The following is a 144,179-nucleotide window of genomic DNA, read 5'->3' as shown; positions in this document are numbered from 1 at the left end:
AAGACTTAACCAAACTCATGTGTCCATGCAGATGTTGGTCCCGTTCGGCCAGTAGTACGCCTGAGAGTGCCAGCTGCCGCCCCAGCAGGAGAGGCTATTGGAAGGGCTATCCTTCGTGACCTTGATGTGGCTGAGACTCTTGCAGCATTACAGGAACAGGTTGAGGGCCTCACTCTTGGTATTCCAGATGTGGGGACTGATGAGCTGCCCTTGAGGTTGCAGCGGCATACTACTGGTGTGCCAAGACGATGGACTCGGCTCCTACGCATGATCGCACAGGCTGTGACTTGCTATCACGAGCATCATTAGACTAGGGTGCCCCCTAGCGTTTTGAGTTTTTTTGTCATTTGACCAATTTTGTCTTGGTTACAGAACATTATGTGTAAACCATAAACAGTTATATATATTTTTGATTTTCGGAGTTTTATTTTGGTTAAGTTTCATGATCCAAATGCAAATATTGATGGTATGCTTCTTTTTATAAATGTTGCAAATTTCTACCTAACACATAATTTGCCAATGAGTCAGTTAATGTGTTTAAGTTTCTGGAAATGTGCTGATATTGAATAAAATCAAATTGTCTTTCCAAAATCTTAACCCTTAGGAACATGCGATAAATGGCTGGATTTCGGACAGAGTAGATACCAGTGAGTTGTAGTATGACGAGTTGTGAGTCTAGCCTGACAATCAGTCAGCGTATACCATGTGTGATGGCATCACAGAGAAGTTCTATCAACGTGCTATATTAAGTGATGTTATTCGCTGATCGACCAATACATACCCCTCTGAAACTTACTAACTCGCCGCTTGGATCAAAAATGGCCCAGGCCGCGGAAGATAGGTTCCATGAACTACGACTCGCTCCGTCGGCATATCCAACACATGACTCCAATAGGTTTGACATTAGCAATAAATGTAAAAAGTGGATTACTTGACCAAAATAAACACTTTAGCGAAAACAAAAACATAACAAAAGCATACAGGTTACCATACTGAATTACGCATAGTAACGCTTGAGGTACAACCAGTTACGAGGTTGCGCCAGTGGAATTCTGTCATAATCCATTAACTCGTAGGCTCCTTTTGCTAACACTCGCTTAACAATATAGGGGCCCATCCATAAGGACTTAAATTTACCTGCTCCCAATTTATCGGATTCTTGGTCATAAAGCAAGACTAAGTCACCTTCTGAGAAGACACGGGGTTTGACATTTTTGTCGAACTGCGCTTTGACTCGTTTCTTATGGGCTTCGTTAGCCAAAGCAGCATCACGACGGGTTTCATCCAATTGGAATAGTTCCAAGAAATGAGCTTCTTCTTCTGAAGTTCAGGGGAGGAGATCAATTGCGAGTTTGAGGGACGAGATTTCACACTGGATTGGTAAGACTGCTTCCAGGCCATATACCAGCTGGAAGGGTGTAAACCCGGTTGCATTCCTTACCGATGTTCGGTAAGCCCACAAGGCTGAGTACAGGATTAGGTGCCACCTTCTTTTGTGAACTCCAATCATCCTTTGCAGCATGCGCTCCAGGACCTTGTTGATTGCTTCAACTTGTCCGTTGGCTTGAGGGTAATATGGAGTAGAGCTGTCGTGAGACAACCCTAGTTTGGCAGCTAATTCGACCATCATGTGATTGCGAAAATGCGATCCATGATCTGTGATTATAGCTTGTGGGATTCCGAATCTGACGACTACATGATTGAAAAAGAAGAGGGCAGCTGTTTCACCAGTATTATCTAATGTAGGCATCGCCTCGGCCCATTTGGTAAAATAGTCAACTGCGACTATGATATACCCATGCCCCCCGGTAGGTGGGGTTACATGTCATGAAATCTATGCCCCATTTGGCGAATGGCCCAACAACAACTATTGGCTGTAGAGGTGCGGGTGGTCTTCTGGTTTTGCTATCGAAAATTTGACAAGCATGGCAACTTCTGACTGCGTTTATGCAATCTTTAAACATTGTTGGCCAGAAGTATCCTGCTCGTAAAATTTTTGTGCTATAGCATAACGGGATTGATGCCCCCACACGCGCCTGAATGGCAATCATTCAGGACTTTTTCGGCCTCCTCATGCGTGAGGCACCTTCTCAGAACTGTATCGATATCGCGATGGTAAAGTGTATCACCGACGATCATGTAGTCTTTTGCTTGGTATCGAATACATTTTTGTTTGGAGCGATAGGTATTTGGCCTATATTTTTGGGTTTGGAGATAAATGATTACATCTCCATACCACTGATTGCTTGAAGATATCAGAAACAAACTTTCGTCCACAATTGTTTCTTCGGATGTTTCATCGTTGGACGACGATGGGAGATCGCATAATAATTCTGTGAAAACCAGAGCTTTCTTTGACTTGGATTTTACAAATTCCAGATCAAACTATTGTAGGATTGCTATCCATTTTGAATATTTCCCCCCAGCAACTGTCGCGACAATATATAAGTCATGGGGTTGCAATCTGACAGAATGGTAGTTTTTCGAAAGAGGACATAGTGTCGAAATCTCTGTATCGCTTGAACAGCTGCGAGCACTAGCTTTTCAACATAAGAATATTTGCTTTCCGTATCATTTAAGTTCTTGCTTAAATAATATATAGGATGTTCGATTCCGTCGTCTTCTTGAACTAAAACCATTGCGATGGTCGTATCCGCTACAGCCAGATACAGGTTAAAATCTTTTTGATAATCAGGGGCATACATTAATGATGCTTTCATTAGGGATTCTTTTAAAGCATCAAAGGAAGCTTGCGCAACCTGATCCCAGACAAAGGGTACTTCCTTTTTCAAAAGACGCGTATAAACTTTAGCAAGTTCGGCGTAATTTGGAATGAACCTCCTCAGAAAGTTTTCCTTCCCTTGGAGTTTCTGAATCTGAAGCAAATTTGAAGGTGGAGGCAAATTTTTGATTGCCTGAACCTTACATGGGTCGAGATGAATCTCGTCCTTTGGGACTACAAAGCCAAGTAAACGACCAAAACTGACGCAAAATACACATTTGTGTGGATTGAGTCGTATCTTGTAGTGTCGGCAACGTAGAAATATCGCTCTTAAATGTTGTGGATGATCAGTCCGCTTTCGCGAATGAGCCGGAAGGTCGTCGAGGTATGGTTGAACGATGTTTTTGATGTCATGGAAGGCATAATTCATTGCCCTCTGAAATGTTGCCCCTGCATTCTTTAAACCAAAGGGTAATTTTCGATATGCGAATGTGCCCCACGGACAAATAAATGCAGTCTTTGACTGGTCCTGTGGGCAGATATTTATTTGATTATACCCGGAGAGTCCATCCATAATGAAAAGATTTCGCATCTGGCGCATTCATCAATTATCTGGTCGATGAAGGGTGTAGGGTAGTTGTCTTTTGGACAAGATTGATTTACATCCCTATAATCGACACACACTCTAATTGTTCCTTGTTTTTTCATAACAGGGACAATATTCGATACCCAATCGGTTAGAGGAACTGGGTAAATGAAACTAGTATGGAGAAGTTTCTCAACTTCTGCCTTAATGGCAACGGCTTTCTTGGGGTGCACCTGCCGTAGCCTTTGTCATACTGGTTTGACATCTTGATACATCTTAATTTCATGTTCAACGATACTCGAGTCAATGCCTGGCATTTCACTATATGACCAAGCAAAGACATCTCTGATTTGCGAAAAAGAGCGTTATATATTTCCAGTTCTGAAGGAGAACAACATCTTAATTTCATGTTCAACGATACTCGAGTCAATGCCTGGCATTTCACTATATGACCAAGCAAAGACATCTCTGAATTCGCGAAAAAGAGAATTATATATTTCCAGTTCTGAAGGAGAACAACATATGCCAACATAAATATTCTTTACAACATCTATTTTGGTCGAGATATTTATGGCGATAGTCTCTTCAATGTTGGACAATTTCACTCGGAATCCACCGTGTTTACAGTATTTGATAGAAAATAAAAAACTGAAGGATGATAAAGGTCATCAGGAGTATCTTCTCCATAATCCGGAAGAAGGGAACGATGGTGGTAATCATCCCATGGTGCCCCTTCAATTACCATTGATTGAACAATTCCTTCGTTGGTGTCATGCACTCTCGACCAAGGATATGAAGGGGTGCCATATTCCTTAGACCTATCTATCCAAACACTCGATGAGTGTTGATTTGGGTTTGCCTCCCAGGCCAGGAACATTGATTGCTACAATATTTCTGTTGGGCTTGGAGGAAAAACCATTGCATGATCCATGTCGATATCGTTTTCTAAGATCGTTTTAGAAGATATCATGTTGCAGGTTCCTACCAACGCTACTTCCATCAAATTGATTGGAGGTGGAAGGGAAAAAGTTCCCATTAATACAGGGTCTTTTAGTAGGCCTACTCTGATATTTTGAAGCGAATGGGGGCTTCCATGGATCATAGGAATGCTTCCCGTAACTTGAGAACCATTGGGGAGGAAGTTTTGTTGATCGACGATTGCAATCCCTCCTTGAAAGGGAAATGCAATCTTCCTAAAATAGGTCGACACGACAGCAGCCATGGCATATATCCATGGTCTTCCCAGTAGGATGTTGTAATCGAGATTTCCATCGATTACCTCAACATCTATTTCTACTGTTTTTCCTCCTAGTTCAACCTTCAAGTTACTTGGAATACCATATGGGGTATATGTTCTTCCGTCGAATGCTTTTAATGTCGTCGAAGATCGCGACAAGGTTGGAGATCCTAAAGTTTTCCAGCAACTCATCGACATAATACATGTAGATGCTCCCTCATCAATAATTGTTCGATGAACAGTTTTGTTGAGGGCTTTCACTTGAACAAGGAAAGCTAGTTGGGCTGGTAATTGAGGATCGTATCGTTTATGATTGAAGGATACAAGATTGGAATCCTTTGGGTCTATCCCACCAATGGCTGATAATAAAGCCTGCTTTTGGGATGGGCAATTTTGTAGTACTTCAAGAGTCGACATAGCGGATGGAGATTGGGCCAAATCTTCCACTATATTATAATACTGTGCCACTCTAGCGTGGGGATTAAACGTCGACTTGTGTACTACTCCCTTTGGCAGTTTTATTGTCAGTTCAGGAATGATGGGCGGCGCAACTTCTGTCGAAGTTGTTGTCGAACTACTAGGTTGATCTTTATCCTTGTTGTTCGACAGCTGTGGATTCCCATAATCTTTGTTCCTTGTTGATATCAAAGCATCATTTTGCTGTTTTGAAACCGACAACATTAGCACTTGAGGCGGGGAAGCATTTCCACTGTCAACCAGATTTTTTCCTGGATTTGGAAACGGATCAGTTAACACTGCGGAGGTTTTTGAATTCTTGAAGAATTTTTTAAGCTCAGCTCTGTGTGGACAATTTGCGGTCCAATGATCCTCATCGCATATAAAGCATGGATTTTTTGGTTTCCTATTTCAAGGAGGGTTTGCAGAAGATTTTTTAGGAGATGATTCTTCCTGCTTCTTCTTCTTCCCTTTGCCTTTCTTTTTGCCCCCTGGTTGCTTGGTTTCTTTGCCTTTATCTGGCGATACGGCATTTACTTCCGAGGCAAGAAGTTCATCTTTTGCATTTTGACCTGAAATCTTACGGGCCTTTTTGGATGTAGCCTTTGTCGATTTCATGTCTGTTGTGCCAATCACGCCATCGTCGGCATGAGAGTCATTTTTTGATTTAGGAGGAGGAGGAACTGAGAATTCCGGTCTAGGGGCGTCAGGTATTTTATCGTAGGGCATGCCAGACTGAGTGTAAATCAAGTCCAAATATTGCGCACAAGCGATAACTTGCTCTTCCGTGACGACTCCCCCTTTTGCCACATCTTCCGTGATGGAAGGTAGTAATGACTTGATAAACCATTCAGCTAAAAGCTGATCGGGAACATACGTTTTTACCATTCTACAACGACGTCGTCACTCATGTATATGATCAGATATGTGAGTGGCCGTCATTTGTTTGAAGTTGGTAAGGAGTTCCGTTCCCGTTTCGTACCTTATCGGTAATTGAAAATGGGTTAAAAAGGTTGTGGCTAGGGTACTGAAGTTGTCGAATGAAGCTCTAGGCAATTCGATATACCATTTTGCTGCCGGACCAGTTAACGTCCTCTGAAAAAGGCAAAGCCTAATCGAATCATCATTTAAGGTGTTTGATGAACACCACAAATGAAAGGTCATCACATGATTCGACGGATCTTCACCTGGATTTCCATTAAATTTAGGAATATCTGATGGAAGTTTATGCAGAATCGCTGGCCACCAAGGGGCGTAAGCGATTGGATCGTTTGTTAACCGATTTAAATCAGGTAACTCTAAAGTTGCCACGAAGGGTAACTGTTGATTCAGGTTAGGTGAAGCATACCTAGGATAAGATGGGATTGCCTGAGCAGTTGGTCTTTACATACCAGCATAATGCATTTGATGCTGGCAACCTTGGTAAGGTTGGTGGGCATGACTATTGTAAAATGGTTGATTTTGACTGTTTTGAATATACGGCTGCCCACTATTTGCAAAGATTTGTTGCTCAGAACCTTGGTATACTTGTTGGAATTGCGGTTGTTGGTATTGTACTAGCCATGGCTGTGAAGCCATGTGTTGTTGCCCAATACTAACTGTTTGACCAAGATGAGGGGTAATTGTACCCGTCTGAACCTGTGTCATTCCACCAGTCGGCGATTGTGGTTGAGTCACAGGGTCAAGAGGCTATTGCATTACAACCTGAGAAACCTGAGGTTGGCATACAATAGGCAGCGCTTGAACTTGCGACACCATCACAATAGCTGGCGTAGTTGGTATATTTGACATAGGTAAGCATTGTTGCATCAAATATACAACTCTTGGTTGTTGAGGTAGTATCGGTACCCAACCGCTTGAAGTAATTCCAGCATAACCCGAATTTTGTTCTGAACTCCCGTATGGTTGTCCTCCCGGAGGGGATAATGAAGAAGCTTACTGCCCCCCATACGGTGGTAATCCAGAACTTAAGGGAATGGTTTTCCCTTGAGGGCCGGACTGCCCAAATTGACCTCCAAATGGATCAACTTGTTGAGACTCAACATAAGAGTTCCCGGATATTATTCCGGATGAACAAACAGGAACATACCATACCGTCGAAATGGCCCTTGAGTGGGCTCCTTCTAGCGATTGAGAGCTAGTTGGGACAGATGGTATACCGGCGAACATTGTTGGAGTGATAGCAGGGAGTTCTGTCGTCGCTATGTCAGACGACACAGTCCTAGATGTTGACGGTTGTTCAAACATTTCTAGTCTATCCAAAAGATTACCTAGCGATTCTACAGGAGCTTCTGTTGGCGGTAGACTAACTTCTGATGAAGAAGGATACAGAGTGATCTTGACTCCAAATTGCAATGGAGTACTAGATGGAGGATCTTCCACAATTTCTTCTATGGCAATCAGACCAGGTGGAAGGGGTAGACTGTTAGGTCCATAGAATATTTCTGGTGCCGAAGAAGGTATGGAATCGGCAGCGACAGATGTTTGAGGAGCAAGACTCTCCGAACCGGTTGTAAATGGAACTGGCTCGGTAACACAAGTGTTTACCCTCAGACTAGGATCAGTACCACTGTCCTTCTGTGGCTGTTGAACTTCTTCTATAGAGGCAAGGATACCAGAAATGTTTGGAGTAACCAGAATCTCTGATGTTGTTGGAACACTTTTTCTAACTTTAACAGGAGATTTGGAACCGGTTAAGTGAGTTCGCTTTGTCTGTACTAGCTTCGATTCCGGAGACAAAGACGGTTGACTCGTAAGCCTCCGCGAACGACGGGGTTTCAATTGAATTTCTTCCACAATTGCGGATTACTTGATCAACTAAAAATAAAGGGGAAGTATGTTTCCGAATTAAATGAATTTTAGACGCTTTGGCACAACTTGTTTTTTCAATTTTTAAGAGTCAAGAAAAAACCAAAGATGACTCTAGTCTCCTTCAATTTTTAATGAGCCTAAAGTGACAAGTGCTCAGATGGACCTTTTCTGTTAAAGTCTGAAAAGGAATGAAAGGGAATGCTCTGTAAATCTGGGTAGAGGGATTACCAAACCAATCACAAAACTACAGAATACTTTTTACGGTATGGCAGTCAATCTTCCCGAATGTTGTGTTAAGTGCATTGCGATCGATAGGGTGGCAGACACGACTTCCTATGGATAAAGGATTAAGCCTATTGTGGTCTCCCAACATATACTCGACGGTACGTGGGAGCACAAGTCTGTACTGGCACTTATCGTCTCAAAGTGGAGGAATCACCCAACCATCAATGAGAACAATAGTTACCAGGCTTTGCGACACCGGAATACGTCTCTAGCCTAGACTTCTAAATGTTGTGCGTTAGGTTCCAAAGTGTTGTTAGGTTCATTGAATTTATTTTATAGTTGATCTTGTTTATCAAGTTTGCCTTTCAGGTTCACCGCGAGATGTAGATGTAATTCCTAAAATGCAATCTAAGATGATAAACAATCTTTTTATCTTCTTTGTGCAATGAAAATCCTAGCTACTAAGGAAAGAAAGACAGAATCCTTTCACAAAGAGCAAAGAGCACACTCTAAATGCACTTTGCTAAATCAAACCAATCAGACTGTCTAAATGCAAATGCACATGCATGTATTTGTTTTCGACTTTCTTAGTATATGAATGATAAAAAGAAAGTTAATGCACAAATCTGAATTTATTTTCAAGCGACAAATATCAACAAGTGTCTTTTCGAAATAAAAATGGAGACGATCACAACACCTTACGATTTTGAAATGAATACTTGTTTTGACACTAGAAAAAATTACAAATTCAGACCAAGAACAATAGTAACAGGATAATCAACTATCAACAGCAATCAAACTCTTTCCTATGATTGAAATCGACACTTGCGACACTTTAAAATCAAAGGACGACAGTGCGATTATGTTACTTTTTGCAAAGGAGAACTGAAAATGACTCAACAAACACACAAAAACATTTACAGTTCTTTTGTACAAAGGAGGTGGAATAACAACAAGGAAAACGGGTCTCAAACAGAGATATACTGATCACTGGCAGCAAAATTCATGAATAGAACTGGAAAGAATGAATAACAGAAACCAACACTGCAAAAAGCCTAATCTGATCAGTGCACCTGTAGCACAGGGAATTTGAAATGCAGCGCACCTTCTACACCCGGGAAGTGCGCTGAAGTTCATATTCTCAGAATAGTACCTGTGTTGGGCTAGAAACGAGACTTTGCTTGGGTTCCGGGTCACAGTTTGCAGTTCAGTTCATGGGTTTTGGCCGAGCAAAAGGTAATCAGTAATGCGACAATCAGGGGTAGATCTAAGGAGGATCTAAGAGCTACCACAAGGGGCAATCAGAGAGTTTGTGAATCAGTTGTTTGAATCATAGACAGATCCCAGAGATCGACTGAAGCGGAATTTATCTACTTTGCATTTGCATAGCAAATGCAGTTCGAATGCTACCTGGCACAACTTAAGACTCCGTTTGTAAGTTTATGAAATAGACAACAATGAAGATAAACAAACAAACTAATGCTTCCCCAGCGGAGTCGCCATTTTGTTACAGGGAAAAGTGTCTACTCATAACTGATTATCCCACTAAGGTGTGATAGTTGCCTTAGAAACAAACAAGGTAAAGCTACTTTCGTTTTTCCTTTATGAAGTATAGATAGAGAGGAACAAAGAAGACCAACCTCTGTCTTGCGCTAATCTCCTGGTTCGATTCCTCTCTTCCTTGATAGTCTTTCGCTACTTGTTCCCTTACACGCCCAGCTTCACAAAGTACTTGTAAGATCACAGTAGCACAACACTATACAAGAAAATGGATCTATAATCATAAATAATCTAGGATCATATGTAAATTGACCATACGAATGCAGCAAACATAAATGACACAAGAGTATGGAGGAAAACTTGAATAGATTTTATTGATAAACAAGAAAGAGCCAAGAGGAGTTACAACCAGTTGTTCTGACCCAGCATCAACCTCTCAGCAAGGAAGCTCCTCTTCACCTCATACAAAGCTTAGATCACCCAACAATCTGATGTTTGTCTCAAGAAACCAACAACAATTCCTTACAATATGCAAAATTCCAGCCTCTGGATCTCTGGGATGAGGGATCCATATATAGATATCTGTAAGGGGGATGAGTCAGCTTGTGATTTGATTAGTGTCTTCCCTCTGATAGTTCTTGCTTCCACTTGGAGCTTGTTGATCTCTTACTCATCCTTGGTCGAATTCAGAGAGGCAAGTGTCACAGGAGAAGATTCTGGAAGCTTCCATTGCCTCTCCACCTTGCGGAATGACACTGCCATTTGTCATTTCTCGCCCATCGCACCCCATAGAAGGGCTTTTTGAAATGCAACGCACCCACACAGTGTATTTAGGTGAGATGCAACGCACTTGGCCTGTGGAGCAGCTGAAATGATCCTGTTTTGACCAATTCTGAGCAGTTTTTCATGGATAACTTCTGGGAGAAGCTGTAATCAGTTGACCTTGTTCCTTTAGGGGTTAGAAAAACACTTTTAGGGATTTAGGAGCCCTTCGTTTATGGACATTTCACGCTTGGGGTTGTAGTGCCCAAAAATGTCTATAACAATGATGATCTTCACAATGGAGCAAACCTGTCCTCCAAGAATTTAAAGGGGAATGCTATGTTGAGTTTGTTATGATATTTAGCCTTAATGTAGGGCTCATAGTATTCCCTGTCAATGTACTGACCTTTGTTCCACTTTTCACCCACATTTGGAATACCTGTAGCCTCTGAAATGATAGCTGGTGACAAAGTGAATGTAACCCCAACAAGGTTTACCTCATTGTTGTCCAAGTGTGTCACAAACAACCTTGCTAATTCATGATGAGATTTTACCCTTTCCACCATTTCACAAAAACTGAAACATGACTGATGTCTGAAATAAGAAAGGGAAAATGGGCAGGCTTGTAGTTCCCTCAAACTGGTGGGCTCCTCCCTGATATGTTTTCCTCCCTTATGAGGCCTTCTGCCCTGAGTGTCTTTCTCCCTAGAACTGCCACTATGTGTTTCTTCCTCTATTTCATACTCACTGTCCCTCTCCATTATTGTACAACTGTTTGTCTTTATGGTAAATGAAGAGTGGTGGATTGGTGAATGAAGGTAAGATGAGTATGAAGAGATTTTGAATAGGAAAGTAAGTGAGGGTGAACAAGAATGAGAAAGGGATGTAGGGAGTAACTAGGGTTAGTGAATAGTGTAGGGTTTGGGAGTATTGTAGGGTTTGAGGTATATGTATAGGGTTTGGGATGTATGGGTATAGGGTTTGGGATGTATGGGTTTTAGGGAAACAGTAGAAGATAATATGTGACATCAGTAATAAGTGTATTTTTACAATATATGAGATAGCTTAGTGACAATTAGGGTTTGATTTTTTTGAGAGACAACACAACCCAAAACTAATGCAACAATTATGTTTAGCAAGAGTAGTGATGTTACTTACTTGCAATGGAGGAATTGGGAGTTTTGAGGCGTTTTGATGCCATTTGCAACAATTTGTAACTCAACTGCCAGGTGCGTAGTTCACTCTCCCAGGTGCATAGCGCAGCTCCTGTGCGTAGCGCTAGTTCAAAATAACACAACGGAGAAAACCCAAGTGTATAGCGTCGTTCCTATGCATAGCATTGGGTTTTGGTGCGTAGCGTTAGGCAAATGTTTCTAAAAACACAACACTTCCCCTCCCTTTGCTCAATAAAACTTTAAATCGTGTTTTTTGCTCATGAAACTCAATTCAAACAATGAAATAACTTGAGAGAGAAATGACCTTTATATGGCTTGGGCACTTTTGATTCTTCAATTTTCAAAACCCACTTTATAATGTCTCTTGGCTTTTTCAAATACTCTGTTTTTTTTTTGGATGCTTGAATTTTTGTTGGAAATAGGTAAACTAATGCTTGATGATCTTTTGCTTTTGCAGTGGCATGTATTTGGAAATATCAGCAGGTGACAAGGAGCAGCATGAGACCATTAATTACATATGATAAATGATAAAATTACATGAAATTACAAATAAAAAACCAATGCTCTATTTTCACCTCAAACTGGTTTTGAGGTGAAAAACTTATTAAATTTGCAAATTATGGAATTAAAAGTTTCCTGATGATTATTCTCTTCCTCATGTGTCTGCTAACCCTCATTAATCAATGGTTACTGAAAATTTGACATGGTGAAACCCTAATACCTAATGAGACTATAACCCTAAGACCTAAGACCTATTTAATGAAATAAACTAAAAATGAACCTGAACCTGAACCATTGACTGAATCACACATGAAAAGAAGTCAGCAGATATGTTTAATGAGAGAAAAAACTAGAATTTATCCTACCATCAACTGCTCCATGACCTAATGGAATGCAACTCATTTAGAATGGGACTCCTAATATGAATGCAAAAGAGTGAATTTTGATCACTGTTGGCAGTGTGAAGACACTGACACTAACATTGGCTCCAATGGGGATGGTAGCTCCTTGGAGGTTCCAAGAACCATAGATCTCTGGGATAAGTAGACTAGTTCCTCATCGATTGGGCAATATGGTCAAATTACTTCAAAGACTGACACTAACGTTGGCTCCATTGGGGATGGTAGCTCCTTGGAGATGCCAAGAACACCGTAGACCTAGTAGCCTTATCCATTGGGCATGGAGTCAAAAACAAAACCCAATCTGAAATACATGACTGAATACTGATGACTTAAAGACACAAATTGACTCTGAAACTGTTTTAACAATGACTAAAAAAAATGACTCAAGACTTACTTAACTGGATTATACTTACAAAGATTTTGAATGGAAGCAGACCATTGAGATTTGAGGGCTTCAAATCATGATGACAACCACTTGCCTACTGATGAAAAATGTACAATCATGTGAAGTGGGTCTTCCAATGTAACGAATCCAGCAGATGGCTACTTACTGAAATCCTGCTCTCACTTTCCTCGAGCAGGTAGAACGATGTACATGTAGGCAACTCACAATAACAACTGAAACCAAGGCTTATACTAACGAACCAGACAACATTCATCTTATCTAATACTTGCAAAAGAATGCCAAAGGGATCTTGAAAATCTTGAAGCACTAGCTTGTCTTGAGATCCAGGAGCAAAAATGCTAGTACTCCCTTCATTCTGATCTGAAAGAACAGTTGGTTGCTGTTTGATAGGAAGGCATAGAGCAGTATAAGCTTCTGCTATCTGAGTGTTGGCTTTAAATTCCTTGACCATGAGAAATTTTGACTCGAATTCTGGCATACTGTCTCTCTCAGGCTCAATTTCATTGTCTAAGCCTTTCTTAAACATAAAACAATCTTCACGATTATCAAACATGACAGCCTTATCATTTTCATGAAGGAAAACAATATCTGTTCGTTGATCTATAAATCTAATTTCAAGAATATCCTCATTTTCAAAAGAGGAAGAAGCTTCACCTACACCTTCTTGATGATGTGAACACTGCAAACCTGCATTAGCTTGGGCTGTCACCTAACCTTTTAGGAGTTGATCTTTCTCATCTTTAGATAGAGGAGATAATACTTTTTGTTTTCTTTTTCTCAAGCAATTATTTTCTTCTTGAAATAACATTTCAAAACATGAAAAACCTGAATGACAGTCCTCAATTCCCTGGTCTTCTGAAATTTGAAAACATTGTTGATCATCTTCATATGACATGGCAATCAAATTGTCATGTTTCTTATCGCACTCATCAGTCATACGAGGGAAAACTTCATGTTACACAAAAATATCATCACCATGATTATTTGCAGTCAGTATGGGTCTATCATCACTTGTACTATCCTCCTAAGCAAGTCTCAGACCTCAGCTCTTCAAGTCAAGCTTTGAAAATGGGAGAAAGACATTGAAAATCAATAAAACTCTGGTTCCGCACTTTCTCTCACTATCACCTGCGGTCCCGCACCTTCTGTTTACAAAAACTGTGGACCTGCCTGCTCTGTCCCTAACGGTGTGGGTGCGGACCCCTGTGAAAGTCAAAAGGCGCAAGTTTTATCTTAAAAAACTCACTTTGGGTTAATTCTAGAGGATTCTAGAAGGAATTTTGATGTGGATTGTTCGCTCTGAGATGGTTCATGCATCCCAAAAGAGAAGGAGCTAATCCCTTGATGAGAGGAGCTATCCCTTTGAAGGAGGACCTAGTAACCTCCCTCCATTGCACTATAAATATAGGCATTGGGTTGGTTGTTGGAGAGGTTAGAAGCTGAACATTTTTGAGGGTAAATGCTAGTGAAATCAAGACTTCCTAGTTGAGCTTAAGAGGAGAGATCACATACCTTTTTGGCTTCATTGGGGAGTGAGTGAAACTTGTCAAAGTAGAGGAGAATTCTTGCTGGACCCTGGGAGGAGCTTATACAGCGTCAAGGCAAAGGTTGTAAAGTTCTTCTTCTTTTGAATTAATACAATCAAACTCATTTTTCTCAACAAGTATCTCATGTTATTTGTTTCATGGACTCCTTGACTTTCATGTTAAATATATTTTATGCAATTGGCTTTTCAGGTGCTATTTAATTTGTTTTCCTTGTTTGTGTTTGTAGATTCGCGACAAAGGAACTCATTTGGATCGAAGGAGCGAGGGCATCCACAAGCTTGCGTTGGACCTAAGGTAGGCCCTAAAAACACTTGTTTGCCATTGTTTATAAAAGCATATTTAGAGAAAGATAGTGTCTGGTTGGTCTGCTTGTCATTAGGTCTTCTTTAGATTCTAGGAAGGTCTATCTTGTCCGCAAGATCGACTTATTCCGTGTGACAAAATGGTGACTCCGCTGGGGACTTGATTGTTTTCCTTGTTTTTACTTTGACCTGAGAAACTATGTTTTTGTTTCTGTTTTCGGCTTGTTGTGTGTAAATTTGGGTAGAGTTTGTAGATCTAGGGTTATTTTTCGTTTTTCATAGCTTTGGGAGAGGACCGCACCCTAGCCATTTGACACAGTGTGTACCTACCCGCATCTTGGCTTTTAGCACAGAGCGGGACCGCACCTGTGTCAACTGTGGGCCTGCAGGCCCTGTCAAAATTTTGAAAAAACTAAGATTTCCTCTGTTAGTCAGCTTAGTTTTTGTTTAGAAATTGTTATCCACTGCCCAGACGTGCATATAACTTGTCAGAAGCTTTCCTTAGGTTGATTTCGTTAGTGTTAGGGTTTTAGGTGAAATTCCTAGGAGTTTTGCTTGTTGGGTTTGTTTTTCATTTTGGTTGTGTAGTGGCTCTGAGCTTAGAATTTGTAGGGACTTCAGATCACCTTAGTGTCTACCAGCCTTCTTATGAGTCTGACCATTTATGAAATCTCCCCTTGTTGAGGAATCCGCTTTGAGTTTTCTCTTTACAAAACTTCGAAAAGCTTATGTTTGAAAGTTTGGATTTTCATTTTCAAAAAGAAAACAAAATTGGTTGTTCTTGACTGATTTGTGATTCTGCATAAATTAGTCCTTAGCTTACATCTAGCTAAGTAAAACATCCTTAAAAAAGACATCTAGTAGGCTTGGACTTCAAATAGGTTTTTATAATTTATAGATATCAAAGTTAGTCATTTTCATTAGTTTTGAGTGTTTTACAAAAAATATAAAAATCTCTTTTGAAAAAAGTTTGTTTTTTGTAGTGATTGAGTGCTTTGAAACGAAAAAGGGAAATTTTTGTGAAATAACTAGTTGTCTCGTTTTGAGTGCATTGGAAAAAGAAAAAGCTCTTCTTTTAATTTGTTTGATTAGGAAAGATTTGTGTTTACAAAGTATTTGCATTCTCAAACTCTTTCTTAGTTTAGAAGTTCATTGAAGAGAAAAAGATTGTTTAAATCATCTTAGGTGCATTTTTAGTGATTTTGAGTCAAGTCTTCATACCACGAGTTTCATCTCCGCACCTTTTGACTTAAACAAAAACCAATAAAAAATAACGCTTAAAGTAAAATTCATCTAGTAACATTTTTATTTCTAGGGCTCTGATACACCAACTTAGCTTAGGCTAGTGTCTTGGAGTAGGAGAGTAATTAACTCTCCAAGGCAATAAAAACAAACAAGTAGTTGTATCTTGTGGTAGGGAAGAAATCCAATTGTTGCATTTATGCTCTGGGAAAGCTCCTCCTAAAGGAGAAGCACGAGATCATGTTCGAACCAGTGTGGGAATCAATCCTTCCTCATTGGGAACGATGCCAGATATTCATGTATTAAAAATGGTAAACCTCGGATTAACCATTGTCTAGGAGCCTGGGGTCACTTGTTGGTAAACCTTGGATTATGTCAAGGAGCCTTCAAGGGGATTGAGCTTGCTACTCTGCGCTTGCGTGCGTATCGGATCGTAGACTGTTCCCCCAGGTATATTTGTCTCAGTTGGTAACCTTAGTGGCCATATTCTTTAGGACTCTTCCTGAGGTGACAGTGGTGGGAAGATCCCACTGTACCTGGAGCAGACGTCGGCTAGACTCACTTGGATTTTCTGGGGGGTTCTCTTCACTCGAGACAGTTAAATGGAGGAACTTGTGCCAGTATATTCATTAAGCAGGTTGCCGGGGTAACTGTTCCAACCACCATTTCTGTATTGAACTCTGCGACGTTGGATTTCATCACCAACTAGTGTTTTCAGTACGAAAATTTACTGTTTGTGTGTGTTTGATCTCCTAGATTCTTTAGGCATGTGATTCAAATTTGTTTGGTTCTTTAGAGACTTTAGGTGCTTTTCATTGAGATTTTACTTTGTTTGCGTGTGAAGTAGTTAAAAGTTTTTAACTGTGGCTGAATTACCAAGGCAGTCCCATAGACTTCGGGGCCAGTCTCCTAAGTTTGTAAACGTGGTTGAGTTACTGAGGAAGTCCCGTAGACTTCGGGGCCAACCTCCTGAGGAAGTACCGAGCCAGCTTGAAGGCTTGAAAGTCCTCGTAACTCCTAGAGACAGTAGAGTTGGGTCACCTGAAGAAGGAGAATCTTCTTTGATTCTACATCCTGATTTTCAACCGTTAGTGGCAGATTATAATCCACAGTCAGTGTTTGTTTCCGAAATTGCTGGTAGCTTTTCATCTACTAGTGATATAGGTGAGGAACCTGAAATATCCGAGCCTGAAAAGCGAATTTGCTGCTACTCCGACATCGGGGTTTGTTTCTCCAACTTCTAGTGGTCCTGGTTCACTTAGGGTAGAAAGAGTAATCACCCAAGATCTTCCTTCTGGACTTATTGCTATTGAAAAACTTGCTTTGGAAGAAGAAGTAGGCATCCCTATCCTTGAAAACCAACCTGTTATTGAGCTAAGGGAGCGTGAATCAATTTTTTGCAGTCCACCTAGGAGTAGTTCTTGGTATCTTTTTTTGACTAATTTCTTAGAAAACTCAGGGTTAAGTTTTTCACCACCTCGTGCTCCTTATCACCCGACACATAGAGGTTATTATCCTTCGTTAAACATGTCGAATCAGTCATCCATGTTTACTCAATTGCCCGAATCCTTTTTGTACGACAGTCCTTCTGTTCCCTCCGGGTATCAGTCACTTTCTAGTACTTTTTCGGGAGCATCTCCTCAACCCATTGAGCAAGGGTTATTAACTGGAAGCAATGGTACTAAGCCGTTGAGCGTAGAAGAAATTCTTATGATGTCAGCTTCTATTCCCAATCCTCAACCTCAAGGTGGTCAGTTACCGCCTGGGGGGCAGCCTCAATTAACGCTTGGGGAGCAACCTCAGGGTACACAATTTGCATCTGGGGGGCAACCTCAAGGACAGTACATACCTATGGGATAGTACGTCCCTCAAGGTCAACCCCAGACTCAATATGTACCCCAAGGTCAACCCCAGTATCAATTTATACCTCAAGGTCAACCCCAGTATCAGTACGTGCCTCAAGGGTATCAACCCCAAGGTCAGTACTCGAACCAAGGTTTCCAACCACCCTCCGGTCAAACGTATGTTCAAGGAATGGGAAATTCACCTTTCAATTATCAATCCTACCCTCAACCCGGTTATGGTCCTCAGTATTCTCAACCTGTTATGGGTCAGTACCACGAAATGAATATAGTGTGGGGATCCATCGCAAACTCAATAGGTGTTGCAGCGAAATGTACAGTTGTCATCCCAAACTGGACAACCCTTAGTTTTTGGTACACCCCAGCAACTAGTCCAGTCTAACATTCAAACTTCTGTACCTTCGGTAGTTTCTCAGCCTGGGCCTAGTACACCTCGTACTCCACCTCAAACAACTGCTACAACTGCCACAACATCTATTCAATCTCTCCCACCTACTTCTGGATTATCGACAGCTCCGGTTTCTACTGTTCCTGTATCTACTCCTCAGACATCTCTACCACCGTCTGGATCTACGATTCAAACTTCGGTTCAGATGCCTGTAGGACAACCTGGTTTAAGTACGGTTGTCACAAGTCAACCACAATTTACTTATCAACCGTACCAGGGATAGTACCAATTCGGTCCTGCTGTGCAGCAGCCAGTCTATCAGTATCAACCGTACCCTGGGTACACTTATCAACAACCCCAACAACCCCAGTATGGTCCGGTTAATCCTGGTTTTCCGGGAGGATACAATATCCCAAATGCAATTCCTATTCCTAGTTATCTTGGATATCCTCCTCTTGGGGCTGGTCTCATGACCCAGAGTTTTAGGGATCCTAATCGACAGTTACCGTTTATCGCAACTTTGGACTTACCTAACTTGTCGCGTCTAACGAACGATCCCATTAATTATCTTCCGTTTTGGCTGCCAACGCCGAATAAGTTTCCCAGTGACATTCTTAAGCTCGAAGGTAAATCAGGAGAGGACCCGTCGAACCATGTGATGACTTACCACCTCTGGTGTGCGTCTAACTCCATTTCAGATGATTCAATCCGTCTTAGACTTTTCCAACGCACTCTAATTGGTCTCGCGGCCAAGTGGTACATTGAGTTACCATGAGGCACTTTTTATAATTTTAGTCAGTTAGATACCTCGTTTTTAACTCATTTTCAGTTGCCAGTCCGATATGACAATGGCACGGAATTGTTAACTTCGTTAAAGAAATCAACATCCACTTACATTTCAGATCATATTCATGAGTGGAGACGTCGACGGAGTTTAGTGAAGGTATTTATTCCGGATCAGATCTTGGTCGAGTGGTTTATAAAATCTTTGTTGCCAAAGATCATTGAAGATGTAGCTAAAGCCAAATTTGTTACTGAGGAGCAAGTGATTTCTCAAGCACAGTACCTTGACTTGGTCTATACTCAGTCAGGTACGTTACACGAAAAAATCCCTGATCTTCCCAAGAAAAATCAAATCGCTGCAGCTCCTTCGGGATCTCATGCTGCCGATGGTATGATTGGTACGGTTAACACTAAAAGTAAGAAGAAATCTTCCAAGAATTCTTCTCCTATCATAACCTTTCCTGATTCCCCAACAGGAGATTCTTCTGCAGAGATTCCTACCGATATTCACATTGTAGAGTCATCTACAGCCAAATCAAAATCCGATGGGAAGAAGAAAGGAAAGAAGAAGAATAAAACGGACAAAAATTCAAAGGAGAAACCTGAAAAATCGGAATCCAATGATGAAAAACGCAAACCTCGTTATCCTTGTCTCATTTGTGATGATGAACATTTTACAAGAGACTGCCCTCATCATGCAGAGGTTGCGAAGATTGTCAAAGGTTCCCAAATTCCTGCTGTTTTGATGGATCCTTTTCCAGCTCAAGACAGTAAGATGATAGGTTCATCCTCGAGTGCCAATGAAGAACCCATAATGATGATGTCCCATGTTAGGATTGCGACTCGATCGCAAGATTATGGTAGTAAAAGTCCTGTTGATGGTAAAGAAGCAGAATCTTCTCATTCTAATCCATCAACCTCAGCTCCCGGTTCCGATCCACTACAGATCGAGAAACCTAATTCAGACTTGGTAATCAAACCGCCCGCCAAGGGTATACTTCGAAAGTCAGCTTTCAATCCACATGCGAGAGCGGCTCAGAATTATAACATTGTTGAGGATTTAGCTGTTTCACCCTCAACAATGTCGGCTTTGGAAGTGCTGCAATCATGTCCAGCACAACGTAAATTACTTTTTTCGGCTATAGGAGCTGTTGATGTTCAGGACTCGAACCTGATAATTTTCGATCTAGAAAATAGTACACCACGTTTACCTCATCAAATGGCTTTCCAAATTCCAGTGATAGTCAAAAACAGGCCTATTCATCGGATTGTAATTGATGAGGGAGCCTCAACGTGTATTATGTCGATATAGTGTTGGAGATCTCTTGGTTCTCCTTCGCTAAATCAATCCCCGACGATTCTAAAGGCCTTTGATGGCCGTGGGTTTCATCCTTTTGGCATTCTACAAAATTTGCTTATAGGGGTTGAAGGAAAAACCGTTAGTCTAGATCAAGGATAATTTTAGGGGTGAATGTTCGCCCTTTGGCGAAATTAAGGGGTTTTAAATTTTTAGTGGGTGAATATTTTGTATCATAGTACATTTTTACAAATCACCTCAAATAGCCCACCTTATTTTAAGGGAGACGGTAAAAAAGGTAAATTTAGCCCTTGAAATTAGGACTTACAACCTTCCATTCACCCATTTTCAAGAATAGGTTTTATTTAAGTGAATCCATTCGCCCATTTTCAAGAATAGGTTTTATTTAAGTGAATCCTATGGGCCAAATACCATATTTATAAAAGAGGTATGGTAAATTAATAAAAATATAAATAAATGAGAGGTATGGTAAATAAATAAAACATTTTTTATATTTACTCCATAAGTCACCTTATATACATGTAAGGGTGTAAAGAAATAAAAATATAAGTAAAGTGGAGGTATGGTAAATAAATAAAATGTCTTTTTATACTTACTCAAAAGGTATGGTAAATAAACAAAAATATAAATAAACTAGACGTATCGTAAATTAATAAAACCTCTTTTTATATTTAGTCCATAACCCTCGTTCTATTTATGAAGGCTCAAGAAAGAGGTTTTATTTAAGTGAATCCTATGGGCCAAATACCATATTTGTAAAAGAGGTATGGTAAATTAATAAAAATATAAATAAACGAGAGGTATGGTAAACAAATAAAACATTTTTTTATATTTACTCCATAAGTCACCTTATATTTACGAACACTCAAAAAATGGGTTATATTTAGGTGAAACCTATGGCCAAAATACTATGGGACAAATACCATGGACTAGATTGCTATTAATACCATGCAAAAAAACATTATTAACCCTAATATTAGAATTAATAAAAATAAAAATGGCACATGGTATTGACCCATGGTATTCACCAAAATGGCACATGGTATTGACCCATGGTATTCATTTGGAATGTAGCCTATTTAAATGGGGGAATTAAACCAACATGTAGCCTATGCTAAGATTCACTAGGACTTTACAAAGTTTTATTATTTAGTGAAAGACTCGCCAATATCTTACAAGATTTTATAATTGAGTAAAATATTCGCCATGCCTGGTGAGATATTCGCCAAAAAATTATATATACATATTATATTATTGATAAAATCGCCTTTCATTTTTCCTATATACCATGGAGATTCACCCATTTATTATATTTATAAATTTAGGGGGGATTCTTAAAATTTTCCCTGGTATAGATGTGGATGTGGTTGATGCCCCTCTAGATTACAACCTTCTCTTGGGTCGAAGTTGGTCTTACGCTATGACAGCGGTCGTTTCATCGGTCTTTCGAGTAATAAAGTTTCCACATAATGGAAAGATCGTAACAATAGACCAGCTGGCTTACTTTTCATCCGACCCAGCCTCTTCTGAGAGTATTCAACATGTCAGTAAAACGACTATCCCATATAAGGATGTTGGAGTAGGACTAGTTAAAGATGCCGGTTTACTAGGAACTTTTCCTTTTCCTCCGATCAACGCATCATCTTCATTTGCAACTATTCATATGATCACATCAGACACCATTGTTTATGATGATCCTTGGATCGTTCCTTCTGAATCTGAGATAGACTCATTTGGTAATGCCATGCCTTTGAGTCCATATGAAATTGCCTATGAGGTTGTGCAGTCGTTTGCCGACCCATATTCAACTGAAAGTGACTTCATGAATGTGGCCCGTGAGGAATCACTTTTCACATCAAGCTCGGATTTAATCATGTTTTCTGAACTTGTTCACTCTGATGAGCAAATTCGTGAAATCCTATGTGTAGATGATTTACCATGGGAAGATCTCCATCACAGATCTTCGTTTTTACCCGAGGACGATCGTTTTGAAAATGATTTCTCATCAATTTTTACAACTGAATATGTCAAGGAACCTCAGAATCCAATGAAACATCCCGATTTAGAGTTAAATTTGGGAAACATCTCTCGAACTATTCCTATTGACATTTCGGTTAAGCCCGGAATTGTTGAGAACATTCATATAGGTGCCTCATGTACAGATGACGAAATTCAGCTATATAAGGCCCTATTTCAAGAATTCTGCGACGTGTTTGCCTGGTCCTATGAGGAAATGCCAGGAATTGATCCCGCGATTGTTGTTCATGAGATCAAGACTTACCCGGATGCTAAACCCATCCGGCAACATTTGCGTCAGATTCACCCACGAAAAGATGCTGCAATTAAAGCAGAAGTTGAAAAACTATTGAAAGCAGGTTTCATTTATCCGATCCCGTTAACGGATTGGGTATCGAATATTGTTCTGGTTAACAAAAAACAGGGAACAATAAGAATATGCATCGACTATAGGGACATTAATCGAGCCTGTCCAAAGGACAATTACCCAACTCCCTATATCGATCAAATCATTGATGATTGTGCCGGCAACGAAATATTCTCCTTCATGGATGGTTTTTCTGGATACAATCAAATCAATATTCTACCTGCCGATCAACCAAAAACAGCTTTCATTTGTCCATGGGGGACATTTGCTTATTTCAAGTTACCTTTTGGGCTTAAGAATTCCTGAGCAACTTTTCAAAGGGCGATGTCTTATGTGTTTCATGACATCAAGCACATTGTGCAACCGTATCTCGATGATTTTCCTGCTCATTCATTATATCGAGCTGATCACCTTGTCCATTTACGAGCAATCTTTATGAGGTGTAGGCATTATCGGATTCGGTTGAACCCACACAAATGTGTCTTCTGTATAGAAATGGGTCGATTGCTGGGGTTTGTAGCTTCGAAAGCCGGCATTCGCATCGATCCCTTGAAAGTCGAAGCTATCATTAAATTGCCTCCTCCTTCGAGTCTTCGCCAATTCCAAAGTTTGCAAGGGAAAGCAAACTTTTTACGACGATTCATTCCTAACTACGCCAAGGTTACAAAGGGTTTTACGCGGTTGTTGAAACAAAATACTCCATTCTATTGGGATGAGATAGCTCAGAAATCTTTTGATGCACTCAAACACGTGTTGACCCATGCACTGTTGTTGCATCCTCCCAACTACAACCAGGATTACTTCTTGTATCTCGCCGCCTCTCATTCCACCATTGGAATGGTCTCAGTTCAGGAAGATGAATTCGGAACTAAACATGTGATATATTACCTTAGTCGAACTTTAAATCCAACTGAGCTAAAATACTCACATGTGGAGAAATTGGCATTGGCAGCTGTTCAAGCTGTCCAACGTTTTCGTCACTACATTTTACTACGTAAAACTACGGTAATTTTGGATTGCAACCCTATGATCTACATTTTGACCAAGCAATTGCTAGGGGGAAAGTACTCTAAATGGATCGTTATCCTGCAGGAGTTCGACTTGTAATTTGAGAAATCCAAGTCTAAGAAATCTTTAGTTTTTGCGGAGTTAATGTGTGACTTCCCGCGTGCTGACACGGAAACTGTGGTGAAGGAGCCCATTGCGGACGAATTCTTGTTTCTAATCAGCACTTTAGATCCATGGTATGGGGATATCATCGTTTATCTCCAGACCCAATCCTTTCGGCCAGAAATTTCAAGGTCAGAACGTCGAAAAATTCGATTCCAGTCCCAACAATTCAGGATTATTGGAGATACTCTTTATCGCCGTGGGGCGGACTCTGTTTTTCGACGTTGCTTAACTCACGAGGAAGCTGAAAGGGTTCTAAATGACTGTCACTCTGGAGCGTGTGGCGGTCATATGTCTGGGTTTTCCACAGCCCAAAAGATATTGCGTGCTGGCTACTTCTTGGCCGTCTTTATTTAAAGATTGTATTACGGCGGTCCGAAAATGCCACAACTGCCAAATTTTTGATCGAAAGATGCGCGCTCCACCTGCTCCTCTCCACCCTATAATTTCCGTTGGTCATTTTGCCAAATGGGGTATCGATTTTATTACATGTAACCCTCACTTGGCCGGGGGGCATGCGTATATCATCCTTGCGGTAGATTATTTTACTAAGTGGGCCGAGGCGATGCCTACATTTGAGGTAGACGGTAAGACAGCTGCAATTTTCATGTTCAATCATATAATTGCTAGGTTTGGTGTCCCGCAAGAGATAATCACTGATCATGGGCGTCATTTTCGAAACGTTATGGTGACCGAACTTACAGGCCAGCTTGGTTTACGTCACGATAGTTCAACCCCTTATTATCCACAAGCTAATGGTCTGGTTGAATCCATCAACAAAGTTTTAGTTATCATGATCCGACGAATCATTGGGATTCATCGGTCGAATTGGCACAACATGCTATTTTCAGCGCTTTGGGCATACCGAACTTCAGTAAAAACATCAACAGGGTTCACTCATTTCCAACTAGTCTATGGTCTGGAAGCTGTGTTACCCATTGAATGCGAAATCCCATCACTGCAAATGGCCATTGAGTTACTTCCAGCCACTTTCGAAGAGGAAAAGCGTTTGTTATACTTGGCTCAATTAGATGAGAATCGACGTGATGCTGCATTGGCGATCGAGACTCACGCAAAACGCATGAAAGCTCAGTATGATCGAAATGTGACCCCTCGAAATTTTTCAGAAGGAGATCTAGTCTTAGTTTACGATCAAGCTAATGATAAATTAGGCGTTGGAAAATTCGTTCCTATGTGGCATGGTCCCTATGTTTTCAAGCGAAAGCTAGCCAAAGGGGCCTATGAATTGGTAGACTTTGACGGGGACTCTTTGGGTAAACCCAGAAATAGTCTTTACTTGAAGAGGTATTATGCTTAAAGAATGGGTATGGAGATTTTTAGTTAGGATAATTTTTCTTTCTAGCTGGTGTGTTTTAGTTTAAACAGTGTGCTTAGCTTAGAGAGTGTTTTTTTCGTCATTATTCCTGCTTATCTTGGTTTTACTCTTGATATTGCAGATGTCGATGCCTCTCCAAACATACATTGGTTTCGCTGATGGTGCTTGTCGTAATACACGGAACATTTCTTCCACAGCTTGGGTTATCTATTCGCCCTATGACGAGTTAGTATCTATGCATGGGGTAAGCCTCGGTCAAACAACGAACAACATTGCCGAGTATAGTGCAGTGATTGAGTTATTATCTGAATCTATTTCATTTGGGATTCAGAGTTTGATAGTGAGGTTAGATTCTGAACTTGTTGTATTACAGCTTAATAGAGTGTATGCCATTAGAAATCCAATGTTATTAAGATTATTTTTGAGAGTTCATCTCTTGGAACATGAATTTGATTATATTGAATATCAGCATATTCCAAGATCTTTAAATACATTAGCAGATGCAATTGCTTCTCGAATGTTAAATAGACATTTGCAATAATCATACATGTAAATTTAGAACCATTCCATAACATTATTTACAAGATAAGCCGGTAATAGTGATATATATAGGAGTGTGTCAAAAAATACATCGTCCTCGATCATAGGTTGAAAAACACCTTATGATTGGCAAAAATGATAAGTACAAAAAACAAAAATGTCATATGTGCCCACAATAGGCGATCATCCTATAACTGGTGATGATCTCTATAAGAAACCACTGCAAGGGCCACCTTGCAAAGGAACCTCCTAAAAGGTCCCGGGACCCCAATCACATAGCGTTGAAGTCGACGAGGAATGTCATCTATAGTAGTCTCCGGAATATCTCCTGTCAAGCACTGGAGATGACCCTCCAACTCGGCCAAAACCTCTGCTGATTCGTCCTGTGGGGCTGCGCGAGTGTAACTGGTTGCTTCCTCTCATAAGGCCAGAGAGTGGCTGGTCATTGTGGACCCAAATCTGCATTTGAAATTTTTACTATCAGTTTTGAGACGATGAAAAATAATAAAAAAATTAAAAATAGGAAAATGTTGAAAAGGATTTTACCTGAGTCATCCCACTGCTCTCCTGGTGGAAGAGCCATGTCTGGGTCACCACGAAAATCTATCCCAGCGTAAGGGAAGTCGTGAATAGAAAATACCTGGTTTTCCAGCCATTGGAAGTACTCAGGTTTGAATCGAGCAACCTCTGTCCTCTCGTCCGGGTGACGGGCCATAACTGCAACCCATCGCATCAGTTTGGGCTCTCGAGGAAGCCCAGCTCCAATAGTAAGGTGCTGCGGGATCAACATAGGAACCCTCTCCAGGCCAAAACTCACAACCAAAGCCCCATAACTAAAGGTCTTTAGTCGTCTGTTCTTGGCCCTGGTCAGTTGGCCTTTCACATTGGCCAACACGGCATCGCACTAGTTGAAGATGGTGCCTCGAAAGCAATCAACTGCCATACGCATCTGGGATCCGGTGGCAATATGTAATGCGGCAGCTCCGCAAAGTCTGGTGACAGTAAGCGCAATCACCATGAGTTCAAGACGGGATATGGTCTTTATGTCTATCCCTTTGTCTCTAGCCTAGCTGTTGCAGTACTCTAGTCGGAGGCTATCGACAGACTGGCCACCTGCCCTAGCCCCAAACAGAGTCAAGTCTTTGCCTCTCTTAGGCAAACCAGTCAAGAAATATATGTCCGCCGGCTCGATTTCGAGTTGGTGGCCGCCAATGAGGAAGCACTGGTCCTGTATGCTCCATCTGTCAACCAACCACTGTAAGAAATCCACCTGAGCCCTCATGCCAGGAATGGCCCAGAATTTGTACAAGCCGCACACCCTCAAAGCATCAAGTGAAGGCTGATAATTCCATGTGGCGGCATCCACGTCCTCATGCTCTTGTTCACGCCAATCTAGCATGATGTACTCTCTGCATCTAGAAATCGTCAATACCTTGAGATCTGCATGCCTCAATGGCAGGTTTCTCGCCTTTGACGACAGTTTACATCATTGACTTTCGATCAAAGGATTCCGTGACATGTTCGACATCAACACATTTATTCACATCTCATGGATTGTACTGGGTACTTTGAGAGCCATTGACATCACTGGTGGTTTCTCTCACACTTGTTAACAGTTTACATCATTGACTGGTATTCAAGTGGTTTCTACCATGTTCGACATCAACACATTCATTCGCATGGATAGAATCGTACTATTTCGGGAAGTAGAAATGAAGACCCTGGATCTAGTTTCCACAATCCAGTCTGCGAGGAATTTTGTATTCATTATATAATGGACTATTCATAAACAGATGGCTGCGTCCATACTGTGTCCACCTGAGTCTATACTTGTGATGTTTTATAAGATCATTCCTATATCAGAGCAGTAGTTAGTTTTTCTAGTCAGTTTTGATCTGAGTATGGGAATGCCTACCTCAGCGATGATATGATCTCATATATATATCTTGCATTGAATGTTTTTACAGGTTCCAACCAGGCTCTCCACAAGATGATCCTCGAAATGATAAAGTACTTCACTCTTCCTAAATGATCAACAAAATCCTCATCTACTACAGACTTCGCACTTTAGGGGGCAATCTATTACACAAAAATATCGTCACCATGATTATTTGCAGTCAGTATGGGTCTATCATCACTTGTACTGTCCTCCTAAGCAAGTCTCAGACCTCAGCTCTTCAAGTCAAGCTTTGAAAATGGGAGAAAGACATTGAAAATCAATAAAACTCTGGTTCCACACTTTCTCTCACTGTCACCTGCAGTCCCACACCTTCTGTTTACAAAAACTGCGGACCTGCTCGCTCTGTCCCTAATGGTGTGGGTACGGACCCCTGTGAAAGTCAAAAGGTGCAAGTTTTATCTTAAAAAACTCACTTTGGGTTAATTCTAGAGGATTCTAGAAGGAACTTTGACGTGGATTGTTCGCTCTGAGATGGTTCATGCATCCCAAAAGAGAAGGAGCTAATACCTTGATGAGAGGAGCTATCCCTTTGAAGGAGGGCTTTATCCCTTTGAAGGAGGACCTAGTAACCTCCCTCCATTGCACTATAAATACAGGGATTGGGCTGGTTTCTGGAGAGGTTAGAAGTTGAACATTTTTGAGGGTAAATGCTGGTTAAATCAATAATTCCTAGTTGAGCTTAAGAGGAGAGATCACATACCTTTTTGGCTTCATTGGGGAGTGAGTGAAACTTGTCCAAGTAGAGAAGACTTCTTGCTGGACCCTGGGAGGAGCTTATACAGCGTCAAGGCAAAGGTTGTAAAGTTCTTCTTCTTTTGAATTAATACAATCAAACTCATTTTTCTCAACAAGTATGCCATGTTATTTGTTTCATGGACTCCTTGACTTTCATGTTAAATATATTTTAGGCAATTGGCTTTTCAGGTGCTATTTAATTTGTTTGCCTTGTTTGTGTTTGCAGATTCGCGACAAAGGAACTCATTTGGATCGAAGGAGCGAGGGAATCCACAAGCTTGCGTTGGACCTAAGGTAGGCCATAAAAACACTTGTTTTCCATTGTTTATAAAAGCATATTTAGAGAAATATAGTGTCTGGTTGGTTTTCTTGTCAATAGGTCTTCTTTAGATTCTAGGAAGGTCTATCTTGTCCGCAAGATTGACTTATTCCGTGTGACACTTCAGATAGTTCTTGAAACTCAAAACTAACACTTCTATCATTTACCACTGAGTTATCCAAAGAAGATTTTTCACTTACATGAACAAAGATCTCATCTTGTTTTTCATAAAAGGACTGGATTACCTCCTCGTGAAGACTATTCTAATGAAATGAGAACACTTGGGTCAATAACTTTGTCTTCTTCTTTCCATATGATCTCAACAACAGAGCTCTCCTTCATGGGATTCAGAACAAGGTACTCTTCATCATCACGATCTGAATCTAGATCTAAATTGGCCAACTTGACTTTATCACAATCTGAAATTGAAACTTGATTTCCTTGCATATTGTCTTTTGCTATGAGCAAATCTAAAATAAGACCATCTCTTTTATCATTTTCCATTGTACTAAGATCCTGATCCTACTGCAAATTTTCCTGATCATCTTGATATATATCCTCTAAGCTCTCTTTATGCTGCTGAAATGGATTTTCATACGGGGCTTCCATGATCTCATCGTCCATGAAGTCATCATATTCATAAACTTTCTCAAGGTTTTCAATAAAACTATAAGCATTTCTACAGTACTTGTGAACTAATATTAAGGATGGACAAGATTCTTTATACCTTTCAAAGAACATGGTATGAAAATCCTTCAAACAATAAATACTAGCACGTGGCAAACTTTCATATCAAGATCGGGCTTCACCTTCCAGAGTGGCCATGAATATCTTCATCAAGCAGTCTTAAGGAAAATCAACCTTCAACTTATGAATATGCATGTGGAATCTAACCAAATTTAAAGCAACATCATTCCTACCATCATCTTTAAACACAGGCAAATTCCTTTGCCAATCTACCTTAGGAATTTCATTTGGGAAACCTGGAATGTGATCTCGGCTCATGGGAGCATACCTTCGATCCAGCAAATCCATTTTGATAACAATGAATTCACCAAGAAATTCTTCAGGTTACTGATTCTTGAAGAGTGGAGTTGCCATAAAAATTCTGAACCTTGGGATTTTTCGACACTGGAGTCGCCAGGTGAATGATTTTAGCCTTCATATGTGTCTGACTGTTGTCCACCATCAACAATCAGATCTGCAAATTGAATGATCTTTCCCAGAGAAGATCTGTCACCTCTTTCCCCAGTATGGTCGCCACTATTTTAGAACCTAGATCGGCCTCAGGCTGAAGGGAGGTAATCTTAGGATAACCACAAACCAAGCTTAACCTGGTAGCTAGCCCTACCAGGTCAAGAGAGGGATCTCCCCTTGTCAATCTCAGTTGAGATTACTGAATAAAATATGGATTTTAGGCTAGGTATAGTACCTCTAAGGTTTTTGGTTGATTTTGAAGGTTTTATTGCTGGATCAAATGGAGCAGGCAGCTTTGGGTCCAGGAAATCAAGTCAGGAATGCAGGGTGTTCTGTGGGGCGAGGTAGGTAGGTGTTTAAGCACTTGGAATTGAGTGAGATGGTAGATCTAAGACTGGTGAGGAGTTGAGGAGGGCATGTAGAGATCATGAGTCCTCTTCAAACAGCTAAAAACATCAAAAACTAAATGTATTCCCAAGGCAGAGCACTGTTACCAATGTATTCTACCTATCTATCTTGATTTCATTTAGTTTAGAAGAATGAATTAGATTTTGGCACACATAACACATGAGAAAAACTAATGATAGAAGGAGAAACAATGCAAAAACACATTACCACAAGAATCCCACAAAAATAGCTGCAAATCCTGGTTTATTTCCTTGCCAAACTGTTGTAGAGATGTACAATGTAGCTCAGAGCATCCAAGAGAGTCCAACCTTTACAAATGAGGAAGAAAATACATAATATAGACATGAAAACCACCTATGCTAGCCATCAGGGGTCGAATCCAAGAGATAAGGGACTGTTTCAACCATATCTAAACTAGGAAAAGAAATATAGGCAGTGGAACAACTTGCCTCTAAAACCACGGAAACTGATTCATTCACCCCCAAACCACCTCAAAATGATGAATATACCCTTTAAGGTCATTTTACAATTATATTTACATAGCATAGCATCATTTACAATCATAAATTCATCCAAGATGAGAGAAAAAGTCAACTTGTAGAAAAACTAGGCGAAATTTGGATTTTTGGGCAAACTGGTTCTATAGCGCCACCTGCCAGGTGCGTAGTGCCACTTCTTAGCTGATTTTGGAGGCCTTCCCCTTATCCAAATTAAGTCCAAGATAGCTCATTGGAAATGTATTCCTATCTAGTTTATGGAACATCTTGATTTTTTTCATTTGGAGGTCATTTGCCCCCTAAAAAGTGGAATCTCCCAAGTCTGCTTCCTGTGTGTCCAAAAAGAGGCAGAGAGGCCATTTTTTGATGGTTTTTTGACCTTTAGGTGACCAAGATTTGCTCCAAAATTGCTGGAACTTTCAGGGATTGATATTTATCATCATGCTAAATCTAAATATGAAAACCATTTCTCCAAAAAGTCCTCTAGTCAAAAGCGTAGCGTCGGTGGCACTACGCACCTAATGCAAATTTTTGTGTTGGAAAATTTCAAAATGACAAAAACTCACCAAAACTTGCCCAGATTTGGCGCAAGTGCTTTGATGGGCTAGTGAGGCCTCAGCCAAGTTTTTTAGCTTTTATTGCTCCTTTTTGCTCCTCAAGGCCTTCCTCAACCTTGCCTTAAGTTTCCTCATCCTTATATCACACATTTTTTTCCGGGTCATATAGTGATAGGCCATGTGGCGAAGCATCTTCTTGTCTCTATTGGCCTTCTCAAGCAGCTTTTCAAGGTGTATGTTGACCCTTTCAAGCCAAGTTTCCTGGTCATTCTCAATCTCTTGCTCAATGGAGGTCATCTTGACCTTTGCCTTCTTTGCCTTTTGTCGGTTCTCCTTGATCATTTGCAACTCCACGAGGACTTGCTTATCGGTCAATTGTTTGTTTTCTTGCTCTAGATAATTGATGACCCATTTAGCCCTCTCTGAATTGACTGAAAAATCTCGTATCTCAACCTCTTGTTCCTTAATGAACATGTCTTTGACAGTCCTTGGATTTTGAGCATCCAAGTCAATGACATCCACTCCTTGTGCCTCCTCATGATCAACAAGGACAAAATCTCTCTCTTGCCCATCACTAGGATCCTTCTCATGCATCCTTTTCTTGCCTTTACCTTTGCCCTTGTGTTGCTTCCCAACATGTACCTATTTAGATGAAGAAGAAGGCAAAGCCCCTTACACTCTTTATGGAGATAGCATTTGCCTTTGGCCTGAAGATGAAGGCGAGACCCCTTCCACACCTTGTCAAGATAATACTCGCCTGGAAGCTACAAAAGTTTTCCTAGTGCCTCTCTCATATGTCACAAATACTGGCACTCCAACAGTTTCAGTCTCTTGGACCTTTTCTTGTCCTGAAGGTCCACCTTCTTCATGTGGCACTGATGAAAAGACTTGAGGGCTTTTGAACATTTCATGAGAAATGAAGGTCTCCCACGGTATGTTAATTAGGAAATGAAGGTCTCCCACGGTATGTTAATTAGGTTTAGCTAATGTAAAACAATGATTTTAATCACAGAGAAGTTGTAGATGCTGGTTAGCTGCTGGGGGTATGATTTCTTCTTTACAATGAGTGCCATCTTCTCAATGTTTCTGTTGGGTCCCTATAATACTAGTGATTACCCCATTACTATTGTAGTTATACCCCTTATTTATATTGTTGTGCCCCTATTACCCCCATATTGTTATTTCTGTGCCCCATAGAATCCCTCTATTGTTATTTTTGTGGCTTTATATTATTATTGTTAGGTCGGCTGGATTATATTGTGACTCCTTAGATTCCTATATATAGAAAGGAGGTTTTGTCATTTGTATCATCCAAGAATTGTTCATTTATGTAATGTAAAGGAGGTTGCCCCCTCGAAGAGGCTGAATTATAAGGCGTTGATCTATCTTTTCTATCTTTTCTTGAGCTGGTTTCATAACATTTGGTATCAGAGCTTTGGATTCTAGGGTTTCGCTGCTCCAAACAGGTCATCATGGAATGTTCGCTATAACGTTTTTTCTGTGACGTTTCAGAAGTCGCAAAAAAAACCCATTTGAGAAGAATTGGCGCTGAACCTTGCGTCCAAATTTCAGAGCTTTTCGCGCGATATGTTCGGAGATATGATCTGAGGAAGTTGGCCTTTTTGCAGACTCCTGAATTACATTCAAAACAGGTGACCTGGGGAAAATCGTCATAACTCTCTCTTTGAGGATCAGATTGAAATTTTGTAAAAAGGTACAGAAATAGGACGGACTGCAGTTTCTTGTATGTGTGTTTCAGATTCAAAGGTTGAAACAGTGACTCTTGGCACGTCGTACAAGTTCGCTCTACTGAACCAGTCTAAAAGCAAGTCACTGTGGGAGATTTCACATAACTCTTACTTGGAGAATCCAATTTGGCTCAGACTTGTGGCATTGGAAAGAGGACACAGAAGGCTACTACAGGTAGCAATTTCAGAACTGGAGGATCCGAAATTACAGAGATACATCAGATTCAATATCAGGCTTCTATAAAGTGAAAAAAGGTGTGTAGTTTTTTTTAATTTTTTATCTAAGCTTGGTTTAACGGAATTCAAAGGGCATAGTAAAGCATTATTATCGGTAACTAATGCCCCGAGGAAAAAAAATCCAAACACCTAGTAAGGAACCTGAAAGCTCTAGCATGACTCATGAAGAAGAGGAAGAAATGCTACATGATATATCAAAATTACAAGAACAAGTGCAACAAATGTCACGCTCACAAAAGCTAACAGAAGCTAAGATAAGTGGCGTGGAATCTAAGATAAATGGTGTGGAATCTAAGATAAAGGGCATGGAAGCTAAGATGGAGAATTCGATGGTAAATTTGAAGATAGATTTGAAGACAGACATGAAAGAATTGAAGAACTTGCTACAAGAAAGGGTCACTAATGGTGAAAAGGTAGTAAAGGAAACTCATGATGAGAACAAAAGAAATGTTAATCATGATTCCATAGACTCCAATGTTGGATCGAAGACTCACCATGTTCCAAAAATCGATATGAGGAAGTTTGATGGCAAGGATCCCGCCACATGGATATTACAGATGGAGCAATTCTTCGATCTCAATAATGTGCAAAACACACAAAAGGTACGTATGGAAACTTTATATTTGGAACCAAATCAGTTTGTATGGTATCAATGGCTTTGTTCTCGTAAAAAATTTATCACTTGGGCAATTTTTATGGAAGAATTGATAGCACATTATGAGGATACAAAAAGCAACACTTTTTTTAGCCAATTGATAAGTCTCAAACAAAAGGGTTCAATAATGGAGCACATTGAGGAGTTCCAAAAATTGAACATAAGGGTAAAAGATATTCCAGAGGAGCATAGGATTGATGTGTTCATAGGGTCTTTAAAGGATAATATCCAACATGATGTGCGCCTTTGGGAACCTGATTCATTAGAGAAGGCATTCAGGTTAGCGAGAAAAATGGAAAGAAAAATTATGGCAACTAGGAAGCATACCATTCACAACTATAAAGATGGAAGTGTTGTTGCCCATAGTCTTCCACAACCTACAAGGTTGACACCACAACAATTGGAAGAAAAAAGAGCAAAAGGGCTTTGTTACAATTGTGATAGCAAATACACAAAAGGTCATAAGTGTGCTGAGAAGAAATTATTCTACATAGATTCTGAAGAGGAAGAAGAAAAGGAGCAAGAAAGGTCAAAAGAAGAGGATATATTCCAGGAACAAAGCCTAGATGAAGAAAAAATAAATCCGACCATATCTTGTAATGCATTGGCGGGAATTACCACTCCTCAAACCATCAAGATAGAGGGACAAATCAAGAAGAAAAAGGTAATAGTGTTGATTGATTCAGGAAGCACCCACAATTTTATTCATTGTAGGGTAGCAAAAGAATTGAATTGCTTCCTATATCCAGCACCAGAGTGTCAAGTGATGATTGCAAATGGAGGAACAATAAATTTCTCTGGGAAGTGCCATAATATCAAGCTATCCATGGGAGAATATGTATTGACTAGCCCAATGCTTTCCATTCCAATGGGAGGTGCGGATGTTGTACTAGGAGTCCAATGGCTACAATCCTTGGGTACAATAGCTTTTAATTTTCAAGAACTTTTCATCAAATTTTCTTCGGAAGGAAAGGAAGTTGAATTAAGGGGTATTGCAGGGAAACCAGGAAAGATAATCAGCTCTCATGGTATGACAAAGCTTCTAAGAAAGGAGCAAAGAGGTGTAATTGCACAATTATGCTCGCTAGATGTTTCCACATTGGAATCATCTATTTCTCCAGATCTCCAAAAAGTCTTGGACAATCATTCCAAGGTATTTGAGACTCCCAAGGGTCTCCCACCTATGCGTGATCATGATCATGCTATTCATCTGATTCCAGGAAGTGTTCCTCCAAACATCAGGTCGTACAGATATCCCTATGTCCAAAAAAGTGAAATTGAACGTATGGTTGCAGAAATGCTAGAGGCTGGTATAATTCAACCGAGTCAAAGTTCTTTCTCAGCTCCAGTAGTATTGGTGCACAAGAAGGATGGATCATGGCGCATGTGTCCAGATTATAGGGAGCTCAACAAGCTCACTATTAAAGATAAGTTCCCCATTCCTGTTATTGATGAATTACTGGATGAATTGCATGGATCAATTTACTTCACCAAGTTGGATCTTCGTTCGAGATATCATCAAATCAGAATGAAGATTGAAGACATTCCAAAAACGGCATTTAGAACTCATGAGGGTCATTATGAATTTTTGGTCATGCCTTTTGGCCTTACCAATGCACCTTCAACATTTCAAGGTTTGATGAATTCAATTTTCAAACCATTCCTTAGAAAATTTGTGTTAGTATTTTTTGATGATATACTAATCTACAACAAGTCTTGGAAGGATCATGTTGAACATGTTGACAGGGTGCTACAACTATTGGAGGAGAAACAATTATATGCAAAAAGATCCAAATGTTTCTTTGGAGTCCAGGAGGTGGAATATTTGGGTCATATTGTATCTCATGAAGGAGTTAAGGTAGACCCTAGCAAAATTAAAGCCATTAAGGAATGGAAAATCCCCACATCCATAAAGCATCTGCGAGGATTTCTTGGGTTGACAGGGTATTATCGCAAGTTTGTTAAGAATTATGGGAGAATAGCAGCACCTCTAACAACATTATTGAACAAAGATTCATTTTCATGGACTTCGGAAGCAACAAAGGCCTTTGAACATCTTAAAGAGGCAATGTGCCAAGCACCGGTCTTAGCTACACCGGACTTCACAAAAACCTTTATTGTGGAATGTGATGCTTCAGGAAATGGAATTGGTGTTGTTCTAATGCAAGATGAAAGACCCATTGCTTTTGAAAGTCGTCCAATCAAGGGAAAGTTTTTAAGCAAAGCTATTTATGAGAAGGAAATGTTGGCAATACTCCATGCACTTAAGAAATGGCGACCCTACCTAATGGGAAGACACTTCAAGGTAAAAACGGATCATGATAGCCTTAAATACTTTTTAGAACAAAGATTATCCTCTGAAGAGCAACAAAAGTGGGTCACAAAGATGTTGGGTTATGACTTTGAAATCATCTACAAAAAAGGGAAGCAAAATGTGGTGGCAGATGCACTCTCAAGAAAGGATGAGGATGTGGAAGCATTATTGTGTGCCATTTCTATTATCCAACCAGATTGGATAAACGAAGCAAGGTAGGAATGGAAGAATGACGAAGAAGTGTGGGCACTTACTCGAAAGCTACAACAAGATTCCAGTACTTCTGATACATTTAGCTGGCAAAATGATTCGTTATGGTACAAAGATCGCTTATACCTCTGTAAGAATTCCCAGCTAAAACAAAAGGTTCTTATGGAATTGCACACTTCTCCCTTAGGAGGGCACTCAGGATTTTTAAAAACTTACCACAGGGTTAAGAAGGAATTTTTTTGGGATGGCCTTAAATCAGATATTCAAAAGTTTGTGGCGGAATGTTTGGTTTGCCAGCAAAATAAAGTTGAAACAATTAAGACACCGGGTCTATTACAACCGTTATCCATTCCAAGCCAACGTTGGGAGGAGGTTTCAATGGATTTTATCACAGGTTTACTTAAGTCTGAGGGAAAGAGTGTCATCATGGTGGTAGTTGACAGACTTACCAAGTATGCACACTTTTGTGCATTATCACATCCATTTAAAGCCAGTACAGTTTCTACTGCATTTATGGAAACAATTCAAAAGCTACATGGAAACCCAAAGATTATTGTAAGTGACAGAGATCCCATTTTCACTGGAAATTTTTGGACAGAATTATTTCCTTGTCTTGGTACTCAGTTAGCTCATAGCTCATCTTATCATCCTCAATCTGATGGGCAAACTGAGATAGTAAACAAATGTTTGGAAGGATATCTTTGTTGCTTTGTATCTGATAAACAGACACAAGGGGTCAAATGGTTGCCTCTGGCTGAATGGTGGTATAACACTTCCTTCCATACAGCAACAAAAATGACCCCATTTATGGCACTTTATGGGTATCAACCACCATCCATCACATCATATTTAAGAGAAAATTCTAAGGTTCACGCAGTGGAACATCACATCGAACATCAACAACAAGTCCTCCAACTCTTAAAGGATAACCTCGTGTTGGCACAAAATAGAATGAAACAACAGGCAGATCAACATCGCAGTGAAAGAAGTTTTGATGTAGGTGATTGGGTATTCCTACGGCTACAACCATATAAGCAAATGTCCCTAAAGCAAGCTAAGAAGGATAATAAATTATCACCAAAGTATTATGGTCCGTACAAGGTGTTGCAAAAGATTGGTACTATGGCATACAAATTGGAGCTTCCTGCAGCTTCTCGATTGCACCCAGTCTTCCATGTTTCATGTTTAAAGAAGGTTATAGGTGACAAGCTCCCAATTCAAACAATATTGCCAGAACTTGACGAGGAAGGAAAAATTATATTGGAACCGGAAGCAGTCACAGAAACAAGAACTCGACAGCTAAGAAATCGATCAATTTCAGAGTATCTTATAAAGTGGAAGAACTTATCCGCTGAAGATTCCACATGGGAGGATGAGAATTTTATGCAGAAGTATCCAGAACTACTCAAGCGTTGAGGACAACACTTTTTTGAAGGAGAGGGGCATGTTGGGTCCCTATAATACTAGCGATTACCCCATTACTATTGTAGTTATACCCCTTATTTATATTGTTGTGCCCCTATTACCCCCATATTGTTATTTCTGTGCCCCATAGAATCCCTCTATTGTTATTTTTGTGGCTTTATATTATTATTGTTAGGTCGGCTGGATTATATTGTGACTCCTTAGACTCCTATATATAGAAAGGAGGTTTTTTCATTTGTATCATCCAAGAATTGTTCATTTATGTAATGTAAAGGAGGTTGCCCCCTCGAAGAGGCTGAATTATAAGGCGTTGATCTATCTTTTCTTGAGCTGGTTTCATAACAGTTTTTGAATATGAAGTAGGGGATATTCATCATTATCACCCTAGTGAAAAGCATCAGAAGTCTAATGTGGTAGGCATACAGTCTGGAGAACCTACCTTCACAAGTAAAGTACTTGATGATGATCTTCATCAATGGAGCAAACCTGTCCTCCAAGAATTTAAAGGGGAATACTATGCTGAGTTTGTTATGATATTTAGCCTTAATGTAAGGCTCATAGTATTCCCTATCAATGTATTGACCTTTGTTCCACTTTTCACCCACATTTGGAATACCTGTAGCCTCTGAAATGATAGCTGGTGACAAAGTGAATGTAACCCTAGCAAGGTTTACCTCATTTTTGTCCAAGTGTGTCACAAACAACTGTGCTAATTCATGATGAGATTTTATCCTTTCCACCAGTTCAAAAAAAACTAAAACATGACTGATGTCTGAAACAAGAAAGGGAAAATGGGCAGGCTTGCAGTTCCCTCAAACTGGTGGGCTCCTCCCTGATATGTTTTCCTCCCTTATGAGGCCTTCTGCCCTGAGTGTCTCTCTCCCTGGAACTGTCACTATGTGTTTCTTCCTCTATTTCATACTCACTATCCCTCTCCATTGTTGTACAACTGTTTGTCTTTATGGTAAATGAAGAGTGGTGGATTGGTGAATGAAGGTAAGATGAGTATGAAGAGATTTTGAATAGGAAAGTAAGTGAGGGTGAAAAAAAATGGGAAAGGGATGTAGGGAGTAAGTAGGGTTAGTGAATAGTGTAGGGTTTGGGAGTATTGTAGGGTTTGAGGTATATGTATAGGGTTTGGGATGTATGGGTATAGGATTTGGGATGTATGGGTTTTAGGGAAACAGTAGAAGATAATATGGGACAGTAGTAATAAGTGTATTTTTACAATATATGAGATGGCTTAGTGACAATTAGGGTTTGATGTTTTTGAGAGACAACACAACCCAAAACTAATGCAACAATTATGTTTAGAAAGAGTAGTGATGTTACTTACTTGCAATGGAGGAATTTGGGAGTTTTGAGGCATTTTGATGCCATTTGCGACAATTTGTAACTCAATTTCCAGGTGCATAGCGCACTCTCCCGGGTGCGTAGCGTATCTCTTGTGCGTAGCGCCAATTCAAAATAACACAGCGGAGAAAACCCAGGTGTGTAGCGCAGCTCCTGTGCGTAACGCCAGTTCGAAATAACACAGCGGAGAAAACCTAGGTGCGTAGCACCACTCCTATGCATAGCGCTGGGTTTTGGTGCGTAGCGCTAGGTAATTTTTTCTAAAAACACAACACTTCCCCTCCCTTTGCTCAATAACACTTTAAATCACGTTTTTTTCTCATGAAACCCAATTCAAACAATGAAATAACTTGAGAGAGAAATGACCTTTATATGGCTTGGGCACTTTTGATTCTTCATTTTTCAAAGCCCACTTTATATTGTCTCTTGGCTTTTTCAAATACTCTGTTTTTTGGATGCTTGACTTTTTGTTGGAAATAGGTAAACTGATGCTTGATGATCTTTTGCTTTTGCAGTGGCATGTATTTGGAAATATCAGCAGGTGACCAGGAGTAGCATGAGACCATTAATTACATATGAGAAATGATAAAATTAAATGAAATTACAAATAAAAAACCAATGCTCTGTTTTCACCTCAAACTGGTTTTGAGGTGAAAAAATTATTAAATTTACAAATTATGGAATTAAAAGTTTCCTGATGATTATTCTCTTCCTCATGTGTTTGCTGACCATTATTAATCAATGGTTACTGAAAATTTGACATGGTGAAACCCTAATACCTAATGAGACTATAACCCTAAGACCTAAGACCTATTTAATGAAATAAACTAAAATGGAACTTGAACTTGAACCATTGAATGAATCACACATGAAAAGAAGTCAGCAGATATGTGTCATGAGAGAAAAATATCTCTTATCTGATCCAGACCCCAGAAATCCATCCACCATATTGGTTGTGGTTAGTATCCTACCATCAGTTGATCCATGACCTAATGGAATGCAACTCATTTAGAATGGGACGCCTAATATGAATACAAAAGAGTGAATTTTGACCACTGATGGCAGTGTGAAGGCACTGACACTAACACCATCTATTTGGTCAACAGGGGATTATTCCCTTCCCTTATGCTGAGAGCTCACAAGTCATTCGTCCACTAGCTAGTGCATGGAATCCTTGTTAGGGGTTATCCCATTCTTTTAATGTTCCGCTATGAGGAAACTATCCTATGTATGGTAACCCTACAGTAGGGGGTGGATACCCTTCGAATACTTTTGGGCCACAAGGATTTCCTTATGGTTCAGCTCCTTCAACGAGTAACCTATTGCAACCTGGTGCCTCTCCAGATCTAGGATACTCTTTTCCTAATGTCGTAAATAATGCTCTTAGTGGGTGGAATTCTGCTGCTCCTTTGCGCTTACCATTCCTGGAAATTTTAAAATTGCCAGATCTTTTGAAGTTGAAAAATGACCTGATCTGTTATAATCTTTCTTGGCCTCCAGTTCCCACCAAAGTCCCTTATAATATTCCTAAATTTGAAGGGAAGTCTGGAGAGGATCTGTTTGATCATATAACCACGTTCCATTTGTGGTGCTCATCTAAATCCTTGATTGATGATTCGATTAGGTTGAGATTATTCCAACGGAATCTAACTGGAAACACCACAAAATCATATATTGAGCTTAGAGTGGGTACCTTTTCTACATTTGGCGAACTGAATCTATGTTTTTGAACCATTTTGAGTTGCTTGTCCGATATGATGTTGGAACTGAACATCTAGCTAGTTTTGAATGAGACAAAACAACTCATATTTTTGACCACATCCAAGAGTAGCACAGAAGGAAGAGGATCATTAAGGCCTATATCCATGATGAGTCCCTTCTCGAATGGTTTTTGAAATCTTTGCAGCCAGAAATTTCTAAGGATGTGTCACTCTTCAGAGTGTTCATTGAAGAATAGGCCATCCTTAGAGCCTAGCAGTTAGAACTCGTATATTCTCAGTCTTAAGTCCTTTATAAGATTATTCCTAATGTTCCTTAATCAAAGATCGATTTACCCAAACCTAAGCTAGGACCTCATGCAGATGGAATTGTAGGGACGATATATAGTAGTACGACTAACCTGTTGAATCAATTTCAGCTGTTGTGTTTACAATATGCTTCTCTAGAATAGGATTCACTGTCAGTGGCTATGTCTTCCCAACCTCTAATATTTAATGCTATCTAATCCTCTCATCCCAAAGGAGACCAACAATATGATGGGAAGAAGAAAGGATGTGGTAAGAAGAAACATAGGGTTGGGAAGGGGAATGCAAACAAATCCAGTAATGATACTAGAGAGGGAAAGAAGGAATCAAAAAAGAAAGTAAAGTTCTCATGCAAGTTATGCAATGGGGATCATCTTACCCATATTTTCCCTAAGATTCAGGATGCTCAGCGCTTGTTATCTCAACAAGGTTTTTCAAGTTCCCAGGATGTGTTGACGAACCCTTTCCCCCAAGGGCAGAAAATATTTGTTGGCACTAATGCTGGTATTGGAACCCCCATAGGGGGAAACCAAGAAGGGGAATCCACATCGAATGTCTATATGGTGAGGTCTCATGTTGATGTTGCTACAAGATCACATGATTATGTCAAGCCAGAACCCTCTAAGGCTAGCGAATGCTACCAATATCCCAAAGCCACTCCGTATCGAGAGGCCCGTAGTTGAGCCTATAGCTCAGATGTCGAAAGGCTCCACAAAACATTTGACTGTTAATCCCAATGCTAGGGTTTCTCAGAAATATTCTATTGTCAAAGATTTGACTCAGATCCCCTGTGTGATGTTATTGTTAAAGGTACGCTAATCATGTCTTGCACAAAGGAGTGCATTTGTCAATGCGATCGGAGCAGTAGATCCGAAAAATCTCTTGTTATAACATTTGATATGTCAAGTGCTAAGAAGAGACTCCCTCATCGCATGGCTTTCCAGATTAAATCTACATATCATAAAACGAATATCTTTCAAATTGTAGTTGATGAAGGGGCTTCCACATGTGTCATGTTGATGTCATGTTGGAAGGATATCTGGTGTATAGAAGTTTTTCCTTACCCTGCTCTCCTTACCGCATTCGATGGTCATTCTCATAGGCCTCATGGAATTCCTCTAGCCTTTCCTACCTGTGTTTGGGGCAAGGTGGTCAATGTCAAGGTAGAGATAGTTGATGCCAACCTTGATTATAATCTATTTTTGGGTTGAAATTGGGTTTATGTAATGGACGTTATTGTTTCATCATTTTTTGCATCCTATGCTTCCCCCATGAAGGGAGAATTGTTACAATTGATCAAGTGGCTTATTCTCCTAATGATCACAATGCATCTTCTAACTCTACCGTCCCCTTAGTGAATAATACCAAGCCACCTGTTGAGAATTTAGGAGTTGGAATGTATTCCTCATTGATGGGTACTTTTGATCTTCCTTCTCCTATTTTTCATATTAATTCCATTTCATCCTCCAATATCACTCCTTGAACAGGTCCTTTCAGAACTCATTATTTTTCTGATCCTTGGCCCTTACCCCACTCTACTACCACATTAGAAGAGGGGAAAGTAGGTGGAATGGCATACCCTATATCTATAGCAGAAATCACATACCAATCTATAGTGAATTCTGCAGATTAGGATCCCATTCCTCTCTCATCAGAGGATTTAGATGGTGATGTGGCTCGGTCTAGACTCTTGACTCTAATTTGGCTATGGAATGCCTTGAGATAGTCTTACCATCGAGGAGGCAATCCTAGAATGTCTTATGCAGAAATACTATGGGATGATTTGTATCATTGGTCATATTTTCTCCCTGATTTGCATCAATTTGAGTCAAATTTGTTTGGTCCTTCTTCAACTCAAAGTTTTCATAAAATTCTAAATCCTTTGGCCCGAACAAATTTTTTTGCTAAAGGTAATACGTCAAATATTTCAGAAACCATTCCAGTGAAAATTTCAAGGAATCCCAATATTATCAAGAATATATTCATCAGAGCTGCATGTTCCCATGAAGAAATCAAGATTTATATTGACTTTTTTAAGGAATTTCAATATGTGTTTGCTTGGCCTTATGAAAAAATGCCTGGAATCGATACATTGATAGTTCAACATGAGATTAAGACATACGAAAACGATAAGCCTGTACAACAAAAAAATTGACTGGTAAATCCTACGAAAGTGGCAGCTATTAAAGCTGAGGTTGAAAAGATGCTTAAGGTAGGTTTCATATACCCCGTTCCTTTAACTGAATGGGTCTTGAATCCAGTCCCTGTTGATAAAAAGCAAGGAACGATCCAGGTATGCATTGAATTTAGGGATTTAAATAAGGCTTATCTTAAAGATAATTTCCCCACTCCATTTATCAATCATATCATTGATGAGTGTGCTAGAAATGAGGTGTTATCCTTCCTGGATAGTTTTTGGGATATAATCAAATACCTATCCTTCCTGAATATCAACACAAGACAACATTTATTTTCCCCTGGGGTACATTTGCATACAAAAATATTCCTTTTGGCCTCAAAAATGTTGGAACTGCTTTTCAATGGGCCATGTCTTATGCTTTCCACAACATCAAGCACATAATAGAAGCATATTTGGATGACCTAGCTTCTCATTCTTGAAAGAGAATTGATCATCCACATCACCTTCGTCTAGTTTTTGAACAATGTCGTCACTATAAGATCCAGTTGAATCCTAATAAATGCGTTTTCACTGTCACATTTGGTCAACTATTGGGATTCATTGTGTCCAAAGAAGGGATTCATGTTGATCCCTTCAAGGTTGAGGTAATACTTCAATTGCCCCCCCGTCAACGGTTCATCAACTTCATAGTCTCCAAGGTAAAGCCAATTTATTAAGGAGATTCATCATAAATTACGAAAGGATTTATGTGATTATTGAAGAAAGGAGTTCCATTTGTTTGAGACAATTTTTATTAGCACTCTTTCAATGATTTGAAAAAAGCATTGACCTTTTCTCCTCTTTTGAGTCCACCTGATTATAGTAGGGATTTCCTCATTTATCTTAATGCGGTAGAATCAACCGTTAGCATGGTTCTGGTTCAGGAATACCATGCTCTTAGAGAGCATGTGATTTATTATCTGAGTTGATGCTTAGTCGGTCCTGTTGACGGTGCTAGATCCGCCAACATTTCATGGAATACCCCCTGTAAGAAGCCCAAACTAGACCTCAAACCATTTCGTGTAGGATTCCTAGTAGTGGATCGTACGGTATTGCCTTGACCGCAGTTGCGTGCAGAGGCAAGTAAGATGTCCCTGTTGGTAGCAAGGGTGTTACTTGCATAGTAAGCCAAGGAAGGTGCATGAATGGTTCTAACACATGGAAAGTGAGGTGAGTGCACCCCTTGGAAACCTATGAAAGTAAGTGGCTATGAAGGGAACACATAAGCAAAGATGCATCACAAACTGGAAAGTAAGTAAGCTAACAATCCAAAGTGATGGTTAAATCAATAGCACATCTTAATAAGATCCATACATACTTATACATAAAGAGTCCATACATGCATGATTAAGAAAACATATACATATATCATTAGAGTAAACAATATAGCTGAAATACAATAAAAACATATGCATGAAACGTGCTGGCTCTGTTATATTAAGAAGTGAAAGTTCCAATCATACAATACAACCATGACCAACCACTAGTCTCGATAGTGGAACGCTACAGTCACTGTCGCCTTCTTCTCCAATGAGATGTACTAGCTTTGCACTGAGGAGAAGGCAAGGCTTGTTACAATACTCTCCAAGCTTTCTCTAAGATAATCCTATCGGAAGCTTGGCTGACCAAAAGCCTAAACAATGAGTTATGAGGGACTATATATAAAAAATGGTGGGGTGACCCTTGACATTCCCCTTTGTGACTGTTCAACTACCCTCATGACTCTTCAACTACTCTATGATTGTTACATTCAACTATCGAAACTTGAACTTCCACTTTACAAGACATTACATGAAATCTACACATGTACCCATGTGAGACAAAAATATGCTTGAGCAATCCATGTAAGACATCACTATGACTCAGAAAACTATGGTAAGGCCAACTCTTCGACATCCTCATGATGGTCGACGGTGGCGAACTGATGCGAAGCTCGGTAGTCCGCGATGCTGTCCATGTACTCTGTGGTGACATTTTTCTGGAAATGAACTCTTGCCTTTATTGCATCTGGGTACACTGCTCTGGCTCTTCTGTCCAACTTGTCTAATAACATGTGCATCATTGTGTTGAGTGTGGTCAAACCAATGACATACTGATGCATAGTGTCTGCACTAATTTCCAAGTCTGCACTGGTGGCTATGTGCATCAACTCGTCAAAGTATGAGTCTAGCTCAAGTTGGACTTGTTCCTTTATCTTTGCCTTGGTAAGTGTCCCAATAGATGGGATTACATGTGCGTGCACAAAAATATCCATGCTTTTGAATACCCATGCATGGGAAGCCTGCAAATTAGTGATGAGCTGCGGGAGTTCTTCATAGTTTTAGATCTGACTCCGAATTCGTGCCTTCAGCTCGACCCTCTGGGCTTCATCATCTTGGGCAAGTGTAACAGGGTTCCCTTGTATCTCATTGTCCATGTTTGCATGTAATCAAGAGCAGCATGCAAACTTGACAAGATACGTGCTCTCCTAGCACATCGATGCTGCCAACCATTGAGATGGACAACTGCCTTATGCATAGTACCAAATCTAGAATACAACGCTCGCATGACTATTTCAAGGGATGATACTTCATCCAGTATCACCTTCTTCAACTCTTCTCAGGCATATGATGTAACCAGTTCTCCTCCTTTCTTGGCCGTCTGTAACTCTTTAGTCATTCACTCGTTCTCTTCTATCAAGAAGTGAACACTTGAGCTAGTGGCTTCGGCATATGCTCTAGTAACATCAGCCAATGGTGCTAGATGCTTGCACATGTCAGATACGATCACTCATTCCTCAAACTACACAAGAGATGTGTGGTCATCCGGAGTAGACACTCTGCAAGATTGCACAACTATATGCTGCGACTCGTCGAATAATCTGTTGTGCATCTCTTCTTTCGGACTGTCTCGAAGGATCTCAGTGTCTCCTTAGTTGCTTAGGACCTTCTCTGCTTCCGAATCTGGTGGAGCTGGTGGGTCGACCTCTTGGTGGTAAGGCATGAGGTCAATGTCTTGCTCTAACTTTGGCTACTCCATCTCCATATCCATCTGCTCAAGTGCTCGTTCAATCTCTTGAGTGAAGTCCTGCTCCTGTGACTTCTCACCCTGTCTACTTTGTGTCAGCTGCTCGGATGAGTCCACTACCTGTATGGGCGTAGTTTCATTTGTCTGTACATGTTGCACCCTGTGCTATAATTGCCCTTAATGCACTTCCTTCTCCCCTCTACGCAGCTCTTATTCCTTTTGGAGTTTCTCCTTCAACTCATGCAACTCCTTCGTTGTTTCCTCCATCCTCTATTTTTCTCTTTGCCTTTGCGTGGCCCTCTTGTTCCGTTATTGCCTCTTCACCTCTATTGCCAAAGATTCTTTCTGCACAAGTGGATATACTCTGATCTTGCAGCTTTGTTCTACCTCTACCCTGTCGACAATATTTCTCTTGCCTTTGTTGTGTGCCGGTATGTTTAACTTTGTTGCTGTTGATCCAGGTGGCTCCAGACACATATAGAAGTCCAAGAGGACTCAGGAAGGGTAAAAAATCAAAGTGTTTGGATTGTGCTCGAACCAACTTCATACTAAATATCTCATCCTTGTGATCGCATTGGTGTGAACGGTTCGTCAAACCAAATCCGTATGCGAAATTTAGGAGCAGTCAAAATTTAGGGTTGACTTGGGTGACTAGGCAGGCTTAAGGAGGAAGCAATTTGGACAAAATCCAGCCAACATGGGCCAGATTTCAGGTGAATTTGTGGCCTGTTTAAATTGTCTCCTTTGGTCAATTTTGCAAATTTTCAAAAATGGCTAATTCTTTTATATATAACAAAATATATATATATATATATATATATATATATATATATATATATATATATATATATATATATATATATATATCTATATTTAGGTGGTAGGCCATGACCCCCGCCACCTCCACTGGACCCAACATGTTTATATATAAAAACAATTTTTTTTTGGGCCGATGGGCCATAACCCCCACCGAACCCTCCCCAACCTTGTCGCATTAATGTTAAGTATGGGCGGGTGGCCATGACCTTGCTGCCCCCAATAACCACCAACCCAATACATTAATTAACAGGTGGGGGTGCGGGCTATCAACCCCGCCGCCCTCTCCACCTATCGTGTGTACAATAAACACCAGCATTTAAGGGGCACAAACCACCAAAATATTGGACCCGCTGCCTAGTTTAAAACAAAAAAATATATAATGTATTAAAAATGGGAGGGGCGGGGTTTGACCACCCGACCCCTCCTCAACAAATTGCTTATTATTTCCATTGCGCCAAACCACCTTCTTGGTGGATCCGCCCTCCAAAAATTAAATGGACCTATTTTCTCAGTGTGTTGGGATGATAAAAGAATGCACGCAGTTCTAGGCAGATCCATTTTAGGTGGCGGAACCATGAGCAGTGCAAAGAGGGGGCTAGAACCATGATCTGAGCAATTTCTCCAGGGGTCCTGATTTTCACTTTGACAATTTTCAACAAATTTTATATGGTTTTAGCATTTTCGATACCACGAACTCAACAGTGCTATCCGTTTCTCCATCAGAGACTTGCAATTTTTGGGCTTCTTCAATTTTGGAGGTATAAGGTCGTCATTTTGAATTTTGATGTATTTTCATTATTTTTCCATCTAATGAAAACATGGCCTCCCCACTAATTCGAATTAGGCCCGAAGACGTAGTACCTCCTGGGCGAACTCTGATATCAATCCAGTGTCTTTTGTGCATGACTTACTATTCTTCTCTTCCTCTTGTTTTATGCACTTGTAATTTCATGGATAAATGCAAGCTTAATATGTAATTCTTTAATGCATCACAAGGAAAAGATTTTTTGGGATGAAGTGGTATCAGAGCTGGTCTTTGTAGGTGTGAATTGCATGTTTGTATGCTAATAAGAAACAAGCTCTGAAGAGGTGAAGGGAAACTAAAGTCTTTCAGTCCCAAAGTGGGGCGTGCACATCGAAGGAGAAACACGATAGATGAAGAGGCTCATTATGAAGAGGAGCTCAATTTCTGCAAAACCTTCTATACAATGGCACAAAATGTCAGTCAGTTGCTTTCAAGGCTGGAGAAAGAAGAAGGGAAAAAGGCAAAAGAACAAGGGTTAGTGCATGGAAATGAAGGAGAAGAGAGTGCACGTAGTTCAAGGCAGATCCATTATAGGTGGTGAAACCATGAGCAGTGCAGAGAGGGGGCCGGAACCATGATCTGAGCAATTTCTCCACGGGGGGCCAGATTTTCACTTTGTTAGTTTTTGACAAATTTAATATGGTTTCAACATTTCTCGATGCCATGAACTCAACTGTGCTATCTGTTTCTCCATTAGAGATTTGCAATTTTCGGGCTTCTTCAATTTTGGACGTATAAGGTCGTCATTTTGACTTTTGATGTCTTTTCATTATTTTTCCATCTAATGAAAACATGGCCCCCCCATTAATTCCAATAGGGCCCAAAGACATAGTCCCTCCTGGATGAACTCTGATATCAATCATGTGTCTTCTATGCATGACTTACTATTCTTCTCTTCCCCTTCTTTTATGCACTTGTAATTTCATGGATAAATGCGAGCTTAATATGTAATTCTTTAATGCATCACAAGGAAAATATTTTTTGGGATCAAGTGGTATCAGAGCTGGTCTTTGTAGATGTGAATTGCATGTTTGTATGCTAACAAGAAATAGGCTCCGAAGAGGTGAAGGGAAACTAAAGTCTTTCGATCCCAAAGCGGGGCATGCACATCAAAGGAGAAACATGGAAGATGAAGAGGCTCGTTATGAAGAGGAGCTCAATTTCCGCAAAACCTTCTATACAATGGCAGAAAATGTCGGTCTGTTGCTTTCAAGGTTGGAGAAAGCAGAAGGGAAAAGGGTAGAAGAACAAGGGTCAATGCATGGAAATGGAGGAGAAGAGAACGCACACAGTTTGAGTTATATCCATTGCAGGTGGTGAAACCATGAGCAGTGCAGAGTGGGGGCCAGAACCATGATCTGAGCAATTTCTACAGGGGGGCCAAATTTTCACTTTGTCAGTTTTCGACAAATTTTATATGGTTTCAGCATTTCTTGATGCCACGAACTCAACGGTGTTATCCGTTTCTCCAACAGAGATTTGAAATTTTTGGGATTATTCAATTTTGGAGGTATAAGGTCGTCATTTTGACTTTTGATGTATTTTCATTATTTTTCCATCTAATGAAAACATGGCCTCCCCACTAATTCGAATAGGGCCCAGAGACGTAGTCCCTCCTGGACGAACTCCGATATCAATCCAGTGTCTTCTGTGCATGACTTACTATTCTTATCTTCCTCTTCTTTTATGCACTTGTAATTTCATGGATAAATGAAAGCTTAATATGTAATTATTTAATGCATCACAAGGAAAATATTTTTTGGGATCAGTTGCTACTGCTGGTGCTCTCCTAGATGTTGCTTCACGCTACTTCGCTAACCATTCCATAGTGATGTTGAATGGTTCATTGGGCCTGGAGAAGCTGTGACAATATCTCCATGGGTCTTCCTTAACCCAATGACATGCCCCGTGGATCCACAAAAACTGTACTCTCATGTAGTTATCCTTCACAAAACAATGCGGGTCATATGGATTAAAGCTTCTGGTGCTGAAATGATATTTATTGAACTCTTTTATTTCAACATCCGCATGCTTGAGATTCTGTATGTCTTACAACCTGATCTGCAATGGAAGACTGGGCCAAGGTGCCTTCTTCTTCCGAAGCAGCCTAGCTAACAGTCCTGCTGAGATGTGGTACGATACTTCTTGCATGAAGAGCTTGTCCATGGAAAACTTCAGCAAAACATGCGGAGGCTTCTTTGCGCTGTACATCCATATGAAGGTTTCAAGAGGTGAGGCATACCAATCTGCTATGTCGATCAGTGCCTCCATTTTTTCTTTCAACATGCAAGGTGGATCCTACTCAAATATCATCTTGTACACTGGGGTGGCAAAATGATCTGACAGTTGTGTGATGACTCCTCCAAAGCTACATTCAGAAACATTTTACAATAAGTATTGACAGAGGTTTCTATTGGTGTCCATGCCCACTTCAAGCCCAAGAACTCCCAACGGGCACAAATTGCATCCAAGATGTATGCGAACATGTAGATTTCTATTCGCTGACCTTTGGGCGACTGCCAAGCTCCTGTTACCTATTCCTTCAGCCTGTGAGCCAAAATGTCGAACCAGTTGCATGCTTTGCTTTCATTGGCCAGTTGGTCCAACGTGATTACCCAAATCTGCAGGAAGGTGTCCATGCTCCTTTGGCCATACAAGCCACATTTAAAGATGACCAAGTACTAATACGCCTTCCACAGTATCTTCGTCTTGTAAATCTTGTTGGGTGTCATACTGAATTTCACTGGCTCCTTCACCCAGTTCTTCAAGATATCCCTGGAGTTGGTATTGTTGTTGGGTATGCTGAAGGGTGTCTCCATTGTGATCACTGACTTCGACAAGTAGTACATCTGTTGATAGTCCTCTGCTCTTAAGGTGGCAATATCTATCTCGTTGACACTTCTCTATACCATCGTCTCAGGGTTAGTGTGTGAGATGATCCAATGAATCATGTCTGCGCATGGGAACATAGGATACTTGCATGCAATCCAGTACAAGCCAGACTTGTGAATGTTCACATAGACTTGGCGATCTTCAAGATCTTCTCCAAATGTGCCTGAGAATGCATCCTTGACCTCTTTCCATTTCATCTTGATGTCTTTGTCTACGATCAGCTTGGTGTCTTCGTATATCCACAAACTCATAGACACTTGCTCAACCACTGCTCTAGTTGTGCTTTTGTCGGTGTCATTTGACCCTACTCCCTTGAAGGCTATTGATCCTGAACTGCTAAGAGACAAACGAACACTTGCTATATCTGGAGACATTGTGACATACATGGAAAAAATATGTCAGTTAAAACTAAAGAAAACTTGAGGACTGACATGAAACATACCCAGGGAACTGCTGGCAAGGATTGCACAATTTTCACTGGGAGGTCGTGAGATTGACTGCCGAAACTATGAAAAAGGCAGTCTGGACTGTCGGGAGGTTGGTTGACTACTAGAATTGTGCAATGCATAATCTAGACTAGCTTGCTGGATGTTGAGATTTCACAATGCACAATTTCAGTTGACAAGTGATGTAGGCCCAAGGAATGCATTGCGCAATTTTCTGGGACAATAGTCACTGCCTCTCAAAATTTCCCAAAGCAAGACTAGAGAGCACTGACTGGCCAAATTTGTGCATTTTCTGGGAGGAAGGCAAAGCCTTCCCTCTCAGAATTGCACAATGTTGTTTGCCAAGGTTTCCCAGATCCTCCAACGGGCAACTAAAAGCATGTGAATATGTGAATGCATGGTGATATTGAGTGTAAGCAGGAGCGAATGATCATGCATGAAAATAGTGAATGAAAGATTCAGAAAACATAACAACATGCATGTGTGTGAAACGAGTCGCCGAATCAGTGACCGTTCGTGCAAAACAGTGTCATACATGCGATAGCAGTGAGCTTTAAATGAAAACTAAAATGGTTCTTGTACAGGCTGACATGCATGCAAATGAAAATAAACTTTCACAGAAATCTAGCTGATAGAACTCACACAAGCCAAAACACAAAAAGCAAAAAAAATGTTTGAAAAGACAAGTGAAGCAAACATACCCAGACATAGCTGAGTTGAATGTGCTGAAGACTCCTAGATGTTCTGTGGGATGTCAGAGCTCCAAGATGGATGTGAAGAATGAGCTCTGAAGTGTCGAATAAATAAGTTTGAGGCTCATGACACACATGCCACAAATCTAGGAAAAAGCAACACTTGGAGGAAAGTTTCTAAAACAATATTTGCAGGTAACCTCCAGCTGCTAAAAATAGATCCCTAAAATCTAGGGATGATTTTTGCATGTTTCTGTTTGCTATTTCGGGAAAAGGTAGCCCATGCATGCAAGTCAATTTTTCTGGGTCCCGGGTGGAACCAGTCAACCTAAAGCTACATGCAATGGTTTGCTTGAATGAGAGGGAGTTTTGCTCAATTTCTAGGAGGAGCTAGGCTAGCTATTTAGAGGTATTGCACAGTTTTTGGGAGGAGTAACTGAATGTTGCCTAGAATTGTGCAATTTTTTGGCCGAGCTACACTTCTAGGCTAGATTGCACAATTTTCTTGAGGAATGCTATTTGACTGGAATGCGCAGTTTCTAGACCCAGTAGGCTACCCAACAGATTTGTGCAATTTCTGGAGGGAAGGTTAGTTCCCCTCAATAATTGCATAATTTTCTGAGGGAGCTTCTCAGCTAGTTGCTGACCCAAGTCCGAAGTGGCAGCCTGTGAGGGGAGTGAAGCAAACAATCATGCACAGGTTTGCAAAGCTGATAAAAAACCAATGAAGCTTATGTACTTGACAGTACAAGACTTGTTGCTAGGATGGTTGGTAGGTAGGCTCCAAAACGAAGCTAAGGAAAAAAAAATTAGGGTGGTTGTAGCCACTACAACACTTGGCGACACACTAGTAGAACTCCAACTCTCTAAATGGACCTTGTTCGTGAAAAGAAAGTCTAACACCTCTGGAAGTATTGTTCAGCTCTCTATTTGTCTTGGTTTCCACACTTTCTTGATTGTAGGATATAACATTTGCCAAGATCTTGGTCGATCGACACACATTCTAAGCCAAGACAACATAATTGTTTCAATTGGGGATGAAGGGTATATTGGTGCACAAGCAATATGGTTGTCAAAGTATTACTTTCATCTCTGGTGTTGCTTCGCTGCAAGCAGGCCTTGACAGTACCTCGACGGAGTCACGCAAGAACACAGGCATCACTCCATTGATAGCAAGCCTGGTCAATACCCCGACAGAGTTACTTGCATCACCTCTCTACGTGAGAAGCCTTTCTCTTCTTTTGCCTTATTAATTTTTCACTTTTTTCGAAATTTTTCAATTTTTCATTTTTATTTTGCTTTTTCATTTTCGCAATTGTGCATAGCACTTATTCATTTCAGAGGTGGAAGAGGGATCCCGACTTATTGAGAGAAGAAGAGGTTGTTCCTTCAGAGAAGTAGTTTATATATACCTTTGACGTGTTTATTAAGGTTTTCCCCCTCACCTTCCTCTACTTGACTGAGCTGACAAGGATTAACCCAAAAACAACCGGCTAGAGTAGGTGACACTAGTTAGCACGCAAGCGTTGAGTTTTTCCCAAGGTTCACTTCGAACAATACATATTTTCCATCAACGTATCATGGACTGAAGATAACAAGTTCTTCATACAGAGGTAGGACAAAAGATAACCAAGTATTGATAACTGTACAAGTGCTCTTGTACTTTACCCAGCTTGTTTCAAGAGTCACACACGGTTTCATGCGAAACTAACCTACAGATAGAAATAAGAAAACAAACACAAAACAAAGCAGAAGAAAAAGTAAATGCTTAAGTAAAGTGAGTAAGAAAACAAGTAGGCAAGCAAGAAAACGAGCAAAGTAATAAGAAAACATGCATGTAATCAAACAAAATAAAAGCAAACACTACTCCTACTCCTAAGCTAACGGTGCATGGGTCTACTCACGTGAAGTGATACTTCCAATGCAACCATTGATGCATTGGTCGATCCATGTTGGTGAAGGCATGGTTCGTGAACAAGAAAGCTATGTGAACTAGAAAACATGAAAGATATAACAAGGAAGACAAACACACTCCGAGTTCAAATGTGTCCACAGAACATAAGTGAGTGCAAGTGCATGACATGAAATCCATGGACTTATCATGATGTTGTGCGACACTACGTGTTGCTATTAAGAATACACATACTTTTGACTGTGACATACAAGCAAACGAAAGAAACAAAGACAACTTGCGTCGTGCACACGTTCTTGCTATGTAAGATTCCTCCAATGCATGAGCGATGGGATCGTGTAGTTCGAGTGGAGGAAGCGTAATCTGTGTGTGAGATTGATCTTCAATGCATACAGATGAGTGATGAGGAGCCTTGAGTGTTTCAATAATTTCCTGATCAGAAGTGAAACGAACCTCAGGACAACGAGGGCCTAACATAACCATAAGCTCGAGCTGAAGTGCTTCGACAATCTGTGGGGTTTTGACTTCGTCGACATATAGATCGTCATAAACAGGTGGCTTGGAAAAATCAACTACGATAGAATCATCATCGTGATTGAATACGGGGGTAAATAGATCATGATAGCTATGATAAACAAAATCAATGATTTCATCGGCATCCTCATGATCTGACGAATCAAATAGAGGGGTAGATGAGAACCGGAAAAATTCACCCTCTGTTTTTTTGGAAAAAGGAGATGAAAAATCAAGTGGATTTTAAATGAATGGTTTGTCCTCTCTGTCGTTGGATGATGGACTGACATTCGGTGTGTTATGCATATGATCAACAATGGGTGCATCCATAGATGGAGATACACATGTGAAATCATGGATGGCAGAATCACCAAAGATGCCAGGAAAAAACGGAGGAGGCTTGGGCAGAAGGGAGTCATCCTTCGCTGAGGATTGATGCTCAAGATCCCAATCATACTCTTCATGAATGATAGTGCAGGTTGGTTGTGCAATACCAACTCCGTCAATGGCTTGATCCTCGTTCACAACAAGTGTAGAGTTCGGAATGGAAGAACACAAGACAATGAAATCTGGAGTATCAACAAACACAAAGATGGAGGTTGAGGTAAGACATGCATGTGACAACCCATGGGCTTTGCAACCAAATCTGCACGAAAAATGAGAAACGCGATGTTGGGAGGATGTGACATTTGCATGAATGTGTGTGCCTATTCTCCCACATCACTCTGCAGTGGTGGAGTTGATTGATGAGGGGATGGTGGATAGTCACTTGTGACAATGATCGCGTCCTTCTGTGATTGTGCAGCTCCATCACTGAACTATGCTGAGTGGGGATTGGGCTTGAAATTTATTTTAGGATTAACAAATATGGTAAGAAAATACTCAAATTTTTCCATGAGATACTAGAATTCAATCTAACTTTTCAGAGCTTGAAACTGCAACACACGAAAGCGATCCTAAAATTCCATAGGCGATTCATGCGGGGTCTTCTGTTGTTGCAACAATTTTTTGTGAAGAGGTTATGGATCAAAATGATGGAAAGTAGATTCAATTAGATCACAAAACTGATCAAGTGAGTGCACGCTACCGAGAGGCGGACTCCAACACCAATGTATTGGGGATTCGCGAAGTGTGTATGAAACCAACAGGTTGGCCTCTCCATCAGAGCATTCATTTGCCTTGTCAAGCATGTCAAAGAAGTCTTGTAAGTGCACAGGCCAGTACACTTTGCCTTCACCATCATACATGAATTCAAACAAGAGATTAGAAAAATCCCTCGTGAAGTCGAGAGGTTCGGCATGCGAAAATCATTGTGGAGGGGTGAGTGTGACAGTATCCATGATGGATGTGAAAAGATTCAAAACAGGATGAGAGGAAACATCTTGTCATCTGGCCCTCCTTCTAGTGCCAAAAATGTTGACAATGCTAGACTTGCCAACATGTGAGGGGATCTCCTCGGTAGGAAGTCCCAACTAAACCTCAGACTGTTTGGTGTAGAAGTCCCAGCAGTGGGTTTTACGGTATCGCCTTGACCGCGGTTGCGCGTTGAGGCAAGTAAGATGTCCCTATTGGTAGCAAGGGTGTTAAATGTGCAATAATCCAAGGAAGGTGCATGAATGGTTCTAACACACGAAAATTAAGGTGAGTGTTCATGTGAAAGCACGCGGCTAAGAAGGGAACACACAAGCAAAGATGCATCACAAACTGGAAATAAAGTAAGGTAACAATCTAAAGTGATGGTTAAACCAACAACATTTCTCAATAAGATCCATACATACTTATACAGAAAGAGTCTATACATGAGTAAGCAAACATATACATATATCATTAGAGTAGAGAAAAATTTAGGGGCTAATATTCGCAATTGGGCTAATTTTCCATGTTTTTTCGAAAAAAAAGATTTGCCAATTTCAATTTTTTCTAAAAGTTATTCACCCAAATTTTATATTATAGAATTATTTTACCTTAAACATTGCCAAATTTTTATATAGAGACTACATAAAATTATTAGACAATTGAATATTTTTACAAAAATATTGACAAACATTTTACAGATTACATATTATGGACTAGTTAGATTCGGCAAGGTTTCTAAACTTTAAAATAAATTTCCATACTTAAAATTTTCCCTACATTAGAGTAAACAAGATAACTGAAATATAACAACATATTCATGAAACTTGTTGTCTCTATTATATTAATAAGTGAAAGTTCCAATCATAAAGTACAACCATGACCAAACACTAGTTCCAATAGTGGAATGTTACAATCACTACTTCCTACTCCTCCAAAGAGATGTACTAGATTTTCACTGTGGAGAAGCTAAGGCTCATTACAATACTCTACAAGTTTTCTCTAAGATACTCCTATCGGAAGCTTGGCTGACCAAAAGCCTATACAATGATTTATGAGGGACTATATATAGCAAAGGGTGGGGTGACCCTTGACATTCCCCTTTATGATTGTTCATCTACCCTCATGACTCTTCAACTACTCTATGATTGTTACATTCAACTATCGACACTTGAACTTCCACTTGACAAGATGTTACATACAATCTGCACATGTACCCAATTGTGAGAGTAAAATAGGCTTGAGCAGGACATGCAAGACATCACCATGACTCAAACAACTGTGGGAAGACCAACGCTTTGACATCCTCATGATGGTCGACAGTGGCAAACTAATGCCAAGCTCGGTAGTCCATGATGGTGTTCATGTACTCTATGGTGACATATTTCTCGAAACAAACTCTTGCCTCTATTGCATCTGGGTACACTACTCTGGCTCCCCTATCCAACTCATCCAATAACATGTGCATCATTGTCTTGAGTGAGACTGGACCAATGACATACTGATGCATAGTGTCTGCATTGATCGCCAAGTTCGCATTGGTGGCTATGCGCATCAACTCGTCAAAGTACGAGTCTCGTTGCAGTTAGACTCATGCCTTTGTATTTGCCTTGGTGAGCGTCCTAATAGATGGGATCGCATGTGCACACACAACAACATCCATGCTTTTGAATACTCGTGCATGGGAAGCCTACAAACTAGTGTTGAGCTGTGGGAGTTCTTCATAGTTCTGGATCTGACTTCGAATGCGTGCCTTCAACTCGACCACTTTGGGCTTCATCATCTTGGGCAAGTGTAATGAGGTTCCCTTGTATCTCATTGTCCATGTTTGCATGTGATCAAGTGTAGCATGCAATTTTGACGAGATACATGCTCTCCTAGCACATCATTGCTGCCAACCATTGAGATGGACAATTGCCTTATTCACAACACCAAATCTAGAATACAGTGCTCACATGACTGTTTCAAGGGACGATACTTCATCCGGTATCACCTTCTTCAACTCTTCTCAGACATATGTTGTAACCAGTTCTCCTCCTTGCCTGGTTGTCTGTAACTCCTTAGCCATTCGCTCATTCTATGCTATCAAGAAGTGAACACTCGAGCTAGTGGCTTCAACATATGATCTGGTAACATCAGACAATGCTGCTAGATTCCTGTGCATGTTAGATATGATCACTCATTCCTCAAACTACACAGGAGATGTGTGGTCATCTAGAGTAAACACTTTGCATGGTTTCAAAATTCTATGTTGTGACTCGTCGAATGATCTGTTGTGCATCTGTTCTTCTGGATTGTCTCCAAGGATCTCATTGTGTCCTTGGTTGCTTGGGACCTACTATACTTCTAGATCTGGTGAAGTCAGTGGTCGACCTTTTGGTGGTAAGCCATGAGGTCGATGTCTTTCTCTAACTCTGGCTGCTCCATCTCCATATCCATATTCTCAAGTGCTCATTCAATCTCTTGAGTGAAGTCTTGCTCCTGCGACTACTCACCCCATCTACTTTGTGCCAGCTGCTCAGATGAGTCTACTACCTGTATGGGCATAGTTTCATATGTCTGTACATGTTGTACCCCCTGTTGTACCTGTCCTTGCTATGCTTCCTCCTCCTGTCTGCACAGTTTCTGTTCCTTCTAGAGTTTCTCCTTCAACTCATGCAACTCCTTCACTATTTCCTGCATCCTATGTTTTTTTATCTACCTTTGTGCAGTCCTCCTATTGCACTATTTCCTCTTCACCTCTATTGCCAAAGCTACTTTTTTCACCAGTGTGTCTTCTCTGAACTTGCAGCTTTGTTTTACTTTTGCGTTATCAACAATATTTCTCTTGCCTTTCTCGCGCATCGGTATGTTTACCTCTGCTGCTGCTGCTCTCCTGGATGCTGCTTCATGCTACTTCGCTAACCATTCCATAGTGATGTTGAATGGTTCATTGGGCCTAGAGAAGATATGAAAATATCTCCATGGGTATTACTCAGCCCAATAACATGCCCCTTGGATCCACATAAATTGTACTCTCACGCATTGATCCCTCACAAAACAATGCGGTTCATACGGAGTAAAGATTCTAGTGCCGAAAGGATATTTCTATAACTCTTCCATTTCACCATCCACATGCATGATATTTCATATCTCGTACAACTTGATCCACAATAGAAGAGTGGGCCAAGGTGCCTTCTTCTTTCAATGCTGCATAGCTGACAGTCTTGCCGAGATGTGGTACGATACTTCTTGCATGATGAGCTTGTCCATGGAAAACTTCAACAAAACATGTGGAGGCTTCTCTGTGCTGTACATCCATATGAAGGTGTCAAGAGGTGAGGCATACCAATTTTCTATGTCAATCAGTGCCTCCATTGTTTCCTTCGATATGCAAGGTGGATCCTGCTCAAATATCATCTTGTACACCGAGGTGACAAAATGATCTGACAGTTGTACGATGACTACTCGAAAGCTGCATTCGGAAAACAATTTACAATAAGTATTGACAGAGTTTTCCGCTGGTGTCCATGTCCACTTCAAGCCTGAGAACTCCTGACGAGAACAGATTGCATCCACGATGTATGCGGACTTGTAGATTTCTTCTTTTTGACCTTTGGATGGTTTCCAAGCTCTTGTTACCTATTCCTTCAGCCTGTGAGCCGACATGTTGGACCAGTTGCATGCTTTGCCTTCACTGGCCAGTTGGTCCAATACGATAACCCAACTCTGCGGTGAGGTCTCCATGCTCTCTTGGCCATACAAGCAACATGCAAAGATGACCAAGTACTAATACGCCTTCCACAGTATCTTCGTCTTGTAAATATGGTTGGGTGTCATCTTGAATTTGGCTAGCTCCTTCACCCAGTTCTTCAAGATATCGTTGGAGTTGGTATTACTATTAGGTATGCTGAAGGGTGTCTCCATGGTGATCAATGGCTTCAGAAAGTGGTACATCTACTGATAGTCTTGTGCCCTGAAGGTAGAAATCTCTGTCCCACTGACACTTATCAATACCATCGTCTCAGGGTCAATGTGAGAGATGTTCCAATGAATCATGTCTGCGCATGGGAACGTGGGATACCTACATGCAATCCGGTACAAGCTGGACTTGCGAATGTTCACATAGACTTGGTGGTCTTCAAGATCTTCCCCAAATGTGCCTGAGAATGCATCATTGACCTATTTCCATTTCATCTTGATGTATTTGTCTACGATCAACTTGGTGTCTTCGTATATCGGCAAACTCATAGACACTTGCTCAACCAATGCTCCAATTGCGCTTCCGTCGGTGTCCTTTGAACCTGCGCACTTGGAGGCCATTGATCCTGAACTACTGAGAGATGGACGAACAACTGATATATCTAGAGACATGGCGACATGCATGGACATAAATCTGTTAGTTAAAACCAAAGCAAACTTGAGGACTGACATGAAACATACCCGAGGAACTATTGAAAAGGATTGGGAAATTTTCACTAGGAGGTTGGGAGACTGACTGCCGAAACTACACAAAGGGTAGTCCAGCCTATCGAGAGGCTGGTTGACTAATGGAATTTCTCAATGCACAATTTATACTAGCCTGCTGGATGCTGAGATTGTGAAATGCGTAATTTCATCTCGCAAGTGATGCAGGTCGAAGGACTGCATTGCGCAATTTTCTGGGACAACAGTCATTGTCTCTCAGAATTGTGAAAAGCAAGACTGAAGAGCATTGATTGGCTATATTGCACATTTTCTGGGTGGAAGGAAAAGCCTTCCCTCTCAGAATGCATAATGTTGTCTAGGCAAGGCAAAGTCTGGGCCAAGGTTGCCCAGACCCGCCGACGGGAAACTGAAAGCATGTGAAGATATGAATGCATTGTGATACTGAATGTAAGCAGGAGTGAATGATCATGCATTCAAATAATGAATTCAATATTCAAGAAACAAAACAACATGCATGTGTGTGAAACGAGTCACCGAATCGATGACCATTCGTGCAAAATAGTGTCATGCATGCGACAACAGTGAGATGCCAACAAAAACTGAAACGATGCTTGTACATGCTAACATGCATGCAAATGACATCAAGCATTCACATAAATCAAGTAGACAACACTCACACAAGCCAAAACACAAAAGGCAACAAAAATGCTGCAAAAGACAAGTGAAGCGAACTTACCAATAAATAGCTGAGATGGATGTGCCAAAGACTCCTAGACGTGTTGTGGGATTCAGAGCTCCAAGATTGATATGAAGAATGAGCTTTAAAGCATTGAATAAATAATTTTGAGGCTCATGACGTGCATGCCACAAATCTAGGAAAAAGCGACACTTGGAGGAAAGTTTCTAAAACAATCTTTGCATGTAACCTCCAGCTGCTAAAAATAGATCACTAAAACCTAGGGATGTTTTTTGCATGTTTCCTTTTTCTATTTCGGGAAAAAGTAGCCCATGCATGCAATTCAAGTTTTTTGGGTCTCGAGTGGAACTGGTCAACCTGAAGACACATGCAATAGCATGCTTTACTGAGAGGGATTTTTGTGCAATTTCTGGTAGGAGTTGGGCTGGATGTCCAGAGAGATTACGCAATTTTTGGGAGGAGCAGCTGACTGTTGTCCAAAATTGCCCAATTTCTGGGCTGAGTTTCACTGCTGGGCCATATTGCGCAATTTTATTGAGGAAGGTTGTTTGATTGGATTGCATAGTTTCTGGGCCCAGTAGGTTGCCCAGTAGATTTGTGCAATTTCTGGAGGGAAGGCTAGTTCCCCTCCAAAATTGGACAATTTTATGAGGAAGCTACTCAACCAGTAGTTGGCCCAAGTCCGGAGTGGCAGCCTATGAGGGGAGTGAAGCAAACAATCATGAACAGGCTGGAAAGCTACTGAAAAACCAATGAAGCTTATGTACTTGAAAGTGAAAGACATGTTGCTAGGATGGTTGGTAGGGACACTCCAAAATGAAGCTAAGGAAAAATTTTGGAGGGTGGTTGTACCCGCTACAACAGGTCATAAACTTAGGTATTCTCATATAGAGAAATTGGCTTTGGCAACAATTCACGCTATTGAGCGACTTCGTCACTATCTTATGCTTAGAAAAACTTTTGTGTTGGATAATGTCAATCCATTTCAGTTTGTCCTCAGTAGGCAAGTGATTGAGGGAAAATATAATAAATGGATTGTCATCTTACAGGAATTCGATCTCGAATTTATGTCAGCCAAGTCCAAAAAATATTTAGTATTCGCAGAATTGATTTCAGAGTTGCCTTGTGAAGAGGATGTTGTTTATGAAGAGTCATTTCTGGATGAAAATCTCTTCCTAATCTCTTCACAGGATCCTTGGTATGGAGACATCATAGTATATCTCCAGACTTTGAAGTTTCCTTAGACCTTTTCAAAGGATGAATGTAGAAAATTGTGTCACCTAGCCAAAAATTATATTATTATCGGTGACACTTTGTATCATCACGAGATTGACTCAATCCTTAGATGTTGTTTAACCTTAGAAGAAGCTGAGTATGTTCTTAATGACTTCCACAGTGGAGCTTATGGATGTCATCTATATGGGCTTGCTACAGCCCAAAAAATCTTGCGTGCAGGCTATTTTTTGCCCTGAATTTTCAAAGATTTCATGGAAGTGGTCAAAAAGCGCCATCCTTATCAGGTATATACTCGGAAAATGTGCACTCATATAACTCCGATTTTTCCCATCATCACTGTCATTCCTTTCACAAAGTGGGGTATTGATTTTATGACTTGTAACTTGGCTTCAGCGAAGGGTCAAAAGTAAATTATCATAGTGGTGGACTACTTTACAAAGTGGGCCGAAGCTATGCCTACTTTCAAAAACGATGGTGAGACAGTAGCTATTTTCCTTTTCAACCAAATCATTCCATGTTTTGGTATTCCAAGGGAAATTGTCATTGATCATGATAGTCATTTTTAGAATAAGATGATGTCTGAGTTGGCTTTAAAGCTGGGATTTTGATAGGAGAATTCGTCTTCATACTATCCTTAAGCTAATGGTCAGGTTGAAGCCATGAAAAAATCCCTCAAAACTATCCTGCAAAGGACAATCAATAAAGCTAGATCCAACTGGCACATCATGTTATATCTTGCGCTTTGGGAATACCAGATGTCTGTTAAGACCGCCACAGGTTTTACTCCTTTTCAACTACTTTATGGTTTGGAATCAATCTTCCGTGTGGAATGTGAGATCCCATCTATTAAATTAGTAGTTGAAATTCTTCCAGACACATCTATTCTTGAAGAATTCCTTATTCATTTGGAACATCTTGATGAGAAGCATCAAGATGTAGCCATAATGAATGAGGCTCATAAAAATAGAGTAAAGACCCAATATGACAAGACGATGCATCTGAGGGTTTTCTTTGAAGGTGACCTTGTCCTATTCTATGACCAAAATAAGGACACCTTGGGGGCAGGAAAGTTCAAACACATGTGGTGTGGTCTGTTTATCATGAAAACGGTCTTGAAAAAAGGTGTATATGAGTTTGTTGATTTCGATGAAAACGTGTTGTCGGAGCCCAGAAATGGGCTCTCTCTTAAGAACTATTATGCCTAGGCTGTTTCATAGAATTTGCTTTATTTTGTAAATATTGTACATAGTTTTTTATTTCTCTCTATGGGTTTCATGGTGATGTTGGTATTGTGATATGCTTTGGAAGGTTTTGATGGGTGATCTGGTGTATCTAGGATTCACCAATGGTGATAGTAGACATACTCGGAACTTAGCTTCCGTCACTTGGGTAATATATTATTCATCTGGTCAATTGTCAGTCTCAAGAGGCATGTGTATCGGTCCTGCATCCAACAATATGGCTGAATACAGTGATGTCGTTAGTTTACTATCTGAAGCAATATCTTTTGGTATTGAATTGTTAGTGATCTATTTGGATTCATAGCTGGTGGTGTCTCAATTAAATAAAATATATTGTGTGAGAGATCTTTCATTACATCACCAATTTCTAAGAGAGAGATTATTACAAAGATCATTTAATTTTATTACTTTTATTCATATTCCAAAATCAAAAAATTCATTTGTTGATTCTATAACTAATAAAGCATTAGATTGGCACATTAATCTTTCATCAAAATAAAATAAAAAATACCATAAAATCATTTGTATATATATGATCAAACCATCGCGAAACGTTTTGTATATAGATAGGAATAATATGTCTAAAATATTACAAAATGTGGACAAATGTCCTACAAAATTATGGCTTAAGCTCGATCATGTCCATAAAATATTAGTCATCTAAATCTAAGTCTGTGGGCCCTTCCTTGGATGAGCATCAGGGAAGAAGAAGATGTCATTTTCCACTCGCCGGAAGAGCCACACCCACTCTCATGATACTCCTACCACTCGCCTCTGAATACACTTAGGGAGATCCTCTATGGTTACCATGGGAACCTAGCGATTCAAACTCTCCAAGTTCATCTGAACTGTATGAAGGAGTCTCTCGGTCTCAGCTGCTACTCTCTCCACGTATATGCCATGACACTTATGCCTAGGTAGACCCTCAGGTCCTACTTGTCTAACCTTTGCATCATTTTCAAATAATCTTGTAAGATTTTTGTTTCATGAAAAAAAAATTTAACTTCTTAAGATCATATTCAAAATCCAAAAAAATAAAATAACATAAAAATATAAAAAATTTACCCATCTCGCCCCATGCAACACCCTCGGAAAGGACTAGATCTGGGTTCTCTCGATAGTCTATGCCTACATAGGGGTATTCATCTATAACTATGATTTTCTCCTCCCACAAAAGGAAGAACACGTCATTGAATACTGCTCAGGTGACTTTGCCCTCACCCAGTCGTCTGATTAGGTCTACCCCTCTGTCCATCCTCGGATCTCTAGGACTGATGATGGTGGTAGACACTCTGGGTCGAAGCGTTGGTATACCCTCAAAGAAAAAGGAACAAAGTATGCTACCATATCTGAAATGCTTCATTTTCCCTCGTCTCACTGAAGACAACTGCTTCATCATATAGATCAAGAGTTTTGTACACCAATCAAAGACTTTCAAATGAAGGCACTCTACTGTTACACAACATTTTGTCACTATCCTTGTACTCTCCATCTACGACCCTGGAGGAACTCTAAAATGTACCTAACATGCTTTTCGATCATGAAGAAACTCCCAGTATGTCCCTCTTCATGAGCAAAATAATTCCCCTTTGTATCATTTCCCAAGAATCTTCCTTCTATCCCAGTTTACAAGACTGGCGCTACTGACTAGTTTTCTACTTGCGCCGATTTACAGAGGTTAAAACTACTGTCATGCCGATCAGTTCAATTGATCCCTTTTATAGTCATGCCGATCCTCTTTTGGAAGGTTTTTTAAATAAGGAGCTGAAGCTTCCATGTCTAGAAGCTTTGTAACAGAAGTCTAGTAGATGGTTGGGTCGAATAGAGCCGAGGAAATTAGTTTGGGATCCTTTTCTCTATTAGGATGGACTAACCTCAAGAGAAAAGACCTTCTCCCATGATGAAAGGAACCATCTCCCATCCATCCAAGCTATATAAACTGTTGAAGTTTCTAAGTCTAACAGTTAGAAACCCTGCATGTACTTTCTGATTTATTCCTTCCTACTTGTTCTGATTAATTAATAAGTTATTTACCATGTAAATACTGAAAATAAACACAAGTGCATGATCAACACATTAGAGATCATCAACTAAAGGAAACAGAAACAAGCACACAAATGACACCGTTATTTTTGGACTAATGTCCCTAGAAAAACCCAATGCGGGAAAACTGGTGCAGCTATCTGAGGGTTTTATTTATTAAGCAAATTCAAAATACAATCTCAGTGCCAAATCTGACTCACCCAACAGAGAAAAATCTCGGCAGTAGTACCTCTCATTTGGAGACAGATGCTTCGTCTAAAACCCTAGATAAACACTCCAACATCTCCTCGGCTCCAATCTACCCCACGAAAATCCCCATCGTCAGCCTCTTCTGCCTTGTGCGTCAAATTTCCCAACAGTTCCTAGCAGTTTCAGCTGTTCTCATCAGTTCCAGCTTCTGCCCTCTACGTCAGCTTTCCCAGCAGTGCCGATAGTTCTCAGAAGTTCCGGTTGTTCCTGGTAGTTCTGGCTGTTCTCGATAGTTTTGGCTTTAGCTCTCTGTGTCAGCTTTCCTCGCAGTTCTGACAGTTCCGGTTGTTCTCAGCAGTTCCAACTTCTGCCCTTTGCATCACCTTTCCAGGCTACTGCATTGATCCTTCTGATACTATCTCTTCCTCTCTGCTTCTATATTCACTTCCCCTCAGCTGCAACTCCAAATCACTCTCTCAACTTTCTCAGCAAACCCAGCCCAGAAAGTCGAAATCTTGATCTCTTGGTGTGTTCTCCAAGTGACCCTCAAGCCTCCTCTTATACTTTGCTTGTTGACAAATCAACGGCTGAGATTAAGTCCCTAATCAATGGTTAAGATTAGATATGGCTTGATCCATGACTTTTGGACCATTCTAACACAGTTTTATATTAATTCACATCAATATTTTAATTTCCCTAAGTTTAGACTTAGGGACTCCATTAAAAATATTAATTATTTTAATATCTCCCAAAATGTTTAGAATTTGCCCAAACTCTTTCTAGGTATTGGAGATCTCATGTGCCTTAGTCTCTCCACCAATTTCCGTGGCTAGCACACATCCGATGCTACCCCACATCAACACTCCCTCTTAGCGAGGACTGTGCTCTAGCAATACTCCTCATTGAGCATCACCCTGATCATCCGGCATCGGTCCCTATGTTGATGCTAGGTCTGTTGCCCATCATTTGCATTGCTGCATGTCGTACTACTATCCATGGCTCTACCACTTCCACTGCTGCATCTGTACGACAGTTCCCTCTACACTGCTGCATCTGTACGACAGTTCCCTCTACATCCGTGTTGCTACCCATGGACCTGCCACTGCCACTATTGCATCTGTACTGCATCCCATCTCATCATGATGCATCTTGTTGCCCATAGCATTACCACTGCTCACTGCTGCACTGCAACTCAGTTACTGAGAAGTAAGTAACTAATCTCCCAAATCTGACATCGTTGTTAAGCTAGAGACATTCCTGATGTTGAAGCTCTCTCTGTCGCTGAAAAGTGCTCCCTCTTTGACCTCTGTGCTACTGCAAAAACTCCCTACATCTATCACCATTGCACACCTCTCTGTGCCATCTTGAACTGGTGCAACACTCCCATGCCTTTCACACTGTTGCAGCCTGCTAGCCTTGCATTGTCCTAGGAATCCTGCACTGTATCTCTCTCTGCCGCTCCATCCTCATCCATCTCTACCGACATCCACCAATCCTACTACTCCCCTTCGGGGCTCCCATAGCCAGGTATAATCCAAGAGGTTGGGTACCTCAAGGATCCTACCTCGCTCGATGTCTCCCCACTTTCGCTCAAGTGGTGTGTGTGCACTCATGGCACAGTCATCATCTATCTCCACTTCCTTCTCTGTCCTTGCTGGCATTGCCTTGGTCTCGAAAGCCTCTCCCTTGCTCTTCTCCCTCAGACACTGGGTCACATAATGACCCAACTCCCCACAGTGGAAGCATTTGACCTTGGAGAGGTCCTTCTTCTTCCATTTTTCTTGGTTACCCTCAGATGCTAGGACAGCATCCACCTCCTCCTCCTTCTTGATTCTAATCCCCTTGCTATTGCTTCCCGTCTTGGTCACCCTCCTGATCTCTTCTTGGCGAAGAGCCACCCACATTTCCTCCTAGTCTGGAAGGTTTGCCTTGCTCAATATGCTCTAGAAAAACACCTCCCAATCTTCTAAGACTACATTTAGGGTTGTTCTCACCATTAACTCTGGATTTGGTGTGGCCCCTATGGAAGTCAGCTGATCTCAGATCTCCTTCAATCGACCAAGGAAGGCATCGATCTGTTCTCCCTTCTGCATCTGGTATGAATGTAGCTGATTTTCTAGGAGCATATTCCTCTGCACAGAAGTATGTTGATACAACTTGATCAGGGCCTCCCACATCTCTCATGCCGTATTCTTCTTAGCAATTGTGGTATTATATGATCCTTGACCCCGTCAAGAATGATACTCTTGGCCCTCACCATTGATTCCTCGTACCTGTAATTGTCAACTCGGTCAACTGGGACCACTATCATCTTCAAAGCGAAGTGCTTGACACAATTTATGTCAAGTAAGGATAAGATTCTGGCCTTCTAGACTACGAAGTTTGAGACTCCGTCCAGTCTGTCCTAGTCTCTTACTTCATGTAGTGCCATTCCGCTGCTCTTCTACTTCCCTCCTAGAAGTTCTTGATGTGACTCTCTCTGAGCCTTGATTTCCCTCATGGAAATCCTTCTGTCGATGTCGAGATGCCCCCTACTCTGATCATCTGTGAAACTGCACCACTGATCTGGATTTCTCAGCTAGAAAAGCTCGATAGCAACTCCCTCCTCCTTGGCCTTGCCCTGTTAGGTACTATTCTGACAACAATACCCCATCAACTCCACTCTGTAACTTATCCATAGCCTCCTAAACCCCAACAACCTAAAGGTGAGAGCTCCTAGGCTCTCCACAGTCTCAGCACTGGCAAACTAGCTCCCTAAGACAACTGCGTCAACCCTCCTGGCCTCTGCGTGAGCCTGTCTTTGCCTCCCTCAGCCTCTGCGCAGCCTCTTCTTGGCCCGAACTTGATGATGCAGGCACTGCGTCACCCCTTCCTTGCTGTTTTACTGTTAGGAACAACTTCTGTCACTTGGGACAATTATTTTCTACTGCTGCTCGGTTGATGTCCTTAGTTCTCCTATGTTCTGCAACCACGCTCTGATACCATGTTGAAGTTTCTAATTCAACAGTTAGAAACGCTCCGTGTACTTTCTGATTTATTCCATCCTACTTGTTCTGATTAATTAACAAGTTATTTACCACGTAAATACTGAAAATGAACACAAGTACATGCTCAACACATTACAGATCATCAACTGAAGGAAACAAAAACAAGCACACAAATGACACCGTTATTTTCGGACTAATGTCCCTGGAAAAACCCAATGCATGAAAACTAGTGCAGCTATATGAGGGTTTGATTTATTAAGCAGTTTCAAAATACAATCTGGGTTCCAAATCTGGCTCACCCAATAGAGAAAAATCCTGGCATTAGTACCTCTCCTTCGGAGACAGATGCTTCGGCTGAAACCATGGATAAACACTCCGGTAGCTCCTCAGCTCCAATCTGCCCCACGAAAAACCCCACCGTCAACCTCTAGGGACTGCGTCAGCCTATTCTGCCCTCTGTGTCAGCTTTCTTGACAGTTCCAGCAGTTCCTGGCAGTTCCGGCTTCTGCCCTCTACGTCAGCTTTCCTGACAGTTCCCAAAAATTTTGGCTGTTCCTGGTAATTCCGGCTTCTACCCTTTGCGTCAGATTTCCCAGCAGTTCTAGCAATTCTTGGTAGTTCGGCTATTCCCAGCAGTTCCGACAGTTCCTGGCAGTTCCGGCTATTCCTCGCAGTTCCGGGTCATCTCTCCTAGTTGTTCCATCAGTTCCCAGTAGTTCCTGTTGTTCCTGGTAGTTCCGGCTTCTGCCCTCTGCGTCAGCTTTCCCGGCTGCTGCGATAATCCTCGCAATACTAAATTTGCCCCTCTACTTCTGTATTCACTGCCCCTCAGCTGCAAGCATGGAAAATTTTAGGGGCTAATATTTGCAAGTGGGCTAATTTTTCATGATTTTTCCAAAAAAACGATTCGCTAATTTCCATTTTTTATAAAAATGATTTGCCCAAATTTTAGAATATAAAATTATTTTACCTTAAAAATCGCCAGCATTATATAGAGACTATATATAAAATCATTATAAATTTGAATAATTTTACAAATATATCAATAAACATTTTATAGTTTGCATATTAAGGACTAGTGAGATTCGCCAATGTTTTTAAACTTCGAGATCATTTTCCATCCTTAAAATTTTCCTTGGCTACAAATCTAGATCACTCTCTCAACTTTCTCAGCAAACCCAGCCTCATAAAGTCGAAATATTGATCTCTTGGTGTGTTCTCCAAGTGACCCTCAAGCCTCCTCTTATACTTTTCTCGTTGACAAATCAACAGCCAAGATTAATTCCCTAATAAACGACTAAGATTAGATTTGGCTTGATCCATGACTTTTGGACCATTCCAACACAATTTTATATTAATTCACATTAATATTTTAATTTCCCTAAGTTTAGACTTAGGGACTTCATTAAAAATATTAATTATTTTAGTATCTCCCAAAATGTTTAGAATCTTCCCAAACCCTTTCTGGGTATTGGATATCTCATGTGCCTTAGTCTCTCCACCAATTTTCATGGCTAGATCACATCCAATGCTACTCCAAATCAACATAAACCTCTCTTTTTCCCAAGCACAAGCTAGTTTTTAGTTGGAGTTTTGGAGCAAGTGTGAATAACTAGCAAGTCATTTATAGCTTATAGCTTTCTAGTGTGTGTTTGAAGGAGAATAGTGTGATTTTGGTTTGGTTTGAGACTAGAAGGAAAGAGGCCCTAAAATTCCATTAGTTGGGGCTATCCATGAAGTGCTAGCAGAAGTATGGGAACCCAGATACATCGGAGGAGACCAACAATGTCAAGGCACCGGTTATAATCTATTTTTGATTTATATTAACGAAACTATCGATTGATTTTCTAAATGAAGTGTCATTTCACATCTTTATGGCTGAATGTTCCTTGACCTATTAAGTAGGCTGAATACAATATTGCATGCTGTCACGTTTGTTGTTGTTGTTGTTTGCTTGTTTCAGGTATTCGAAGGAAGGAAACAGAAGATAGTTGGAGTGAGGAAGCAGGATCATCACCAAGAGGAATAATGTTCTAAGAGGTAGGCCCTCTTAATTGATTATATCTTAAGGAGATTTTCCATAGATTGTTTGTTTGTGGCTAGACCTGCTCTCTCAGGCTAGAGGAATTGTTTGTGTCCGCACTGAGAATTTACCTGCACCACAAATTGGTGACTCCGCTGGGGATCCAATCCTTCTGTTTGATTGATTGTAATTTCATGGTTTTGTGTGAGCTTTTCTAGTATCACCATTTCCTTTTAGTATTCTCTACTTTCCCTGGTTTACTGCTCTGAGCCTGAAATTTACAGTGGCAAGTTTGGTCTTAGCCTTTGAAATTTTTTATTTTTTTTCCTTGAATCCTCAGTCAGTGTGTATATTTTTCTCACAGTCACGCCGATCAATGCGAGTTTCTCAAAAATAGTCCCGCTAACCCCATTTTGGCACGTGTTGTCAGTTAGGAAGTCATGCCGATCAGGGTTTCCCCTAGATCATAACCAGTGTGTCTTTCCCTCTTAATTTCTACCTCTTAGCTCATTTTTCCTGTCTTCTCCATGACTGGAAAGTTTCATTAGCTTGGTCTGTGTGCTTGTTTGGTTTAGTCCACCCTCTGATGTGTTAAGTCTAGCCCTGTGTGAAGTTCTTTTTTATTTTTTCTTTGAATCCCTCGATCAGTGCTACTTGTAGCCTGACTAGTCGCACCAATCAGCCCATCAGCGCTAGTTGTAGTCTGGCTAGTCATGTCGATCGATGCTAGTTGTCAGTTAGGTAGTAGTGTCGGTCTCTGAGTTAAGAAAAAATCATAATTTCTCCCATTCCAATGCTAGTGTGTCTTGATCCTCAGACTCTCTTCTTCCGCTCAGAAGTGACTAGGATGCTTTGTTTGCTGATTTTGATTGATTGATTGGCTTGAAGTTTCATTTCTTGATTTTTTGAGTTTTTTGGATGGTTTCTATGACCCTAGGGCATCTAAGTCAAATACCGTTCATTTTTTTGTTTACTCATTGTGTCAAGTTTCTAATTTTCTACTTCATTTATTCCATCTTTCAGTCACAACATCTTTATTGTTTCATTTTCAATTGAATGAGTGAAAGAGTCTCATTTGTTCTCTTATTTCGAGTGTCTCTTTTCTCATTCTGAGCATAGATTACATTTCTTGGTTTGTCGATTGAAGAATTTATGTGTTTGGTTTGTTTGACTCAAGGAAGAAGTTGCTTTTAGTTTCATTTATCATGCTTTGGATTGGATCGATGCTTGTTTGTTCAGAATTGTGAAATTTTTCATTAAAGTGCTTTATGTGAAAGATTCATTTTGCATTTTATGAAAAGAAGAACATCATTCTAGTTTACTTAAGAGAAAATATTGCATTAGTAGCGTTATTGAGAAGCTATAATTGCATCATCATAAGCATGGAAATTAAATGGAACTTATTTTGTTGTTAAGGGCAAATTAAGTGCACTTAGGACATATATTAGTGAAAGATTTCATTCTTTGATTGTTGCATTGATTTTGTGTTCCCTTTCTCTCAATTAGTGTTAACTTTCATCAAAGGAAAACATCTATTTTCTCATATAGCTACATGTAGGAGTTTTTTCAGATGACATTGGTAGGGCCTTGTAACTGAAACCTAATTCAAGATCAGCCGTTAAAATTTATCGAATTAACCTAAGGAATCATTGAAAATTAACCCTTACATTTAGAAGTCTAGGCTAGAGACGTGTTCCGACATCTTAAAACCTAGGAGCTGTCATTTTCTCCGGCACTAGACAGCGTTAGTACGGACTTGTGCTCCCCGTACCATAATGTATATAAAGGGAGACACTACTAGGCTGCAATCCTTTATCTATAGGAAGTTGAGTCTGCTGCCTTGTAAATGTGATACACTGAACACAACATTCAGGGAGATTGCCTTCCTATACTTCCCAGTTTGCTGGGAGGTATTCTGTAGTTCACGATTACCTGGTAATCCTTTTGCCTAGATTATCCCAAGAAGTTGTTTTGATCTTTTTAACTCTTTAAAATTAAAAGATCATTGAGCACTTTTACTTTCGAGCTCGTTAACTCCGAAAGCGACTAGAGTCATATTTTGTCCTTTTCTCGACTCTTAAAACATGAAAAGGCAAAGTTTTTCAGTGTTTTAAAATTAACTTCCCACAAAATATTCCTGGTAAAAGTTATCTTCCTTAGTAATCCTTTATGGTCGATTCTAATGGCAACATTTCCAGACTTGACCAGTCAAGGATTCCCCTCGGATGGGAATCTTTGTCCTTTTCCTTCTTTCGAAAACGCTGGTGCTCCTTATATGGCGATGTTGTCCCTTCGTGGGTTAACCGTTGGTTTACCTATCTAGCTGTTTTTGACCTTGATGGTCCCGAGCGTCCCGACTCCTACCCAAACATTTCCTTCATTTGAATCACATCACGTTGATTCTAAAGTTTACGTCTCACCTTCTTCCCCTATTTATTCACCTTCCTCTTCTACTTCGCCTGGTGAAAGTTTCAAATATAGTAACCAGGAGGCTAGGAAGAAGAAGAGGATGAAGATGAAGAATAAGAAGTCAGATAAGCGAGAGGCCAACTGTGCAGCTATTGCTCTAAATGCACTTCTTGTTGACAAACCTTTCGATCCTCCATGGAAGGTTAGATTCCCTTGTAAGCTGTGTAAGGGTGTCCATCTCCTTCGAGACTATCCTGACGTCCCTAGAGTCTCAGAGGCATGGTCTCAAGACCTGAATCGACCATTCCCATCAACCTCTGGAGATCATGTCAATGCTACACCTTCAACTAACGATGGTAAGAAGAAAGGGAAGATTAGATTCCCCTGTAGGTTATGTGAAGGAGACCATCTTCTTCACCTTTGTCCTCTTATGGATAAAGCTTCCAAAGTTTTGGAAAACCTTGCAGCTCCTTAACCCAACTTCCTTTTGGTTATCAGAATCTTTCTTCTGACCCTCTCCTGGTTGGTAAAGAGACTAACTTGGATTCATCTCTTGTCCATCCTGTTCTTCCTGAGCAAGACTCTCTTGTGTCTGTTCTCGACCAACCATTGGTAAAAAAGAGTGTCGACTTGGTTCTTCCACCAGTTGATCACTTTGTTTCGGAAGAGATTGGTGATCATATTGCTCATGTTCTTCTCATCTCCTCAAATTCTCATGAATCGAAGAGTGACCCTCCCATCCTGGTTGTTCAGGAGAGTCCTTCTCCTATTCCTGCAGAGCATGGGGGTAATCATATGATACCCCCACCAAGTAGTTATGTCGTCTCTTTTGATTGGAGTCAATTGACTACTTTCCACCTTCCATCTTATGTGCCTTTCCAGATCACAGTACAAGCCTATAATATGGTAGTACATGGCACTATATTAGATGAAGGTGCGTCTATTAACATCATGTATTATACTACTTGGTAGGCTTTGGGTTCCCCACATATTGTGCCTATCACCCAGAATCTGATGACTTTCAATGGACACACCATTCAGCCCTTAGGGATCCTTCTGAAGTTTCCTATTACTTTGGGAGGAAATATCATCTATATAGATGTGATGGTAGTCCAAGGTCCCATAGATTTCAATATTCTCCTTGGATGCAACTATGTTTATGTCATGCGAGATCTTGTTTGTTCACTTTTTCGTGTGGTTTGTTTTCCGCACGTAGGGAGAATTGTGACTATTGATCAACTGTCGTTCATTGGTCACCAGGTGCCTCCTTCGCAACCATCATCCCTTATCAGCTCTTGTTTGCAAGTAGTACCTTCCCCGCCACAGGTCAATTATTTGGCTACCCATTCCGTCTCCACATCTGCTGATGATCACATGGATGGTATAGTACATTATGTACTGGGGGCATTGGAACCTGATCTATCTATGGTACCAATTGACATGTATTCCTCCCAGAACGTGGTTCTTCCGTCTAGTGAAGACCTCTTGAGATCCATGTTCTTGTATGGTTCAGGAACATATGTGGTATGCATAATTCCTTGTCTTGTGTCAAGATCATTAAAAAATGAAAAAAAGGTCATTAGGATAGTTCCTGGTCTTATGTCAACCTCGTTAAAAAAATGAAACAAAGGGTATGAGCATAGTTCTTTGTCTTATGTCAAGCTCGTTAAAAAACGAATCGAGGAGTTCGAGGATAGTTTCTTCCTATATCAACCTCATTAAAAAATGAAACATATGTCCGAGTATAGTTCTTTTATTGTATCAACCTCATTAAAAAATGATACACCTCCCTTTTCCAAATCGAGTCTTTGATTAAGATCTTGTAAAATCCCAGTCGAGTCTTTCCAAGATCTCGAAAGTGAACCTTCATTTCATCCACCTTGTTGAATGAAATTAAGCTTGGGGGGCATGTACCTCGCATTGAGTCATTATGATTGGGGCATGCAAACTTATCTCAACCATAGTTTTTCATTTCAAGCTTGTGTAAACATGAAACTAACTCCAAGCATAATTCTCCATGGTTCAAGCTTGTGTAAAAATGAACCCATGCCCGATTTGCATCTCGTGATTATCGTTTTAATCAGTTGATTTTTTCTAGATGAGCCTTGTTTGTTTCATTACATCGCCACCATCTCTTTGGCCGATCATATTCTTTCACTTGGTTATTTTTCCTTTCTTGAGGGACCATAGAAATAAGTGGTTTTATTAGCTAGCCTCTTGACCATTACATGTTTTGAGCAGTTCCTCCATTGTTGGAATCAGTTGCTACCCTTTATACCACTCGCTCCTCCAGGACAAGTCACTTTTAAGCTCTTTTCTGACTCATAAAAAATGAAAAGATTGTCCCGTATTTTTCCCTTTTTGACTCGTAAAAGAGAATAAGGATGGGGGGTTCGTTTTCAAGCTCTTTTCCAACTCTTTAAACACAAAAAGATTGTCGATCTCTTGTCGTTTTGAACTCGTTAAAGGTTGCGAAACTTCATGCACCCAGTATATGTTTATCCCTTTTTCGGTCTGGGATGCACTATTTACGAACAAGGTACTCCTTGACTGAAATGGTCAAGTAGTTCTCTCGAGCATCATTTTCTACCTTTTCAGGCTCGAAAGACATAAATGTATGAAAAGGGACCCTGTGGAGTTTTCTTTTCCCTGTATTTTTCAGACTCTCTAAACATGAAAAAGATACCAAGTTGCACCTTTGTCGGACTCATTAAAACATTAAAAGACATTGGATTCATCACCATGATGAACATGAGTTTCTCCTTCCTAGGGCTCATTAAACTTACTAGGTCGGATTCATCCGAAGGATGAACTTATAGTGAAAGCATATGCAATCCCCTTCAAGCTTGCAATAAAAAATAATTTGGGTACTCGTTAGAAATGGTGGGGGAAAATTTGGAAATGCAGTCAGCCGTGTTGGAAACTCACTCTTGAACATGACACTTTATGTTTCGTGTCATGTTCAGATATCCTCCTTTTCATTTTACCTTCCCGGGTTGGGCCGCTCATTTTTTCCTTCCATTTGATCTCTACCACGTCATCATGACCACGGATCCTATGGATCCAAAAGATGCCAAACTCCGGAATCGTGTCACCGATATGTTCAAGATTCAGTTCTTCTGCAGTTACACTTACTCCTGATTCTCTGTATCATCTGAAATCATTTGCATCCCTTTATCTCATGTCGATTATGTTGGATACATCATGGCCCTCCTTCGACACAGTCATTTCCTGTCGACTTTAGCTCATTCTCCAGGAAGCTAGCCTAGAGACTCCCTTCCAGTACCTTAGAGCTTGCATGCCCTAATGGCAAGTTCTTCACACTTGACGACAAGTTCACATCATTGGCTTTCGATCGGGTGATTTCATGGGTGTTCGACATCAGTTTCTTTATTCACATTCTATGAACTGTGTTGCCAGTACCTTGAGAGCCATCATCATTATTAGTGGTTTCTCTCGCACTTGTTAACGGTTGACATCATTGATTGGTAATTAAGTGACTTCCTAGCATGTTCGACTTCAACACATTCATTCACATGTTAGGATTTGTACTTTGATTGGTTCGTTTGGAGTGCAAGACCCTAGGCTAAGATTACATAAGTCCAGGTTGCGAGGTGATGTGACATGGTCATGTTGATATACATGTCTCTTTTAGATGGATGGTTGTGACCATACCATGAGTTTCTATATGTGATCCTTCTCATTATTGGGTCGCTGCGACCATACCTTGGTTTGATTATGATCCTTTCTGTTGGATGGTTGCGCTCATACCTTGGATCCATTTACATGATCATTCTCTGGATGGCTGGTTCCATACCATGATTCATGTATCATTATTTAGAGTTTTCAATGATGTATATGTAACTATGAGTGCTTGCAAGTTTTCCGATGACGGACTCCGGTTCCCTGCTTCCACTTATATGCTTTTCATCCCTCACTCTAGTTCGACCTTCACGCTTTAGGGGGCATCTGTTACACAAAATTTTGTCACTGTCCCTGTAATCCCCATCTACGATCCTGGAGGACCTCTACAGTGTACCCGACATGATTTCTTATCATGAAGAAACTCCTAGTGTGTCCCTCTTCATGAGCAGAATAATTCCCCTTTGCATAATTTCCCAAGAATCTTCCTTCTATCCTAGTTTACAAGACCGACGCTACTGACCAGTTTTCTCCTCACGCCGATTTACAGAGGTTAAAACTACCCTCACACTGATCGGCTTGACTGACCTTTTCTAGTCACACCGATCCTCTTTTGGAAGGTTTTTTAAATAAGGAACCGAAGCTTCCATGTCTAAAAGCTTCATAACAGAAGTATGATAGATGGTTGGGCCGGATAGAGTCGAGGAAATCATTTTGGACTCCTTTCCCCTATTAGGATGGAACAACCTCAAGAGATAATACCTTCTCCCATGATGAGAGGAACCATCTCCCATCCATCCAAGCTATATAAACCTCTCTTTTTCCCAAGCACAAGCTAGTTTTTAGTTGGAGTTTTGGAGCAAGTGTGAATAACCAGCAAGTCATTTATAACTTATAGCTTTCTAGTGTGTGTTTGAGGGAGAATAGTGTGATTTTGGTTTGGCTTGAAACTAGAGGGAAAGAGGCCTTAAACTTCCATTTGTTGGGGCTATCCATGAAGTGCTAGCAGAAGTGTGGGAACCCGAATATGTTGGAGGAGACTAGCAATGTCAAAGCACTAATTGTAATCTCTTTCTGATTTATATTAATGCAACTATCGATTGATTTTCTACATGAAGTGTCATTTCACATCTATATGGCTTAATTTTCATTGACCTATTAAGTAGGTTGAATACAATATTGCATGTTGTCATGTTTGTTGTTGTTGTTGTTTGCTTGTTTTAGGTATTTGAAGGAAGGAAACGAAAGATAGCTGGAGTGAGGAATCAGGATGATCACCAAGCGGAATAACATTCTAAGAGGTAGGCCCTCTTAATTGATTCTAGGTTAAGGATATTTTCCATAGATTTTTTGTTTGTGGCTAAACCCGCTCTCTTGGGTTAGAGGAATTGTTTGTGTTTGCACTGAGAATTTACCTGCACCACATCTACCACCAAGAACATGGCAAGTTGAGAGGCCTGATGTAGAGTAGCCGAGCCTTCCACTCTAACAATGGTAAAGCGAATGCTCTTGATTGGAAAGCTTCTCACATCCTTTATCGAAATTTGAGATCTGACCTTTTTTGTCCCTAGTGTGGAGTAGATATATATGTAATCAAAGACATTTAGACCTCCTCGGGCCCTCTATTTTAGATCGACTGCATCCCCTTTTTGGGAAAGTCCTATAATGAAGTAAATATCTTCTACATCAATTTGTAAAGGAATTTGATCTATCATGAAAACCTCCTACTCTGGATCCCAGTAATGGACAAGCATATCTAGCAACCGAGTTTGGGTTTTCATATTTGACATCATGAAAAATTTGAGCAATCCACATCTTCTTAATGCATCCAATGCTATTAGATCCTCTAAAACCTCATTTTCAACTTCACTATGCTCCCTCTCCTTCCAAACAATTTCCATCCTGCAATTTCAAGGAGATTCATCCATTAAATATCAAAATTTTCGTTTTTTTTTGCACGTACGCGACTTCCATAAATGATAGTCACCTGTACACGCATGATTTCCTTTGAAAATTCACTTGTATGGATTTCTATACGCGACTTTCAAAGGTTCGACCCATGTACGTGTAGAGGAAAATTCAAAATTAAAATTCCTACGGTGAAAAATCGATTGAATCTATTCAAAATGCATAAATTAGATGGCATTATGGATTTAGAATTACCTGGAAGCCTTCGATTGATGAATTTTCCGAGGAAATCATGGAATGGAGTTGCCCAAATTTTTCTCCCAAGCTCTCAAACTCTCAACACTTCCAAGTCAAAATGAATTATGGTGAGTTGAATTGTCTTTTTATAGTGAAAATTTAAAAAACCACTTTTATAATTTCATAATTTTTAAATTTTAATATTTCATGAACTTTTTAATTTTTGGCTTGAAAGATTGGGATAGGTTGTTTTCTAGGGTAAATGAAGACTTTGTGACATTTTTTCAACACTTTGACTCCATGATCGCAGACCTATCGTGGCAGGTATCGTTTTTGTCACTGGCATATAGGTTAGGACATATCACTTTTTCCACTGCATTATGCATCTTAACCTCATACTGCAATATTTTTCCATAGGATCGACCCCATTATGTTGCGGTTTTCAAACCACCTTCACTCGTTGTCTTATAAAATTGTAACATAATGGTAGAGCCATTCCTTACATGGGCTTCCTAGTTAGATCCTCGCTAGCATATGTTTCCCATGCTGCAAGAATTGCTTAGGCTCGAGAGTCCTCTTTAGTCTTGCCATGACTTTGCGATGAAGCCTCATTTCTCTTCTTCTTCGCTATTATTCTAGATTTATACCCTAGAGGATCCCATGTGTTAAGTTTTACCATTGCATTTCATATTGACTACTTGTACCCTTTTGGCCTTAAGTCGACTTCATTTGGACTCATGTATAAGCCACTTTTGACCATAACTATTTTGCAAGTTCAAACCATGTATTCATTAGCCTCTGCAACTTGACACTCTTTATCCATGGAAAGAACATTCCTTTGAGTGTTGATGACAAATTTTCACCACCTTGCATTGAGAATAAGAATGTTCTAGTCCCAGGAACTAGTGCCCCTGCCTTTAAGAATTATTCTTTCCAATGTACTATAGGCATCCTTTTATTCTTTTTCGAGATTTAAATATGAAAAAGACAAAAAAATTAGATATTCTAAAAAGAGCGGGAACGGGACATTTAATTTTGATGCCAACAAGAGTTAGTTATGTCACACTTGAACAAATCACTCAAAATAAGTCTTTCCTCCATTGGGATGGTACTTAGCTTGACTTTAGGAGAGCCATAACCTTGTTCTTCAGTCAATCCTCCTATGACCATAACTTCACATGGAGAGTTTGTTAATGCCTCCTGCATTGCAAACTTATACAAAGTTATTTTATGGTGCCATATAGGCACACATGAGTCATGCTTTTATTCAAGGGAAGTCAACCCGTGTCAGCCATTTTGTGGTACCTCTTGAATCATTTTCAGTTAGTCATACCCAGTCTGTCAAGTTATCTTCAACATCACATCAGTTATTTAGTCCTTCGCTCGTGCTGGTTAAGAAGGTTTCCACTGAGTTCTTGTTGGCGGGTCTACTCTTATCGACTCTAAAAAATTGCTCTAAGAGGAGTCCTAGATCTGCACCTTGCCCCTATTTACGTCATTTATAAGTGACGTTATGCTCAACATCGATCATTATCATGGGTCTTGGACTGAGTGGTTTCCTTGTGTTCGACGTCAGCTTACATTATCACATAATGGGATTCATGTAGTACCTTGGTTTCCATTTGACCCTATTGGTGGATTCCTCACCTATGTGTCAACTCTCATTATTGGCTGGTTCAGAGGGTTTCTGTCATGCGCTAGCCACATCTTGTGTTCGCTAGAAACATACTTTGGAATCGTTACTTCATCTCTTTTCATCCGAATTCTTCCAAATTATTGGCCTGCAGGTTACAATCATGTTGGTTGATGTGGGATGCCTTAATTCCTTCCTTCCAGCATATCGTTTCTCATCAGTTCCAACTCATTTCTTTGGGAACAAGATCTAGAGTCCTTTTTTAGTAACTTAGGGTTTGCATCCATTAGTAGCAAACTCCTTTGCTATCGATAGTGAAAATACATCAATATCTCCTAATTGGTAGATTCTTTCCAATGTTCAACTTCAACACATTTATTCACACTTGTTAGATTGTATTGGGGTACCTTGACTCTCATCATCATTATCAGTGGGTTCTCTCGTTTTTTTTAATAGTATACATTAATGACCGGTAATCAAATGATTTCTCACATGGTCGACTTCAGCTCATTTATTTCCATAGTGTAGAAATGTCCCATCTCTAGTCAGCGAAGACCTCGGGCCATGTCAGCATCTTGGCTCACTTGCCAGCTCCTTCAGTTTTCTTCCATTACTACAAGCCACCCTTATATGTTGTAGTTCATCTCAACAACTTCTATATGTTGACACCTGAGTTTTATGAAGTACCACTATTCCACCTATATTACATGGCACTGTTATGAGGATAAGTTATTCAAAATCAACGATCACACATTCTTCGATCATCATTGATCAATTTTTCTTCTATATTTGATATTGAGACATAGCTCTGTTGTGTTCCTTTGTGGCTATGATTGGATGATCCATTATGAATTCTTCAATCTTTTTCGTACACTTATGCGTACATGATGGATCTGCTTTATACTTGATCAATGGACATGCTTTAGTCTTTATGAGAATGGGTATGCCCACCTCAGACATGAGTCTTCTTTTTGATTCCTTCTACAGGTATTAAGTGGGCTAGAATCTGGTGATCTCCCCTCAATTCCTCAAATGATCTCTCTTTATACTTAGCACATTTCGGCCATCATGTACCCCTTTGGACCTCATATATTAGGGGGCATCTGTTATATCATCATTTAACACTCATGTAGTTTCGATGCTCTAATATGGCCTTGGAAAACCCTTTCCTATTCAAACTTGATCAAATATTAAAAAATAATATTTTCAATTCCATACGCGACTCTACCCTTTAAAAAGTGTGTATACACACAGGTGCCATAATACAGAACCCGTGTACATAATTTAAAATATGAAAAAAATAAAAATATTTCCTATTTCTCAGGTGGCATTTATGCGTTTCACCGAAAGCCCACCTATAAGAGCCCATGTCCTAACTGAATCAACCGATTTTTTGTGGTATTTATACACCTCATGGGAAGGTCTAAATCATAGAAGGAGATAGGATATCGACATTATAGTCCTTTTTGTCCCTAGATCAAGTTTGATTTTCCCTGTGCCTCCTGCACTCCCAGTCATAGGAAACCCTTGTTTCCTTGCAGATATGTTCATCTTCCATTATATGACATCCTTTTGCACATGCTTGAGAGGTGATATTTGAGGCTTGGGCTGGATAGATACGGAGGAAAGTTTCGTTGGTGCCATGGTTGGATTAGGTTGTATTCTTCCACACCTATTTGTTGATAACAATAAAGAAGCTTTGTCTTGTTCCTGAAATGTTATGATCTCATGATTTTTTTAATTCATGTCTAATATATCATGATTAAGATATTTATTCTTAATGATCTAACATGTTTACTATGCACGCACTTTGAATTACTTGTTATGTATATGGACCCTACTTGATGGACATCAAACGTAGTACCTAAGGGTACTTCTCTTAAACCTGACTTTAGTAGTTTATGTAGTTTGCTTGCTTGAATGTATGCTTCTTGTTGATTATTTTCCTTTGATCTGTTGAGGTTTTCAACCCTTACCTTAGGGAAGTTTTTCCCACCAACAATGAGAGAGAGAGAGTAAAATAATTCAAACATGTCCTAAACATGATCGCACACACGTGCACAAATAAAAAACATGACAAGAATATGCATAATACCCAAAACCAACATATATACATTGAAACAACAACAAACTGATACTAATATCTAAGTGCAAGAATTATAGCACATGTATTTATGACACAAGTGTCGATTACACTCAGAAAGTGCATTATGTGAAGGAAATGTGTGCAACGCATATACTTGTGACAACAAGAATAAATTAATGCAAGAGAGTTCCCTAGTTCTGCCTCTAGAAGGTGCACTAGAGCCACCTCTAACAAAATATGACACTTTATGCTTCTTTAGAAAGGAACTTGAACACATAGAAAAACTCAAATAACAAGCATGGAACAACATTAATGACATGAAATGACAGATCATGCGATCGATAGGAGGCTAAAAAATTTGAATGTAGGAAAAACTTGGAGGGTGTTGTAGCAACTACAACACTTGGCATTTCACTTGAACAACCCTGACTTCTCTGTTTAGGTCTAACTTTGTGAAAAATGTATAGCCCTTCAGGAAGTATTGATTCACCATGTAGGTCCCCCCAACTTCCTTACTTATCACAATTATAGATATAGTCTCTCCTATTCCATTTTTTGGCTCAAAACGCATTTACAAAACTTACCATATATAATTGTTTCGATTATATATTTGTGAGTTTAAGATGATCAAAGTTTTAGTGTTATCTTTGGTGTTGCTTTGCTGCTAGTAGGCCTATTCGGTACCCCAAAAGAGTCACTTCAAGGAATCACAATCATTGCTTCACTGCCAGCGGGAGTGTTCAGTACCTCGATGAAGTTGCTTGCTACAACTCTATGTTAAGAAGCCTTTCTCTTCTTTCACCCTTTATTTTATTTTTTAATATGCTTTTGGAATTTATTAGGTGTTTATTTCACCAGTGTGGAAGAGGGATCCCAACTTATTTTATGAACAAGAGAGGTTGTTCCTTTCTTTTGTAGAGACTGTGATATATATGTCTAAGATTTTTTTTCTTTCTTCGGATTTCTCCTTTCCCTTCTCTATTCGACTAGATCAGTAAGTCAAATACCATTTAATTATAATTCCAAGTCAAGGAATGGAGATCCTAAAATAGATATGGGCATCATAGTTCCACTAAAATATTTATATTATGAATGAATCATATTTTCCATTCGAACATCATTGACATTAAAGATATTTAGACCCAAGTGAAGAAGAGGGATAAGCCTTAACCAAACATTGTTAGTCGTTATAATACCCTTTTGAGATTTTGCCACATTTTCTCAGAGAAAAAGAAAAGAATTTCACACAAGATCTTATTTATATACAATGATAAGGAAAAAATGCATGAAAATGAAAGAAAAAAACGTGATGCATAATAGGAAATAACAACCTATGATGGGAAAGGAAAGAAATATGTACAAGGTATAAATGTAGCAAAAGGTTGCTACTGGAAATAATGCTTTAAATATTGGCCATTGATGGAAAGAGAGTCAATACTCCCATCTATAGATTGAAGATGATAAGTATGGGGTCCAAGATTCTCATGAATAATGAAGGGTTTGATCAACATGGACTAGCACTTGGTGTGTTTTCCCTTTTCTTCATGGGTTTGTCTCATTTCAAGACTGTGTCTCCCACACAAAATTATTTATTACCTCCAATTTTTTTATCAAAACATCGTTTGATATGATTCCGGTGCATAACATAATTCTCCTTAGTTTTACACCTTTCTTCCCCTAATTTGGGAAGGGTGTCTATCCTACTCTGAAAAACCAAACATGGTTTACCTTTTGACTCTTGGGATAGTTGTAAGGCCGTGAGGTACAAGGTCGGAGGTAGGATAAATTATTTGTCATATACAAGGAAATAACATGAAGTTCAAGAGAGGATTTGGGTGTAACTTAGTCATCCCATAAGGAATTCACCAAAGAATTATGCCATTTTTGTTGCTCACTGAAAGTGGTTTTCTTCAAAATTTGGATTAGCTTCATATTAGTTGATTTAGCCAAACTGTTTCCATGAGGGTAATAGTTAGATGAATTCTTTGACACAATACTATTTTCCAATGAAAAATCATAAAGTTTCAACGATGAAAAGTAAGTTGCATTGTCAAACACAAGTGACATAGGGATGTTAAACCTAGTAATAAAGTTTTTTTTTATGAAGTGGATGACTTCTTGTTTCTTCACTTGTCTTTACAGAACGACCTCAGCCCATCGGGAAAAATATTCTATAGCAGTTAATATATACTGATGTTTCTTTGATGAATGTGAAAATATTTTCGATGAAATATAATCCCCATTGCTGAAATGTTTCTTCGATGACGATCGATTGTAATGGGGCAACTGACCTCTTCTCACGACCGCACATCTTTGACAAACATGATATTTGTGAGCATAAGCATGTGCATCCTTACAAAGTGTTGGCTAGTAATACCTAACTCACATCACTTTATGAGTTGTAGTATCACCCATGTAATGCCCACCAACAAGTCCATTACGAAGACCTTTTAAAACCCTATCTGAATCTAGAGACTCCAGACATCTAAGCAAAACACCGTTGTGGTGCTTTGAGGAAAACATACCATGAAAGAGCTAATAAGATAATGGTTAAGATGAATTTACATTTTATTCTTTGTTGATAAGTGCGAGGGAAAGGAATCTTATTCTAGATACTATCGCACATTAGTGTATCTAAATGAGGTTTCATTTGTAGGGGTAACTTGATCGATGTTATACATATCAATTTCTTATTCCCAGCTGGATGTGTCATCTTCTAGAAAATTCAATGCTTATACAATGAGCCAGAAGAGACCATGGCCTTTGATTGTGTGATATGGCTTTAATTCCAAATCGTATTCCTGCAGACTCGTCATATAGTTTTCTCTTTTTTCCCCCAACTCTCGTTGTGCAAAAAGTGACCTAACCGTTGGGTGAGGAACAAAGATAATCGCATGAATTTTGAGAAGGTAAGGCCTAAATTTCTTCACTGTCTTATGTACTACATATTCCTATTTATCTATGGTAGGATAATTTAATTCCAATCCCTATAATCCAACTCTCTTAAATGAGGTCAACCGTTCATTTCCTTGATTGTATTTCTGAGTCAAAAGAACTACGATCGACGTATCAGAAGCAAAAGTATATAACAATTAATATTTGTTAATGTCTGGACTATAAAATGTTGAGGCTTCATTTATTGCTTGCTTGATCCAAGAAAAATATTTATTTTCCCTCTGATCCCATTTATAAGTTGTGTCCTTATTAATCATATCTTACAAATGTTTAACAATTTGAGCATAATCATAGATAAAATTTCAAAGAAAATTTATCTTCCCCAAGAAGGACAACATAACTTTATTTTTCATGGTATAGGGAATATGAGCAATATTTTTTACCCATTCTGGGTACACTTTGATTCCACTCTTTTCTATCATGTGTCCCAAAAGGTTTCCTCGGACTCTCCAAAGATGATATTTTTAGGATTCAATGATATGCCATATTGCTCACACTGCTAGAAGATTTGCTTTAGGTGACAAAGATGATCTGATCTCTTCTTAGAAAAAATCGTAACGTCATTCAAGTATATGGCCACACTCTGGTTGATTAATCCTCGAAAGCCAATGTCTATAGCCCATTGAAAGGTTACACTAACATTGATAAGACCAAACAACATTTTCCTAAATGCGAATGTACCCCATTGTTGGCTTATTGGGGCCTGACCCAAGTTCAGAGTTGATTTAGCCAAACAAATCTCGGTACTATTAGCCCTTTCGGCAATAGCCCACGGAGCGTGAACTAAGGTCTCACCCGAAGTAGTATGGGAGGGTGCTAGAACCAGGTTTCCACACCCTGGAGATGTCTAATGAGTTCAAATGGTCTACGGTTCGACCCTGCTTGTACGTCGTTATGCGCACTTTCCTGTACCTCGCAGTCTGAGATGTTGCCTTCGTACAACCCTACTCAAGGGCTTAATGATGTACTTTTGCATTATTACCCAAGACTTTAGTGATATTTCAAGGTTACTTGATTAACTTAGCCTACGTGCATGCTTTAAGTTATACTTAACAATATAAACCATTCATACAACTGTGCGGAGTAAATAAACAGTACGTTTGTAATTTATGTCAAACATGAATTATCCCAAGAATAAGTACACAAATTGGTAACAAAACTTCTCTTTATTAATTTATTTCCCGGTTACAGACTTGACTCTGCCCTGCGCACTCAGCTGCAGGGGTCCATGCACTCAGTTGCGGACTACTAGGCCTCTGCACACTCAGCTGTAGAGCCTTCTCCTACTCTACGACTCAAGACACACTTAGTCACTTAGATTCTTTCTTCTCTCTACTTCACTTCCTTTCTTTTACACTTAGAGCCTTACTCTATTTATACAATCCCATGGTCTGCAGACCATGGGCAAGCCAACATTATATTACAAGACTAGGGCGGACAACCTTGTGACTCTATCATACATTTTGCACTCCGCGCCCACAATTCACGAAGTCTTTACAACAATATTGGGTCAAAACTTGGGCTTTAAGCCCTAAAACATGCCTTGGGGGGATTCCATGCCCAACAAGCCCCCAACAAAAACATTTTGACTCACCCTCGAGTAACTCTGTCGGCAGCGATCTTTACACGAAGTCCCTCCAACTGTTCTCGAACTCCTGCATGAAATCCTGAAGGGCCTCATTTGTGACATAACGCACCATCTCGCCGATGTCATGCAGATCACCCTCGGTGAGGGTGATCGGGTCAATGGCCAATTTCGAGGCCTTGACCTTCTTCCTTGACCTTACTCGTTTTATTGTGTGTGGGCGCGGTCCCTGGGTCCATGCTTCCTTCTACTGTGTCTGCTTCCTCTACCTCCTACCCCTGCAAGGATGTTGCTTGGCCTTCGCCCACTTTTGCAGTTGCTTCCTGTGCTGCTGCTACTACTTCTACAGCCTTTTTCTGCTCAGGAGCTTCCTATGCCATTTCCTGCGCTACCCGTACCTCAGCGGATGTTGTTTCCCTCCACCTTTTCTTGGCCAACTGTGTGATGTGCAACTTGGCATCATGCTTCTTCTTCTGTGCTACCGCCCTCTCTAGTTCTGCAAGATCTGGGGTGCACCATTCCGGGAGCCATGCCTCCAAGACAGTGAAAATGGCGTCGTCAATGGCTGCAAAGGGTAGCTTTGTCCATTGCTTCGTCAGATCCTTTCGTGCCCTGATGTATATATTATGCATGTCTTCTTTGAATTCTGCAAAACTCTGCAGACTATTGTACACCATGGGTGACAAGTGCGGCTTCCAATTGATCCACATTTGGATGTTCATCTCCATGAGCACCCAGAAGATCTTACTATAGTGTATCCTTTTCGCATCCTTCGTGGCCTAGAGCAAAGCGTACTTCATGACCTCTAGTAAATCTTTGTCAATTATGGGGAATTGACTATCCTCCAGAAATTCCCCCACTATGAGCACTATGGATAGCAACAACCACACATAGTGGAAGGTTTTACCCTGCTCCTGGGCTTGATGGCAATTTTCCAAAAATTCTGTGCAGAGGAATTCAGACCAGCTAAACTGGACCCCCTCTGCGCACTGCTCGGCTAGTGCAACCACCGGCACCGGTACCTCATCGGCGCGACACTTCTGCATAAATTTGCCTGCGAGAATTTGGGTAGCTACATGGATTGCTTTGTCCTTGATGTTAGAGAGGGCGTAGCCCCTATTCTTCTTTTCCACCTTATACTTTGTTTTCATGGCCTCTGCGAGGGCCAAATCACTGCCTTTTCCTTCCGATATGGTCGCGGGGTCCTTTCCTTTGTAGGGGAGCCAGGAAACGTGATGAATTAGGTCTGCCGTGATGGGGATAGGCTCCTCTAGCCATAGATACCCATCCTACACTAGGTAGGGCAGCTGCATAATGAAGAAAATGGTTATTGGGGGGTGATGGAAATGCCGCACCCAAAGTAGGTTCAGCAATTCAGCGTTTTCCACACTGCACAACCACTTCCGCGGCTCCAATTTTGTTACTACCCTTGTGGTGTGATGCTTCATGAGGTTCCCAGTCTCAAGGTGAGGGAACTTCTCGCAGTCAGCGAGGTCCCAATCTTCAAATTTCATAGTCAGCACACGGCCCAGGTGCGTGCATTCAAACGTAATGCCATTTGGGAGGAGTGGGGTCTGGAGCGAACTCTTGGTCTCATCCAGGTCTTTGGGTACTTTGGCCTTCCCTTTCCGTGAAGGGACATAGGTAGGTAGTTTTTTCGCCAAGTTCCTAGGCTAAGTATCCCCCTCCATGCCTTTGTCTTCTTCCTCTACGATGATAAGGGCCTGCAAATCTTCTTCTTCCTCATCTGTTTCTATTGTGACAACTTTCCCCTTCTCTTCCATTAATAGTTTGCTGGGTAGCGGGTTCCTCGGGGACACACGTACGGGAGCCATTGCTTGCTTATCCTTCTTGGGTATTAGCGTACGTGGTGATTTGGGGATCTCTGCCACAACCCTAGCACCTTCTGGAACATCCTCCATAGTTAGGGCCTACGTGGCCTCACTGGATGTTACCTCTTCTATTTCCAGACCATCCTTAGTTGTTGTCATCGTATCTGGGCTGTACTCTGTCACTCATGAAGTCAGGGGCTCAATCAACACTCGACTCACAATGCTTAGGGCTCTGCTCAATCATTCAATTCTCAAATGACCAAGTGTTGTTTTTTGGGTAGCCCTTTGTGTTTTATAGCGCCTTTTGAATTCGAATTCGACTGTTCACCCCAATTCTGATCCATTAATGCTTTCTTGGCGGCACATTTTCCAAAATCTTTACCATAAATCGCATCTTAAATTCCTGCCGCCTACTCCATTTGGCCTCAAGTCGAGCATCCCATCATGAATAATGACTTCAACGGTCATTTTCTGGCCACCTGGCATGGCAGCGCAGCCCCCCGTGCGCGGTCACGGACCTTGTGAATCTCTACTTCTGCACGCATCTCCCATATCACGCAGCTCCTGGGCAGAATAGTTTATAGTCCCGCGCTTCCTTCCAACTACCTGGAGCATTAAGACTGTCCTTCCCTTGGCTAGTCAGGTGGTCGCACCACCTGTGTGGGGCTCCATCCTGTCCTCCATCATAGTTCTCGGAGAATCCCCTCCTTCTATTGTTGTGGTCAGCATCGTGCACTTCACCACTTGCAATGTGCTACCCTGGTCACTACGCTTGGCGATATGCGGTCCAAGGCAAGGCATCAGACTAACCAATTCGCGGCGATAGTTCTCAAACTTGTCAGTATGATCATGTGCACCTTGTCTTATCATCCTAGTTCTTTCAGCGAGAAACTCTTCCTGTATCTCATCCCCCAACTTCTTGACCTCTGCATCCATCAAAGCGCTTTTCTTCCTTAACCGTACCCTTTCTTTTCCAAGTTTGCAGAGTCTAAGGTTTCCCCGTCAGATTTCTTCCTCAAGTCCCATGTGTTCTGTTTCTTGCGGCTATGTGATTCCTTCTTTCCGGGCTTCACGAACTATTGTATCTACGGATGCTGCTATGCGCAGACTAGGATTTCCACACTCTTTAGGGATTACAGCATCTGCTTCATACTTTAGCATCGGAAGTGCTCGCACGGTCAGGGTTTTGCACAAGGTCCTATAAGCCCTAATAGCCGCTGGTACACGCAGGTCCCAGTCAGTGCGTCTCACACGGTGGACTGTGTTCAGTACTTCACATAATTTGTCAATGGCTTCCATGCAGATAATATTTGGTGCACTTGGTCTTATCATACTTCATCGTCCGTGCCCTTGTCTTGCCCGATCCTGCTTGTTGGTCCTGTTTCCTATCGCGAGGATAGTGCACGTTTGTGAAGGTTGCGTACCGTATGCCTGTACCCATCTGGAGGGGTGGGTGCGTAGGCTATTTCGGCCATCATACCAAGATTTCATCCACCTCTGAGGATTTCCAAACCGCATGAGCATCATCCTTCTACATTCGCGCCAGTCCTCAAAACTTCTTTGATGCGTACCCCACCATTTTGCAGCCGTAGCGTGCAGTGCCCATTTCAGAGCATCAAAACGCTATTTCTGGTACTTCTCTTTCAAATTTGTTTATGAAATCATCTACCTCGGTCAACCCGCTATACATAGGCAGATCTCTTACCTCTTTTGTCATGCAGCGCCCTTATCATCATGTTACAATTGAGCATGGTTACCTCATGTAACCGGTTCTGCCACCGTTCTATCTCTTCGTCCAAATCTGAGGTGTAGGAGCTTTTGCGCTCCCACAAAATCCTGCCATCCACTGTTGGATTCACCCAATCCTACTCCTAAGCAGTTATATTGTAGACACAGTCTAGATCATCGTTGTTGTCCACTGCTGCACTGCAACTCAGTTACTGAGAAGTAAGTAACTGATCTCCCACTGACCTTCCTGTTGGGCTAGAAACACACTCTGATGCTAAAGCTCCCTCTGCCGCTCCATCCGCATCTATCTCTACCCACTCAGCCAGTCCTGCTACTCCTTGCCGGGGCTCCCGTAGCAAGGTCTAATCAAAGATTTTGGGTACCTCAAGGATCTTGCCCCTATTTCAGCCTTCATGAGACTATCACTTCACATTGCCCCACCTCACACCTAGAGGTATGGCTGCATGTGATCCCTCTACCCACTTGACTCGAAATTCCCCCCTACTAGAGGTCTCTGCATGAGTGGATGCTTCCACTTGGTCTCCTCTCGGCTTCTCCAGTTGTGGCTACTCCACAACCTCCTGAAGCTGCTTCACCAATTGTGGCTCCTCCACAATTTTCTAAGACTTATTTTGAGGTTGCATGTTGAGAGGTAATGTACTCTCCCTCTCAACCACCAAGTCTCTAATAGTTTCCTTGTTCCTCAAGGCATTACATGCATCTTGAACCTCAAGAGCATGCAAGTTCTATACCCATGAACCGATATGTTTCACCTGACCCATGGTGATGTGTCTAAGTAAAACCTTTCCCTTACTGAAGAAAACATCATAGCCTTTGTCCTCCATCATCCCGATCGATACCAAGTTCTTCTTCAGTCCAGACACCTACTTCACATCAGTTAGGGTGAGAGGAGCTCCATGCTCCCTCTAAAACACAAGGGTACCTTCACCTGAAACACGGTACTTTCCATCATCGCCCATCTTGATGCGCATCTGAAGGTCCTTCTCCTCCAAGGTACTGAATAAACTCTTATCGCCGGTCATGTGGAATGAGGTTCCACTGTCAAGAAACCAACCACAACCCATCATCGATGAAACCATGCATGCGATGAGGGTAAACTCCAATTCAAACTGTGAGATCAGTGCCTCACCTTCAGATCCTTCCGAGGATCCCTTCTTGGATTTCTTCAATGGAAAATTAGTTGCATAATGGCCCACCTCATGAAAATTAGAGCATCTCACTTTAGATTTTTCAATCTTCTTCCCACCATGGGAAGAAATTGATTTGGAATGAGAATCCTTCTCCTTCCCTTTCCTTGCCTTACTTGCTAAGGCCATATTTTCTTCATCCTCCTTGGATGAAGAACCATCTCTGGTGCTCCTCTTGATCTCCTCCTGCATTAGATCCGACCAAAGTCATTCCCAATCTGGCAGTTTCTCTCTTCCATTTACTGAGTCTTGGTAGCTATGCCAGCTCTTAGGAAGACCAACGAGAGAAAGACTCACCATATCATCATCAGCTATCATGATTCCTACACTTCCAAGCTCATCTCTACAGCTGGTGAGCTTGTTCAGATATGTAGAGATCATGTTGTCCTTTTCACACTTGATTTTCCAAAGCTTGTCTTTCAGCGCCAGCTTCCTCTGATCGATGCTATTCTGATATAGATCCTTCAATGTCTTCCACATTGAAAATAGAGTCTCCTTCCCATGGAGACTCGAGACAATATGGTCTCGAACTCCCTCCAGAAGAATCATCCTCGCTCTCACCACACATTTCTTCCATTCCGCCAATTCTTGGGCATTAGCTGCTACTGGCTTGGGGACTTCTTGATCAATGAAGTCCTTCAAACCATTGTCCTCTAATACTGCTTCCATGCAATCCTTCTAGGCTATGTAATTCGAGTTTCCATCCAGGGCATACTCGAGTCTCAAGCCATTAAACGCCATTGGTGAACTTTGAGATGTGATAAGAAATCAATTATGTACCTACAATCAAGAAATTCAAACTTCTCCCTTCTCCCTTCTTTGTATACTGTTCTCCGCTTTGATCACCTTTCCTCTGATACCATGTAGAAATTCTCACTGTAGATTAAACTGATTATGCAATGTACTATAGAAAATACTTAATCTACTTCTACAGTCAAACTTGTGGAAGCTTAATCATTTTTTAGCAAGATCAAACATATCAAATATAAAAGAGAAGAACATTCAATCACACATGAAACACGTAAGAATACTCTGGGGAAAGCCTCAACTAAAAACCATGCTATCTGTATTATTATACAAGTGGAAATATCTTAGGATTACACAAATCTTTAGTTCTCAAGCTATCCAGCTCTCAGTACAATCCCTCTCTGTTACTCATAGACCAAATAGACAACACATATGCCTTCCTTCAGTCCTCCAAGCCTCCTATTTCCTTGCGCAGTTTCTCCTGGGTCCTTCAGCTGCCACCTGTGTGATTCTCCCCTCACACACTGCTCTGACCTCTGTAATAACTACACAATCCTCAAGGAATGAATTCCTTCTGCATGCAAGAGATATTCACATGGGAATATTCTAGAAACTAATAGTACACTGTCCCTTCCTTTAATCTCAACTGGGTCTCTGTCTGAACTGACATGCATGAGATATTTATGAGAGAATATTCAGTTATCTGGAGAACACTAGTTGCATGCATGCATGCATTAACTGACTGAACTCACAATTAGCCACAAACTATTTGGAACTAATTTAACTCGACTTAACTCAGTTAACTGAGCTAACTAATTACAACTCAAATACAACTCATCCTTATCTCCTTAATTAAGGGATAACTTCCTCAATCAAAGGGATAACTGTTGCATGTCTTCACAAAGACTTCATGTTTGATTTTCTCCAACTAATTAACTCAAGATGAATTAATTAATTATTTTTCAAACAGCTAGTGAGTCTAAATTCGAACTTTAATTCTCAATTTTGATTCAAGGACAAATCAAAATTGGAATATATCTTGAAATGCTATCTATAGCAATGTTAGTTTTAGCATTTCTTGTTGCTATTTTCAACAGAGTTGGAGTATATCCTGAAATGTTATTTATAGCAATGTTATTTTTAGCATTTCTATTTTTATCATTTCTTGTTTCTATTTTCAAGTGGATACATGGAATGTTGTGCAAGTTCATTCATGGGAATAAGCCAAAAGAAAAAAGTCTTTCGAAAAGTAGACTTGATGAAGGAATAAGAAGCAAGTGTGACTTGGTGAAGGCACAAGAAAGTAACAGACTTGGTGCACAACAATAAGACTCGGTGAAATTAAAAGAAACTCACATACATTGTAAAGAAGCAAGTAGATTCAGTGAAGTAGGTTTTTTACTACAAATTAGTAGAGAAGATTGATATCTCATGTAGGTTTGTTCCTACAAAACAGTAGAGAGGAATGATGTCTCTTATAGGTTCGTTCCCAAAAGGAAGCAGATGAGATTGGATTCTCATATAGGTTGGTGTCTACAAAGAAACAAAGGGGATTATTTTCTCCTAAAGGTTGGTGCCCATAAAGAGGTATAGGGGATTGGTGTCTCCTATAGGTTGATGCTTACAATTTGATTTAATAATATCTTGGTGCCTAAACATTGATGTAATAATACATTGGTGCCTAAAAGATATTTCATATAAAGTAGTTTTGTGGTTTTCTCCTGTAAGGGCTTCCATGTATATCTTGTGTTACTTGTTCATTTTATGAGATTGATGTTTTATGATATTATAACATTTAAATAAGTAAAAATTTTCATTATATTAATTCATCCCCATCACAATGTAATTTAGAATCCACCGATTGCTATCAGAGTAGGTTCCTTCAAAATAAATCTAACCACTAGAAGGAACCTTTCAAAGTGACAATGTGTTGGACCACTATTTTGTCATTATTATGATCACATTTTAACATCTATTTCATCCATTTCTATCATTCTTTATCACACAATTTATCATATAATTATATTTCATAATTATTTATGCTCTTGTGGTTGTTCTCTTTTATTTTAATACATTGAAGATTATTATGCATGATTTTGCCAATGATAGTTTATTAATGAATTTTTTATAACATTAATCACAATTTTAGCTTCCAAGATCTCTTCTAGATTTCAAATTTGGTCTTCAACTCATAGTCAAATATTCCAACTCAAAAATTTGTTGGGATAAAAACTGGAAATTTTTACGTTGGACTTTTCGAGAAAATGAAGATGAATCTTGAAAATCCAAAACATGATATTTGTGCAGAATGGGCCAATTTAGTTCTCTTATGTGCAATTTTCTGAAATTGGGTCTGGATTGAGAGAAACGTAAGGTTCTTTGAAGGTGATTTTCCCATATTTGTTGTTGTGTTCGTTTTCCAAATTCTCCCATTTGTAATACCAAATTTGACTTGTTCCAGCTGAATCACGATGGATATATATTTCAAATATTATCTTCCTGATTAATTTGCTGTGGACAATCTACAATTGTAATGGAAATCATTTTGTTATAAATTTAGTTGTAACTTTCCCTTGGCTCTTTGTGTATTTAAATGAAGACAAAAATCAGAGAGGTGGGTGGACAATTATTGAATTAGAGGCAGCTGAGAGTTGTATTGTATCTATTTCTAATTTTTAATGAAAGGAACTATCAATGTGATTTCATAATTGTCTACTTGTAATATGATCTGAATTATTTTTCGAGGCAAAACTAAATCTTAGGCAGTTGGGCCCACTACCTTGGACGGGGTGATTCCTTGAACATGTAAAGTATTTTAGTTGTGTGCTTTTTCTTTTTTATTAATTGTTATTTCTTTGAATTTCACTTATTGTTCCTTAAAGTAAATTTCCTTTTTTTCAAGTAATATGTTGCTTGTTGCATTTTCCAGATTTGTTGTTTTCTACAATTTCTAGATTTCTATTAATTTATTGCTCTAGATTAGCATTTGAATTATGTTGGGTGCAATAGGTTAAATTTGCAATTCAACAAGGTGTGGTTTAATTTAGTATTGATTCAAGTCGTGTGATTAGCATAATTGTTTTTCTTGCCATTTACTTTCTACTTTTAAAATTTAGTATTGTTATTCAAGTCTTACATTTTATTTCTTGTTAAATGAGCTTTATGTTGTAGAATACAATCATGTAGAACCAATGTTAGTTGTTGGTAGTTGCTTGCATATATTTTGTCGATTTCCTTGAAATATAAAGACATTCCTCAAGTTGATAATTAATATCTAGGTAATTGGTTGTTTTTATTAAGTAATTAATTTCCCCAGCATTTTGGCATCATTGTGAGAGAGGATGTCAAATAACACTACTACATTAATATTTGGTTGTATATGCACACCTGACTCTGACAGGGTTGGATATTAAAGACAGAAGGTAAGAACCTATGCACACACCTTAGCTAACTTGTGGTGAGTTCTACCCTCAATAGGTAGTTTCAGGTCATATAACATGCATGGATAAAAATAGGAATATTAGAGGTCGAAATTTGAAAAAGAAAAAATCTTATGATTTCACCCAAGTTGTGTTGTAAGCACCACCCATCACACTAACCAATCGATAGGAACATTTGAAGGAGGAGCCTCAAAATATCACATGAAGAACATATCCTATTCTGGGAAGAAATGGCATACACTGTTACTTTTGAATTCCCTATCAAAGATCTAGGAGGAGTGACACAAATGCACAACATTCACCCATCTACTCTACCAAATTTTCATGGTTTGAAAAATGAAGACCCAAATACATTCTTATTTGAGTTTGAAGTGCTTTATAGAGGATATGATTATTGTACTAATGATCAAAGGTTGAAAGTGTTTCCTCTTACTCTAAAAGGAGCAATCTCCGATGGTTTATGAGCCTTGGTGGGAACTGCATCCAAACGTGGGAAGACATGAGGAATGTATTCTTGAAGAAGTATCAAGACTGTTGTAATGCCAATGAAGAAATTTTTAGTATGATATAAGGGGAAGATGAAAGCTTGGAGGAATATGTGGAGAAATTTTGATACAACCTTCAAAAATCAAAGCATAAGAATTTAACAAAAGAGATCTTGAAAACACTCCTACTTGACGGAATCAAAGATGAATTTTTAGAACTCTTAAATTTTGTTGACACCTAATCCTTGTGATTGGGTGAATTTATGTAAATAAATAAATTAGAAATCTGAACAGTCATCGGGAGATGAACTAAATAGTCTCTCCCTCATGTATATAACAAACACCTACCTGATGGAATAAATCAGTGGAATCATTTTTGCCTTATGGAGTTAATGCCTGGTCTGACATGGTATCAGAGCCAGCTCCTTTTTAGCTTTATGCCCTTTGTAACTCCCTATTCTGCTCCTCTTCTCTCCATTTAAAAGCGTTGCACCATACAAAGCCTTCTCCACACAATACGCTGCCCATATAATCATTGGTGTCAGTTGCCTGACATTTTCTCTCAAGCCTACCTACACCATTGACTGCTACTGTTACGCTGCTTGCTTTGAATGCTGTTACCATCTCCAAAACAAACCCTATCAGACAGCGCAACGAAAAAAAATGTGGTGATATCCTGTGTAAATATACTGTGTTTGGCTCCCATACGCTGCTACGTTCCTCTGCTGCAACGCCGGAAGCCCTTTCACAACAAAAACTATAGTTTTCATTTTTAACGCTCTACGCACATCTATGTTACGTGCAGTGAGAAGAAGTCTCACTTTCTTCGCTTTATTCATAGCTGCCCAAGCTCATCTTGCCCCAAAACGTTATCAATGTAAATAAAGGCAGGCACCTTCTCTAACATTTGTTACAGGGAAAAGTGTCTATATAGAACTGCTCTATCCCACTAAGGTGTGACAGCTTCCTTAGAAACAAATAGAGAAAAGCTACTTTAGTTTTTCCTTTATGAATTATAGATAGAGAGGAACAGAAAGACCAACCTCTGTCTTGCGCTAATCTCCTGATTTGATCCCCCTCTTCTTTGATAGTCCTCAGCTACCTGCTCCCTTGCACACCCAACTTCACAAAGTACCTGTAAGATCACATAAGCATAGCACTATACAAAGACATGGATCTATAATCATAAACAATCTAGGATCAGATGTAAATTGACCATACAAATGTAACAAGCATCAATGACACAAAAGCATGGAGGAAAACTCAAATAGCTTTTATTGATAAACAAGAAAAGAGCCAAGAGGAGTTACAACCAGTTGTTCTGACCCAGCATCAACCTCCCAGCAAAGAAGTCCCTCTTCACCTCAAACAAAGCTTAGATCACCCAACAATCTGATGTTTGTCTCAAGAAACCAATAGCAATTCCTTACAATATGCAAAATTACAGCCTCTGGATCTCTGGGATGAGGGATCCATATATAGATATCTGTAAGGGGGATGAGTCAGCTTGTGATTTGATTAGTGTCTTCTCTCTGATAGTTGTTGCTTCCACTTGGAGACTGATGGCCTCTTACTCATCCTTGGTCGAATTCAGTGAGGAAAGTGTCATAAGAGAAGATTCTGGAAGCTTCCATTGCCTCTCCACCTCGTGGAATGACACTGCCATTTGTCATTTCTCGCCCATCGCACCCCACAGAAGGGACTTTTGAAATGCAACGCACCCTCACAGTGTATTTGGGTGAGATGCAACACACTTAGCTAGTGGAGCAGCTGCAATGATCCTGTTTTGACCAATTCTGAGCAGTTTCTCATGGAGAACTTCTGGGAGAAGCTGTAATCTGTTGACCTTGTTCCTTTAGGGGTTAGAACAACACTTTTAGGGACTTAGGAGCCCTTGGTTTATGGACATTTCATGCTTGGGGTTGTAGGGCCCAAAAATGTCTATAACAGTTGCCCCCTAAAGTATGAGGCCGTTAATCTTTTGGTGTCGGGTGAAATGCTTTATTATGAGGATCCGAAGTTCTTTCAATGCTGGGAGGAGACCTGTAATAAGATACAATACAATACATTATCTTCATACTATTTTCATGATCTAGCTGAGGCGGGCATTCCCATGCTCAACTTTATAAATTCATTTTCATGTACATAGGACAGATAATCGTCTGAGTGTAGACTGATGATTCTAATAGAGCCATCATCCTTTTGAGTGAATGATTATCTGTGCAGCAATGATGTACATTTAATGTCTTTATTTCCCTGAATATATATCGCAGCCCGGATGGATGAAACTAGATCCGGGGTCTTCAATCTCATCCGATTTTCACTCAAAGTACAAGTCGATCCATGTGAGAAATATTCTGAAGTCGAACATGGAAAGACATCGCTTGATTACCAGTCAATGATGTAAATTGTTAACAAGCGTGAGAGGAATCATCGATAATGATAATGACCCTCAAGGTACTGCAATACAATTCACGTGGTGTGAATAAATGACTTGGCATCGAAAACCACGCAAAATCTTTCGGTCGAAGGCCATTGATGTAAACCTGTCGCTGGAAGTGAGAAACTTGCCATTGGGCATGCGAGCTTCAAAGTACTGAATGGGGTGTTCCTAGATCAACTTCTTGGATAATGAGCTGATCGACAAGAAGTGATCCGTCACAGGAGGGCCTTAATGAATCCCACATCAATGACACAGAATGGAGCAAATGATTTTAATGGAAAACGATATGGTGATATAAGGTTCAGGGTGGCGGTTATTAAAGAATGGAGTATAATGTATGGTAGTGGGTGAGACACAGGTGAATTCTCTGAATGACTTCTCTTGAACATATCGGCGACACTGATGTGATGGATTGGTAGCATTAACCCCAAATGTGGATGGTATGGCGTGACCATGGTGATGTGACTGGTGAATGAAACAACCCAACCCGACTTGGACACGGAGTGGAAGTGTCATGTTCAAGAGCGACTTGCTACCAACAAAGTTTCTTTAAGTTTTCTTCCCAATTTTCCCTAGTCATTCCTGACCAGTACCTCTTTATTTTTGTCAAGCTTGAGGAGGATAACATATGCTTGTTCTATAATTTTCCCTTCGGGCAAACCCATCACTATGTTTTAACGAGCCTAGCGATAGTGAAACTCGTTCTCGTCTATAGACAAGTTTGTCGCTATTAATCTTTTTTAACGAGTTTAACGACAAAGATAACTCGGTCCTTTTCAATTTTAGAGAGTCTGAAAATGAACGTAAAGGTAACTCCAAAATTCCTTTTTCGTCATCTAATCCCTTAAGTTCGAAAGAGTATAAAACAATACAGAAGGGATGAATTTTCGATACTTTTAACGAGCCGAACAAAACAAGCGCTCGATCTTTTTGTGTAATAATCCCTCAGGTCCCAAAATATTAAAATCTAGAGGAGGGATAGCACTTCCTATCCCTTTAACGAGCTGGAGAGGCCAATGGCTCGACAATCTTTTCATATTTTACGAGTCAGTCGAAAAGAGCTTAAAAGAGACTCGTCTTTTGAGGAACGAGTGATAAAATGGGTAGCAGCTGATTCCAGGTAAGTTTTGGAATTTTCCAATCACGGCAGTGTTACAAGGATGGCTAGTGAAATCACTCTTCGCAGCTGTTCCTCAAAATGGGTAAACAATCAAATGGGGGTGAATGATTGGCCAATGAATGTTTGCATTATGATACATATGTTGTACTTGATGGCAACCCACTCATCTCAGATGATAAATTATAGTGTAGCAAAGTTCACGCACTTTCATGAAGATAAAAGTTTCTTTCATGTAGAGAAAAGTTCACGCACTTTTATGCAAAGAAAAGTTTATTTCATGTAAAAGTTCACGCACTTTTATGCAGAGAAAAGTTTATTTCATGTAGAGAAAAGTTCACACACTTTTATGCAGAGAAAAGTTTATTTCATGTAGAGAAAAGTTCACGCACTTTTATGCAGAGAAAAGTTTATTTCATGGAGAGAAAAGTTCACACACTTTTATGCAGAGAAAATTTTATTTCATGTAGAGAAAAAGTTCACGCACTTTCATGCAGAGAAAAGTTCCTTTCATGAAGAGAAAATTTCACGCACTTTCATGGTTGGCTCATGGTATTAGTCCGACAGTTTTTGATCCTATGGTTTTGGTCCGTGGTATTGCACCCAAAAGTGTTGATCTCACACACTTTCATGGTTGGTTCATGGTATTAGTCCTATAGTTTTGATCCTATGGTTTTGGCTCGTGGTATTGCATCCAAAAGTATTGATCTCACGCACTTTCATTGTTGGTTCATGGTATTAGTCCAACAATTTTTTGATCCTATGGTTTTGGACCGTGGTATTGTGGAAGGCCTAAGACTATAAAAGAGGAAGGAGATCATTTGGCAAAGTATCATCGAATGAATTGAAGATCTAATAAGTGCTAGATCTGAAATATGTTGGGTGTGGAGCCTGATTATCTTCTATAGTACCGGCATATTGGACCGCAGTTCAAAATGGGGCGGCAACGCCGCCCGTAAAATAATCGCTGCTTTCTAGTCAATCTGGGCCGTTCATTAGGCGGATGATCTGATGGTAGAACTTATGTTTAGTTTAGGGTTTTTTGCCCTAGAAGGCAACCCCTCTCTTTATATGAGGGCATTGTATTTGAGGCTGCGAGATAGAAGTGTATTCGGTGAGCGAGAAATATAGAGGTGAGACTGTGAGAGAAAACAAAGGATATTATAGCGGTTTTGCTGTAGGTTGTATCTCTTTATTTTGTTGGATAATAGAAAGGAAGGACTAGCTGTTCGGGGTGGACGTAACCCAAACTGGGTGAACCACGTATATCTGTGTCTCTCTTGTTTTGTGCATTTTCTGTGTTTATATTTCTGCAATATTTTATGTGTTCCATTGCTCCATAATATATATTTTTCTAACAACTGGTATCAGAGCCGAAGGTCTATTTGGCTGATAAACTCGCAGGAAAGAAGGGTTCCTGGTTCGAGTGGGAGCAATGGTGGAAGATGGTAAGTCTAGGGTCGAGAAATTTAACGGCCAAAACTTCTCGCTGTGGAAGATGCAGATGGAAGATTATCTGTATCAGAAAGATCTATACCTACCATTGGGCGGAAAAACAAAGATGCCGACGGGTATGAAAGACGAAGAATGGAACCTTCTCGATAGAAAGGCACTCGGAACAATACGGTTGTGCCTTGCTGTGTCAGTCGCCTTCAACATTTCGAAGGAAACCACGACAGAGGGTTTGATGCAGACATTGTCGAAACTATATGAAAAACCCTCGGCCTCAAACAAGGTATTTCTTATGAAACGGTTATTTAATATGAATATGTCGGAAGGTGGATCTGTTGCAAACCATTTAAATGATTTTAATACAGTTACAAGTCAGTTAAGTTCTGTAGGGGTAAACTTTGATGATGAAGTTAGAGCTCTGTTATTCTTGTGCTCATTACCAGAAAGTTGGAATGGTTTGGTAATGGCCATTAGTAACTCTGTTTCTGGATCTAGTTCTTTAAAGTTTGATGATGTTGTCGGTGCTATCCTTAGTGAGGAAATGCGACGGAAAAGCTCCGGTGAGACATCGGGAAATGCTTTGAGTGCAGAGTCTAGAGGAAGAAAAATGGAAAGAGGAAAGAGCTCAGGATATCGCAGTAAATCAAGGAAAGGCAGATCCAAGTCCAGATCGGGGATAGTGTGCTGGAAATGTGGAAAGAAAGGACACCTAAAGAAAGAGTGTAGATCTCGAAAGGGAAAAGAAGGAGATGCACAGCAAGAAAACAATCATGAAGCAAATGTGACAGGTGAGGTGTTACAAGATGCTTTGATTCTTTCTTTCGAAAATATTACTGATTCCTGGGTGGTAGATTCAGGGGCTTCATTCCATGCCACACCTGATAAGAAATACTTTCATGACTATGTTCAAGGAGATTTTGGACAAGTTCATCTAGGTGATGATAAACCCTGTAAAATTGTTGGAATGGGTAAGGTTCTTGTAAAACAGCAGAATGGAAACCAATGGCTGTTAAAGGAGGTAAGGCATGTTCCAGATCTAAAGAAAATCTGATTTCAACAGGGCAGTTAGGCGGTGAAGGTTGTGTGACAACTTTCAAAGATAAAGCTTGGAAGGTCACTAAAGGAGCCCTGGTAATAGCAAAAGGCGAAAAGGTTGGTACATTGTATTTATGCAATGGTATTTCTAACTATGTTAATGCTTTAACTTCCAGAGGAGCAGATGCAGCATTATGGCATCATAGGCTCGGACACATAAGTGAAAAGGGGATGAAGATTCTTCACTCAAGGAATTTGTTGCCGGGTTTGAAGAATGTTGATTTGGACTTCTGTGAGAACTACATTTATGGAAAACAGAAGAGAGTCAGATTTCTCGGAGTTGGGAAAGAAAAGAAGAACGAAAAATTAGAGCTTGTGCATACAGACGTATGGGGACCTGCTCAGGTATCATCTCTCGGTGGCTCTCGTTATTATGTTACTTTTATTGATGATGCAACTAGAAAAACTTGGATTTATTGTATTAAGAATAAATCTGATGTATTTGATACTTTCAAGAAATGGAAAGCTTTGGTTGAGATTGAGACAGGAAAGAAATTGAAGTGTCTTAGATCAGACAATGGAGGTGAATATTGCAGCAAAGAGTTTGATAGGTACTGTTCAGAGCATGGAATTCGCAGAGAGAAGACAGTTCCAAGAACACCACAAGAAAATGGTGTGTCAGAAAGGATGAACAGAACAATCATGGAGCGTGCAAGGTGCATGAGATTGCATGCAGGATTGCCTTTACAGTTTTGGGCAGATGCTGTAGATACTGCTGTTTATCTAATAAACAGAGGGCCTTCAAGTTCCTTGGATGGTGGTGTTCCAGAGGAAGCATGGACAGGTAAAAAGGTAAACTACTCTATTTTAAAGCCTTTTGGTTGTGAGGCCTTTGTCCATATTGATAAAGAAAATAGAACAAAGCTTGAGGCAAAGTCAAAGAAATGTACCTTTATTGGATATGGTGTTAATGATTTTGGTTATCGCTTATATGATTACGAAAATGACAAAATCATTAGGAGAAGAGATGTAATATTCAATGAAAAGGTCTTGTATAAGAATCAGTTGCAGGAAAAGAAACAGGAAAAGGAAAACAAGGAATACGCAGTTCTTGATGAAATCACTGAAAAAGTAAAGGTGCCTGAAAATAATAATAATAACCAACCACAACAACAGCAACCACCACAACAGCAACAGACACCCCAAACACCTGAAAGTGGTGTTAGAAGATCTACCAGGATAGGTAGACCCCCTGAACGATACTCTCCTTCATTATATTATTTATTGTTGACTGATTCCGGTGAACCCGAATGTCATGAAGAAGCAATGCAGGTTGAAAGCAGGAAGAAGTGGGAGGTAGCCATGGAAGAAGAGATGGACTCCTTAATGCATAACCAGACTTGGGATTTAGTCAGGTTGCCTGTAGGAAAAACTCCATTGAAGAATAAATGGGTTTACAGGCTGAAGGAAGAAGATGGAGGAAAACAGAGGTATAAAGCTAGACTTGTGGTGAAGGGGTTTGCACAGAAGAAAGGTATTGATTTTGATGAAATATTTTCTCCTGTTGTTAAAATGACTTCAATCATAACTATTTTAAGTCTTGTAGTAGCTGAAGATTTGCATCTTGAGCAGTTAGATGTAAAGACAGCCTTTCTCCATGGGGATTTGGAGGAAGAGATATATATGCAGCAGCCACAAGGATATGAGGTGAAAGGGAAGGAGAAACTTGTGTGCAGGTTGAAGAAGAGCTTGTATGGTTTAAAACAGGCTCCAAGGCAGTGGTATCTAAAATTTGACAAGTTTATGTCTGAACAAGGTTATACTAGATGTCACTCTAATCATTGTGTTTATCTGAAAAAGCAAAATGATGGCAGCTATATTATATTGTTATTGTATGTAGATGACATGCTTGTTGCAGGATCTAACATGCAGGAAATAAATGTGCTCAAAAGAAAATTGGCAAATTCATTTGCAATGAAGGATTTGGGTGCTGCAAAACAAATCCTTGGTATGAGAATAACTAGAGACAGGAAAAATAGAAAATTAACATTGTCTCAGAATGAGTACATACAAAAGGTGTTGAAAAGATTTAACATGCAAAATGCAAAACCAGTTAGTACACCTTTTGCTAGCCATTTCAAACGTAGCAAAGAAATGTGCCCAAAGACCCAAGAAGACATGGATTATATGTCTAAAGTTCCATATGCATCAGTAGTTGGAAGTTTAATGTATGCAATGGTCTGCACAAGGCCTGATATTGCACATGCAGTGGGAGTTGTAAGCAGGTACGTGAACAATCCAGGAAAGGAACATTGGATGGCAGTGAAATGGATTCTCAGATATTTGAGAGGTACCACAAATCAGACATTATGCTTTGGTGGTTCAAACATATCCCTACAAGGATATGTTGATGCAGATATGGCAGGTGACAGAGATAATAGGAGGAGCACTACAGGATATTTATTTACTGTCGGAGGAACAGCTGTCAGTTGGGTTTCAAAAATCCAAAGTGTTGTTGCACTTTCAACAACAGAAGCAGAGTATGTTGCTGCTACAGAGGCTAGTAAAGAAATGATTTGGTTACAAAGGTTTATGGGTGAATTGGGTAAGGAGCATGATATGGGCACGTTATACAGTGATAGTCAAAGTGCCATTCATCTTGCAAAGAACTCAGCATTTCATTCCAGGACAAAACACATACAGCTCAAGTACCATTTCATACGATCAGTGTTGGAAGATGGAGAGTTGAAGCTGGAAAAGATACACACTAGCCAAAACCCTGCAGATATGCTAACAAAAGTTGTAACCAGGGAGAAACTGAGAATATGCTTAGTTTCAGTTGGTCTTCAAGGATGACAATGAAGATGAGAAACAGCCAGATCCAAAGAGGAGTCATTGTCCAGCAAATGGAGCAGCGGTGGAGTTGCTACAATCAGTCTCCAAGTGGGAGATTGTTGGGTGTGGAGCCTGATTATCTTCTATAGTACCGGCATATTGGACCCCAGTTCAAAATGGGGCGGCAACGCCGCCCATAAAATAATCGCTGCCGTGGGGGGTCCAGGGGGGGCGGTAGTTGCCGCCCGTAAAATAATCGCTGCCGTGGGGGGTCCAGGGGGGGCGGTAGCGACTTTTGGGAGCCCCCCCCTGGCAGGGGGTTTCGGGGGCAGCGCCCCCGAAGCTAAAAACAGCTGTAAAATTGCCTTGTAAAAGTATAGTAATTTCTAGTCAATATGGGCCGTTCATTAGGCGGATGATCTGACGGTAGAACTTATGTTTAGTTTAGGGTTTTTTTCCATAGAAGGAAACCCCTCTCTTTATATGAGGGCATTGTATTTGAGGCTGCGAGATAGAAGTGTATTCGGTGAGCGAGAAATATAGAGGTGAGACTGTGAGAGAAAACAGAGGATATTACAGCAGTTTTGCTGTAGGTTGTATCTCTTCATTTTGCTGGATAATAGAAAGGAAGGACTGGCTGTTCGGGGTGGACATAGCCCAAACTGGGTGAACCACGTATATCTGTGTCTCTCTTGTTTTGTGCGTTTTCTGTGTTTATATTTCTGCAATATTTTATGTGTTCCATTGCTCCGTAATATATAATTTTCTAACAAAATATTTGTGATTGGGTTATGGTGCAGATCTGGATCTGAATGAAGGAGGAACCTTAGCGCATAAAGAAGGATAAGTTCTTTTGATGGGTCATAATCTTTATGCTTGAATAATAGTATCTTTGCATGATTTTGATCTATTATATGTGGCGCATGCTTGATCTATAAATCTGACAATCTGGGTTAATTAGTGTCTGAATATTTGAAAGAAGGAATTATCCTTTATAGATCTGCACGCAGGTTTCACGTTGTTGAAGTAGCGTATATCTTTAAATTATGATCTAGCTGCCTCTATCTATTGCTGCAGTCTTCTGGGTTTAGAATTTGGTGTGTGGTTACTGTTACTGTGTTCTGGGTACAACTGTCAGAGAAGTGTTTACTTGATTCAGTGCTAATTGCAAAAAGGAGATTGTTTGATACAGATATACTTGATGATTGATTGATGTTCATGGATCCAGTATGAAAATTTATGAAACGTGGTCCCTGGAAGAAAGAGAAGGTTGTAGCCTTCAGTAGGCCAGCACCTACGTACTAGTATCTTGGCTAGTACAAGAGCTAAGGGGGTTGTAGCTCCCTTCCTAGAGAAGATGGAGGACGAGAGAGGGTTGTAGCTCTCTGCAAGTTGTAGCCTGTGTACTGGTAAAGGACTGCACCAGTACAAAATCATTGTAAAAGGATTTTCTAATTGAAAGAAGATAGATACATATTGCAGCAGGTGGTTTTCACCCACATTGGGTTTCCACCTTATGTCTAGTGTTCTTTTGTGTGACTATTTGCTTTTCTTGTTCCTGCTCATTATTTTATGATACTGACATACAAAGTAATGATCAATATTTGAAGAATTATTCAAAGTATAAATAAGGAAGATAGATTGATAAGAATTTGATAATACTGATTCACCCCCCCCCCCCTCTCAGTATTATTTTCAACAATTGGTATCAGAGAATGTCCTTCTGAAGAAGCTTGATCACTTGAAGGAAGATCTAACATCATGAGCAACTACGAGAGGGAAGCATCAATCAGGCCACCGATTTTTGATGGAAAAAACTTCGTATATTGGAAGGAGTTACTACCTATCTTCAATCTTTGGGTATAGAAGTATGGGACATTATAGAAACGAGGTATACTTTTCCATCAGCCACTCCTACAGATTCAGCTAAGAAGAAGAAATATGAAACAAATGCAAAGGCGGTTAATACTCTTCTAGGATGTCTATCTCAATCTGAATTTGTGAAGGTTATGAAATATAAATCCGCAAAAGAAATATGGGACGAGATTGTTTTGAGCTACGAAGGATATGAATAGGTAAAACGTGCAAAACTTCAAACCCTCAGGATTCAGTATGAGAATCTCAGAATGTATAATGATGAAAGTGTGGCTAACTATTTCCTTCAGGTAGACGAGATTGTTAATTGTATGAAAAACTTGGGTGAAGAAATAAAAGAGGCTGTTGTGGTTGAAAAAGTCCTAAGATCATTGTCCCCCAAGTTTGAATCTAAAGTGTCTGCAATAGAAGAAAAGGAAAATCTACGAACTCTTACTATGTCTCAGCTACACGGAATTCTAACTGCTTATGAAATGAGAAAAGGAGGTCCATCAGACAGGAGAGAAGCTGCTTTTAAGGCTTCATGCAAAGGAGACTACTATGAATCAAGTCATGTGCCGGAAGAAGAAGAAGAATCAAATTTTGTCAAAAATCTTCAACGGGGTACTGGAAGGTTCAGAGGTAAGCTACCTTTTAAATGTTTTGCTTGTGGAAGAGTAGGTCATTATGCTGCCAAATGTCCTCATAAGGATAAGATTGACAAAGGAAAGGAACCTGCCAGATGGAACAAGAAACAGAATGCAAATAAGAAAAGCTACTACACTCATGAAGACAGTGATGGTCTATCAAATAGTGATGAAGATGAACGAGGTAATGACTATAAACTTTTAATGGCATTTAAAGATGATAATTACATGGATGCTATAGATGTGGATAGTTTTTATGAAGGGATTTCTAGACTTAAGACATGTATAGAAGAAAAGAATATGATCATTGATACTCTACAATTTCAAATTGATGAAAAAGAAAAATATCTTGAAAAGTTAGAAGGTGAAATTGTTGGCCTTAGAAAAGAAATTGAGAAAACAAAGGCTATTAATCTTAAGTTTGTCAAAGGATCTGAAACTTTGGATGAGATCATCAATGTACAACGTTCTCCGCTAAACAAGACAGGTCTGGGGTATAATGGAGAAACATCTCAAGCATCCACCTCAAAGAGTTATCTTGATGCAGCAAGAAGGAATGAGAAAAAGCACAATGGAGATCACCAGGTAAAGCAGGGACAAATTACATCAAGAACGAACAAAGACTATCAGGTAAACCAGGGGCAACCTTTCTTAAGGATGAACAAAAGCTACAACCAGCCACAGGTAAAATTCTTCTCAATTTGCTTCAAGAATGGATGACAATAGAAATTACAATCATTTGGCCGGTAGATTTGATAATCGCAGAAGTTTCTTCAATTGGCAATGTTTCTCTTGCCATAACTTTGGTCACAAAGCAGCTCAATGTGTTGCATATAAAACAATCATGACTAGAGAAGCTCAAAAACAAAGAAGCATGATCGGGATTACAAAAAGGACCTATAACAACTTTTCGGCTCTTGAAAATGAAGTTGAATGTTCTATTTGCAATAACTTTGGTCATGAAGATTCTGAATGCAGGAGCAGGTTTCAGCAGACAAAGGAACAAGCCTCAAGCACCAGAACATGGAGAATAAAGGAACCACAAACAGAAAGATGTGGGATAGCCTTTTATGCAGAGGGACAGGAAAATCTATGGTACATCAACAGTGGATGTTCGAAGCATATGACAGGTGATAAAGAAAAACTTGAATCATATTCTGCTTTAGAAAAGGGAAAGAAAGTTTCTTTTGGAAATGATACTCCAACAGCGATAAAAGGAAAATGCACAGCTCAGTTAAAAGAAAAGGTCAAAGATGGAAATGTTTTGTATGTTGATGGCTTGAAGCATAACCTTCTGAGTGTCAGTCAGATGTGCGATCAAGGAACTGAGGTAATATTTCGATCAAATGGATGTAGCGTTCGTGATCTTGATACAAGGAAAACAGTGATCAAAGGTAGAAGAACTCCAAATAATCTAGACATATTTGAAGAAGGACAACAACAATGCTATTTGAGCAAGGATGATGAACATTGGTTATGGCACCGGAGGTTGGGGCATCTAAGATTTTCACAAATAAGGAAGGCATGCAAATATCAGGCAGTTCGTGGTCTTCCAGATATCAAAATTCCAGACAACACTATATGCAAATCATGTCAGTTTGGTAAGCAAACCAGAACCAACTTCCCGGAGAAGGAAGGATCAGCCAGCAGGCCTCTCGAACTAGTCCATACAGATGTATGTGGTCCTTTCAGGACGAGGTCACCTCGAGGAGAAGAATACTTGATATTATTCATTGACGATTTCTCCAGGTTTGTTTGGTTAGGACTTTTGAAGCACAAAGACGAAGCATTCGAAAAATTCAAATCCTTCAAAGCCTTGGTTGAAAATGAATCAGGTTACAAAATTAAGTGCCTCAGGTCCGACAGAGGTGGGGAATTTACCTCAAATGAATTTTTCGATTTCTGTGAAGAACATGGGATAAGAAGGGAATTCTCTACAGCTAGAACTCCTCAGCAAAATGGAGTGGTGGAAAGGATGAACAGAACAGTCCAACAAATGTCCCGTGCTATGCTTGATGAGTCCGGAACTCCCGCAACTTTCTGGGGTGATGCTGCATATGTTGCGGTTGTTATTCTCAATAAAACAAATGTCCGAGTGAACAACACTCAAACTCCTCATGAACTCTGGTATGGTGAGACTCCTTCAGTAAAACACTTCAAAATCTTTGGGAGCAAATGCTATATTAAGAATACTGATGAGCAACTTGGCAAACTTGAACCTAGAGCAGATGAAGGCATTCTTCTTGGTTATTCTCCACACAGCAAAGCATATAAGTGCTACAATAAAAGACTTGGAAGAATTGTTGACAACATTGATGTAGTGGTTGATGAAAAAGGATACATTCCTAGGCAAGTAAATCATGAAAATATCGAAGAAGATGAAGACTACCCTCGAAGACAGAATGATGAAGAAGAAGAACCTCAAGAAGCACCAGAGGAACAGATAAGGGTAGAAGAGAAGACTCCATCCAGGTATGTTCAGAAGAATCATCCAGAATCTCAGATTTTGGGGCAAAAAGAAGCAGGTGTACAAACAAGAAGAACAATTGCAGAAGCTTCAAGCTATTTGGCATTACTCTCATCCACTGAACCACAAAATGTAAAAGAGGCATGCAAAGATGAATGTTGGGTCAAAGCAATGGATGAAGAACTTGAGCAGATCAAAAAGAACAACACTTGGGAGTTGGTTCCTAGACCAAAGGATAAGAATGCTATAGGGACAAAATGGGTCTTCAAAAATAAGTTGAATGAAAATGGGGAAGTAATTAGAAACAAGGCCAGACTTGTTTGTAAAGGGTATGCGCAACAAGAAGGAATAGATTTTGAAGAAACTTTTGCTCCTGTTGCAAGACTTGAGGCCATCTGAATGTTCCTTGCTCTCTCAAGCTTTCAAAAGTTCAAAGTATTTCAAATGGACGTGAAATCAGCCTTTCTGAATGGATACTTAGAAGAAGAAGTATACATTGAGCAGCGAGATGGTTTCATTCTTGGAAATGATCCAAATCTTGTATGCAGATTGAAAAAGGCTCTCTATGGTCTTAAACAAGCTCCAAGGGCTTGGTACTATCGTTTGGACAAATATCTTCATCAACAAGGTTTTTCAAAAGGATCAGCAGATAGCAATCTTTATATAAAAATTGAAAATGACAAATTGCTGATACTTGTTGTGTATGTAGATGACATTATCTTTGGCAGCAATGAAGAATCTATGAGTCAAAGCTTTGCCTTGGTGATGCAGAAAGAATTCGAAATGTCCTTTCTTGGAGAATTGACATATTTTCTTGGACTGCAAATCCAACAAAAGGAAGGAGGGATCTTCTTGTCTCAAACCAAGTATCTCAAGCAGATTTTGAAGAAATATGGCATGGAAGATGCAAAACCAGTATGTACACCCATGGTCACAGGATGTAGCCTCAGTGCAAATGATGAATCAGCAGCAGTACATCAACCAACCTACAGATCTATGATTGGAAGTCTACTTTATTTGACAGGTACCCGACCAGACATCATGCATGTAGTGGGAATAGTTGGAAGATTTCAGCAAATCCAAAGGAAACTCATCTTCAGGCAGTAAAGAGAATCTTCAAATATCTTCAAGGGACTCAAAATTATGGCTTATGGTATCCTAGAGATACATATCTCATACTTCATGCTTATACTGATGCAGATTGGACCGGAAGCGTGGATGACAGGAAGAGCACAAGTGGTGGTGCATTCTTTATGGGTTCCAGATTAGTATCTTGGTTCAGCAAGAAACAGAGTTCGATTGCCTTGTCTACAGCTGAAGCAGAATATGTTGCTGCTGCATCTTGCTGCACTCAACTCTTTGGATGATGCAAACCTTGCAGGATTTTCAAATCACTTGTACACCACCCATCTCCATCTTATGTGATAATACAAGTGCAATCAGCATTTCAAAGAACCCAGTCATGCATTCAAAAACCAAGCACATACCAATCAAGTATCACTTTCTCCGGGAACAAGTGCTTGAACAAAAGGTCAAGTTGGAGTATGTTCCTACTAAGGAACAGGTTGCTGATATACTCACCAAACCATTACCTAGGGAGACCTTTGAATACCTCAGGCAAAAGCTGGGGTTGTTGATGCATCATCTTGTTGTTGAATCTCTTCTCATTGTTGGTTGTACGCAAGGTTCATCTGAAGTATATGTGTACATGTGCTGGGTTGCGGATTGGTCAAAGATCGAATGGCACAGGTTCAGGGGGATCATATCATGCATTTTTGGCATTATGGAGGAAGTACAGAAGGATATCATGGATGCTGGTCTGAATATTGCTGCAATACGTCTCTATCTCTTTCATGGTCATTTATGGTGTTTGATGGATTATGGTTCTTCTTTGCAGATCTGGTTTATAGTCAGGGGGAGCATAACCCTTTGCCCTTGATGTCAAAGGGGGAGAGTGATTGGTTGTTGTTGCCATCAAGTCCAAAGGGGGAGATTGTTGGCATTATGATACATATGTTGTACTTGATGGCAACCCACCCATCTCAGATGATAAATTATAGTGCAGCAAAGTTCACGCACTTTCATGAAGATAAAAGTTTCTTTCATGTAGAGAAAAGTTCACGCACTTTTATGCAGAGAAAAGTTTATTTCATGTAGAGAAAAGTCACACACTTTTATGCAGAGAAAAGTTTATTTCATGTAAAAGTTCACGCACTTTTATGCAGAGAAAAGTTTATTTCATGTAGAGAAAAGTTCACGCACTTTTATGTAGAGAAAAGTTTATTTCATGGAGAGAAAAGTTCACGCACTTTTATGCAGAGAAAAGTTTATTTCATGTAGAGAAAAAGTTCACGCGCTTTCATGCAGAGAAAAGTTCCTTTCATGAAGAGAAAATTTCACGCACTTTCATGGTTGGCTCATGGTATTAGTCCGAAAGTTTTTGATCCTATGGTTTTGGTCCGTGGTATTGCATCCAAAAGTGTTGATCTCACGCACTTTCATGGTTGGTTCATGGTATTAGTCCCATAGTTTTTGATCCTATGGTTTTGGCTCGTGGTATTGCATCCAAAAGTATTGATCTCACGCACTTTCATGGTTGGTTCATGGTATTAGTCCAACAGTTTTTTGATCCTATGGTTTTGGACCGTGGTATTGTGGAAGGCCTAAGACTATAAAAGAGGAAGGAGATCATTTGGCAAAGTATCATCGAATGAATTGAAGATCTAATAAGTGCTAGATCTGAAATATTTGTGATTGGGTTATGGTGCAGATCTGGATCTGAATGAAGGAGGAACCTTAACGCATAAAGAAGGATAAGTTCTTTTGATGGGTCATAATCTTTATGCTTGAATAATAGTATCTTTGCATGATTTTGATCTATTATATGTGGCACATGCTTGATCTATAAATCTGACAATCTGGGTTAATTAGTGTCTGAATATTTGAAAGAAGGAATTATCCTTTATAGATCTGCACGTAGGTTTCAGGTTGTTGAAGTAGCGTATATCTTTAAATTATGATCTAGCTGCCTCTGTCTATTGCTGCAGTCTTCTGGGTTCAGAATTTGGTGTGTGGTTACTGTTACTGTGTTCTGGGTACAGCTGTCAGAGAAGTGTTTACTTGATTCAGTGCTAATTGGGAAAAGGGGATTGTTTGATGCAGACATACTTGATGATTGATTGATGTTCATGGATCCAGTCTGAAAATTTATGAAACGTGGTCCCTGGAAGAAAGAGAAGGTTGTAGCCTTCAGTAGGCCAGCACCTACGTACTAGTATCTTGGCTAGTACAAGAGCTAAGGGGGTTGTAGCTCCCTTCTAGGAGAAGTTGGAGAACGAGAGAGGGTTGTAGCTCTCTGTAGGTTGTAGCTTGCGTACTGGTAAAGGACTGCACCAGTACAAAATCATTGTAAAAGGAGTTTCTAATTGAAAGAAGATAGAGACATATTGCAGCAGGTGGTTTTCACCCACATTGGGTTTCCACCTTATATCTGGTGTTCTTTTGTGTGACTATTTGCTTTTCTTGTTCCTGCTCATTATTTTATGATACTGACATACAACTAATGATCAATATTTGAAGAATTATTCAAAGTATAAATAAGGAAGATAGATTGATAAGAATTTGATAATAATGATTCACCCCCTCCCTCTCAATATTATTTTCAACAATGAAAAAGTGGAGGTGACGGTGCAAACACGACCAAGGCTTTAACGGCTGAAGTACTACATTCACGATGGTTATTTACCGGGGAATAGTTCATTTTTTAACGAGCTTAAACACGGGTGGAAACATTTGCTCATGTCTTATGTTTATTTTTTAACGAGCTCGAACTATGAGCTAAAACTGCTCGATTAATCTAGTCGTGTGATAAGAATGTCTCATATAAAGCGGCAACTTTTAGAGTTTTTCCCCACATCCTTTCTTTATGCAAGTTAGGAGATGACCAATCCTACGAGTTTAAAGGGTTAGAGGTCCTATAAATTTAAAAAATAAATAGTCGCTCTTCGCTTGCACTCCAAAAGGTTTGCATGCCCCCAGGTATAAAACAGAGTTTCAAGGTCACCTTTTATTCGAGCTGACAAAACATTTGTTTTATCAAGAAAGGTATACCTCTTACAAGTTACCCAAAGATTGTTTTATTCACAGCGCAAACAAAACACTTCTTCGGCGATGTTTACTGAGATAAACAAAGGTGAGCGGCGATGCCCGCCAACTCACATAACTTTGACAAGAGAATCTTGTTCTAGAATAACCCCCTCTTCCAATCACGAACGGGAGTATAGACTAGTCATATTTTCTCGCGAAAACCTACCCTATACCTGAAGTTTTGCTGCCGAAGCAGACTAGGGTGCATGCCCCCTGGGTTTCAGTCATGTACCCTCGAATCACTCGCACTCATCGGGTGGATGGACTGGAGATTGAGACATTTCTTGCGTGAAAAGACCATTTAGGGATGGTATATGACTATTTGCTATGCGTGATCCGAGAAATGAAAGCTGGTCTAAGAGCTTGACCACTCTTCCTTCGTGCGGAAAACACATCACTCTAAAGAGTGATGAGACAATGGCTCTCATGCAATAAATATAGTCTCGTCCAAGGAGTAGATTATAATCCAGGGGTCCTTGAACTACCATCACATTCATGTGAACGGTTTTCCCTCTCAATGTTATGGGCACATTGGGAAGGATCCCTAACGGTCGACTCGTTCCTTTATCAAAACCTGTTAGATTTCTCATCTCAGGCAAAAGCGATGGCGAACCAAGCGCTTTCCAAGCAGTCGAGGAAATGATACTCACAGAAGCCCCCTCATCTATGATGGTACCAGCATAACCATTCTATATATTTGAACAATGATTCGGAATGGTACACTAGCTGGTAAACAGGGTATGCCTAGTTGATTCCAGTCGAAGGAGACAACTAGGTTGCTTGGAGGTGGGACCGAATAGACGGCCAGGTACGACTCTGACGAACTTCCTTCCTGCGGTAAAGGAACGGGTAAATTTCCCCCATGTTCGTTGGAGTCTGTGCTTATGAAAAGAATTTGGACGGTGTCATCCTTGTTCTCTTCAGTGACTGTATCATCTGAAGATGGAACCTCTGAAGGCAAGACCGAGTCAACTGCCACCTCGACCTTTTGACTTTCGTCTGGTATGGGTTCAGATGGTTTATCTTCAATGATAGATGCTTCAGCCGACCACCTGAGCGGGCCAGCCAGAATTTCAACTAGTGACGGACTCGGCAAGAGTTTTTTATATCCAGGAGGAAGTCGTAACGGTGAAACCGGACGATCGTCCAAAACTCTTTTAGCTTCGTCTAAGAAGGGACAACGGTGGACGGCATGATCGCCTTCGCACAGTTTACAAGGAAATCTATATCTTCCTTTTTGTCCCGGGGCTTCACTTTCACTAGTCGACTGTGTGTTTTCAACATGATCATCAGAGGTTGACGACACCGGGTTGTGCAAACGAGGAGACCAGTTGCTATAGCTCCAAATCTCACTCTTATGGTTTGTGATGCTGCACTCATGGCCTAGGGCAACCCCTCCTTCCAGACCTGGTCCTAAAATTTAAAAAACAGTGTTTTATTCCCTATACGTGACATTTCCCTGAGTTAAACACGTGTACACGCGCGTCTGTGTATACCCAACCCGCGTGTATGTATTAAAACACTTAAAAAAAATAATAATTCCTCATTTTCGGGCGGAAATCGCGGGTTTTACCTGCTGATCACCTGTTAGTGCCCGTGGCCCAACTATTCCCAACCAACTCCTAACTAAAAAACTACTTTGGAGATGGTATAAAAAGACATCAAAGGGAAGGCCTAAGGGAGAGAAAAAAGAAGAGCAAGATTATTATGCTGAGATTTTCCCCATAGACCAGGTCTGAAGTCCTTGGTGCTTTCTACACTTCCCCCATTTTGCATAGGAAACCCTTGTTTCCATGTGTATTGGTGATCATTTATCCTTTATGTCATCATTGAGTAAGACTTGGAAGGAGCTCTTGTTGGAGGCTTGAGGTTGGAACGAATCCGGGAGGAAGCTTTGCTTGGAGCCTGCTGAAGGTGTTTCAGGTGATATCTTTCCGTTATATGTACTTTATTTGCCTTTATATAAAAGAAACACGTCTTGGTTCCCGAAACAATCTTTCTTTATGCTTATGAGATTCTTGTCTTGAATTCTTATGCAAGTAGTTACTTAAAGATTTTTATAACTAACTTTATAGCATGAAGATGGTTTATATATAAGTATCGGTCCATGTACTGTTGTGTTCTTTGATTTGTTTGTTTTACAGGTCAAAGGAAGAAGAAGGGAACTCCAAGAAGGGTTTGGACCCTAAAGGCCTTCTTGAACGTAGGACCTTAGGTACATACCCTTAACGTTAGAATTTGCTTAAAGTAAAGATAATGGCTGTGTGTGTGTTTCTTTGAATAAGCAATTTTCAGTCTGGTAGAGTCTTAGCCCAAAGGACCCTAGGGGTACTTTCCCTTCAACCAGAATTGGCGACTCCACTGGGGACAACACTCTTGTTGTTCCTAGTTTGGGTAGTCTTCAAGCCAATCAAGGCTCAGCCCCTCTGTTTGTTGGCTCTGACTGTCTGATCTGTTCTTGAACTCTAAGCTTCTCCAGTTTTTTCAGTCTGTGTTTTTTATTTTTCTTGAAAGACTTCATATACGTTGTTTTTCTAGATTACAGAAGTGTATATACGCAAGTTGTACTAAGTGAACCCGCGTATACGCAGGTTTCCTCAGTTACAGTCGCGTGTACACGCACTCTGCAAATCACTGCAGGCGCGTATACCATATAATTTTCAAGATTTATAAATTTTCTTTTTGCTGAATGTTTGTCTGGTGGTTTGGGTCAGTTTCAAGCAGTCATTTTCCAGTAACAGTCCTCTGTTTAACAGGGGTCATCTTATTCTGAACTCTCTTTAGTTATAAGGAGTATTAGTCTTGTTTTCGTTGATTGCAAGCGTCATTGATTTTTGACACACAAGATTTCTGGTTAAGAATCTTGACTGCTCTGTTTTGGCAGAGTAGGAAGATTGGATTTCAAGCTTTGTGTTCATTTTTGTTTTGATGACCCTTTGGTTTGCTTAACGAAACCATTTTTGTGACCATTTGCTCCTTCGTTTCGGGAAAGTTGTTTGTTACCATTTTCTTGAAACTTGTCTTTTGATCTTTTGGACTTTCATTGCTGCTTCTGATTGTCAAAAGCGATTTCAAACACATTTATTTTTGTTGAGTTTTCATCATTTGAAAGGTGTCAATTCAAAAAAGTGTTTGGTTGCCTATTTATCAATCGTTGGTGTCAGTATTTTTGAGAGCTTTCCTTTGAAAAAGACTTTTTGGTTTGATTGAAAGAAAATATTTTGAAAGTTTTGAGTTTCGCTTTCTTAAACTTGCTTTTCATTTGATTTCCTTTTGTGCGAAGTGAAAGTGCTTTGTTTTTATCTTAAAACTTGTTTTTATTGTTTGGACGAAATGATTGGTAACACATCATCTTCTATCTAAGAATTTTAGTGGCAAGACAAAATTTGGTAAAGCAGCAACTTTCCTTCTTTGTTTTTAGAAGTAGTCTTTAAATCTTGCATCCACATATAGTTCTTGCATTAGGATAGATTTGCATCTCTTTTTAGGCATATTTAGTTTTGATTAGTTTTTGTGAGTGTGGAGTCTGAAAAGAAAAAGAAAATTTGTTTATATTAGAAGTACCTCTGAACCTCATAGAAATTGCTCTTCATCGAAAACAAAAAGTGCATGTGCATGTAGCTAAGTTTTATTAATTTCTTTTGTGTCCATAAAAACACCACAAGTTTCATCTCCATTACCTTGTGACTTAAAGAACAGCCTAATAAAATCAAGCGCTAAATTAAAATCCACTAGAACTTTTTTGTTTTAGTCAGTTACACCAACAAGTTTAGGATTTTAGGGCCTTGGATTAGGTGAGTGGAGAGTTAACTCTCCAAGGCCACATAAAACGTCAAACATAAGAGTCTGATTAACGTGAGTAAATCCAATAGCGTTAGGAAGACCAGGAAAGCTCCGGATCTGGGAGTTAAGCACGAGGGTCTGTGAAGACAGGGAAGAGAGATACCCCCTCTCCTACTTGTCCGAACCTACCTCACGACTGTTCTGCCTGGCTTCTGCGACGAGTTGGTATCCATAGTTGCCTATCCTAGGGATCTGCATAGGTGGCTGCGGAGGGGAATCCCGTGGCACCTGAGGTCGACGTTGTATCACTCTCGACAATACTACTGGAGGGCACCCTTGCGAAGCTTGGGGGCTTGCACCGGCGCAGGCTGTTGTTAGGAGGTCAGCGTAACTTCCTCTGATACCTTCGCTGATAGGACTGGGCCCTCATCATCCCAGACTATCTTCGGAAGGTCCCTTGATTCACTTTCTCGTATTTTGGTGTCCGGTCCTAATCACCCGGAGCAGAAATACTTGGAAGCTGTTTGACTGGCTGTATCTTTAGGGACTTTATAGTGTGTGCTCTGTGCTCCTAGTCGGCTTAGCTTTTAATTTTTTGAGTCTTTAGTTAGATCATAACAAAAAATTCAAAGTGGCTGACCGATCTCCAAGACGGTCTCGAAGACTTCGTGGTCTCTCACCACCAAGTTTAGAGCCTTCTCCTAGAAGGCGCAGAGGCAGTACTACCGGTGGGGTCCGTCCCACACCGGTTCACGCATCGGGGATTGATCCTCCTCTCGGGGACATTAGCGGCCAAGCAAGGCCTGGTACTTCTGAGCAAGAGAGGGATACTCCAGTCCTTTCTCGAGTTCGCTTTCAAGCGGAGAATAACGTAGAGGTAGAAGAACTTTCAGAATCATTAGTGGTTCCAAATTCTCCTCTACCATTTAGTCATCCAGATGTATTGCAATACGTTGGGACTCCGTCACATAGACCAGCAAGTCCAGGTTACGCTACGCGCTTACCATTCATGACCACTACTGGAAGCATGGCTTCTACGAGTGCTGCGACTATGCAAACCCCTACATCGGTGCAAGGGGGAGGAACCATTTCCATCCCCTCCACTTCCTTGTTTGGATCTTTTGCGAGCACATCTCTACTTGGGTCTACCTCCATTCCGTCCACGAGTGGAAATGCCCAAACCAATGCTTTTAGTACTGGACTCTTCTCTTTTGGCACCCAATCACAGGGTATTCCATTGGTTCCGTTTAGTGCGGCTACGTCCATGATGGGCGGATCGGCCTCATTCCAGGGTTTTCCTTTCGGAAGTGGTCATATACCACATTCCAACCCGACGGTAGGATCCATGCCTTTTTCTTCTATAGGACAAAGCAGCAATCCTTTCCAAGGTTGGAATAACCCTGGGGTTAGTAGTGCAGGAACTGGGAATCCATTTATCGGCCAACAAGGGAATAGGCCGTACACCACTGTTAGTTCGTTTCAAAGTATTCCGCACCTTGCTTCGGCTTGGAACCCATATCAGGGGTTATCAACTCCTTACCATTCTTTAGGAGGAAACTTTGCGGGCTATGGAGGTTATACGGCAGGAGTTGGTCAAACTCCGAATTTTGCTGGACCACAAGGCTTGCCTTTTGGTTCAGCCGGTTCTACTGGTCACTTCGCGCAGCCTGGTGCCTCCCAAATCCCAGGACAATCTTTTCAGAACTTTGGGAGTTCTGCCTAGTCTGGGTGGAATCCCCTAGGTCCTCCTAGGCTTCCGTTTCTGGCAACGTTAAACTTGCCAGATCTCACAAAGTTAAAAAATGACCCAATCAGGTATAATCCGGCCTGGCCTCCGGTCCCAACCAAACTCCCTTCGGACATTCCAAAATTCGAAGGGAAGAGTGGTGAAGATCCGGGTGATCATGTAACCACATTCCATTTGTGGTGCTCATCCAACTCCCTCATCGAGGATTCGATTAGGTTGAGACTCTTTCAGCGCACCTTGACTGGTAATGCGGCTAAATGGTACATAGAGTTGCCAGGGGGCAGCTTTACATCGTTCGCTAACTTAGCCAATATCTTCTTAAATCACTTTCAGTTGCCTGTCTGCTATGATGCCGGAACTGAACTTCTGGCCACCTTTCGTCAAGATAAGGCAACCCACATTTCTGATCACATTCAGGAATGGAGACGGAGAAAGAGGCTTATTAAAGCCGAAATCCCTCCGGAGTACCGTCTAGAGTGGTTTTTGAAGTCTTTGCAACCTGAGATCTCCAAGGATGTCTCCATGTCTGGGGTCTATTCTGAGGAGCAAGCCATTTTCAGGGCCCAGCAGTTAGAACTGATTTATTCTCAGTCTGGGATCCTCCAAAAGTACTTGCCAGATGCCCCTGGATCTAAGGTTGATTTAGCTAAGCCGAAGCCAGGTCCGCACGCGGACGGTATCGTTGGGTCTGTAGACACATCTACAGTGAACTTGTTGAATCAATTGCAGCAGTTGTCTTTGCAAACTGCTTCTAACAACCAAGTCACATTGTCTAATCCTCCAGCTTCCCAAACTTCTTCAATTAACGCCGTCCAATCCGATAACCCCAAAGGAAATCAAAATTCCAATGGGAAAAAGAAAGGACGTGGTAAGAAAAAGAACTCGGATGGGAAGCCCGATGCAAATAAATCCGGCAACAACGCTGGTGGTGGTAAAGGTGAGTCGAGAAAGAAAGTTAAGTTTCCTTGCAAGTTATGCAGTGGGGACCATCTAACTCATCTCTGCCCTAGAATTGAAGACGCTCAGTGCTTGTTAGGACAGCAAGGGACTTCGAGTTCGCAAGCTGTGTTAACTAACCCATTTCCCCAAGGGCAGCAACTTCTTGCTGGCGCAAATTCGAATCCTGGGACCTCCTCAGGGGGCAACCAGGAAGGGGAAAAAGCATCAAATGTTTTTATGATGGGTTCAAATGTCCATGTGACTACTCAGTCACGTGATTATGGTGAAGCCGAAACATCTAAGGATAAAACTGTTCCCGGAGGTAGTGACCTTCATATTGAGCGGCCCCCTGTTGAGACTATACCTAGGATACCGAAAGGTTCCGCCAAACGCGCGACGATTAACCCTAATGCTAGGGCCGCCCAAAATTACTCCATTGTGGAGGATTTGGCTCAAAGCCCATGTGCTATGTCCGCTTTGGAAGTTCTCCAGTCGTGTCCGTCTCAGAGAAGTGCTTTACTCTCCGCCATTGGAGCAGTCGATCCAGCTAACTCTTTAGTGCTCTCTTTTGACATGTCAAATGTCAAAAAGAGACTCCCTCATCATATGGCTTTTCAGATAAAGTCTACATACCGGAAAATCAATATTTTTCGCACTGTTATAGATGAAGGAGCTTCCACATGTGTCATGTCCATGTCATGTTGGAAGGCTATTGGTTCACCTTCGGCTGTTCCTTCACCAACCGTCTTAACTGCATTTGATGGCCATTCTCACAAGCCGCATGGGATTGTCCCGGCCTTTCCTATATGTGTTGGAGGGAAGGTCGTTAATATCGAAGTTGAAGTCGTAGATGCTAACCTAGACTATAATCTCATATTAGGAAGGAACTGGGTATACGAGATGGAAGCCGTCGTGTCGACTCTGTTTCGCGTCATTTGCTTTCCTCATGAGGGGAAAATCGTTAAGGTTGATCAATTGGACTATTCCCCAATCAATCCTCAAGCAAGCTCCAACTCTATTGTTCCTTTGGTGGATAACCCTCGCCCGCCGACTGAGAATTTAGGAGTAGGGATGTATTCCTCATTGATGGGTACGTTTGATCTTCCCTCTCCTTTTGCAAGAATCAATGCTATTTCATCATCCAAGGAGTCTCCTCGAGAAGAGTTCTTCCGAACTCATTATTTTTCTGACCCTTGGACCTTGCCTTCACCTACGACCATATTAGTTGAAGGACAAGTTAATGGAATGGCGTTTCCTATATCTGCAGCTGAGCTTAGATATCAGTCTATCGTAAACTCTGTAGATAACCATTCTACTCCTTTTTCCGAAGAAGAGTTAGATGGTCATGTGGCCCCGGCTTGGAGCTTTGATTCTACCTCTGCCTTGGACTGCTTAGATTCGGTTCTACCTTCTAAAGAGGCAATCCTCGAAGTAATGATGGGTATAGATCGACCTTGGGAAGACTTACACCATCGTTCATATTTTCTTCCTCCATTGCGGGAAGTAGAATCTAGATTCTCCAAGCTCGTTGGTAGTGATGTTTGTACGGTGTCGAACCCTTTGGCTCCAACACACGTACGTGCCGAAGGTAATATGTCGATAATTTCAAAAACGATACCTATAAAAATCTCTAAGGATCCTAACATCATCGAGAATATCTTCATCGGAATTGAGTGTTCCCCTGAAGAAATTCAAATTTACACCGACCTATTCAAGGAATATCGCGATGTGTTTGCTTGGTCTTATGAGGAAATGCCTGGCATTGATCCTTCTATAGTCCAACATGAGATCAAGACGTACGAAAACGCAAAACCAATTCGTCAAAGGCTTCGGCTGGTTAACCCTAGGAAAGCAGCGGCTATTAAAGCTGAGGTTGAGAAGCTGCTAAGGGCGGGTTTTATATACCCTGTTCCTCTTACGGATTTGGTTTCTAACCCAGTCCCTGTGGACAAAAAGCAAGGAACAATCCGAGTATGCATTGATTTTAGGGACTTAAACAAGGCTTGTCCGAAAGACAATTACCCCACGCCATTCATTGATCAGATTATCGACGAGTGTACGGGTAATGAAATTTTTTCCTTCATGGATGGTTTTTCGGGTTATAATCAAATCTCTATCCATCCTGAAGACCAACATAAGACAACCTTCATATGTCCCTGGGGTACCTTTGCATATCGAAAGATGCCTTTTGGTCTTAAAAATGCTGGAGCCACTTTTTAGCGGGCCATGTCATACGCTTTCCACGACATCAAACATGTCATCGAGGCATACTTAGATGATCTCGCTGCTCGCTCTCGAAAGAGAATTGATCATCCTAGTCATCTTCGATTAGTCTTTGAGCGATGTCGTTTCTATAAAATCCGGTTGAATCCTAATAAATGTGTTTTCGCGGTTACATCCGGTCGGCTGTTAGGATTTATTGTGTGCAATGAAGGGATTCGGGTTGATCCCTTCAAGGTTGAGGCAATAGTTCAGTTGCCTCCCCCGTCCTCAATTCGTCAACTTCAAAGTCTTCAAGGGAAGGCTAATTTCTTAAGACGGTTTATAGCAAACTATGCCGAGATCACTAAAGGGTTCATGCTTTTGCTACGAAAAGGAGTTCCATTTGTGTGGGACGACTTTTCGCAGCGATCGTTTGATGCTTTGAAAAAGGCATTAGTCTCTGCCCCGCTTTTGAGTCCACCGGATTATGGTAGAGACTTCCTTTTATATCTCGCTGCAGCAGAATCTACCATTGGTATGGTTCTAGTTCAGGAGGACGATGCTCTTGTCGAGCACGTGATTTATTATTTGAGCCAAGGCTTATTAGGTCCTGAACTCCGCTATTCTCCGGTTGAGAAATTGGCCTTGGCAGCTGTCCATGCTGTCCAGAGGCTCCGTCATTATATTTTGCTACGCAAAACTTTTGTCTTAGCAGCGATCAATCCATTTCAATTTGTCCTCAGTAGGCGAGTGATTGGGGGCAAATATAATAGATGGATAGTCATTTTACAAGAATTCGATCTCGAATTCTTGTCCGCCAAGTCTAAGAAATCTATGGTCTTCGCGGAGCTAATTTCTGAGCTTCCTTGTGGAGAGGATATTGTTTATGAGGAAAGTTTACCCGACGAACATATATTCCTCATCTCTTCACAAGACCCTTGGTATGGAGATATCATTGTTTATCTCCAGACTTCGAAGTTTCCCTCTACTTTCTCCAAGGATGAACGTCGCAAGTTACGTCACCTGGCTAAAAACTATGTTATTATTGGTGACACATTATACCGTCGAGGGGTTGATTCAATTCTTCGACGTTGTTTAACCTTAGAGGAAGCAGAGTCTGTTCTTAATGACTGCCACAGTGGAGCTTGTGCTGGTCATCTATCAGGGCTTGCTACAGCCCAGCGCATCTTACGTGCCGGCTACTTTTGGCCTTCACTCTTTAAGGACTGTGTGGAAGCGGTCAAATGTTGCCACCCGTGTCAAATTTTTACTCGCAAGATGTGCGCGCATCCAACTCCCCTTTTTCCCGTTGTCACCGTCGGTCCCTTCACTAAGTGGGGTATTGATTTTACGACTTGTAATCCGCCTTCAGCGGCGAATCACAAGTATATTATAGTGGCTGTAGACTACTTCACGAAGTGGGCTGAGGCCATGCCTACTTATAAGAACGACAGTGACACGGCAACTTTGTTTCTTTTTAATCAGGTTATCTCAAGATTCGGTATCCCAAGGGAGATTGTCACTGACCATGGCAGTCATTTCCAAAATCAGCTAATGTCCGAATTGGCCCTTAAATTAGGATTCCGTCAGGAGCATTCATCCCCTTATTATCCTCAAGCCAATGGATAGGTCGAGGCGGTCAATAAAACTCTTAAGACGATACTCCAACGGACAATCGATAAAAATCGGTCCAATTGGCACATTATGTTGTATTCGGCTCTTTGGGCATACCGAACCTCCGTCAAAACGGCTACTGGTTTTACTCCTTTTCAGTTGGTTTACGGGATGGAATCTATCTTTCCAGTTGAATGTGAAATCCCATCTCTAAAGTTGGCTGTTGAGCTTCTTCCTGAGACTTCAAGTCTCGAGGAGCGCCTAGTTCACTTGGAACATCTCGATGAGCAGCATCGAGATGCCGCCACGATGAATGAGGCCCATAAGAAAAGGGTCAAAACACAGTATGATAAGTCTATCCGTCCTCGTGTCTTTTCTGAAGGTGACCTTGTCTTGGTCTATGACCAAGATAAGGACGCCTTGGGGGTAGGCAAATTTAAGCCTATGTGGTACGGTCCTTTCATTATCAAACGAGTTTTAGAAAAAGGATCGTATGAGTTAATTGTTTTCGAAGGAAACAAGCTGGCGGAGCCCCGAAATGGGCTCTACCTAAAGAAGTACTTTGCTTAGTTCAGGCTGGGCGATGACTTCTTTGTATTTTATGTATATATTTATACATATATTGTCGAGCATTTTCTGATATCAGTGCTTTTTGGTCTGCTGTGGCAGGTGCTGATGGATGATTTGGTCTATTTTGGGTTCGCCGATGGTGCTGGTCGGCACACTCGGAATCTTGCTTCCGCAGCTTGGGTACTTTATTACCCAACTGGTCAGTTGATGATATCGAGAGGCGTGTGTATCGGTCCTGCTTCAAACAATATGGCCGAGTATACAGCTGTTATCAATTTATTATCCGAGGCAATCTCTTATGGGATCGACTCGTTGGTAGTATATCTTGATTCTCAATTGATAGTGTCTCAGTTAAACAACATTTATCGGGTTAGAGATCCATTATTATATCGCCAATATTTAAGGGTGAGGTTGTTGCAAAGATCATTTATTTACATTAATTATTTGCACATTCCAAGATCTCAAAATTGGTTAGCTGATTCTATCGCTAATCAAGCATTAGACTGGCATATCAATCATTCATCATCATAAAATCATGCATCAAAAAGTCAAACTGTATATATATATATATATATATATATATATATATATATATATATCGCAAAGCGTCTCGAGTGTACATATGTGTGTCCAAAAATATACAAAATTGGGACTCAAATGCCCATAATCATGTCAGGCATATCTAATGCCTCGGCTCTGGATGAGCATCTAAATAAGTAACTATAGCGTGGGCCACGCGCCGAAAGATGCAAACCCAGTCACGTGGCATCCCAACCACATGACGTTGCATATCTGGAGGAAGGTCCTCTATCTCGGCCATCGGTACTTGGCAGCTCAGTCTCGCCAAGTGTCGCTGGACGTTGTTTAAGGTCCGATCCGCATCCGCAGCCGCCTCTTCGGCTCCTCGGCCATGCCATCCATGCCGCGGGAATCCATCTAGTCGTACGGGCCCAATGTCTGGAACATGATCATCATATTAGTCATTTGAATCTCATCAAAAAATATTTTTCAAAGTTCATCATTATATTTGAAAAATCCAAAAAAATCATAAAAATAAAAAATCTTACCAATCTCGCCCCATGCTGCATCCGGTGGTAACACTAGATTAGGATCTCCTCGGAAATCCAGTCCGGCATAGGGGTAATCATCCACGACGATGATTTGCTGCTCCCACCAGGTAAAGAAATCATCGTCGAATGCATTCCTAGGGACTTCCCCACCCCCCAGACGTTTCATCAAGTCAGCCCACCGGCCCATGCGTGGATCACGTGGACTACTGATGGAAACTGCTACCCTGGGGCGGAGTGCGGGGACCTTCTCGAAGAAGAAAGTGCACAAGATGGTTCCGAACCCAAAGTTCTTGGTCTGTCCCCTCCTGATAGAAGTGAGTTGTTCCTTCATGTTGGCAAGGAGAGGAGTACACCAGTCAAACACTGTAGTGAGACAGTCCACTGCCACACTCATGTTTACCCGTGACGCCTGATGTAGTGAGGACGATCTGTTCACTCGACCTATGGTGAACAAGATTATCCTGAGTGACAAACTCGCCACATGTGGGATAGAGATCTGGCTCCCGACCTTCCGATGACCCGGGCAATAAATCTGTACATAGTCATCTACACTGAGGCTATGCCGTGTCCTGCCCCGGGAATGTACTACCTCTCCCCTTCGGGAAAGGCCCGTGATAAAATATATATCTTCCACTTCTAGCCTGAGTGGCATCTGATCAATGATGAATGCTTCCTCATCCACATCCCAATAATCAATGAGTCTCTCGAGCAAACGTGTGTTGGCTTTCATATTTGGCAATTTGAAGAATTTTAGCAACCCGCATTCCCTCAGGGCATCTAATGCCTCATCATTGTTCATAACTTCACTATCCACAGCTGAGTGCTCTCTTTCACACCATGTGAGAGTCATCCTGGAAGAAAAAATCATTTTCATCCATTAGTTTTGTGTATAAAATTAGTTTGTTGCGCACACACGGGTTCCTTTGTATACAGTCGCGTGTAGGGCCGTCGTATACGCGAGTTCTATATAGCCAACCCGCGTGTACGCCGCAAAGGAATTTTTTGCAAAAATCCAACAGTAAAACATCAATTAAACTTCCTAAAAACTATCACAATTAATTGCAAGATAAGTTTAGTGCTTACCTGGAAGTTTTCGGCAAGTTTGAATGGTTGAATAAGTCACAGGGAAGTTTGCTCCTTTTGCTCCACAATTTTTGCTCTCCAAGTCAAACGGTGAAAATGGTAAGTCCAAAATTTCTTTTTATAAGTTTTGAAAATGCAAAATTTTTTCAAAATTTTATTTTGTTTGGTTTCATGTCACTTTTAACTTGGGAGCTTGGAATGTCGAGATTGGGTTGTTTTTTAGGACATTTTGGACATTTTTCGACGGTTCGAGACGGTTCCATGACTGCTGACCCGTCATGGCAGGTATCGTGTTCTCACTGGCATATAGGTTAGGGACACCATTTTTCTGTTGCATTATGCATACCAGCCTCCATTTGACCGATACATCTGCCATAGGGTCGACCCCATCGTGTTATGGTTCGTAAGCCATTTTCACTCGCTGATTCTTTAAATCATGACACGATGGTAGAGCCATCCTTTTACATGGGCATCCTAGTTAGCACCTCACTGACATTTGTTGCCCATGCTGCTTCGTTTTGAGTAGGCTCGGGAGTCCTCTGTAGTCCCGCCATGACTTATGCGTTGAAGACTCATTCCTCTTTGCTTCTTCGCTTCGTTCTGGCCTTATACCCTAGAGGCTCCTATGAGTGTCGAGTTGTACTTTTGCATTGCATGTTGACCATTTGCACCTTTTGGCCTAGAGCCGGCTTCACTTGGACTCGTGTTTAAGCCAACTTTTGACCATGACGTCTGCAAAATCAACCTTGCATACCTTTGACTTCTGCAGCTTGACATACCCAGATTCGTGGAAGGAACATACCTCTAAGTGTCACTGACCAGTTTTTCACCTCCCTGCATTGAGCATAGGAACGTTCCTTTCCCAGGAACTAGATCATCTATTTCACCGACACTCGTTCTTTCCACTGTACCATAGCATTCTTTTATTCTTTTTCCGGCTTATCAGAAAAAGACAAAAAAAATTAAATATTCTAAAAAAGAGCGGGAACAGGGACATTATTTCCATTTATTGTTGGCAGCTAGAGTCAGTTGTGTCGCCCTTGGACAAAGCACTCAAAACAAAGTCTCCTCCGCATGGGTGGGATTTAGTTTGACTTAGGTATGCCATAACCTTGTTATCGAGTCAGTTCTCCCCCGATTGGTTATCTCTTCCAATCATATGGAGGGTTCGTTCGTGCCTCCTGCATGACGAACTTATACAGATTCATCATATGCTGCCACATAGTCATATTGAGTCGTGCTTTTGTTCAAGGGAATTTAGCCTGAGTCGGCCTTTCTGCGGTGTCTCTTGACTCATTTTTCAGTCGGCCATCCCTGGTTGTCAGTGTCATGTCTATCATCACATCAGTTATATTGGTCCTTTACTCGTGCCGGTTTGAGAAGGTCCCCATTGACTTCTTGCTGGCGGGTCTTGTCCTTATCGACGACGACACCTTGCTCTGAGGACAGGCCTAGAGCCGCACCCTGGCCCTATTTTCATTATTGATAGGTCACCTTGTGCTCAGCATCGATCAGTATCATGGGTCTTTGACTTAGTGGTTTCCCTTGTGTTCGACGTCAGCATACATTATCACACATTGGGATTCGTGCAGTACCTTGGTTTCCATTTGACCCTATTGGTGGATACCTCGCCTCTGTGTTAGCTTTCATTATTGGTTGGTTCAGAGGGTTTCTGCCGTGCGCTAGCCACATCTTGTGTACGCCGGAAACGTACTTCGGTTGGGTTACTACATCTTTTTCGTCCGATTCCTTCCACATTATTGGCCTACGGGTTACACTCGCGCTAGATTGATGGAGGATGCCTTAATGCCTTCCTTCTAGCGGATCTTTCCCTATCGACTCCGACTCATTGCTCTGGGGCAAAGATCTAGAGTCCATTTGGCAGTACCTTGGGGTTTGCAGTCATTAGTGGCAGATCCTTCGCTATCGATAGTGGGAAACCATCATTGTCTCCTAATCGATAGATTCTTACAGGTGTTCGACTTCAGCTCATCTATTCACACTTGTTAGATTGTACTGGGTACCTTGACGCTCATTATCATTATCGGTGAGTAGTCTCGCGTTTGTTAACGGTATACATCAATGACCGGTAATCAAACGATTTCTCACATGGTTGACTTCAGATCATTTATTCCCATGGTGTAGAAATGTACCACGGCGGTCGGTGAAGACCTCATGTTGTATCAGCATTCATTGGTTCACTTGACAATTGCTCCTGTTACTGCTAGTTGATACCACTCCACCTTATATGTTGCAGTCAGTCATGGCGACATTCTATATGCTGGCACCTGAGTTTGCAGTGTAGTACCATCCTATTCCATCATGTTCAGTTGGTACCTTTTGGGATCAGTCTTTGATATCAGTGATCTGTTGCATCTTTCAGCATCATTGACAGTCTTATATGTGATATTCAGACATGTACTTACTCATTATGATCAGATGATCCATTATGTATCTTCCAGTCATTTATACTTGTATACTTATTGGATCCGCTTGTACTAGCTATGCGGACATGCTTTACTTTTTCCTGAGCATGGGTATGCCCGCCTCAGACAGTGTTTCTTTCTGATCTCCTTTTGATGGCTTGGCAGGCTGAATTCTGGTGCAGTCCTCCTCGGTTTTTCGACAGAGTTCCTTTCCATGTACTTACATAATATATTTCGGCCATCATGTTCCCCTTCCGACCTCATACATTAGGGGGCATCTGTTATAGCTCCAAATCTCACTCTTATGGTTTGTGATGCTACACTCATGGCCTAGGGCAACCCCTCCTTCCAGACCTAGTCCTAAAATTTAAAAAACAGTGTTTTATTCCCTATACGCGACATTGCCCTGAGTTAAACGCGTGTACACGCGGGTCTGTGTATACCCAACCCGCGTGTATGTATTAAAACACTTAAAAAAAATAATAATTCCTCATTTTCGGGCGGAGATCGCGGGTTTTACCTGCTGATCACCTGTTAGTGCCCGTGGCCCAACTGTTCCCAACCAACTCCTAACTAAAAAACTACTTTGGAGATGGTATAAAAAGACATCAAAGGGAAGGCCTAAGGGAGAGAAAAAAGAAGAGCAAGATTATTATGCTGAGATTTTCCCCATAGACCAGGTCTGAAGTCCTTGGTGCTTTCTACACTTCCCCCATTTTGCATAGGAAACCCTTGTTTCCATGTGTATTGGTGATCATTTATCCTTTATGTCATCATTGAGTAAGACTTGGAAGGAGCTCTTGTTGGAGGCTTGAGGCTGGAACGAATCCGGGAGGAAGCTTTGCTTGGAGCCTGCTGAAGGTGTTTCAGGTGATATCTTTCCATTATATGTACTTTATTTGCCTTTATATAAAAGAAACACGTCTTGGTTCCCGAAACAATCTTTCTTTATGCTTATGAGATTCTTGTCTTGAATTCTTATGCAAGTAGTTACTTAAAGATTTTTATAACTAACTTTATAGCATGAAGATGGTTTATATATAAGTATCGGTCCATGTACTGTTGTGTTCTTTGATTTGTTTGTTTTACAGGTCAAAGGAAGAAGAAGGGAACTCCAAGAAGGGTTTGGACCCTAAAGGCCTTCTCGAACGTAGGACCTTAGGTACGTACCCTTAACGTTAGAATTTTCTTAAAGTAAAGATAATGGCTGTGTGTGTGTTTCTTTGAATAAGCAATTTTCAGTCTGGTAGAGTCTTAGCCCAAAGGACCCTAGGAGTCTGGAAAGTACCCCTAGGGTCCTTTGGGCTAAGACTCTACCAGACTGAAAATTTCTTATTCAAAGAAACACACACACAGCCATTATCTTTACTTTAAGCAAATTCTAACGTTAAGGGTACGTACCTAAGGTCCTACGTTCGAGAAGGCCTTTAGGGTCCAAACCCTTCTTGGAGTTCCCTTCTTCTTCCTTTGACCTGTAAAACAAACAAATCAAAGAACACATCAGTACATGGACCGATACTTATATATAAACCGTCTTCATGCTATAAAGTTAGTTATAAAAATCTTTAAGTAACTACTTGCATAAGAATTCAAGACAAGAATGTCATAAGCATAAAGAAAGATTGTTTCGGGAACCAAGACGTGTTTCTTTTATATAAAGGAAAATAAAGTACATATAACGGAAAGATATCACCTGAAACACCTTCAGCAGGCTCCAAGCAAAGCTTCCTCCCAGATTCGTTCCAGCCTCAAGCCTCCAACAAGAGCTCCTTCCAAGTCTTACTCAATGATGACATAAAGGATAAATGATCACCAATACACATGGAAACAAGGGTTTCCTATGCAAAATGGGGGAAGTGCAGAAAGCACCAAGGACTTCAAACCTGGTCTATGGGGAAAATCTCAGCATAATAATCTTGCTCTTCTTTTTTCTCTCCCTTAGGCCTTCCCTTTGATGTCTTTTTATACCATCTCCAAAATAGTTTTTTAGTTAGGAGTTGGTTGGGAACAGTTGGGCCACGGGCACTAACAGGTGATCAGCAGGTAAAACCCGCGATCTCCGCCCGAAAATGAGGAATTATTATTTTTTTTAAGTGTTTTAATACATACACGCGGGTTGGGTATACACAGACCCGCGTGTACATGCGTTTAACTTAGGGCAATGTCGCGTATAGGGAATAAAACACTGTTTTTTAAATTTTAGGACCAGGTCTGGAAGGAGGGGTTGCCCTAGGCCATGAGTGCAGCATCACAAACCATAAGAGTGAAATTTGGAGCTATAACACCAGTCCCTTAAGATCCGAGGGATGCAAGGAAAATCTCTGTGATAGTGGTCTCCTTTGCAAATGACACATGGCGATTTAGGCCTGGTCGGTGTAGTGTGTGGATTTTCGCTAGACGACACTCGTTTGCCCCCATTCGCTTTTGGCTCCTTCTTCTTCTTCTCTTTCTTCTTCTTTTCCTTCTTCTCCTTAGGTACTTGAATTTTGGCTTTACCAGCCCCATCAAGCGAAGAGGAAGGAGGAGAGGAAGAATTAGAGGAAGTAGAAGGTTGGTGGGTAACTCTGGACTCATCTAGTTTCTGATTCGATTGTTCAGGAATTGTATGTTCTGAACGACAGAGGTTGAGAAGAGCCATACAGGCAAACCAATTATCAGTCCTGGAAGCGACAATGTGGCCATATGGGGTGCACCAACATCTCCCCAAGAGGAGAAGGGACTAGGATTTCCTCCAAGGGGAATTCCTTGGTTGGTGGATTCCATTTTCTCAACCCAAGATAAACGTAGGAAAGGGTAATGAATATTCCGTTTAAAATAAATTTTAGACGCTTTGACACAACTTGTTTTTTCAGTTTTTAAGAGTCGAGAAAAAGCAAAAGATGACTCTAGTCTCCTTCGATTTTTAATGAGCCTGAAGTGACAAGTGCTCAGATGGACCTTTTCCGTTAAGGAGTCTGAAAAGGAACGAAAGGGACTGCTCTGGAAATCTAGGTAGAGGGATTACCAAACCAAACGCAAAACTGCAGAATACTTTTTACGGTGTGGCAGTCAATCTTCCCGAATGCTGTGTTCAGTGCATTGCGATCGATAGGGCGGCAGACACGACTTCCTATGGATAAAGGATTAAGCCTATTGGGGTCTCCCAAAATATACTCGACAGTACGTGGGAGCACAAGTCTGTACTGGCACTTATCATCTCAAAGTGGAGGAATCACCCAACCATCAGTGAGAACAACAGTTACCAGGCTTTACGACGCCGGAATATGTCTCTAGCCTAGACTTATAAATGTTGTGCGTTAAGTTCCAAAGCGTTGTTAGATTCATTGGATTTATTTTAAGTTGATCTTGTTTATGAAGTTTGCCTTTCGGGTTCACCACGAGATGTAGATGTAATTCCTAAAATGCAATCTAAGATGATAAACAAACTTTTTATCTCCTTTATGCAATGAAAATCCTAGCTACTAGGGAAAAGAAAGATAGAATCTTTTCACAAAGAGCAAAGAGCACACTCTAAATGCACTTTCCTAAATCAAGCCAATCAGATTGTCTATATGCAAATGCACATGCATGTATTTGTTTTTCGACTTTCTTAGTATATGAATGCTAAAAAGAAAGTTTATGCACAAATCTGAATTTCTTTTCAAGCGACAAATATCAACAAGTTTCTTTTCGAAATCAAAAAATGGAGACGATCACAACACTTTACAATTTTGAACTGAATACTTGTTCTCGACACTAGAAAATTACAAATTCAGACCAAAAGCAATAGTAACAGGATAATCGACCATCAACAACAATTAAACTCTTTCCTACGATTGAAATCGACACTTGCGACTATTTCAAATCAAAGGACGATAGTAAGATTACGCTACTTTTGCAAAGGAGAACTGTAAATGACTCAACAAACACACAAAAACATCTACAGTTCTTTTGTACAAAGGAGGCAGAATAACAGCAAGGAAAAGGGTTTCAAACAGACATATACTGATCACAGGCAGCAAAATTCAAGAATAGAACTGGAAAGAATGAACCACAGAAGCCACAACTACACAGAGCTAGTCTGATCAGCGCACTTGTAACACAGAGAATCTGAAATGCAGCGCAGGTTGTCCACTCGGGAAGTGTGCTGAAATTCAGAATCTCTGAATAGTACCTGCACTGGGCCAGAAACAAGACTCTGTTCGGGTTCCGGGTCACAGTTTGCAGTTCAGTTCTTGGGTTTTGGCCGAGCAAAAAGCAATCAGCAATGCAACAATCAGGGGTAGATCTAAGGAGGATCTAAGAGCTATCACAAGGGAAATCAGATAGTCTGTGAATCAGTTGTTTAAATCATAAACAGATCCAGTAGATGGATTGAAGTAGCAGTTGTCTAATTTGCATTTGTTATGGCAAATGCAGTTCAAATGCTGCTTGTAAGTTTATGAAACAAACAAAAAAGAATGATAAAAAAACAAACTAATTAGCTCCCCAGCGGAGTCGCCATTTTGTTACAGGGAAAAGTGTCTATATAGAACTGCTCTATCCCACTAAGTGTGACAGCTGCCTTAGAAACAAACATAGAAAAGCTACTTTAGCTTTTCCTTTATGAATTATAGATAGAGAGGAATAGAAAGACCAACCTCTGTCTTGCGCTAATCTCCTGATTTGATCCCCCTCTTCTTTGATAGTCCTCAACTACCAGCTCCCTTGCACGCCCATCTTCACAAAGTACCTGTAAGATCATAGAAGCATAGCACTATACAAAGACATGGATCTATAATCATAAACAATCTAGGATCAGATGTAAATTGACCATACAAATGTAACAAGCATCAATGACACAAAAGCATGGAGGAAAACTCAAATAGCTTTTATTGGTAAACAAGAAAAGAGCCAAGAGGAGTTACAACCAGTTGTTCTGACCCAGCATCAAACTCCCAGCAAAGAAGCCCCTCTTCACCTCAAACAAAGCTTAGATCACCCAACAATCTGATGTTTGTGTCAAGAAACCAACAACAATTCCTTACAATATGCAACATTCCAGCCTCTGGATCTCTAGGATGAGGGATCCATATATAGATATCTGTAAGGGGGATGAGTCAGCTTGTGATTTGATTAGTGTCTTCTCTCTGATAGTTGTTGCTTCCACTTGGAGACTAATGGCCTCTTACTCATCCTTGGTCGAATTCAGTGAGGCAAGTGTCACAGGAGAAGATTCTGGAAGCTTCCATTGCCTCTCCACCTCGCGGAATGACACTGCCATTTGTCATTTCTCACCCATCACATCCCACAGAAGGGAATTTTGAAATGAAATGCACCCTCACAGTGTATTTGGGTGAGATGCAACGCACTTAGCTAGTGGAGCAGCTGCAATGATCCTATTTTGACCAATTCTGAGCAGTTTCTCATGGAGAACTTCTGGGAGAAGCTGTAATCTGTTGACCTTGTTCCTTTAGGGGTTAGAACAACACTTTTATGGACTTAGGAGCCCTTGGTTTATGGACATTTCATGCTTGGGTTTGTAGGGCCCAAAAATGTCTATAACAACATTCCACCCAGTTCTAGCTGTCCATCCACATGTTTTCTAATATCTGGAACCATATCTCCATGTTCCATCAAATCTTTTAAGATCAATCTCTGCAACTCTACTATCTTTGGAGTTGAATTGATATTTTTGAAGAGTTGAACTGTGGAATATTGATGAATTGAGGGAGATTGAACCTTCCACGCGCCCTGGTTCAAATGATTAGAATCAGTTCCATTGCCTCTTGTTTCTGCAGAGAAAGTGTGGAAGACCGGAGCAGCGACAGGGATTTGGAAAAGCTGATTGCAGATATTTATCAGGAAGAAACATTTTGTTTTTTTTAATCTCTTTGTAGTTCTGTGCTGAAATTGCACACAATGTTTCATCATTAAAGAGGAAAAGCAATTGTAGAACGTGCTACACAACTTGATATTCTGGTGACTAACAAGTTAGCTAAGCTGCGTAGCCAGGAAGACGAGTAACTTCTGACAGTTTTTGTAGGTTGATGCGTTGATATAAGTGATGTTTAATTAACTTTATACATGAAACATGTATCCGATTATGTTTGCATGCATGCGTTGTTCTGCGTACTGTTGGGTCTTCTCCAAAAGGCAGTGTTGAATAAGTTTGTGGTTTTTAGATATTTTCTTACATCATTTTAATACATGCGCGCCAGTAGTCATATTTTTGTTCCCACACCGCCTCATTGGTTGTGTGTGTTTTTTAGAAAATGTCGAATGCTACTGTAATAACCATATGGGTTGAGCTTTTGTTAAAATAAAAAATCAAAAGCACATATTTTTACATCAAAAGCACATTTTTCCAGCAGAAGTATTTTTTTGTTATAGTATGCATTCAAGAGGAAGAGGAAGATATTTCAGAGGCAGGGGGGGCAGACATTCTCAAGGAGAAAAATCATATTTGCACTGCATTTGCTGCAAGAGAAATGGATCACATGATGCCTCTACATGCAAGCTACCATGGGACAAAATTGAGCAGAAAAGAAACCAACAGAAAGGTAAAACTGATGATACAGACAAAGGTAAAGCACCTGAATCCGCTCACTATGTTGTGGCACAATGTAATATTGGAGTAAATGAAGATTTATTTAATGCTTCACTTGCTTCATGGAAAAATGATTGGTTGCTTGATTCAGAAGCAACCTGCCACATGACTCATAGAAAAGATTTTTTTGAAGATTTCACTGACAATGTTGATGGAGCAGTATACTTTGCAGATCAATCAAAAATCAAGCCATCAGGGCTTGGCACAATCAGGCTTAAACTGCCCGGTCTTCCAAAATTTCTTCTACATCATGTTCTATATCTCCCATTGCTCAAGAGAAACTTGTTGTCCTTGGTCCACATCCGCCAGCAAGGTCACTCCATTCATATGTTTGATGGCAAGCTTGAGGTAAGAAAAGCATCTGACCACTCACTTGTCATGAGGGGAATAGAAGAAGAAAGGCTTATCAAGCTGCAAGGAACCTCTGCTCATGCACAACATTTCTCATACAATTCTCATCATGAAGAAGGTACACTTCCATCAAGTTTATTATGGCATGCTAGATTTGGACATTTGAACTATGACAGTCTCCACTCGTTGAAAAAAAATGGTGTTGTTGGTTTGCCTACAATTCCTAGGAAACTTAAGCAATGTGATGCTTGCATTCTAGGAAAGCATAGCAAACAGTCTTTTCATGATTCACATTCAAGAGCACATAGAAAACTTGAACTCATTCATTTAGATTTATGTGGTCCAATGCCTGTTCCTTCTGCAAATGGAAATAAATATATCATGAAATTTATTGATGACTACACCAGAATGTGTTGGGTTTATTTATTGAAGAACAAATCTGATGCTTTTCAAACATTCAAGAATTTTCATAAATGGATTGAAAATGATGCACAATCTCATATTGGGTCTATTCACACTGATAATGGAAAAGAATACACATCAAATGAATTTGAAAACTATCTTCGCCAACATGGGATCAAACATCAAACAACTGTGCCTTATAATCCCCAACAGAATGGTGTAGCTGAAAGAATGAATAGGACAATCTTAAATATGGTACGATCCATGCTCTTCTTCAAAAATGTAAAGATAATGTTTTGGGCTGATGTTGTTCTATGTGCTGCATATATAAAGAATAGATGTCCATCTAATGCTATAAGAAACAAGACTCCATATGAAATGTGGTATGGACATGTTCCTTCAGTAAAGCATCTCAGGGTCTTTGGTTCCACCTATTATGCCTTGATACCAAAGGTACATAGAAACAAAATTGGTGCTAGAAGTCGCAAGTGTATCTTCCTAGGGTATTCAAACACCTCCAAAGCATACCGTCCCTATGATGAAGTAAATAAAAAGTTTTTTGTATCTAGAGATGTAATTTTTCTTGAATCATCCAAAACTGATAATGTTGTTGAGTAGCAACTTGATCGCTTGGATAGATTCGCAAAAGCAAAATCATTTCAAGAATTTGATAATCAGCTTCCACATCTTGAAGGGGGGATTCCTATACTAGATCAACATGTGGAATCTTCTTCTGAAGAACACTCTCCCCCGCATGAAAATCCAACAACGAATGATGCTTTAAGTGATGTAATTGATAGAATTGGGAGACTCAATCTTGATTCAGTCCCAACTCAATCAACGGAGCAGCTTGGACCATCTAAAAAAGGTCCCCCAAAGTGGGTGACAAAGACACTTGAAAGTGTTCATCCTGATGAAGTTGGAAAGATAGGAACCAGAAATTCAAACCAGCAAAATGGAGGTGATGTAGATGACTCTAATTCACCGGTTGATATGGATGTTTCTAATGATTGTGAATTGAACTTGTCTACAGATTTTGAACCAACTTCCTTCAAAGAAGCTACTTCTCATGATGAATGGAAATAAGTGATGCAAAAGGAGTATGATGCCCTCATAAAGAACGGAACTTGGAAGCTGGTTGATCCTCCATTAGGAACCAAACCAATTGGCTACAAGTGGGTCTACAAGAACAAGTATAAAGCTGATGACTCACTTGACAAGCACAAAGCTAGGCTTGTGGAAAAATGTTTTGTACATAAGGAAGGGGTCGATTATGAGGAGAATTTTTCCCCCACAGCAAAATGGGCTACCATCCGGACACTCTTTGCATTAGCAGCTCAGAACGGTTGGAAAGTCCACCAAATGGATGTAAAAACTACTTTCTTAAATGGAGATTTAAAAGAGAATGTTTTTATGTCCCAGCCTGAAGGATTTGTTGTGAAAGGGCATGAATATAAAGTATGCAAACTTATGAAGTCCTTGTATGGCCTCAAAAAAGCACCGCGAGCCTGGTATGAAAAACTAACTGAGCATCTTCTGAAACTCAATTTCAAACATTTTGATCTTGATGATGCAACTTTATTTGTCAAGAAAGTTGGCAAAATAGTTGTATATCTTGTGGTATATGTAGATGATCTTTTGATGATAGGGAACAATGAAAGCTACATTGCATCCATAAAGAAGGAATTGGGGAAAAGTTTTAAAATGACTGATTTGGGCTATGTTCATTACTATCTTGGCATTGAAGTAACCCAACTTCCAAAGTCCATATTTCTTTCTCAAAAGAAATACATTGGAGATCTGTTGAACAGGTTTTGCATGATAGAGTGAAATCCTCTTACTACTCTAATGGAACAAAACTTAAAGCTCACATCTATTGAAGGAAAAGAATTTGAGGATGCAACAAAGTATAGACAACTTGTAGGAAGTCTCAACTACCTAACTACTACCAGACCAGACATTTCGTTTGCTGTTGGAATCCTCTCCAGGTTTATGCAAAAGCCTTGTGAGGGACATTGGTCTGCTGCAAAAAGAGTTCTAAGGTACTTGAAGGGAACTCAAGACTTTGGAATCAAATATACACAGGTGGACGACTTCAGCTTGATTGGATACTCTGATTCAGACTTCGATGGAGACAAAGAAACTGGGGTATCAACTTCAGGATATGATATTAGTCTTGGATCAGGAGCTGTCTCGTGGAGATCACGCAAACAATCAGTTCCAGTAGATTCCACAACAGAAGCAGAATACGTGGCAGCAGCTGAAGCAACAAAAGAAATTGTGTGGCTCAAGAAAATTCTTGAAGATTTGCAGGTAAAACAAGTACAATCAACTCCACTCATGATTGAAAATACCTCTGCAATAAAGTTGGCCAAGAACCCAAAATTCCATGATCGAACGAACCACATCAATACTAAATATCATCTAATTCGACATCATGTTGAGGCCAAAACAATCCATCTCTGTCATTGTTCCACAAATGAGCAAATTGCAGACATCTTCACCAAAGCGCTTGGAAGAGAAAAGCTTGAACGATTCAGAATGATGCTTGGACTCACCAACATCCCTTCAGATTAAGGGGGGGAATGTTGACACCTAATCCTTGTGATTGGGTGAATTTATGTAAATAAATAAATTAGAAATATGAACAGTCATCGGGAGATGAACTGAACAGTCTCTCCCTCATGTATATAACAAACACCTACCTGATGGAATAAATCAGTCGAATCATTTTTGCCTTATTGAGTTACTTCCTGGTTTGACAAATTTGATGGGAAAAGGTGATGTTTTTTAGCTATCATATGTTGATATTTGTGAATTATGCATAAGGTATTAAAAAATATCCAAGGTTGGTAAGAGATCTAGATAAATTTCTTCTCAATTTTTGGAATCTTTTGCAAAAATAGGAGTTACAGGAGCTGAAATTAGTTATTTATTTGAATATTTTAAAATTGATATTATTAACTCTCTAATTTCACGATTAGATGTTTTGCAGGAAAACAAAAACCAAGAAGAATTTGAAGAAGTGGTTTTCGATCAATGTCGAAAGAAACGCCCCATGGGTAGCTGCTCTTTCTTACCTGATGAAAGCAACATATCAAAGAGATAAAGAAGCTACAAGCTAACAACCATGGAAACTATGACCTACATGGATGGCTCAAAACACTTTCTTTCCATTCTCTTACTTGTATTATCCATTATGGAATACTCCTATATTAGGGAATCCATACCAAACTCAGTATAACCCCCACCAATCTTATCCACAAGTTTGTCATGGCTTATCTTATGATTACATGACTACTCTCCCTCATCTTGTAGCACACACATATCATCCATATTCTTAACAAACTCTTCAACAACATCTTGCTTGCATATCAAGATCAACCACACAACTCAATCAACTACATTATCAAAATCCTCCATGCCCTACACAATTTCCTGCTGAATCCATTACACATCCTCACAATAATAAACCATTACAACATGCCTACTATGTTAAACTACAAAATTTACCCACCCTTCCCACGCTTTTTTTCTCACTTGCACCATTGCAAAAAACTTATATTGAGATTGGGAAGGTTTCAAATCCAAAAATTGCAGAAGTTATGGAAGAAAATGAGGTTTCTTCTAATTCACATCAATAAGCCATTGAGATCAATAAGACATTAGAAACTCAAGAACTTCACGATATGACAACTATGGGAAATCAAGAAAATAAAGGCTATATTGAAGATTGGTTTCAATCTATCATTTTCTTGCAGCATCACTCCATACTTCGGTGATTTTTGGCACCACTGTTTCAAGGGAAGTTGGTCTTTCATACCCTAGTATTTGTTAACATGCATTTTTGAAATTTGGGTATGTACATACTTGAGGCCTTATTTTGAAAATGGCTTCACTAGAAGTAATCTTATACATAAACATATTTTATTTTTCAAAGTAGAGTAGGTTAGTGTAGAAAATAAAATAAATAAGGAAATAAATAAATAAATTTATTTATATGTAAAAAGAGTTGTTTTTGTTGCAATATGCTATGTAAATCAACATAAATGATAAATATTTGAATTTATTTGTATATGTAGATGTATTAAATTTAAAATAACATTCCTACAAACACCCATATCCATTCTGATCACCATTTTGGAAAAACAATTGATTATCATATCTTATGGCATGCAAACTTGATGAAATTTCACAAAAATAGTCCGGACAATCATGTTTTGAGGGACCAAATGGGAATATTTTCAAAACTTGTTTATATCCTAAGTATCCCTTGATTTATACTTTATAACCCAATTTGAATCACTCAAATTGAATTTGAAACGAAAAAGTTATGACCAAAACATTGATGAGCTGTCTAGTAGGCATCTCAGGGACAGAGTTGAGACAATCAATTTTTGGAGGCCTAAATGACTATATTTTACAAATTTGTTCCTATTTTATATTATCCTATGAATGTAGTTTACAAGGAAATTTGAATCACTCAATTTCAATATCGTATGATAAAATTATGACCAAACTATTGACTGCTTATCGTAAATCAACATTCTTAAAACTCTGTTTTTACAGTTGTTCACTGGCGTATTTGACCCATCAAATATTGTTGTATATAAAACATGTTTCTATTGGAGATATCCACATGAATTTAAATAAATAGCCAATTTGAATTATTTCAATCCATCATCAAATGAAAATTTTATGCTTAAAATATCAACTGTTGGTCTAAGTTGGGAAATCTGAGTAAATTTGACATATCATCTCATGGAATTTTTAAAACCTATTTCTATTAGATATATCTGTCCAAATTAACTTTCATTTTCTTTTAATCTTTCTATGGACTTCTTTTATAGAGTAACTACTTGTTATTTTTTTACAAATTTCTTGGATTAAGTGAGTCCGCACACCTCTCTTCTTCCATGATTTTATGTTTTATTGCATGTAGATGCTCATTTTTTGCAGGTCCTAGGATAATAAAAGAGGTTCATTTATGAAAATTGATTCTTGAAGACAATGTTAATTAAATAAGGGCATTTCATCCAAGCATCTATTAAGAAATTTAATATCATGTGATGTTGGGTCTTTCTACGTGCCATGAACTAAACAATTTTTGTGATCATAATAGTTTGTTGCAAATTGTTCCCACTATTGCCCACCAACATGAAGACTTTTTCATTACTTAACATATTCATAACAGGAGAAATACGAATTGATTTCCATTTGAAGATCCAAGTCATTGTTGTTAAAGCATTTTTCCAAAAGATCTTTTGTTTCCATTCATTCATCATTGACAGATTGTTGTTCTCTGAAAAGAGATTGTTGTTCCCTTAGGAAACAACATTGCTACACTTGAAATCACAACTTTTGTAACTTAAGTTATTTATTTATTTATTGTTTTTCAATAAAGTGCTGTATTTTTTGTGATTTTTTTTATGTTTTTGTGTTTTAGGTGTTGTTTCCTTCAAAGTTTCATTTGTTGTTCATTCATCAAAATAAAAGAACCAAGTTTTTGAATTTTGTATTATTGCTCCCCAGTCTTATCAAGTATATGTTTCCTTAGATCTAATATCAAACACTCTTATGATAAGTCTTGTCACGAATAATTCTCTCTTAATTCCTCATTATTTGTAAAGTGACTATGACTGTTGATTGACTAATCCTTATCCATGTCACCATCACCCATTGAGTCAGTTTGGGGGGGTTGTCACAATTATGCTTGATAATTCATAAAGTATGGGTAGTTTTGAACTTGTAACATGAAACAATGGTATTGTTGGATAAATAAATCCTGAATCATAATTGTTGCTACCATAGTCACAGTTGTTGTTTCCTAAGTCATAATTGTTGTTTCCTTAGTTACAACTACTTTTTCCTAAGTCACAATTATCATTCCCTCAATGGATTGGAGGGTGGAGAAGAGTTTGGTTACCTCAGGAAGGTTAACTGCCATAAGTGGAACCTAATTCATTTGTTCCACAATGTAAGGACTCGGCATATTAAGGGTTTGATCAACTTTGTTTGGTATCTTGACCTTTCTTTTCACATCATCCTTAAACGAAGTTGGTCCCTTGGGATTACTATATCCAGGAGAGCCTCCCTGCAGTCTCAAATTAATGATGATGGAAATTTTTTGCTCGATTTCATAGTCTTGTAACTGAAAGACATCTTGCATTTATTTACCCACATATATCATACTTTGAAGCTTCATCGGAATTCCCAACTTAGTTTGGACCTTCTACTTCAGATCTTGCACAAGATCCATAGCCCAAACCCCTAACAGAACTAATTTCCCCTCTAGTGTCTTCACCCAAATTTGAAATGGAACCTCCATTTTTGGATTTGGATGATGATCCTTGTAAACAATCGATTTTGGCATTGTATCCCTCGCCTTCAATGCCCCCATCCCCAAATCGAGACCAATTTCAGTCTTCGAGAGATAGAGAGGTCCCTATTAAATGCATAAGTTGTTGATGGGAGTGTGAGGTTCAGTAGTCCCCTACGCAGACAACCGCCATGCAAACAAAAAACCATTATCCCATTGAGTCTTGTTGGCCAAGCATAACCAAACAGAGAGATGTCCCTTCGTCTCTTGAGTCTCGCTAATCTCTTGTAGTCGCAAATCTGATACATAAACTCACCGTGAAAGCCTCTGTGGATTTTTTTGCTCAGATATGTCCATGAATCGCCAAGCAGAAACCATGGAAGCCCGTTTCCTTGTGTCATTTGGCTTGCGATTATAGAGAACCAGATCTAGACACCCTTGCTACCATCTGCATAGCTCTTCAGTGTCCTTGTTGTTAGCGT

The sequence above is a fragment of the Pinus tabuliformis genome, chromosome 5_2 (genome assembly GCF_031772625.1).
Source record: "Pinus tabuliformis cultivar Carrire ecotype Pingquan chromosome 5_2, CPIR1, whole genome shotgun sequence".
Classification (NCBI taxonomy): Eukaryota; Viridiplantae; Streptophyta; class Pinopsida; order Pinales; family Pinaceae; genus Pinus; species Pinus tabuliformis.
This window is presented reverse-complemented; position numbering follows the sequence as displayed.